At 55.1% G+C, this 135,900-nt stretch overlaps 8 protein-coding genes across 28 annotated transcripts; 4 read left to right on the plus strand and 4 right to left on the minus strand.

Moving 5' to 3' along the window:
• Window positions 1-9,847: 9,847 nt before the first annotated feature.
• On the plus strand, window positions 9,848-25,319 carry SSBP4 (single stranded DNA binding protein 4). Of its 10 annotated transcripts, none has more exons than XM_053912156.1 (18): window positions 9,851-10,212; window positions 18,157-18,229; window positions 18,539-18,600; window positions 18,688-18,772; window positions 21,706-21,795; window positions 22,238-22,303; window positions 22,510-22,569; window positions 22,657-22,726; window positions 22,888-22,955; window positions 23,030-23,097; window positions 23,364-23,409; window positions 23,494-23,529; window positions 23,622-23,676; window positions 23,759-23,829; window positions 23,923-24,001; window positions 24,356-24,384; window positions 24,469-24,576; window positions 24,951-25,319. In XM_053912156.1, the coding sequence occupies exons 1-18, from the start codon at window positions 10,154-10,156 to the stop codon at window positions 24,978-24,980; spliced, it is 1,155 nt and encodes a 384-aa protein (XP_053768131.1). In that variant the 5' UTR covers window positions 9,851-10,153; the 3' UTR covers window positions 24,981-25,319. The 10 variants fall into 10 exon arrangements, with proteins under 10 accessions (XP_053768130.1, XP_053768126.1, XP_053768131.1 ...); XM_053912148.1 differs by lacking the exon at window positions 9,851-10,212 and adding an exon at window positions 10,302-10,602 and having other exon boundaries at window positions 23,908-24,001; window positions 24,469-24,692; XM_053912150.2 differs by lacking the exon at window positions 9,851-10,212 and adding an exon at window positions 10,303-10,602 and having other exon boundaries at window positions 23,908-24,001.
• Window positions 25,304-28,860, minus strand: ISYNA1 (inositol-3-phosphate synthase 1). Of its 3 annotated transcripts, XM_053912145.1 has the most exons (12): window positions 28,774-28,860; window positions 28,537-28,665; window positions 28,274-28,435; window positions 27,888-28,020; window positions 27,603-27,796; window positions 27,035-27,184; window positions 26,742-26,957; window positions 26,462-26,626; window positions 26,250-26,363; window positions 25,955-26,172; window positions 25,662-25,861; window positions 25,304-25,438 (listed from the first exon to the last, which is right to left on the minus strand). In XM_053912145.1, exons 2-11 carry the CDS (start codon window positions 28,654-28,656, stop codon window positions 25,663-25,665), a joined length of 1,671 nt encoding a protein of 556 aa, XP_053768120.1. In that variant the 5' UTR covers window positions 28,657-28,665; window positions 28,774-28,860; the 3' UTR covers window positions 25,304-25,438; window position 25,662. The 3 variants fall into 3 exon arrangements, with proteins under 3 accessions (XP_053768120.1, XP_053768119.1, XP_053768121.1); XM_053912144.2 differs by lacking the exon at window positions 25,304-25,438 and having other exon boundaries at window positions 25,563-25,861; XM_053912146.1 differs by lacking the exons at window positions 25,304-25,438; window positions 26,742-26,957 and having other exon boundaries at window positions 25,563-25,861.
• A 2,886-nt stretch (window positions 28,861-31,746) lies between these two features.
• ELL (elongation factor for RNA polymerase II) lies at window positions 31,747-93,690 on the minus strand. Its single transcript, XM_024560622.4, has 12 exons — window positions 93,493-93,690; window positions 57,363-57,410; window positions 52,016-52,137; window positions 51,490-51,653; window positions 49,163-49,428; window positions 45,583-45,707; window positions 40,764-40,860; window positions 39,029-39,503; window positions 35,987-36,053; window positions 35,553-35,724; window positions 34,340-34,384; window positions 31,747-33,732 (listed from the first exon to the last, which is right to left on the minus strand). Exons 1-12 carry the CDS (start codon window positions 93,625-93,627, stop codon window positions 33,616-33,618), a joined length of 1,833 nt encoding a protein of 610 aa, XP_024416390.1. The 5' UTR covers window positions 93,628-93,690; the 3' UTR covers window positions 31,747-33,615.
• Window positions 93,691-96,144: 2,454 nt separating this feature from the next.
• Window positions 96,145-104,893, minus strand: FKBP8 (FKBP prolyl isomerase 8). Of its 7 annotated transcripts, none has more exons than XM_053911689.1 (9): window positions 104,792-104,893; window positions 103,086-103,396; window positions 101,077-101,246; window positions 100,818-100,906; window positions 100,378-100,595; window positions 99,716-99,888; window positions 97,708-97,785; window positions 97,086-97,217; window positions 96,145-96,666 (listed from the first exon to the last, which is right to left on the minus strand). In XM_053911689.1, the coding sequence occupies exons 2-9, from the start codon at window positions 103,369-103,371 to the stop codon at window positions 96,580-96,582; spliced, it is 1,233 nt and encodes a 410-aa protein (XP_053767664.1). In that variant the 5' UTR covers window positions 103,372-103,396; window positions 104,792-104,893; the 3' UTR covers window positions 96,145-96,579. The 7 variants fall into 7 exon arrangements, with proteins under 7 accessions (XP_053767664.1, XP_053767662.1, XP_053767660.1 ...); XM_053911687.1 differs by having other exon boundaries at window positions 100,378-100,598; XM_053911685.1 differs by lacking the exon at window positions 104,792-104,893 and adding an exon at window positions 104,659-104,679.
• A 4,912-nt stretch (window positions 104,894-109,805) lies between these two features.
• On the plus strand, window positions 109,806-117,031 carry KXD1 (KxDL motif containing 1). Of its 2 annotated transcripts, none has more exons than XM_024560966.3 (5): window positions 109,806-109,936; window positions 112,732-112,853; window positions 113,838-113,990; window positions 114,603-114,649; window positions 115,470-117,031. In XM_024560966.3, the coding sequence occupies exons 2-5, from the start codon at window positions 112,753-112,755 to the stop codon at window positions 115,697-115,699; spliced, it is 531 nt and encodes a 176-aa protein (XP_024416734.2). In that variant the 5' UTR covers window positions 109,806-109,936; window positions 112,732-112,752; the 3' UTR covers window positions 115,700-117,031. The 2 variants fall into 2 exon arrangements, with proteins under 2 accessions (XP_024416734.2, XP_045051767.2); XM_045195832.3 differs by having other exon boundaries at window positions 109,880-110,011.
• A 626-nt stretch (window positions 117,032-117,657) lies between these two features.
• Window positions 117,658-120,210, plus strand: UBA52 (ubiquitin A-52 residue ribosomal protein fusion product 1). Its single transcript, XM_024560754.3, has 5 exons — window positions 117,658-117,757; window positions 118,644-118,766; window positions 119,082-119,168; window positions 119,836-119,938; window positions 120,022-120,210. Exons 2-5 carry the CDS (start codon window positions 118,664-118,666, stop codon window positions 120,113-120,115), a joined length of 387 nt encoding a protein of 128 aa, XP_024416522.1. The 5' UTR covers window positions 117,658-117,757; window positions 118,644-118,663; the 3' UTR covers window positions 120,116-120,210.
• Window positions 120,211-121,345: 1,135 nt separating this feature from the next.
• Window positions 121,346-123,809, plus strand: REX1BD (required for excision 1-B domain containing). Its single transcript, XM_053911242.1, is given in 6 exon segments — window positions 121,346-121,543; window positions 121,586-121,857; window positions 121,860-122,008; window positions 122,011-122,202; window positions 122,339-122,358; window positions 123,636-123,809. Coding segments are annotated over 6 exon segments (867 nt in total). The 5' UTR covers window positions 121,346-121,382; the 3' UTR covers window positions 123,709-123,809.
• A 321-nt stretch (window positions 123,810-124,130) lies between these two features.
• CRLF1 (cytokine receptor like factor 1) lies at window positions 124,131-134,684 on the minus strand. Of its 3 annotated transcripts, none has more exons than XM_053911514.1 (9): window positions 134,408-134,684; window positions 129,224-129,505; window positions 128,762-128,891; window positions 128,451-128,620; window positions 127,351-127,508; window positions 127,100-127,268; window positions 125,040-125,227; window positions 124,903-124,945; window positions 124,131-124,464 (listed from the first exon to the last, which is right to left on the minus strand). In XM_053911514.1, exons 1-9 carry the CDS (start codon window positions 134,517-134,519, stop codon window positions 124,451-124,453), a joined length of 1,266 nt encoding a protein of 421 aa, XP_053767489.1. In that variant the 5' UTR covers window positions 134,520-134,684; the 3' UTR covers window positions 124,131-124,450. The 3 variants fall into 3 exon arrangements, with proteins under 3 accessions (XP_053767489.1, XP_053767488.1, XP_053767490.1); XM_053911513.1 differs by having other exon boundaries at window positions 124,903-124,950; window positions 134,408-134,623; XM_053911515.1 differs by lacking the exon at window positions 124,903-124,945 and having other exon boundaries at window positions 134,408-134,623.
• Between the last annotated feature and the right edge of the window lie 1,216 nt (window positions 134,685-135,900).

Genomic DNA, 135,900 nt, shown 5'->3' on the forward strand with positions numbered 1-135,900 from the left:
GGGGGGTGGGTAATGAAGAGAAAAATAAGAATGAGAATCCATTAGCCAGAATGAGGACTTTGCAATGGGATGATCAAAGGAGTCCTTATTGAGTAAGGAGGTGGGGGAAGGGCAGCCAAGGCATGGAACAGCCTGTGCAAAGGCCCTGGGGTGGAAGTTGGCCTGAGTAAGAGCAGATGTCTCTGAGAGAAAACATTAACTTCAAAAAGCAAATAATAATAATAATAATAATTTTCTAGATTTCATTTACCTAAAGAAACTTTGGATGAGACACAAAAAACGAATACCCGTAGTTACCTCTCAGTGGCAGGCAGGTAGGAGGGAGAATCTCACTGTGTATGGTTTAATATTTTTAATTTTAGGACCCTATCATTTCACTTGAATGCAAATTGTAGTCAGAATAAAAACCTTAGCCCTGGCTGGTGTGGCTCAGTGGATTGAGTGCTGGCCAGCAAACCAAAGGGTCGCCTGTTTGATTTCCACTCGGGGCACATGTCTGAGTTGCGGGCCAGGTACCCAGTAGGGGGCACACACACAGTGATATTTCTCTCCCTCTTTGTCCCTCACTTCCCTTCTCTCTAAAAAACAAAACAAAACAAAACAAAACATTGAAATTAGCCAGCAAGCACACACAAGATACTCAGGCTTTCAGGGCAAGAGGGACAAGAAGGGTCCCAGATGGCCTGGGTGTAGGCGGGCCATCTCCCACACCCCACACCCTGGGAGAAGTTGACAGTGTCCAGCACTGAGCCCTCTTAGAATAAGAGGAAATGTGGAAATGAGGAAGCACCAGACACTCAAGCTGTGGGCAGGGGGAGGGGAGGGGCGGGGGAGGGGAAGAGGGAGGGGGAGAGGCAGGCGTGGGGCCTGAGATACTGGGTCTGGGGGGCCTGGGGGCTTGGGGTCTGGTGCATCGAGGGTCCTGAAGTTTGGAAGGATTAGCTCCTGGGGCTTGGGAGTCTGGAAACCCCTGGCATTTGGGGGGTCCTAGGGTCCGGAGCACGTCAGGGGTTTGATGCTGGGGTCTGGGTCTCCTGCTACAGCCCCATGGGCCATGCCTAGGCCTGCGGAAGGGGAAGCTCGGGGCTCCGCTGCCCCTCACCCTGGCTGAGGGGAGCTGGAAGCTTCTGGAGGGCACATCTTCGCACTCCCTCTCCTGCTCTCCTGACACACTAAGCAGGTCTTGGACCCGAGTCCCAGCTGGGCCAGCCTATCAGCACAAAGAGCTCTGGAGACCGTCAGAGACACTCAAAGAGTGATTGATACGCAGGGACTTCCCTCAGTTCAGCTACGTTTGCCCAACACCCTGATCCTCCTGTACCCACCCTGCCCTGGGTGAGTCCTCAGCCTGGGCCCTGCCCGGGGGAGACCCTAGACTTTCTGGCCCAGCCCTCTTCTTGGCTTCCTGCCATCTCCATTCTCTCCTGACTGCCTGGGAAATCCCACCCCTCCCTCCTCCCTTAGAGCCCAGTCTCCCGTAAGGAAAGGGTGGGGCAGCCTGACAAATCAGCAGCAGGGGAGCCTGTTTGGGGAGCCTAGGGATCTCCAGGCATCCGAGGGGCTCTGGAGCCAGCAGGTCAGGACAGAAGACAGGTGTGGTAACCAAGGGCTGGGCTGGGGCAGCGAAGCCAACGAGGGGCAGACCTGGAACGTGGGTGACGGCAGACTTCTATGTATTCATTCAGCAAACTTGGCTGAGGTCTGCTTGGCCCCTTCATTGTTATGTGACCTTTGGCCAGTACCCTAACCTCCCTGTGCTTCAGCCAGCTTCCTCCTCTTAAAACCAGGACAGTAACAACCCCTGTGCAGGGTGGCTGTGAAGCACCTGGAGGCAGACGTGAGTGTGAGCACAAGCCTGGCACTGGGGACATGAGGGACCAATACACCAGCTGAGTGTCCCATGGAGGAGTAAATCATGGTCCCTGGACACACAAAAAATCGGATTCAGAAGATAAACCTGGATTTGTAATGATATGGAAAGACCTTACTTGAGGTCACCTGGCCTTGTTGGTTATAGTAAAATTTGAGAAGCCACTGAATACCTTTGGGAGGGGGGTCAGCGAACAAAATGTGTCACTGAGGCAACTGTGGTCAGCAAGCATGTTCCACCCGCCAGATGGCATTTTGTTGCTCTGGCCACAGAAGGCCACGCTGCTGACCCCATAGATCTCCTAGGAGCAGCCCTGGACCACAGACAGAAGGAGAGTTGATTATAAATGCCCAGCTCCTCGTTCCTGCAATAGGGCACCTCTGAGGCTCTGCACGACACTGTCTTCCTGGGGGCTCCCTGGAAACCCAGCCTCTGGGGACCTGCTCACTGGTGTCCCCTGCAGGGCACCTTCTCTCCTCACTATGGCCAGGGCTTCCTGGGGTGACCTCCCAAATAACTATGCTTCTGAATTCTGTACATAAGGGCTGCTTCTTGGGGACCTCAAATTAAGATAGGTGAAGTGCCAAAAAGTAATACTGTATGATCTCACTTATATGTGAGATCTAAGAAAAGCAAAATAGGCCCTGGCTGGTGTAGCTCAGTGGATTGAGCACGGACCTGCAAACCAAAGGGTCACCAGTTTGATTCCCAGTCAAGGCACATGCCTGGGTTGCAGGCCAGGCCCCCAGTAGGGGGCATGTGAGAGGCAACCACACATTGATGTTTCCCTCCCTCTCTGTCTCCCTCTGTTTTCTTCTCTCTAAAAATAAAAATAAAATAAAATAAAGTAAAAAACAAAATAAATGAATAAACAAAACAGAACCATAGATATAGAGAGCAAGTTGATGGTTGCCAGAAGGGAGGGGGTGGATGGGAACCAAAAAAAAAAGACAATCATTTATTTCATGAATTAAAAAAAAGAATGCTATACAGCAGTGAGATTTTACAAATATTTTGTTTATTATATGTAGACTATATAAATAAGTATATAAGTATTAACATATTAAAATATAAGTACCTAATCAAATATTCACATAAATGCTATTATGATTATTATATTTAATTATAAACAGCAGCATCCAGGCACTGGCTACCTAATTAGTATTAATCAGTGTAATTCATGATAGCCCCTTGAAATTGGAACTATCATTGTCCTCCCTTTTACATCAGGTGAAACTGAGGCACAGAGTGTTGGAGTAGCTCGCCCCAGTCGCTGCAGCTGCTGCGGGGCAGCGGCGCATCCACGTGGCTCAGAAACAGGCCGCACTGGTCAGCGGCGTGCACCTGGCAGGGTGTGCAGAGCCACCGAAGCGCACACGAGTGCTTGTGGAGGCACAGATGGGGACTTCGTGGTAGCGACTGCCTGGGGGTAGGTGCTAATGAGGGTGTTTAGCTGTATTTGCTAGGTTTTACTTATTTTATTTTTGGTAAGATTTTATTCATTCCACAAATATTTACTGAGTGCCTACTGCATGCAGCAAACCTCTGGCCTTGGGGAGCTGACATTCCAGTGGGGGAGATGATGAACTGTAATCTAGCAAAGTCGAAGGAGTGTAGGAAATAACAGCGCTATTGAGAAAAGAAACACCCCCCCTCCCCCGGAGTATTCTGACAGCTAGACGGGGTGGTTAAGGACGGCTTCTTGAGGGGAATAAAAAGGCAAAAAAGGAAAGACAAAACAAAACAAAAGATATGCAGGTGAAAGTTCAAAATGGGAACAAAGTTTTTTAGGGGGAGTGGTGGGAGACCTAGGTGTTTTGGGGAAATTTTTCTCCTGATTTTGCTATGGAATTATTAAATTCCTAAATATGTCAACTATATTTGGAAGCCTACTTGGAGGAAGAGGCAAGGTCAGAGAAACCAGCTGGATTCCAAGCCTGAAACTTGGGATCTCCAGAGTGGCTCAGAAAGGGCAGCGGGAGGGGCGTGCGGGAACCCTTAGGAGTTGGACTTGCAAGTCTCTGCCTCCCTCCTGTGGTCATGCTCAGGATTGCAGGGGCGGGTGGCATTGGAAAAGGTAGACTATTGCTTGCGCCCCACGCTGATCCCCACACCCGACCCCACCCTGACCCCAGGAGGGTCGTGCAATCTGTGTGGCCCTCAGGCTGAGATCTCTGAGGACACTGGAGCCCTCAGGACCTCAGCACAGAGGGGACATTTGTTCTCAGGGGTGGGGATGCAGCATTGAATAAAACACTCAAATGCCCTGCTCACGGAACTCATGGATTACTGGGGACATGACCAACCAATGTGCAAAAACGAGATTTTCAGAAACTCCAACAGGGCAATGTGAGCCAGCACGTTAGAGGGCCTGTCTAAGGAGACATCCCTGCAGTTGAGGGTCCTGCAGGAGGAAGAGGCAGCCCTGGGGAAGCGGTGTCCTGGGCAGGGAGAACAGCCTGTGCAAAGACCCTGGGGTAGGAATGAGCTGGGTGTATGCAACAGGATCATGGACAAAAAGTGCACAGTTTCTGGTGCTTAGCAAGCATCTACTCTCTACTGTTGTTAAGCTGAGGCCCCTTTAAAGGGGCAGAAAGGGACCTGGCTGGTGTGGCTCAGTGGCTTGAGTGTTGGCCTGTGGACCAAAAGGTCACTGGTTCAATACCCTGTCAGGGCACATGCCTGGGTGGCTGGCCAGTTCCTCAGTTGGGCGTATGTGAGAGGCAACCAATTGATGCTTCTCTCCCTTTTTCTCCCTCCTTTCCCCTTTCTCTAAAAATAAATAAAATCTTCAATGAGGGCAGAAAATATCCCCCCCACCCCTGCCATACCTCTTAGAGGGAGAGCACTTTCCTCCATCATAAGAGAGGGTTCTGGAGAGAAAGGGTGAGGGATGGACACTGCCAATGCACCCCAGAGTGGAACCTGGTACCTCCACTCTCCACTGTGCATCCCGGGGCAAGTTGCATCCTTGCTCTGAGCTTCTGTTTTATCCGACAGTCCTTTGTCAGCAGCTGCTCTAGACTTCCCTACCTACCTTCATTTCTCCTTTCATTGACCCTGTCCCAGGACTGAGGTTCCTGCAAAAATGCCTCCAATTTCCCAGCATCCAAGACCCAGGCAGGAAGCTGGGGGCACTTCAGTGGGTGGGGCGCTGCCTCTGGGTTGCTCGAGTGTTTCCCTCAGTGCCTCTCTGAGCCTCAGTATCCCCATCTGTAATGTGGGGAAGAGATATGCTGCTTCTCTAATGAGTTGCTGGGTGCACAGGTTCCTAATGATTGGTTTGACTCTGGAGTTCAAGTCCAGGGCAGAGGGGCGGGGACTTAATTTGTGGGCAGTGGGAGGCACAGAAGGTGCCGGAAGTAGGGCAGTGTACTGGCTTGGGCTGAGCTTTGTGGAGGTCGGACAGGGGGCTGGGCAGAGGTTCAGTTAGCTCCTGCTCAAGGCCACACAGCAGGACCGGGCACAACCAGGGTTTAAACCCAGGCCTCGATCTTCTATCCAGGACTTCTGCCTCCAGGTAACCCACATGGCAGTATAATCCTCATTTCAGAAAACGGAGCCCTGGCTGGTGTGGCTCCGTGGATTGAGTGCCGGCCTGTGAACCAGAGGGTCGCTGGTTCCATTCCCAGTCAGGACACATGCCTGAGTTGTAGGTCAGGTCCCCAGTAGGGGACAAGCGAGAAGCAACCACACACTAATGTTTCTCTCCCTCTCTTTCTCCCTCCCTTCCCCTCTCTCTAAAAATAAACAAACAAAATCTTTAAAAATTTTTAAAGAAAAAAAACCCCCTGAGACTCCAAGTGGTTGCTAGCTTTCCAAGGAGTCCAGGCTGTCTGAATAACCCTCTGCTTGCACCCCTTCTTCCCTCCCCCTGCACCCCTGGGCTGGCGGCCCTCTGTCCAGGCTGGAGTCCCTACCCAGGGCCCCAGCAGCCCCCAACCGGTGCTCACCAGCTGCTGTGGCTTCTCCCCTCCCAGCGTTGTTTGGGTTTTAATTTCTGTGTTGCAGTTAGAAAATTACCCATAATTACAACTCTGAGAGGAAACGTCTCCTGGCACAGACCCTGCTCCCAGCTGTGGCCCCCTCCAATGTAAGGCTGGGGGGCTGCTGCAGGGGCCGCCAGCCAGGATCCTGGCCCCTTCCAAAGCTCCCCACTTTAATGAGAAGGGGCTGCTTTCATCTCCTGCGGAGAGGAAAAACCATTATCAGGAAAACCCAAATCAGCCTTCCCAACTCTTGCAACATATTCACCACCCTACATCTGGGTCCGCAGGGAAGGCCGATGCAGGGGGAGGCAGAGCTCCAACAGGGTGCTTGATGCCTTATTTTACCGAAACAGTGACAAGTTCAATCTAGGCTAGTGTAGAACCGTAATATGGGGGATGTGACAGGGGAAGGCAAGGAGGAGGGGGAAGGGGACAGAGAAGGAGGAACTGCTGGGGCCAAAGACCAAAGGAGTAGCCAGAATAGGCCAGGACTGAAGCCAGAGAAAGGTGGCATGAGCAGCAAAGGCCTGGAGGTGGGTCCTCGGAGGGGTCTGAGAATGGAAGGGCTGGAAGGGAGTGAGTGAGGGCAGGGACAGCCCCTCCTCCAGGCAGCCCCTCAGCCCCACACACAGAGCCTACTTTGCTACCCACCCCCAGGCACAGCCCTGGGCCCAGCAGGGTGGAGTTTGGGGGTTGTGGTGGTCCCAAGAGATGGAAACCCAGCTCAGGGCGACAGTCCCCACCAGCCACTCAGGGGAGAGTCACAGGAGTCGGTAAAGGCATGGCAGGTCTGAGATTCAGCCTTGACCCTTCACCTCCTAGTTTATGATCCCTCTTCTAGGCCCCCGACCCCGTCCACGGCCCCTGTCTACCTGGGCCTTTCCAGGGGCAACATCCCTGCTTCCTCCAAGTCTTCCCAAGCTACCCTGCAGCCCCACGGAGCTTCTTAAAACCCCAACAAAGATTCCGCCCCTGGGGTTTCCACAGCTTCCTGTGGCACCCCAGAGCTTTTAGAACAAATCCCCACCCGCCCTCTGCCCTCCCAGCCGTCATCTCCCTCCTCTTGCCCCTGCTCCAGCTACACTGCCCTCTTCACTCTACCTCCAACACCTGAACACAGGGCCCACCTCAGGGCCTTTGCACTTGCTGTGACTGCAGTCTCAACATTCTTTCAGATCTTTCGGATCCAGCCCTTCCCTTATTAAAAAAAAAAAAAAAAAAAAAAAAAGCCTCTTGCCCTGGCCAGGTGACTCAGTTGGTCGGAGCGTGGTCCCATAAACCAAAAGGTTGCCGGGTCCATCCCGCTCAGGGCACATACCTACGTTGAGGATTCCATCCCCTGTCCAGGAGGGAACTGAGGGCAGCGATCGATGTCTGTCTGTCTGTCTCTCCACCCCACTTTCCTCTCTCTCTAAAATAAATGAACATATCCTCGAGTGAGGATGAAATAAATTAAGTATTTTTCTTCCCACGCCCCACCCTCGCATGGTGGGTTGGGGGCTCTTTCTGTGGGTTCTGCTCTTGCCTTGCGTGCGCCACGGTTGGATGTGCGTGGGGCCCAAAGCCCGCTGTTCTAGGACTTTTTCGCCGGCGCCTGAGGCTGTGTTTGGAGATCCGTCCCCGTTGCCATGAGAACCGCGCTCTTTGCTCCCACCCCTCTTCCCCTTTGCAGCGCCAGGGGCTGCGGGAGCCTCCGCCTCACTCCCTCCCTCCTCCCGGAGCCCAGCCAACCCTGCCGCCGCCCTGTCCCCTCCACCGGAGACCCCTCCCTCTGCTCAGCTTGTGGCACTCCGTCAATTACCCTGCCGACTCTCCAGCTTTTCACCATCCTTCCTCATCAGACCCTCTGCTTTGCAAGCAGTAACAACGTGTTCTGGTCTAGTACTCAATGCTGGGCACACAGCAGGCACTCAATAAATGTTTGTGAGGAGGAAGACTCACATCGACTCAAGAAACAGGCTCGGAAAGGGCGAGGGATCTGCCCAGGGCACAAAGAATCCTGGGGAGCCACGGAGCATGGGGAGATAAATGTGGGGAGGGGGCGCCTTGGGGGGTGGCGGGAGGAGCGGTCCCGGGAGTCTCAGCTGCCAGGCTGTGTGACTCCGGTGAGCAACACCCTCTCTGTGCCTTGTTTAGAGTAGGCCCTGGAGACTGGTGATGGGAGCGGGCATTAGAATGAGGGGATCCTTGACGCCCATGATCTCCAGTGTCCCCCCCCTCCCCGAGCGCTGTAGAGTCCCAGTCTCCAAGCACGACGGAAGAATGTTGGCCGCGCCCCCACTAGCCCGTAGCGCGGGCCCCTCCTCCGCGCCCGCGGGGCCCGGGAGGCCCGCGGAAGAGGAAGCTGGGGGAGGGGATGGCCAGCTGGACAGGAAGTGGGTAGGGCTGGCGTCCCCCCACCCCCACCCCCTGGCCGGGGCCCCTAGAGATGGAGGCGCGGCTGAGGCCGTCTTGGCCTTTCCCTTCCTCTTCGCCTGTCTGGAACCCCAGAGGCTCCCCACTTCCCGCCCGCTTGCAGGCCTGAGTGGTGGTGGTGGGATTCCATATTTGGTGGCCTCAGAGAAGGAGGCATAATGGGGATGAGGGTCTGCAGACAGCGGGAGCGGGCATCCGCATCAAGGCAAACACAAGACACAGGAAACCTCAGTGCACAACCACACAACACAGTCCCAATCCACCCACACGCGGAGGCACACACACAAGTGCACACGACCTGGCGCTGCGTCCCTTGGCTGCGCACAACTGCCGCGGACACTGCCGCAGAGCCAGGGACCATTCACCACGTACCTGCCAACACCCCAGACGCAACGGCTCACACGTGCACTCACATAGGAACAGGAACACGTAAACTAGCGGTTCTTACATGGGAAAAAAAGAATACCCATGGCAAATAGTCTGAATAGAAACATTCAGACCTGGAGTCACACAACTGGACCACCTCCCCCTGTCCACCCTCCCTCCCCCCAGCCCATACACGTCTGCTAATATGACCCACGAGTACCCTAGCACACAGGCCTCCATGAGGCCCAGGTACCCCTGCCCTGCCGTGTCGTGTCCTCATAGGCCTGCCTCCACCTCCTCCCCACGCCCCTGGGAATGGAAGGGCCCCAGGAGGGGGAATGGGGCACCACGGTATGCACCCTCGATTCCTGCAGAAAGGCAGTTAAAGGTGGGTCAAGCCCCATTTACAGTTAGTAACAGTGAGGCTGAGAGGCACAGCTAGGGGAGTGATCCAGTCAGTTGCCCAAGCACCTATTGTTGACACAGGATGGGAGTGTGAAGCAGCGCATGGCGGCTCCCAGGGTCTGGCCTGGGCACTCCAGGAGCTTCTTGTCTATGTGGCGTGTCTTTGTGTTGTGGGATGTGTGTGGCTGTGGGTGTCCACAGGCTCGGTAAGACCCCAGGTCCATGTTCGGAGCCCTGCGGAAGCTGCGATGGAGTGCCCCAGGGTGACTGGGAGCGGCTGCCCTGGGCTCTTTTCCCCAGCTGTTGGAAGCTGTGGCATGTGCCAGTGCGAATCTCTGTGCGGCTGTGTGGCTATGCGAGTGGTGGTGGGCTGTGTCTTCCTCTTCTGTGACAGACACTGTTGGGGCTGTGTATACACCTCTGTATGTGTATCCGCGTGTTCCTAGGTGAGCTGAGTGTGGGGAGCTCTGTGGCTGAAATGAAAGCTACATTCAGTGCGACTGTCAGTAGCTTTCCGGGCTATCAGTAGTTATTCCAGGATCCGTGTGGACCTGTGTGTGTCCTGGGTCTGAGCTTGTATCTGTAACTGAGTGTGTGGCTGTGTTCCGGGTGTGCAACTTGGGTGGCTGGTCCTATCTGAGGAATGTGTGTTCAGTCTTGATTAGCCGTGTCCTGCTGTACGTCCCGGGTGGCCGTCCCCACTCATGCCTTGGTGTATGTAGCCACTCCCCCGCCCCCCGCCACACACACACACAGGCGGGCCCTGCGCGTGCGTGCCCGGCCCACGGTTCCAGCCGCGGGACCCACCCGCGCGTCCGCCATCGCCCCTTTAAGAGCGGCGCGCGCGGCGGGAGGAGGGGGCGCGCGCTTCCCGGAACAGCCCGCGCAGTGGGAAGAGAGGAAGAAAATAAACCCGCGGCTGAAGCTGGAGCTGCCGCCGCCGGCGCCGCCGTGTGGAGCTCCCCCGCGCGGATGATGCCTGCGGTGCCCGCGCGGGGCTCAGGGCGGTGAGGCCCGGGGCGCGGGGTAGCTATGGCGACGACGAGCGCGGCTAGCCGCGCCGCCTGACAGGTGTGGGGACCCAGCGGCGGCGGCGGCTCGGAGCATTATGTACGCCAAAGCCGGCAAGGGCTCGGCTGTGCCCTCCGACAGTCAGGCCCGTGAGAAGTGAGTCGGGGGCCGGGGGCGGAGCTCTGCGGCCGCGCGGCTTCCGTGGGCCCCAACGCCGGCGCGCACCGCGAGGGGCACGTGGGCGCGGTGTGTCAGGCGTGCGGGACCCGAGCGCTCTTGAGGGGCCGCGAGACTTGCGTGGGAACGCGAGACCCGAGGGGCGCGAGATTTGAGGGGGCTCGAGTGACCCGAGAGGTCGTGAGAGTTGAAGGGGCGTGAGATTTCCGGGGGCGCACGACACTCGAGGGACATGAGAGATCCTAGTGGCTTGGGGAATCGGGAAATTTGCGGGGAAGCGCGAGGCTCGAGGCCGCGAGATTTGAGGGGGCGTGCGAGACCAGAGTGGGACTTGAGGGTCGCGAGAGCTGCCCGACGGTCGAGCCTTCGGTGAGTGAGATTGCAGACGCGCGTGCGCGGGATCGCGATCCTGGCTGTTTCCCTCATTCTCTAGGGGAGTTTCCAGGGCAGGTGAGACTGGCCTTTCTGGAGAGGCCACCTGTTCGCTGGGCAGCTCTGTGGGACCCCTGGGGAGGCCACAGGGCTCAGTCCTGCGGTGGGGACCCAGGGTGATGGAGCCCAGAAGTGCCTCCTCCTATTTTGGGCGTGGTGTTGGGCCGTGGGTACCAGGTGTTCTTCTTGGGTTGCTGGTAGGAGGACAGTCCCTAATTCTCAGATCCTGCGGTTTGGGGCTGTGTGCCCGCAGAACTGGAAGCTCCGTCTGGGGCAGGGAGGCAGCCTGAAGGTGGCACTGCCACTTACCTGCTCTGTGACTTTGAGTGCCCCTCTCCTAAGGTTCATTTTCCTTTACTGAGAAATGCAAACGTGGTATCAGTGCCATCTCTCTCTCTCTCTCTCTCTCTCTCTTTTAAAAGATTTTATTTATTTTTAGAGAGAGGGGAATGGAGGGAGAAAGAGAGGAAGAGAAACATCGATGTGAGAGAGAAATATGGCTCTGTTGCCTCCCGCACACAGCCCCTGCCAGGACTGAACCCACAACCCAGGCATGTGCCCCGACCAGGAACCAAAGTGGTGACCTTTTGCTTAGTGAGAGGACATCCAACCAATTGAGCCACACCGGTCAGGGCTCAGTGCCATCTCTTAGGATGGGGGAGGACTTGCAAGGTTCTGGGAGCTGTGACCTTCCCACAGCAAGGGTACCCAGTGGCTTGCAGTTTTGTTAAAGTGCCAGGGAAAGGTGCCTGCGGGAGGGAAGGCTTTCCATGGCTGATAGCCAGTGGCGGATTCGCCAGAGCCTAAGAAGTCCTCGAGTGGCCTTGATGGGAAACAGGCTGCCAGAACAGAGAGGCGGCTGGGTCACTCTTGAGAGAGCCCATGATGACACTCCTTGAGGGCCAGGCCAGGAGTGAGGACTTGTATGACGGGGCAGAAAAGAGGAGCCCTAGACATGGGCTTGCTGCGGCTTTCTCTTGCCCTGCTTCATCTAATTGGGCTAACAATGGGACCCCTCCCTTCCACAAGGACGAGTGTCCATTCTCTACCCAGCTTCAGGATCATTTTGGAGAAGAGATTCTTCTGGCCAGAAGATGTTAGGCAGATAGGTGCCCTTTCAGGCCTTCCTTGCCCATCTGCACAGTTATGAGGTTGGACTCCATTTTCAAGCACCCTTAAGCACAAAGACTTTTTGAAACTGGCTTCTGGCTCCTGCCCAGGTTGGAAGCAGGGCATGTCTGGCTTTGCCACCCTACCCCTGGGGGTCTTGGCATGTCCTCGGTCGTTCTCTTACACTGGTGTCTGGGCCTGGGGTGGAGTGTGGTTGTTGGGAAGGCAGGTCCCAGAGCTGAAGAATCCCACATCCTAGCAGGGAGGCAGGTGTCGTGTTACTTGGGCAAATAAATGGGAGGCCAAGCAGAGGGATGATCTCAAGATGTGCTATGAAGAAAGCAAAGTGGGAAAGTGGGTGGTAGTGAAGAATGTGCAAAGACCTGGAGGAAGAGTAGGCAGCCTAGGGCACAGCAAGTACAAAGGCCCTGGGGTGAGGCCTAGCAAAGGAGCTGGGGCTGGTGCCCTGGGTGGGGGCAGGGCCACCCATGAGGGCTCTGTGAGGGCAAGAGAAGCTTGTGAGCGCACTCCAGCTCCCATGCGGATCTGGGAATCCGGGAGAGGTGGGCACAATGATCTGGGTAAGAGTTAATGATGGCAGCTTAGGTGTGGGCATGGAGATAAAATAAGGGAGAGTCAAATATTTGAGCCGAGGATAGTGGGTTTAGGAGTTGGGTTTTGATCCCATCAAACATCCCAGGAGAGATACAATTCTTTGAACCTGGCCTTGGCTTTTCGCTAGGGCTGGAAAGGGGGTGATGTGAATCCTGACCCCTTCTCTCATCATCCCCTCTCTCCCTAGCCTGCCCAGCAGAGGGTCTCAGAGGGTGGGGGAATATGCAGAAACACCTGCTGTGGAGGCCAGAGATGCCATGCGTGGCCTGTTCTCTAGTACCCTTTCTTCCAGAGCCATCCTGTGCGCATCCGTTTCTCAGAGGGTCCTGGATGAGTGTTAGTTTGGAGACGGGGTTCTGCTACTAAAGAAAGCTTGGAAAACACCAAAGGGGACGTCAGGGCTTGGAGAGGAAGTGACCTGCCTAGCTTGCAGGTTCTGGGCATGGAGAGCTCTAGAGAGGTAGACTGGCTGCTGTGTTTCCCCACCTGAAGTGTGGCCTGCGGGCCTTGCAGGGTGCTCACAAGTACTGGGTGAGAGGCTGCAGGCACAGCACCGCGTGCAGGCAGCCAGCCACACTGGGAGCCACTTCCTGTCTCTGGGCTTCGGGTGCCTCCTCTGTGAAATGGGGTGAAGGAGTTGCATGGCTCAGGTCCTTGCCTCTCCTGGACTGTGTTTTGTTTTCCTTCCTTCTGAGCCCCTTCGACTCCCCATCTCAATAGGGGGTCTGGGCCAGATTGCTGCAGAAACATTGCGCCTGTCTATCGCTTCTCCGCCTTCTGGCTAAGATCAAGTCTAGAAACAGGTCGGGGGGGGGGGGGGTACACTGGCTGCCGGCCCCTGCCCTTGCGGGTGCACAGCAGAGTCTCCGCAGGGTGTCCAGCCCGAGGCCCCTGCAGGGTGGCTATGGATGCCCAACACAAAGTCATCAATGTACTTAAAACATTGAGATTTTTTTGTGATTACACATCACAGTGTATTTCACGTGTGGCCCAAGACAACTATTCTTCTTCCAGTGTGGCCCAGGGTTGCCAAAAAGTTGGACAGCCCCAGTAGGGGGTACAGTGATGGGGTGGGCCAGAGGGCGAGAGGGAGGCTGGGGCCCTAGGGGGCTGCCTGCATCAAGGCACAGCCTCTCCCGTGAACTGTGAACACTCCAAGCCTGTGGGGAAGCCTGTCAGTGACTGCCACCCAGAACCAGCTAGCACATGCATTTGCGAGTTGGTTTCCAGTCTTTTAAATTTACGGATGAAGGTGACAGGGGCAGTTGGAGGCCCCTTTATTTCCTTTGCATCACTCCACTTCTGCCTCAGAGGCTCTGCCTTTGTGAATTGGGGGGAAGAGCTCTAAACGGCTGCTGTGTGTTTCTCCGTGGGCACTTTGTGCCGCGAAGTGCCTTCTGAATAGGTCCGTAAACGACCACCTCACCTGGTGTTGCTGAGCATCTCCAGTTTTTCTCCTGGGACTGGTCTTGAGATGGCACATAGCCTCGGAGGGAGTTTATTAATTAGCCCAGCAGTTGACAGAGTCACCTGTGCGTCTGTCCCCGCTTCCAGGTGTGGCTGTGGGCATCCTTGTTGTCTAGAGATTGGTGAGGGTACTGGTAAGAGATTCTTGAGGGAGGAACCCCCGAGCCCAGTCCTGGAGGCTGAGCAGAGCCAGTGGACAGAGGAAGCCTTGGAGAAAGGGCTTTCGAAGAGGCCTGGGAGAAAACAGGAGGAGGGGAAGGCAAGGGTGGAATTTGTGTGTTGGGGGTCCTCACTGTCCACTGGGTGGGAGAAAATCCGTAATCAGAGGAGGCTGGTGAGGAGGGGGCCACACCTTGGCAAGAGATGGCTGAAGGCCTGGCCTTGAGGGTGGCGCAGAGGAGGGAGGAAATGTGTGGGCTGGAGAGTGCCTTTGTGGGGTACCAGTGGGAACGGCTGGTGGACTGTGTGTGGTGGGGGAGTGACACCAGGCTGCGACTCTGCCGCTTCTCCCTGCCCCCAGCAGCTTGTGCCTCCAGGGGCTTTAAGCGGGAGGAGGGCACTGGGCAGAGAGCACCGTTACCATAATTCCTGATAATTATGGTAATTCTTGATAATTACGGTGATAGTGCTGCATTTTAGTTCACGAGGCTCTAACAAACCCTTGGCACCATGTCCCAGCTCAGCCCATGTGCCCTTCTCCCCGTGAGCACTCCAGGGCCAGGCACCCCACGTCCTCCACGTCACTGTTCCTTCTGGAGGGATGGTCTCCCTGCCACCCATGCTCCCTGTCACCCATCTGCCTTTTTGCAGCCAGAGCCCCTCCAGTGGGCGGGCTCTCCGTCCTGCAGGTCGTTTGCTTTGCCAGGACTGGGCCCCAGAGCCCTGCCCTCCCCTGCAGCCCAGCTCAGGGCCTGGCTGCTCAGAGGCTTCACGTCCTCCCTGGAGATCCCGAAACAACCTGCCACGTGTCCTGGCTTCAAACCTTTGCACCAAAAACAGCCCAGAATTCCTCCCTGAGACTCGATCCTGGTAAAAATTAAAGTACCAACACATAACAGAAGTCAGTAAAATTAAGAATCTTCTCTGGCTTCTCTTCACTCTTGGGATAAAACCCCAAATCCTTAACATCAAAACAGTAAGTGCTGACCTTTCCCAGGGCTCACCGACCACCACCCACCCGGGTTAGTAATCCTGACATCACAAGAGGTGGTCCGGGTGACAAGGGGCCCAGGATGCTCCTGTGAACTCCACAGGGAGGGAAACGAGACCAAGTCCCTGCCCTCCCAGCTACGTTTCAGAGGGCTGCAGGCAGCAAGCAGAGACTGATGCCAAGTGGGAATAAATAAGACAGTGAGGAGAAATCGGGCAGGGCAGGGGTTAAGAGTAATAGGGAAGCCTCTGACAGGTGACACTGGAGCCATGCAGGTCTGTACATGGAAGTGCCCCTGGTCGGGGGGAAGCCTCGTGGAGGCCCGGGCTTGGGCGTGGCCGGTGTGGGGTGGGGGGCACTGGAGGGTTTAGCAAGGAGCGCTATGGGGATGTGTGTAGACTCTAGGACTGGGAGAGAGCAGCCTTTGTAGGGGCCTTGTCAAAATTCAGGTAAGAAAGGCGGTGGCCTGGACCAGGTGTGTGGTGGAGACAGCAGGAGAGAGCTTTTTCTTTAAGGTCTTACCTTAAATTCAGTAAGTGCAGCGATCTCAGTCTCAGGGGACAGCACATCCCACCCTTCTGAGTAGATGCTGGGTCACCCAGGTTGGACCACCCCGTGGTGGGGGCGGGAGGCGGGGGTAAGGGTGGAGGGGAGCTGTGGAGGGGGAAGATTGAGGTTGGGCCTTTAGATGCCAGGTGGTTAGTGGACCCCGAGTTCAGGAAGGCCACACTGGCGCGCCCTGTGGGCAGTCATGTGAAGATGCCCTCAGAGCAGGAGGCAGGCTGCCTGAGAGAGAAGAGGAGAGGCCTGGGCTGAGGGGGAGGAGAGCAGGCAGGGCTGGGCTGCTGGACCTGTGGTCTGGGTCAGATGCCACCCCTGGAAAGTCCAGGGCCAGGGGAGACAGAGAAGGACCTGGTGGGCTGGCAGCACAGAGCCCTTGATGGATGTCGTAGCCAAGGGCCATGTCTTTAGGAGGTTTACGGACCCCCAGGAGAGCCTTCTGCCACTGGGGGTGGGGTGTGTGGCCAGAGTGCAGCCCATGCCGTCCCCTCCCCTGAACCGCCAACTCCATCTTGCTACCTGTCTCCAGGTGTCTCACACCCCCAGTCCCCAGTCCTTCTTGCTCCCTGCACAGACCCTCAAAGTGGGCATGGGGCTGGCTGGACCCCGGAGCTTCTCTCTTTGCCTGGAGGGTGGGGTGGTGAGCAGTTCTGGGCTTTTCACATTCATTCCTTCACCAATGGATATGGGTCTGGGGATGTAGGCCACTCCCGAAGGCTCAGGAAGCCTCTAGAAGGGAAGGTATCTCAGGACTAAGTTAAACAGGGGAGCCTGGAGGCCAGGGGGCCAGGAAGGCAACTGAGCTGGAGAGGGGCAGACACTGGAGGACTGCTGGGGGTGCCACATCAGAATCCGGGGGGGCCTGAGCTGGAGGTGCTGCCAAGAGGGGTGTGATGACGTGGTGCAGACCAGGGCCAGTCTTGGGAGACTCACGTGCTCGGAACCGTGTGACCACCGAGTCCTACACGCCTGTGCCTCATCCCTGTCCCCTGAGTGGGCACCCCAGGTCATGTGATGCAGTGTGTGCTATAGAGACACCTCACCCTGGGAAGGCTGCCACCTGGAACCCCCAACATCCCCTCCCCCTTGTCCTCTGTAGCACACACTGCCTTCCCACTCACCATGGAACTTACCTTCCATTTCGTCACTCCACTGTTCCTCCTCCCAAGCAGGCAGCCCGCAGGGGGACAGGGGTCTGTCGTGGCCACTGCACAAGGAGGCGCTGGGCGAATCTTGGTTGAATGAAGGAGCGAAGGAAAGGGTGGATGGGTGACAGAAGGGTGAGGGTTCAGGGTAAGGGCTGACTCGGGAGGCAGAGGGTGGGGGCCAGGACAGAGGGCAGGAGCTGGCAGGGGCATCTGATGCCGGGGGAGCTGGACTGTGAGGATTGGGGGCCCTGGCTGGCCTGGGGGAGAGCAGGAGGATGAGTCAGAGCAGCCTTATTTTCAGGCGGGGCTGTCAGCGAGGGGGGAACAGCTAGCTAAGTCAGAGGCACAGCCCCAGGCCTGCCCTTGGGGGGAGACCCCAGTCTTGATCCAGACTCCCCAAGCCCACCTGGGTCCTGGCTGGGCAGTAGGAGGATCCTGGGGCCCCAGAGGGGCCAGTGTCAGTAGAGTGGGTGGCTGGGGGCTGGCGAGAGGGCCGGATCTTGTCTCAGCCAGCTGGTGTGGAAGACAGATGGGAGAGGGGAGGCAGAGGATGGAGGGGCCCGGGTGGCTGTGGGGATCGGTGGGCCTTCCTGTGTGTCCCTCAGAGGGCACTGCTGGTTGACAAGTGGCCCATGTGCTTGGGGTGGGCAGCTGCTGAATTTGCGTGGGGCGGGGGGGGCGTACCAAACATCGAGGTGTTTGGCAGCCAACCGGAACTGCTGGTCCCATCTCCCCTCCCCCACCCACACTGCCCCAGACTCTCCCTGGGGGCTGGCACAGAGATTTGGCAGGCACTGATCCCCAGGAAAAGGATGGGCCCCAGGGACACCTGGAGGAGGAAGGCCTCAGAGAGGAGAGGAGGGCCCCTTCCTTCCTCAGCAGGCAGGACGGGGAGTGAGTGAGGTGCCAGCACTGGGCCTGGTGCCCAGGATGCCCACTGGGAGACCTGCAGTGCACAAGCAGGCGCAACACCTAGGACCCCTTCTCCAAGCAGAAGGCCTCCCCAGGGCCAAGGCTGCTCTGGGGTCCTGGCATCAGCGGGACGGGGCTAGGACTGGGTCCACGAGGGAGTGTTGAGCTGACCAGAGTTTGGCCTGGAAATGGGGAGTTGGGGACTGCTAGCAGTGTTGCATGCAGGAGGGGCCGCAGGCAGGGTGTCGGTGGGTGTGTAGGAATTGGCCCGGAGCAACCAGGGAGGCAGCCATCTCCTGCAAGGAGTGGGGGAGATGGGGTGTGTGGGGACCAGCTGCAGGCAGTGAGTGAGGCTGGGGGTGGGAGCAATCAGGGCTCACTGTGGGCCCCCTGCCCCTCATCTCCACCCGCCCAACTGAAGGCAGGTGCCTGGCCTGAGACCCCCCTCCAGGGATCCTTGAGGAGGGGCTCGAGGCTCACTGCACCCCAGGCCTCCTGAGAGCCTGAGCGCCTCCCGCCCCCCCGCAGGCTGGCGCTGTACGTGTACGAGTACCTGCTGCACATCGGCGCCCAGAAGTCGGCCCAGACCTTTCTGTCCGAGGTAAGCTGGCTCGGCCTCGCCACCCCCGCCCCGGGTCCACTCCTCCCAGGTTCTGCTGGGGCTGCAGCGGTGGTGCCAGATGGCCCCTCTGAAGGCCCTCGGAACCGAGGGCTGGCGCACAGGCGTCTTTCTGTCCGGGGAACTGACGTTTGCTACTCTGCCCTCGTGCTCACCCAGCTGTCCTCTGCCGGCTTTGCTTTGATCTGCTGGTTGCCTTCCCCATGTCCCCTGCCTGAGGTGGGTCGTAGGGTGGGGGGCAGCCAGCAGACTGCGCAATGGCTCCTCACCTGCCTTCCTTCTCCTGTGCAGATCCGATGGGAGAAGAACATCACACTGGGGGAACCCCCGGGGTTCCTGCATTCCTGGTGGTGGTACGTGCGGGGCTGGTGTGGGCAGGCTGTGGAGGGGCTGGGTGAGGGGTACGTGGGGAAACCATCATTTCCCCCTGCCACCCACAGCGTGTTCTGGGACTTGTACTGTGCAGCGCCTGACCGCAGAGAGGCGTGTGAGCACTCCAGTGAGGCCAAGGCCTTCCAGGACTACGTGAGTCCTGCCCTGGGGACCCAGGGTGGGCAAGGTGGCGGAGCCTGGGGTGGGGGAGCTGTGTGGCCTATGCTTGGCCCAGGCTGGCTGGGCGCCGGCGTCCTCCCGAGGTAGGAGCCCTGCTGGGTTCTGGGGTTGAGCTGAGAGCACCTGGGATGCTTCCTGACCTTACTCTGTGACTGGGGTTGCTGACCGCCACTTTGGCCTCAGTTTCCCTCATGGTTGATGGGGCGTGTGGCATCAGAGGCCCGTTTGGAGAAGAGTCTGGGGGGTGAAATGAGGGGATGGGTAGCATTTTTGTCACGGGGGTGCAGAAGGCAGTCAGTCCCCTGCCCTTATCTTCTCTGCCTTGGCCTCTGGAGAGGCCCACGGCAGGCCAGAGAGGGCTCGGGGGCCCTAGGCTGTGGGCCCCAAGCTGTGGGCCCCAGGGGCAGGCAGCGCCTCGGCCAGCTTCTGGGGGACGTGCAGCTCCAGACGATTTCTCAATTTCCACCCCTTCCTCCCTCTGTACCCACTTCCTCCAGCTGGTGCACGCACTCACCTCTTCGCCTTAGGCCTCCCAGGGCACAGCTGCCTCCACCTCTCTTCGCAATGGCACCTGGGTGCATGCCTTGCAGGGCTGGGGTGCAGCCACGAGGGACAGGGGTTCACCACATCCCTGTAGTCACCCCACACATGCCATGCACACGTGCATGGAAGCTGGGGGCCCTGCTGGTAGCTCCCATCAGACCCCTCTGTGCATCTGTCGTCCCTGTGTCCAGATCCCACCGGACTTTGGGCCCATGGTTGTCTGAAGCTTTGTCCCTCCTTGTGCCTCTCCAGTGTCCCTGGGGCTGTTACCCTCACAGCCAGGCAGCACCTAGGGCCCCACCTGGGTCTGAGCTTTTGAAGGGGCCTTCTGGAGGGGGACAAGGCCGGGGCTCCACATCTGTGTGAACAGTGCTTCCTGGTGTGCACCAGTTACCATGGCAGCAGGGCGCCTGGGGGAGCAGGCGCAGGCACAGCAGTGGGGGTGGGGGGTGCACAGGGTGTCTGGACTCTGCAGCCCCTGCTCTAGCTGGGGCCACCCTGCCTACCCTCCCAGGGGGGTTCTGCTTCCCCGCTCCAGACATCTCCAAGAAACACTAGCACGCCTAGCCTGTTGTCATGGCAACGTGGGCTGGGTGCCTTTGGGTGGATGATTGACGTGGGGGTCCAGCCCAAGCCTCCTGAAAGGGAGGGTGGGCCGGCTGTGCGTTAACCCTTAAGGGCCTAGAGTTGGGGAGCCACAGGGGTGAGGGGTGCCCAATCTGTCCCCCACCTCACCCCCATACCTTGTGGTCCCAAGCCCTGCTTACAGCCTTCTTTCTCCACCACCACCCTCCCGGCCCAGGAACCACTCGCCTGCTATGGCTATGAAGGGGGGCTGCCCCCTCCCGGTGCAGTAGGCAGTGGGGGTGTGGAGGCCTCCCCTTCTAGCCACTGAGGCAGGCCTGCCAGAGTAGCTCTGACAAGCCATAGGGCTGTGTGTGTGTACAGAGGTGAGATGGAGGCAGGGGACCCAGGGGCTGAAAGCTTTGTTCCCCCCACCCCCAGGGTCTCTTGGACTTTCAGATGACTTGTGCTGGGCCCTGGGAGTGCTCTCAGCCACTGTAGACGTGGGGAGGCTCCCACCAGTACCCCCAGCTTGGGTCCCGGGCAGGAGTCCTTTGGAGGCAGACCTTGGAGAAGGAGCAGGAAGGGTGCCAGGCTGCAGTTTCCCTTAGGGAGGGGCTGGTCTTCAGAGGCCCCTTGCCTCGCTCCTGCTGGGCAGGAAGTGTTGTGTGACTGGGCTAGTGCTTAACCCCTCTGAGCCCGAGTGGCTGCAGTTCCGCCGATTCCCGAGCACCCGCTGCTGCTTCACGCCAGCCTTAGGACCAGCAGTAATGGAGACACCCCGTCTTCCCCTTCCTCCGGGGGCCTGGTGGGGGAGGGGTGGGGGTGATGCAGACAGAGAGGAGTGGAAGGGCCCCCTGAAAAGCGCTCTCTACTCAGTGCCCTTCCCTACTCTTTGACGTGTGCCCTCTGCCCGGTAGACTAGCCCTCCATCCCTCCCCCCTGCTCTGTGGGGCCCCAAAGGCTGACAACTGACCAGAGCAAGTGACTTGTCAGCCTGTCCCCTGTACCTCTGCCCTAGGCCCATGTGATAACACCCCTCTGGCACCTGGCCTTCTCCCCTGCTCCATCTGACGAGAGGTTGGGGGCCTGGAGACTGTACCAGAGTCCAGCTCCTCCCCCCCCCCCACCCCTACCCCGCCCCTACCCGAGGGGCTGGGGGAGTGGTCTGCATAGCAACTCTTGAGGAAGAGCCCTGGAAAGGGAGGTTCATCGTGAAGCTGTTGATCTTTTGCCTGTTTATTTGGCATGTTTTGGGTAGAGCTGGGGGTCTAGCTAAGCTGCCTTGCTAGCCAGGAGGACACAGGGTGTGTTGGGAAGGCCCTGGGGTGGGGGATGGTGCTCCTACCCAATGGAAGTTGGATTTGAATGGAAAGAAATCAGCCTGTGCTGGACGACCCTGTGTATGCCCGGCCCGAGTGGTCGACGTTTTTAGACCCCCGCAATCCTCAGGCTTGGGATTCTGGGGATTGAGATCTCTGGATCCCTGGCCTTCTTCATGGGCTGTGGGCTCAGCCTGGCGGGGCCCTGACCACCTCCAGGTTCTCAGGTGCAGCGAGGAGGCAGGGCCTCTGCAAGGCCACCCAGCGAATAAGAGTCTGTGGACCTGTTAGGGTTGTTAAACTGGTTCGGGAACAGGGGCAGCTGCTCCGTCACCCAGAGGACCCACCCTCCCATGCGGGGACAGAGGGTCAGATGGCTAGGGTTCCCTGTTCTGTGGGACTGGCTGCTTGCTGAGAGGCAGGGACACTGGGGCAGCAGCGGCCTGACCGAACCCTTGTGTATCGTCCACCCTGCAGAGCGCTGCGGCCGCCCCCAGCCCTGTGATGGGGGGCGTAGCCCCCAGCGATGCAATGGCAGTGGGCCCCATGGCGCCTGGCTTCTTCCAGGTACAGCCAGGGCTGGGGCCCTTCCCTGACCTTGGGTGCACGTGTGTCAGAGAGAGAGGCACGGGTCCCATGCTGGGAGAGGCCCGAGTCAGGCAGGCTGGAGTTGTGGGGGAGGGTTGTGGATGTGGTGGGACGCACATGCGGGCCTTGGTGGTGCTGGCAAAGGAGGGGCCACAGGGTCTGGGCCCCAGGGCAGGAGAGGGTGCGGTGAGCGTGCCAGGGCACCTGGGCCCACGGAGCGTGGCTCTCTTGGCAATGGGTCCTGCCCATGATCTTCCTGTAGGGGATACCCCCAGTCCTGCTGACTGGTGAGGGGCCTACCCTCTTGCCTCCTCGGCAACCCCTCCCCTTCCCCTTCCCTTGGCCAGACTCATCAGGGCCTCAGGCAACAGTGGAGCTTTAGGTGACCCAGCTCTTCCAAACCCATCTGGTTCTGTCCTAGGGCCCCACTGGCTCCCAGCCACCCCCCCACAACCTCAACACCCCAATGATGGGGCCTCACATTCAGGTAAGGACCTGTGACAACCTGCCCCTTTGCCCACACACGCACCCCTCTGTACTTGCAAACACCAGGAGCCGGCTGCTGTGGTTTGCTGGCTGGGCCTACAGGGGGCGAGCCAGGTTCTGGGCCTGGGCGCAGCAGGAACCAGGTAGCTTTGTGAGGGGGGTGAGTGGGTGGGGGAGAGTTGCTGACCCCTGGCCCACCTCTTCCAGCCCTTCATGTCACCGCGGTTCCCAGGGGGCCCCCGGCCCACCCTGCGGATGCCGAGTCAGGTGAGAGAGGGAAGACAGACGGAGGGGGGACAGGAGCTGGGCCAGGGTGGGGGCACCCACACTCAGTGGTCCATGCCCCCTCTGCAGCCTCCTGTGGGCCTCCCTGGCTCCCAGCCCCTCCTCCCTAGCACCATGGACCCCTCCCCACGTGCTCAGGGTGAGTAGAGAAGCTCCAGCTGGTGTCCTCCGTGACTCATCAGGACCCCAGCTCTAAGTGCCCCCTCCCTGCTGCCTCACTGTACCGCCATCCCCCCAGGCTCGAGTCCACACTGGGGAGTGGTCCTAACCTGCGCCACCTTCCTTCTGCCCCCACCCCAGGGCATCCAAACATGGGCCCAGTGCAGAGGGTGACTCCTCCACGGGGCATGACCGGCGTTGGGCCCCAGGTAAGGGGTATGCCCAGGGGGCTTCAGGGGCTCTCCCCTCTTGGCCTGCACTCAGGGCCCTTTCCCCCTCACAGAGCTACGGAAGTGGCATGCGGCCCCCACCCAACTCCCTCGCTGGCCCAGGCTTGCCCACAATGAACATGTAAGGCCCCTAAGGGACCCTCAGAGTATGCCCCCAGGGGCCACCATCCAGCTTCTTGGGGCTGGATCAGCACAACGGCACAGGGTATTATTTATTCCACTGTTGGCTGGGGAAACTGAGGCCCAAAGGCCAGTGAGTGATGGGTTGAGATTTCCAAGTGGTTACCACTTAGCCAACATCTGCTGTTTTGGGGGCCTAGGGGGCAGGGTTGGGGGGTGATGTGCTGCCTGGCCCAGCCCCAGGTTCTACCCACCATCTTTTAAAAGGGGCCCCGGAGTGCGTGGCCCGTGGGCCAGCCCCAGTGGCAACTCGGTGAGTTGGGGAGCGGGGGGTGGGTCGGGTTAGGGGTGTGGAGGGTACAGTCTGCCGACTGCTTACCACTGCCCCTCTCCCTAGATCCCCTATTCTGCCTCCTCCCCTGGCAGCTACACAGTGAGTGGGGCTGGCACTCGGCAACGCGATGGTGGGTGGAGCAGGGTGGCAGGTGGGGGCCTTTCTAATGTTTTGTCTACCTCTACGTGCAGGGACCCCCAGGAGGCGGTGGGCCCCCTGGAACACCCATCATGCCCAGCCCTGGAGGTACTAGGGTCAGGGTGGGGCATGGGGGGTGGGTTTGAGGGGGGCCCCTCAAACCCAGGCCTTCATGCACCGTGTTCCCCAGACTCCACCAACTCCAGTGAGAACATGTACACCGTCATGAACCCCATCGGGCCGGGTGCCGGCAGGGCTAATGTAAGTGGGGAGCTGGAGCGTAGGTGCTGCTGCTGGTGGTGGCCCAGCTGGCGGGGTGGTGGCCTGAGTCCCACCCAGCCCTTCTGCCCGCAGTTCCCACTGGGCCCCAGCCCGGAGGGCCCTATGGCTGCCATGAGTGCGCTGGAACCTCACCACGTGAACGGATCCCTGGGTGAGTGGGCGCCGGGACCCACCCCCCACAGGCTGCTTCGCTAGCCTCATGCTCCCACTGAGGGACCCCGTCCACCGCCCCTGAACCTGTGTTCCCTGTAGGGGTATCCGGGTTGTGCTCAGAGCTTCTGTGGATGACTTATTGATGTGGGCTGCGCTGGGGGAGGGGCCGATAACTAAACCGCGGGGAGGCCTGGCTGCCAGCATTGGTACCCCTGATTCAGGCCTCCTCCCTGGGCCCTCAGGCGGGCTGGGCAGAGGGGGTGGGTGCGGCCACGGTCGGGGGGGATGTTTGCGGAGGACCCCAGAGCAGGTGAGTCTGAGCCGCGTGACCCTGTGTGTCTGTCGTCCACAGGCTCGGGCGACATGGACGGGTTGCCGAAGGTGAGAAAGCCACGCTCAGGCAGGGCTGGGGTGTAGGGCGGGAGGGCAGAACCAAAGTCCCGCGCTGACTGCGGCTGCCCCCAGAGCTCCCCCGGCGCAGTGGCCGGCCTGAGCACCGCCCCGGGCACCCCACGGGATGACGGCGAGATGGCGGCCACCGGGACTTTCCTGCACCCGTTCCCGAGCGAAAGCGTAAGCGACTGCGTCGACTCTCCCCCCGCGGCCGCGTCGGGCCGGAGGGGCCTGGCGGGCAGGCCCCGGCGGGGCGGCCGGGGGGCCAGAGCAAGACCGTGACTGCGGCGGGCCAGGTGGGGGGGCGGCCGCGGCATCCTTCCCCTTCTCCCTCTCCCCACTCCTGCCCTGGTGTCACGCCCTTACCCTGTCCCCACCCGGTGACCCTTGCCCCAGGACGGCCTCAACTCCCTAACTTCTTCCATACCAGCCCCTTCCCCCTACTCCACATATGCCCCACCGGTCCATTTGTCCATTCTCCCTTGGGGGGGCGGGTCCCAGCCTAGGCCAGAGCTGAGCCCGCCCCCGCGCGCCACCCCCTCGTCTCTCCGCAGTACTCGCCTGGGATGACCATGAGCGTGTGATGGGGCGGTAGCCCCTTGCCCACTGCTGGCCTCGTCCTCTGCCCGGCGCCCCTGGCCCGGGCCAAGGGCCAGTGGCTCGGGTGGTCTGCAGGGGGAGGGTATGAGGTCACACCTTGGGCAACCCGACTCCTGGTCAAGGCTTGGAGGCTGGGAGGCCACCCCCACGAAGGACTCTCATTTTATTAAAAACACAAAAACGCAAGGACCTCAGAGATGCTCTTTTCCGCATGGGCCCAACCCCCACCCCAGTTTGTTTTGTCCTGGGGGACTCCTTTGGGACTTCCTTTCCTCTGGAGGGCAAGGGGTGGGCCCCATCAATAAATGTAACTTGTTTTGGTTTTTGGTCTCTGGTCTGGAGATTACTTGACTTTGGCTTGTCGCCACACCCTCCACTTTGGGGTCTTAGTTCCACCTTCAGGCCTGGGTTAGGCAGAGGCCCTGGGGATCCTGGAAGGTCCCTGAGGGTTGAGACAACAGTTTTGAAGGGTAAGTAGTTTTGAAGGATAGGTAGGAGTCCTACCAGCTGAGAAATAAGGGGGTGTTAGGGTTAGGTTGAAGGCCCCCCAAACCCACAGGTGTTGCTGATACAGAACAGTGCTTTTATTGTATTTGGAGGAGTCTGGGAGGGCGGATCCAGAGGGGAAATAGGGGTAGGAGTTGCGGGAGCTGTATGGCCAGCACCTTAGGTGGTGGGCATCAGGGGTGCCTCAGTCTGTGAGTGCCCGTTGGCATCACCAGTACAGCCATTGGGGGCCACTGGTGCCGATTCTTTCTTGTAAGACACACGGCAGGCAGCCACATGATCAACTTGCTTGAGGCTGGGACGCTCCATCTTGTGCTCCAGAAGCATGTGGTTCTGCGGTGGAAGCCCCACACAGGCCCTGGAGGACAGGTGGGGATTCAGCAGGGCCTCCAATCCCGAGGGCCCTGTGTGCACCCCCAAGAGTGAGTATAGGACCAAGGGTGGGACACACCTGAGGATGTTCTCGATGCAGCTGCGCTGTCGGAAGAGCGAGTTGACCACAGGGCTGCCTGGTGGAGCCAGCGGTGCCTTAAAGAGGAAGCCCAGCAGTGACAGTACCGGGTGGAAGCCCTGTGGCTCTGGGTCCAAGTCAGTGCAGAAGCTAACGCGCTGGCACAGCTCGGTCAGCAGCACCAGGTCCAGCATGATAGGTGCGGCCAGGAGTGAGTCCTGCAGGGCCAGTGGGTCAGGCGGCAGGTGGGTAGGCAGGTGGGGGAATCCCACTCCTCCCCCGACTAGCTCCGTACCTCACAGGTGTTGTGTAGCACCAGCGTGTTTGTACCACCCAGCATCAGCTCCGATATATACTCATCCATTGCGCGCTTGCTGTCACCCACGTACGGCACGTACTTGATAACCACCTGGTGGGCGGCAAGGGGTCACATGGGCCCACCTGCCTCTGCTAGGGCCCCCTTACTGCACCCCCCCACCCCGCCCCCGTCATCTGTGCCCCACACACGCAGTGGTCCGGCTCCTCTCCAGGTGCGTAGAGCACAGGGTTGCTCTGCACCATGTCATCCACCACGCTGCTCTTCGACACCTCCTTGGAGCGGAACTGTGGCGGCGCTGAAAGGTTCTGCCCATCGTTGTTGCCCAGGTGGTTGTAGCTCACGATGGACATGGTCTGTGGGAAAAAGGCGTCCCTGCTGACACTTGAGGCCCCTCAGTGCAAGAGCCTCTGGAGCTCAGGGTCTAGACCCCACCCCCTGAACCAGGCACCACCCCCCAGGCCCCTGCACCTTGAGGCCGGAGCTGATAAGGAAGTCAACTAGCACGGACTTGACCTTGGTCTGGCCTGACTTGAAGTCATCACCTCCCACAAAGACACGGCGCTGCCCAGCGAGCTCGAGTGCGCCGGGCACCAGAGTGTTCTGTGGTGACCCATTGAGGAAGGCGCAGCCCTCCAAGATACTGGCCACGGCGAAGAGCGTGGAGGGTGACACCTCCAGACCCAGCTGTGGGCCCAAGCAGACAGTCAGTAGAGGGGTTCTCTGGGGTGGCCCTGACCATGAGCCGCCCTGGGTGCACCCACCTGGATGGTACGCAGCAGGTTTTCAGCGGTGTCATTGAGGCCGGGGACCAATTCACAGAAGCGCTCCGTGTTTGCTGTCCACAGCACAATGATTTTGTCCAGCCCCGCGCGGGACCGGAAGTCACGGATATCCCTGCGGATCTGCTCCAGCTAGGGAGGGGGTAAGGTAGTACAGGCCTCCTGACCTGTGGAGGCCTGAACTACTCAGTTCCCCAACTGCAAAGAGGAGCCTGGACCCTTGGGATGGAGACAAGTGGACAGTGTGGGGTGGGGGGCAAAACAGGGGTAAATAGGGCCCTGCCTGGTGTGACTCAGTGGATTGAGCACTGGCCTGCGAACCCAAGGGCTGCCAGTTTGATTCCCAGTCAGGGCACATGTCTGGGTTACAAGCCAGGTCGCCAGTGGGGTTGCAGGAGAGGAAACCACACATTGATGTTTCTCTCCCTCTCTTTCTCCCTCCCTTTCCCTCTCTCTAAAAAAATAAATAAAATCTTTAAAACAAAACAGGGGTAAATGGGGAACAGGTGGCAGGGAAAGGGGCAAACGGTAGTGAGAACAAGTGCTGCACCTGCTGCGCCCGCGTGCCAGGGATGAGGTTGTCGGCACGCGCGCTCTGGTTAGCTGCGATGAACTCTGGGATGTAGACCGAGGGCCTTGGGCGCAGGGCCTCCATGTGTGGCCACAGCTGCTCCTGCAGCCCCCAATCCAGCACCTGCGCACGCCGCATCGCTTCGGCCAGGTTCAGCGAGGATATGTCCCAGCCTGGGGGCAACCTTCAAGCTCGGCCAGGCCCGCAGCTGGGCCCCTCCAGGCCCCGCCTCCCACCCCACCCCCGGCCCAGGGCCCCGCCCACCATCAAACACGAGGTCATCTGGCGACACCATGGGCAGCAGCGCGTGGAAGGGTACGAACACCTCCTGGCCCTCAGCGTCCAGGCCCAGGCTAACGGTGCCAGCCTGCGTCAGCGAGCCATAATAGTTGGCCTCCTGGGAGTGGCGTGAGGGGGGGGACGGAGTGACGATGGTGACGGTGGGCAAAGTATGGGAGGGCCTTGGCTCCGCTCCAAGCCAAAAGCCACTGCTCCCCCCATCCCCCGAGGTCTCTCTCCAGAGACTGCCAGCACCTTAGCCTCCGCCCCGTGGAAACCCCTCCCGTGGACCCAATCTCTCAGGGCCGTTCCCCTCCTGCACAGACTCCTGAGAAGTTTTAATTTCCATAACACCCCATTTGACCCTCCACCTTGCGGCCCGTGCGCGTAGGCCAGGACAGGCGCAGTCGGTTGGCCAGCACGGCAGCGGTGAGCGTGGAGCCGTTGTTGCCGCCCCAGCCGACGAGCATGACCCCGAGCCGGGGCACTTGCCGGGCAGTCCGGAAGGTGAAGTGCGTAGAGGAGGGGTGCACCTGGGGGCGGGCAGTGCAGTGAGCCCGGGGCTGCAGACATTGGACAAACCCACCCGCTCCCGGCTCTATGGGTTCCCCAGCCCCCGGCTTCCCTTGCCCACCTTGAGGATGCCATCCTCGCGCCTGACGCTAGTTGTCCGGTATTCGTACTGTGCCTCGATGGCCTCGGGGCCGTAGACCACGTCGGGGCTCTCAACCACAAACTGGGCTGCGGCCTCCATCACAGCGACCTGGGGACACAGGGTTGGCAGGAAGTCAGCGGGAACACGAGAACTGGCCCAGCGGACCTCGACTCCCCAGACCCACACTCCGCCCAGGGCCCCCCATACCCCACTTACCAGCAGAGTCAGTTCAGACTGCGGCGCAAGGCTGGCGTTCCGGGCGCGCGAACTCTAGAGAAAAAGAGCTGCGGCCCCGCCCACGCTCCGCCCCCCTCACTCTCCCTGCGCTGTGCAGCAGGGTGCAGGGAGGAGGGGCACGCTGGCCTTGGACTCGGGTTAGCTGCTGGCATCCACAAGGGCCATAGACCCCAACCCCAGCACGGGGTATGTAGATTCACGTCGTAACACAGTCTTGTTAGGGCGCGCAGCATCTTAGCCCCATTTCACAAAAGAGAACATTAAAGCACCGGGCCCAGTCACAAGGCAGCTGGGCCTACGAGGGTGGGTGTTCCTGGGTCCGAGATACTGCAGGGGACACTGAGCCAGCGGAATAAGCTGGAACTTGCATCTCAATGCCAGACTACCTTCCAGACCTGGCTGCTTCCCCTTCCTTCCTGAGTAGTAGAACCCACCAAGCACTCTTGACCTCTGACAGGGCTCTCACATGTGGGGGTCCTGAGAGGCTAGAGGTGGGGGGCGGGTTCCTGGGAGAGAAAGGTTTCCCTAACCGTAGCAGGAGGGCTTGGCGTGGCCAGGTTGGGGGGCTGTCAGATGGACAGGGGAGAAAAGGGAATGGGCACCGCAGCCAGCTGGGGAGGAGCTAGGCTCGCACAGCACTGCATCCCACTAGCACCCAGTGATAAGAGAGCGTGGGAACCTGGCGGGAGGGCGGGGGTGGCTCCCCAGGAACTTTCCAAAACAAGAGGCCTCCTCTGGCTGAAAAGTTTCCACGACTGGAGTTGGCCCAAAAGGTGGATAGTTGGGAACATTCGCAGGAAACATGGTCAGGGCCCCGGCCTTGGAGGGTGGGGCTCTAAGACTGGCCCCAGGCTTTGCTCTCAAGGGGCCCCCAGTGTAGGGGAGTTGGTGGTGGCCTGGGGCACCCCCAGCTGGAGGGAACTCAGAGGGAGGGCTGGTCAGGGCAGGCTGGAAGGGGACTTGAGATCTGAGGATATATCTTAAGAGATATGAAGAGCTGCTCAAACAAAAACCTTGGGGTGTGGGCTCGGGAGCAAATGAAAAGGTGGCTGGGGAGCAGAGGTGGTGTGGGGAACCAGGGCAGACCCTCAGGGGACAGAACATGGTGCAAGTATTTGGGCTTTGTCCTGGTTCTCAGGGGGAGATTGATTTTGATCACCAGTGGCCAGTGATTTACTCATAAATGTAACCATAAAATGCCCTCAACAGCGGGGTGTGTGTAAAAACAGGAGGTGCTGGGAAGGGGACACACTAAGAGCAGGCATGAGAGCCCTGTGCCGGTCCCCACACCCTGCCTTTGCCATCTCTCCCTTTGGAGCACTGTGAGCCATTCTAGCAAATTACCAAACCTACGAGGGGGTCGTCCGAAATCCCGATTTATAGGCAGTTGTTCAGAAGCATGGGTGGCTGGGGCCTTGTGGCTGTTGTCTGAAGGGGGGGGGGCAGTCTTGTGGGACTGAGCAGCTTAACCTGTGCGGTGTGATGCCAGCTCCAGAAATTGAGCTGTTGGAAGTCGGAGAGTCATAGAGGGAGCTCATACCTCCAGGCCAGATGTGATGTCATGGGAATGTGTGCAGAGAGGAGAAAGGCCCCAAGACACAGCCCTAGGGAACCTCAGCATTCCCAGGGCAGCATGTGGGAAGTGCCGGCAGGCGGCTTGGCTGAGCAGAGTGAGCCCAGACAGGCTCCGTGGCTGGGCAGTGCTGGGGGCAGCTGGGGGCAGCTCCTCACTGTGAGACGAGTGCTAGGATTGCTGGGTGTGCAACATGGGGTGAGTGTGCAGCCTAGGGGCAGGTGGTAACTGGGGCGCACTGTCCAGACCAGACCACTGTGTTCATCAGACCACAGGCTCCCAAGCGCACGGGCAAAACTGTCTTGGTTACTGCCGAGTGCCACTGCCCGGGGGGAGCCTGCTGCAAAGGAGCAGCTCTAGGCTCCAGGTGCTGGTGGGAGGACAAGTGGCAGGAGAGGGTGGGCAGTCCCAAGTGCCAAGTGTTGAGGGGCAGAGGAAGACCCTTTTGGGTCCCTGAGGGGGCTGGACTCATGGCGTCCTTGGCTTAGGAAGGACAGTCTGGGAACCAACTGCCTGCAGCTGCAGCACCGGGCAGTGTTGGGGGCTGCGGACAAGGCTGAGGCGTGACAGGAGGAGGCAGGGTACACTCTGCCCTGCCAGGCCCGCCTGACCTTGCCTCCCATGCTCCTGGGATCCCTGGGCCTTCTCAGAACTCAGGCCAAGGTCACTGGCCAGGGGGCCACCAGGGAGGCTGAGGCCCACAGCCCTGACCCCTGGACATTAATCCTGGTCTTACCCTTTATCTGTTTTCCCCTCCCAAAATAAACGCCCACCCCCCACTGTGTCCTTGGAGGCCAGGACTTATGCCTTTGGCTCCTCACCTGGAACATGGGACAGGAAGGATGGCCATGGGCCTGTGGGGCTCCAATGGGCTTCACCATCCCCATCCCAACTGCGGGCACAGGGGGCGCCCTAGTGTGCCAGCCTAGGAGGAACAAACAAGTTACCACGGTTGTCATCAGTCACAGCTTGTTTCCCCAAATAAGGGCACTCCCCTTGCCCCACATGGTGCTGCTGGAGGCCTGAGAAAGCCCCTGCTGGACTCAGCCTACCCTGTCCATACTGCAGGTGTGTGTGTGGGGGGGGCACTGCCCTGCTCACACAACTGCCTTCCCGGTTTGTGGTTTCTTACCTGTGACCAGGCGGCCTTGGCCTCCTGCCCTGGCACCTGCAGGGCCCACTGACTCAGGTCAGCCTCCACCTGCTGGCCTCATTCCTGGGCAGTGGCTCAGGCAGGCTGCTCAGAACACCTTCTCTGCCCAGTCACCGTGGCCTGGCCCCAGCCCAGCCCCACACAGGGCCAGGGCCACCTGGTTGTGACAGACAGACAGACAGACAGACAGACAGACACACACACACACACAGCCTGGGCTGCTAGATTCAGTTCAGTGAAATTTATTGTAGATTGAAAAAAATCAGCATTCACCTGTTTAGTGTACAAAAAGGACACTAGATCTTTAAGAAAATATTAGGAAACTGCAGACGTGGATGCTTTCAATTGTAACATTTTGGCAAAAGTGAAAAGTTCTTGTAAACACCAACTCCATGGCTCAATATAGTTTTTCTCCACAGTACAATATTAAAAGGAAAAAAAAACAGTATCAATAAGTTAAGACCATATTTAATCACCTAGAACTTTTGTCCATCAACCCCCAAAGCATAAAACTTTTCTTAGCTTCATAATTCCTTAAAAGGAAGGGAAAAAACAAACAACAAAAAGGAAATTCATCTGAGAATCCCTTGACCAGGTTCCCAGGGCAGAGGGTTGGGCCTCCTTAAATGATCCCTTGTCACCAGTCTGCCCGTCCACACGCATGGCTGTCTGCACAACTCGGGGTCCCGGGTTTTCTCAGCCCTTCGCCCACTCTGTCCCAAATGAAAAACAACACAAGAGCTACGGAAACGTGAAGGGTGAGCTTCCTCAGGGCTCGGACACCCAGGGGCCTGTGGAAAAGACTGTGGGGTGAGTGCAGTGCAGGCGTTCACAAGGGGCCTGCTCTTTGGGAAACCATCAGGAGATACCCCAGACCTCACACACAGCCGTGCCTGTGAGCATGCTGGTCTCCCTGTGGGGGTGTGGGTCACCTACCCACCGCCCCACTGAAGGTGGCCCTGAATCTGGTACAACCCTCAGACCCCACCACGCCCTGGCACCAGGGTCACGTGCACGCACACACACACAAACACACACGGCTCCCCGATGCTCTGGAGGACACTATACTAGGCACGGTAACTAAGCAGCAATTGGGGTGTCCATATAGCCTGTGTCCCCAGAGTGGGTGGACTGGAAGCTTTTCTGAGCTCACTCTCGGGGGTCCCCCGACCCCACCAATCCCCAGCCCCTCCCTGAGTGCATGCCCCATGGTGGCTCTGCTAAGACAACACCAGGACCCACAAGGGGACTGAGAAACAAAGTGAGGTCTCAACAGTACATGAAAAGCAGCAGTAAAGGGGAAACTGAGAACACGGAATAAAGTCCAGCACTGTTGCTGCATAATGAGCTTGTAGCACAGAGAACCCCAGTGCCCGACAGCTGAGGGCCTGAAATAGTGGACAGGCCAGGGGCTCCAGCAGCTGCTCTGGGGGCCAGCTGGAGTTCCCAAAATAGACTGGGGGGTTGACCCACTCTGCACACCCCCTTAGAGAGAGCCCACCCTTGCTTGGGCTTGGAGAGCCTGGTCAGGCACTCAGCCAGAGCCCAGCATGGGAAAGGTGACCAAGGCTGGTCCCCTGCCCAAACTTTCCAATGGCATCTGTAATACTGCAGAAAGAACACAGGGCAGCATCTAGACCCTAGGCGTCCAAAGAGGGGGAGGCACAGGTTTAGAAAAAAGATGCTTTCTCTTTCATACAAAAATAGACTCAAGTCTCATGAGCAGTAGCTAAAAGTGGCTGTCTTTGTATAAAACTAGAAAAGGCAGGCAGGCTGGCCAAGTCTTCCAGCAAGAGGAAGCTGAAGCCCCTTGGGCTGTAGTCAGCGAAGAGGTGGGCTTCCTAGGGAGCTTGTTCCAGGCAAGGGATGCTCAGGAGGTGCGGGGGCCAGGAATCGGGACACCCCACCTGGATCTGTGACCTGGGGTGCCAGGTCTGCAGGGGCTCCCCTGAAAGCCGGCATTGCTGGCTCAGATGAACGTGTCTTCCTTGTGTTTATTTTTGTTAAATAAATTTTCCCCTGTTTTTAACTCCCCCCGCCCCCTGCCCCAGTTCCCCTGATCCAGGGAGGGGGAGCTCCTGTCCTGTGGCCTGGGCTAGGGCCAAGCCTGCAGCTGCCGCTGGTCATACTCGGCAATGAGCCTCTTGATGTGGGCCAGCTTGCTGTGCAGGTACTCACAACGGTGCTTCTCCTGGCTGTAGTTGGTATTGGTCTGCAACAGAGAGGAGGGGTGAGCGCCGTCCTGCAGCCACTGGCACCCTGGCGCATGGCTGTGATGGGGGCTGCCCTGTGATGGCTAGCCTACTGACCACCCAGGGCTCCCACTGCTCCTGCTTAGAGGCCAGTGCCCACTGGGCAGTGTCAGGGACCCCTGCTTCACCTTGGGCCAGAGCCCCAGTCTGGTGTCCCTCCCAAGCCCCAGGCCTTACCCTGGGAAATGGGGCTGTGGCCAGGGTGAGGGTCGGAGGCATGATCAGCATGAAGCCTCCAACCTGGGCTAGGGCATGGCTGGCAAGCAACCAGCTGGCACTCAGGGCACACATGTGGTGAACCCACAGCTAGTGGCCTTCAGGAGTCAAAGCTGATACTGCCCTGACCAGCATCGGCGAGGAGCCACCTCACTGATTTTCAGGGACCCTGAGGAGAGAGCCCAGAGCCCATGAGGCTGGGCATCCCTGCCAGGCTGGCAGCCGAAGCTGGGAACTTCGTCTCCTTTCCTTGACCTTATGGGTGCACACCAAGCAGTGGGAGAGCTGTAGGGCGCTGGGGTGCATGGGGAGGCTGCTCCCTACCACCCTCGCAGCGGGGTGGGGACTTACCTTTTTGATTTTGCGATATTCCTGCAAAATCTGCCCACGAGTAGTCTAGAGGAAAACAAAAGAAGAAAACAATGCCCTCACCTGCAGGAAGCTCCAGTGAGTTTGGGGGGTGGGGGCTCACTGATAACCCATGACCTGCATGTTATCACTGGCCTGGGGACAATAAGCCTTCGGGTGGCCTTGAGGGGAGCTGACCTAAGTACAGAGGAAGGGCAGGCTGGGGGAAGGAAGCTGGACCTGGGGCAAAGTGCAGGGGCCCAGCCTCAGGGACAAGCCAGCACAGTGGGAGGGGGCAAAGAGTAGGCAGGCGGCCTCCTTCCCTTGCACCCCAGCTGGCCTGCCCACTGTTCATGGCTAAGTGCAGAGGCCCCTGACTACCTGAGCATGCAGGGAGATACTGGGGTGAATCTACATGGAGCCAGAGAGGACGGGGATCCCTGGAGGCTCATCTGTCCCAGACTCTGAGAACCCCCATCGCTCCTCCAATCTAGAGCCATCTCCTCTGAAAACCAAAGTGGCCCCTGCCAGTGGAGACAAACCCTGACCCCTGATTAATTACGGCTGGCCCTGTAGTCAGGTGATCAGTTCTGAGTGGGAGCCCAAGGAGGCTGGGGCCCCAGAGTTGGTGACCAAGACTCTTTCATTGCAGGGAGCTCCCACACAGGGGCTTAGGGACAGCGTGTGCCTTAGGCCAGAGGACGAGGGCCTGCTGGTATAGGTAGGAGGCCCACAAGGACGTTCCGTCTTCTCCCCCTTCCCCTCGTGGCTCTGACTATGCACAGACGGTCCATGGGGTGCCATGTGGCCTGGCCCGTCCCCTCCTGGCCAGGGTGCACCCTGTGATGTGGGTAGTGGGCTGCAGAGGACCCCATGAGGGACACAGCCCCAGCCCACTGCTCCCTTGCCTTGCTGTTCTAAGCCTCACGCTTGTCGCCAAGGCTCATGTGCCACCTGCTGAGCTGGCTCCAGTGTCCCCACTGCAGAGGCCAAGCAGGCAGAGATCCTTTGGGCTCCAGTGGCACAGCCCAGGGATAGGCCTCAACTAAGTGACCAACAAGGGGTGGCCGCTTGCCAGTCCATGAGGGGCAAAATGCTGGCACAGACCCTCCTCAACAGGGTGGGCAGGAGTTAGGTTTGGAGGCCTTGGGCTTAGCTGAACTGTGAGAGACAGGCCCACCCCCCACCCAGGTCGGCTGTGGGCAGTGGGCCCTACCTCATACTCCTCGGAGCCCTGGGAGAGCTGCCGCAGCTGGGCGTCCAACTGTGTGAAGCGCCGCGTGATCTGCTCGATGCGGGCGTGTAGGTCTCGATACTCACTGTACTCAGCGTTGAAGTCATTCTTATAGCTCTGGCGCTGCTCCGATGAGGAGATGGTGGCGTATTTTCTGGAAATGGAAGAGAGAATGGTGGGGCTCAGGGGCTGCTGCAGAGAGGCTGGAGTGCCCATGGCTGCACAGACAGCCCCACCCAGGAAGGGCCCTGCTGACTCAAGCAGGAGCCTGGCCTAGAACAGGGTGAGTGGCTGGAACCGGCACAGAGGGACTGGCACTCAGTGTTGCTGCCGCTGATCGTAGTGCAGGAAGGGGCTGAGAGGGGACGGCAGGGGTGAAGCCCCTGGGAGAAGACTGGCTGAAAGGAAGTACTCACAGCAAGTAGTCGGGTGTCTCCGAGGTTGATGTGGGGACACTCGAGTTGTTGCAGGTCCCGTTTAAACCTACAAAGACCAAACAAAATCTGCAAGAGGTTCACACTTTGTTGTCTGAAGGACATGGAGGGACAACAGCGGGACTGTGACTGTGGGACCCTGATGGACCCAGGGGAACCTCGGCCTTTCCATCACGTTCGCATGTATGTTCCTGAAGCACAGCTGTGTAAGTGCAGAGCAAACAAGTCCCCAGAGTGTTTGGTTTCCGGCCATGAAGCACAAAGACAGATGGCCCCAGGGGAAACCTTGAACCTGCCTACACCTCTCTCTGCTGACGGAATCAGTGGTCAGAGGTCCACCTAATGCTCCCACTCTTCCCATCAGACAAAGGACTTTGGGACCCAAAGGGCAGCCCCAGAACAGGGCTGGGCTGGAGTTGTGAAGGGCCACATCCCGGGTTGTTGTGTTGGGGCTCGAGCGCACAAGTCCAAGGCCAACCGGGTCCATAGGCAACTGAAAGTAGAATCTAGTGTATCCACCCTCACCTCCCCTGCCAGCTTCTTCAATGGCTTTCCCCAACATAGAAGAGGTTTTATCACTTTGTAGCATTTCCTCAGTGAGAGAAGTTTGCCAAGCCCTCTGTTGGTTTCACACTTAGGTGGTAGGCATCTGGGCACCAGGAGGCTCTACAGCACACCCCCACCCCACCTGAGTGTGCTGTCTTTAAGGAAGCTGTGCTCTCCCTGCGCTAAAGCCTGATGGACCCGCAGTAGGGGGTTTAGTGCACACTCCCATGATGCATGCCTGGCTCAACGCAGGCCTCCTGGGATGTTCGCCTCGAGGCTCAACGAACCTTTCGTATCCTGCCTGCTGGAGTACCTGGCCTCCCTTGTACTGGGGGAGGGGTTTCCTGTCATGGGGCCTCAGCCTCACTGGCAACAGCACCTACAGGTCCCCCTTTCCCCACATCTCCATCACTCCACTAGCTTCTCCTGTGCCTCCCAGGGATGAGGGCAAGGGGACGTGTCTAATGAGTTCACACTGCAGGACAGAAAAAGAGCTTCCCAACCTGCCCACAGGGGTCAGTGGGCCTGAGCTGAGCCGAAGCCCCCCACCCATCACTCCAGCCTGCCCAGGAAGGTACCCCGAGGCCACAGGAGTGGTCCACAGCCTGAGTAAGAGCTGGGGGGTGGGCACAGGACCCCGGAGTGGTGTGTAGCACAGGGTGATGAAGAGGGTGGCCAGACAGTGGCTTGGGAAGTACGAGTAGGGGCAGGTGCACTCTTTGGGGTCAGAGGTGATCACTAGGCAGGGCTGAGACAACAGGAACAGACTAGGGGACAGTGCCACGCAGAAAAGTGGGCTAAATCAATGTAGGACGCTTCAGGTGCTGACCTAGAATGTCCGGCGTTTGGGAAGGGGCCTGGTGCCAGCAAACAATGCCACTGTTAAGATGGGTGGTTCCTGCATGTACATGTCTGCACGCACACGCAGAGCACAGCCCACACCCCAGAAAGAGCCACAGAGAGGCACAGGGCGAAGAGGACTAGGGTGGGGGTGGGGGGTGTCTGGCAGTGGGGAGCTCTGTGCCCACCCATTATCATCATCATGTGAGCCCCCTTCAAGGCATAGGTTAAGATGATCGTCAACGCCAGCCTTGGTTTCTGGTGCTCAACCCTCCCTCCCCTTCCTCTTCCTAGGGGCGTCCACTCCCTGGTTTGTCTGATTCTAAACCTTACTTTCTTACCTTGGCTTAGGGACTGGAGACAAGCTGCCTGGCCGATTCACCAAAGGCAGGATCTGAGCCCCATGTGTGGATGGGGCCAGCTGGGGCTACATCTTTTTGGCCCCCGTCTCCCTTCTCCCCAGGGCCCTGCCAGAGGCACACAGGTCTTGCTTCCATCATTCGGGAGAGACCATGCTACTGGGCCGGGCCACTCAGAGTCTGTCTTCCTGGGCAAGATGGGGTCAGAGGGGCACTCAGGAGAGCAGGCCACGTTCTCCCAGTCTGCTTACCCAGACACCAGGGAACCCGCTGGCGCAGCAGGACCAAGAGGAACCCAGCTGACTGACCCTGTGTCTACCAGGACCTGCCCTCCAGTTAGAGGGTGGGGCCGTAGCAGCCTTTCTGGAGGCGGTCGAACAACTCCTCAAAACGCCAAAAATGGCTTTGTTACCCCAGAAATGGCCCCTGCTCTGGCCCTGCCTGAGGAAATGATCCCAGAGCTGCAGCAGATGACAAGCCTGGGACTGCCTGCACATGGCGGGGAACGGGGGCAGGGGGGGGGGGGTTGTTGTGATTGTGTTGCCACATACTGACCAAGTTCACAGACACATGGGGTGCTCAGCTCAGGTGCCTGGGGCTGTGAACTCAGGGTGGCCCAGGCTCTGTGGATAGCCTGGCCAGTCCACATGCCTCTGCAGTGTCCCTAAGCCCCATAGAGCTTTTCCTGCTCAGTACATGGCCCAGGCCAGCCTTGTACCCCTCATCCTGCTGCTGAGGCCCCAGATCTTTCGACTTCCGTCTTCCTGACTGGCTGTCTGACCTTGTTCCTCGACCTCATTCTGGCTCTTACTGCCTGCTGTTCTATGAACAGCTTCCCAAATTGCCCTTCCCCCACAGGCTCTTCAGGCTGCATGAGGCCCACGGCATCTAGGTGTGGCCCTTCTCCCCCCAGGCCACCCCCATGGCTTTCCCTGAGCCCACCAGGCCCCTGCCTGGCCCTAGCTCCTCTCAGTGTCTGTACCAGGAACTTGTCCCTCTCCCCATGTGAGACTCAGCTCGGTGGAACCTGTATCTCTAGCCCCCAGTGCTGGCCTGGCACACGAAAGACTGCAGGAGACTCTGGGGCTGAGACCTCTGGGTCAATCACAGGTGCCCGGTGTGAGAACATGGCGTGGAGGGGCTGAAGGTGCAGAGTGAGCCAGCACAGGGGCATGTGGGGCAATGCGGTCCCCTTGGCACTGTGTGGAGCCGGTGCTCAGGCTCCCGGCAGTACCCTCCTGCAGAGCCCCAGCCCGCAGGCCTGACTCTCGGCACCTACCGGGGGCACCTGGTGGGGCTCCAAGGGAGCCAGGCACAAGGTCTGGTGGCTCAGCCCGGGGCCTGTCCTCAGCTGCCCTCTCCTTGTCCTTGTGCTTCTTGTACTTCTTCTTGGACTTGCCACGAGACGAGCTGCCGTGGGGTTTGCTGGGCTGGGCACAGTCCTTCAGCAGGGGCAGGCTTAGGCACGCAGTGGGGGCTGAGGTGGCCACTTCCCCACGATCACAGTCCCGGCCACTGTGGCCCAAGTCATTGCTGACATCAGCCAGAGGGTCGTGTGACCTCGGAGGATCCAGCCGTGGAGGTAGGTGGGCATCTGTGCCAGTCAGTGGGCCTGGGGTGGGCAGCAGGGCCTCGCGAGCAAGGGGCACACTTAACTTCCCATTAAGGGCAGGCTGAGCTCTCTGTGTGAAGTGTGATATCCTTGGTTTCTTGTTGGCCAGTGGGTCGATAAAATCAGGAGGCTGAGGCCGTTTCTGGGAAGGAAGGGAAACCATTTTAGAGGGGAGCCTGTGTCTGGAGTGCCTGGTGTCCCCTGGGGAGTGGCTCAGCAGCAACAGGCCTACCTGAGCTAAGTGAGCAGGTAGGCCAGGCCCCAGGAAACCCAGTGCCAGCCTGCAAGGCCTACTCCAGCCACACAGGGGCGCACAGATACCAGCCAGGCCCTTGGAGCCCACCCCAAGGACACGTGCTGAGGAAGAAGGGCGGCCAGGACATCTGTGCACTGGCCCAACCACCTCGAGATTGGTTGGAAATGTCACTATGCCCAACCCCTTCCCCAGACAACAGAGATGGTTGATGAGCCAAGTATGAGGGACACAGGGCAGCCCCACAGGCCAAGATCTGTCACCCCTAACCCCTGACTACTTTGATCTCAGGGCAGCCCAGTGCCGTGGTGCAGGTCTCATCCCCATTTCACAGATGGTTACACTGGGGCATGTGAGGCAAGGCCAGGCCATAGGAGGGGGGCCAGCACTGGCTCAGGGAGCCCTGACCCAGGGGTAGCAGTAGGGTGTGGGAGAAACAAGGCTGCGCAGCTGGGCTGTGTGCATGGACCCAGCCTTTCCACAAGGAGGCCTCACGGCCATGGACGTGAGTTGTGTTCCAGGCCAGAGGAGGGGGGGTAGATGAGGGGGAGAGGGAAGAAGGGAAGGGGGAAGAGAGGAGAGGGACCCGGATGTGGGACTCACAAGTCACAGCACAAAGGTGGCTAGGGACAGCTTTTACCAAAAAGCTCAAGCAGTGATGAGAGGGGCAGAGCTAAAGACCACCGTAGCCAGAGCTGGGTGAGCCGCACCCCCCCCCCGACTCCCAGCCACCCTTCCTGACTACTGACTACAATGGCAGCAGCCGCCACAGCTCACATTGCCCCATGGGGTGCCATTCGTCCTGCAGCCAGCACACTGGATTTTACGGACTCCTCAAGGGCCCTGAGAGGCAACAGAACCACATACAGACAAAACACGAGGCTCAGGGCAGCCTAGTGCTTGTCCTCCCCTAGCCACACTACTATAAGGTGTCCAAGGGAAGCACACCCAGGTCCTGGGCCCTGGCCTCCAGCCTAAGGGAAGCCAGACAGCTGCTCACTCGTTGAAAAAAATGTCCCAGCCCCGAGCCAAGGGCCTAACGGACTCCCCAAACATCAAGGTTGGGTTCAGGCCCGGTGGCTCTGGGTGAGACCCGCTCCACAAGCATCAGCACCTCCACAATGTCACACCCACATCCACTGCTCCTACCTGTGGGGGCGAGACCGAGCTCCCATGCTCTCTTGGAGGGCTGGTGGCAGCAGAGTCTCCAGGGAGGCCGCCTGCACTCTGTGGCTGGCACAGCTTCCTGCAAAGGAGAAGCAGGGTGGGTGGGGGCTTGCAGCAGTAACCCACAGGGTGAACCCAGGCCCACCTGCCTCTGCAAAGATACCACACGGTCCCACCTTCCCTGAGTGACTTGGGGATGGGCTGCTGTCCTGAACCAGAGGAGGGCAAGTGTGATGGGTACTTAAGGACCTGGTGGTCAGAGCCGCCAGGGTATATCCTAACCTAGGTTTATCCACAGCTGCCTCTTGGCTGTGGCCTCACTGCCCAGAGGACTGCCCCACTGGGTGTCCTGTGCCCAGAAAAGGGTCAATCGATCACCCACTCATCTAGACTTCTGTTATCATGGAGACCAGGAAACCATGCAGAACTGACCAAACCCTCAATGGGGCTGGGACACTGGGGTGCTGGCCTCTCAACAGTTCATCCCAATAATGATGTTCACTGTAGAAACTTTACAGAAAGTAAAAGAGAACCAAGATGCCCTGGTCCGTGACAAGAAGGGCTCCTGTATTCAGCACCCACCTTCCCAGGGGCCCAGACTACAGCATCTCCTTGTGGATGAGAAGGGTGGCCACTGACCCACCCGGACCTGAGTAAAACATGCAGCCAGGGATAAAAGAAAAGGCAGACACCCCAACCTTAACGAGCAAAAAGAGGCCCTAACAGGGACCCTGGCGCTATGTGTGGTGCCAAGGGCCCTCCTTGACCTGTAGGGAGGCCACATCTGTGCTGCTTCAACCAGCGACAAGCAAGCCTGACTCCCTACCCAAGGCCCACACTCCAGACCACAGCTGCTGTCTCCTGCATGTGGCCCAAAACACAACAAGAGCCATGGGAAGAGTGCCCAAGACATGTAGGAGCTGCCCTGGCCAGTGTGCCTTGCTTAGTTGGAGTGTCGTCCTGTGTCCCATAATCGAAAGGTCACGGATGTGATTCCCAGTCAGGGCACATGCCTAGGCTGCAGGTTTGGTCCAGGTGGAGGGACATGCGAGAAGCAACCAATTGATGTTTCTGTCACACATTGATGTTTCTCTCCCTTTTTCTCTCTCCTTCCCTTCCCCTCTCTCTAAAATCAGTAAGCATGTCCTCAGGTGAGGATTAAAAAAAACATGCAGGAGCTCACTAGGCAACATGGTCTCCATGGCCAAGGTGGGGCAGGTTTGCTGTCCAGCTACAGGGAAGCCACCAGAGCTCTAGTTAAAGATTGAAAACCAAGGACAGGCATTTCTGTCCACTCTCTTTCAAGCCCCCCACTACAAAGACATGAAGAGGAAAGAGAAAAAGAGAGTAACATTCAACACTAAAGCAGTACAGGTGGCGTCTATCTGATGCGACCCTGAGGCCTGGGGCTCAGAGCCTCAGGGACCTCCGAGGAGGAGCTCCAGCCAGGCTGTTCCCACGCAGCCCTGCCCTGGGACCTGGTCTGCGGCCGAGTCCACAGTACGTCCTGGAGAGAAGGAACCCAGGCCTTCTCCATGCGCTGGGAGGCTGCTTGGGCCAAACCTGGACGACAGGAGGGACAGCCGTGTGGCTTTGGGAGAAGAGAAAACAGACGCTCCAGAGGAGTCAGAGCCGCCAAGCGGGAAGTCCTGAGGAGGTTGTGGCTTCTAGGCAACAAATGTCAGGCTCCAAAATAGAAAAATGCATTAAAAAAAGAGAGACTGAGGGCATGCAAACTAACTCAACAACAAAAACACCAGTCTTAATATCTTCAGAAAGACAAAGGACTTGAATAGACATCTCTCCAAAGAAGATATACAAATGGTCAATCAGCACATGACTAGGCGCTCAACAACGTTCTTCATAAGGGAAATGCAAGTCAAAACTACAATGAGATACTACTTCACACCTACCAGGATAGCTAGACTCAAAAAACCCCAGAAAAGTGTTGGCAAATATGTAGAGAAATTGGAAGTTCTGTGCACTGCTGGTAGGAATGTAAAATGGTACAGTCACTAAAAAGAATTTAGTGATATTTCAAGAAGTTAATCATAGAATTACCATATGGAGAGGCCCTGGCCAGGTAGCTCAGTTGGTCAGAGCATCGTCCTTATATGTCAAGGCTGCAGGTTCGATCCCAGCTCAGGGCACATATAAGAACCAACCAATGAATGCATAAGTAAGTGGAGCAATAAATCGATGTTTCTCCCTCTCTCCCTTATTCCCTCTCTCTAAAATAAATAAATACAATGTTTTTAAAGCTTAAAAAAACGGTATGTGGCCCTGGCTGGTACGGCTCAGTGGACTGAGTGCTGGCCTGTAAACCAGGAGGTTGCCAGTTCAATTCCCAGGCAAGGGTACGTGCCTGGATTGTAAGCTGGGTCCCCAGCTGCAGGCATGCGAGAGACAACCCATTGATGTATTTCTCACACATTGATGTTTCTCTCTCTCTTTCTCCCTCCCTTCCCCTCTTTCTAAAAATAAAGAAAGAAAAAAGAAAATCTGAAAAAAAGAAAAAGAAAAAGAAGAGATGGTATGTGTTTGAGAGAACTGAAAATCCACGCCCACACAAAGCCTTGGATACAAATACTCAGAGCAGCACAATCACACCAGGAGGTGAGAACAACCCAGGTGTCCATTGACAGATGAATGAAGAAACAAAATATGGCCCAACCACATAATAGAATATTATTTGGCCATAAAAAGGAATGAAGCGCTGACACACGCTACAACCTTACAATACCTTACGTAATGCTTTACGTATTGTAAGCATTACAATACGTAAAGGCCAGGCACAGAAGGCTGGCCACGTGGTACACGACCCCATTTATATGAAGTGTCCAGGACAGGCAAATCCACAGTGACAGAAAACAAATCAGTGCTTGCCAGGGGCTGGGGGGGCAGGGACAATGGGGCAGTGACTGCTAATGAGGACAGAGTCTCCTCTGGGGTGACGGCAATGTTCTAGAATTAGACAGAAGCGATGGCTGCACACCACTGTGAATATACTAAATACCAGTAAGTTATACACTTTAAACGGGTTACTTGTGTTAAGTGAATTGTATCTCAATAAAGCTATTATTTAAAAAGATATATCCTTAAAGTACATCAGAAGTGGCATCACTCCATGGATAAGAACTCAATGCTACAAAAAGACTACAGGAAGGACTCTTGGGAACTAGAAACAATGGCCAAAAGACAGGATGAGGGAAGCCAAAGAAATCTCCTAAAGGAAAAAAAAGAGAGAAAAGACAACAGGGAAGAGAGTAGGAAGAGTCTAAGAGCACAGTGCCCCAGTGGCAGAATTAGAGCAAGCATGAGGAAGGACAGGGTGAGTTTTCAGACTCCGAGGGCCACAGTGCCCCCTCACCCCCAAATTACCTACAAGGCTGTCCACGTGGATGTGCACAGGGCCAGGTGGGGAACCTCTCAATGTTTCCCACCAACCAAACACATGTACATGTGCACAAACATGCACACAGGCTACTTGCTCTCGGCCATGCCCCTTCCTGGGAGCTCAGTGAGGACGAAGCTCTGGAATCTGGAAACCTGGTGACAGACTCTGAAGGAAAGACAGACAGGAGCAGCCTCACTGGGCCCCTTAAGTGTCCCTCGCTACCTCAAAGCAACTGGGTGGGGGTAATCAGCCATTTCAACACTGGACCTTTTACCAAAAATTCTATGATGAATGAAAACACCTGCAGAAGGGGTCAGTGACAACCTGACATGTTTAGCTGGGGCAACAGAAGCCCACCAGAGAGAGGAAATGGGAGAGGGCATCTCTTCTACAGAGACGGTCTCCTCTTGGCTCCCCAGATCCTAGAGAGGCCCCAACTCAGTTCTGCTTTCCAGATGCAATTACTGCTTTAAAGAGCCAAGTTAAAACAACAACAACAACAACAACAACAAAAAACACCCTTCATAAAGAGCTCCATGTCCCCGAAAAATCATTTACGTATTACTGAATTTTGCCATGCATAAGGCACATTCAAATTTTTGAGGGAAAAATAAGGATGCGTATTATACATGGGTAGCGCCTGAAATACCTTGTATCTGTTCTTGTGTCTCGTAATTATTTGTTACATAAAGCTTCTTGTACCATAATATGTTCAAAAATAAATGCTAAAATTCCTTTATAATACAAAAAAACAAGTATGTAAATATAAATAAATGAATAATAGAATTAAAATGATTTTTTCTGAAAGTTTGGGTCAAACACACGGGTGCGCATTATACACGGCAAAATACAGGTAATCAGCAATCCACCAGCTCCCAGGCTAGGCCTCAATCAAAAAGGAATCAGTCGCTGGCCATTACTCACTCCTCCCAGAGCCCCCTAAGCCACTCCTGACCTCTGGCTCCAATTAACCCCAGAGGGGATTGTTTAATTAACCTGCTTAGTTGAATCTGTGGGGAGCTTTGTTTAACTTTCTCTGCTTCACGTTCTTAAATGGTTCTAAGGAGGAGGCACAGTCTCCTAAGCAGAAGCCCTTGAGGATTCACAGGTTCTGAGAAAAACGCTTCATGGGAAGGGAGGTGGGCAGTGGAAACAGTCTGGCTGGACAGAGGCCTTTGTTGGGCACTACTCTGCTATTGGTGAGAGTGACACATGACTTCTACCCCACACATCAGGGGCTGGCCTTTCCCCCAGCAGGGCTGCCCAGGCAGTGCGGAAGATGGTCAGAGAGTTCCCAAGGACCCTTCCACCCGGCTCCTGGCCCTGAGGCCTTTGGGACTAGGCAGGGCCACCCCAGCATTCTCGGGATGAGATCTATCCCAGGCCCAGGGGACATGGTCATACCTGACAAGCATTCGCTTTAGTAGCTGCTGGTCCCCCTCTGAGTAGCCAGGCCAATCCTTCTGTACATCCTTGTACACACAGTCCTTCAGTGTGCACGTGCCATCCTTGGCATTCACGTTGGCCACCTGCAACACAGAGCCAGCGTCACCTTGTGGGAAGCCCAGAGGGTAGGGGACACGGACCTTGAAAGAGGAGAGCACCCCACACCCAGCTCTTCTGCACTAGGCCCAGACACACACGTTTTACAGTTGCTACGGGCCAGACTGGCTCCAAAAAGGGGGACTGCCATCTATGAACCCCATCACCAGCCTACCCCCTTGCTATGGACTGAATGTGTATATCCACCCAAAATTCATGTCATGCTATGTGATAGCATTTGGAGGTGAGTCCTTTGGGAGGTGATTAGATCCTAAGAGTGAGCCCTCAAGAATGGGATCAGTCTCTTTATAAGAGGCCCCAGAGAGCTCCCTCGCCCTTTTGCCACATGAGGCAGTGTGAAGATGCTGTCTATGAACTGGGAAGGAGGCCTCCACCAGCCACCCAATCTGCCGGCACCTTGTTCCTGAACATCCAGCCTCTGGAACTGTGAGAAGTGAGTGTGTGTTGTTTGAGCGACCCAGTCCATGTGACTGTTACAGCAGCTTGAATGGATGAACACCTCCCCACTATGATTTGCAGCTCCCAGGACAGAGGGTGAGGCTGAGGTTGGGGATGCCGGGTGAGGGAGGCCTCCAGGTGCCAGACTGAGCCCACAATCTGTGCAGCAGTCAGCTCTGCTTCCATTGGTTAACAAAGGCTGAGTTGGCCTCCAAGATGGTTTTCAAAGATGGATTTAAAACATCTGCCTTAAGGGTGCTTGAAGGTGTGAAGGCCACTGTCCTAAAGCAGGCACTTCTGTGACTGTCTCGCTGGGTGGGCTGGGCGCCCTGGCCTCCTGCACACATGTGTAGCTGTATGTTGCTATTCCTCCCTGTTGCTGGGTTCTAAGAGGGCTCCACATCACAGCGATTTCCACAAGGAGACATTTTTAACAGTTGAGTAATATTCCACCAAATGGCCAACTGTGATTCATTCCAACGTCTTTCCTTTGTTGGACACTGACGCACTTGACGCACTTCCAATTTCTCTGCAGCAGAAACAGACGTCACCGTGTGCAGGCTATTGTGCAGGCTATTCCACGCAGGCAATGTTTTCTTCAACCAGCTTCCCAGAAGCAGGATTAGTGGGTCAAAGGCTCTGGACATTTTTACAGCTTTTGATACATCTTGTTTAAATGCTCACCAGAAGAGCCTCCCACCCATCAACACTCCCACCCGAGAGGACAGCCTATGGGTTTCTGTGAGGCCCAGCCAGCACTGGAAACAGATGCCTTAAATCTCTGCTTTAAATGTTCCCGCAGAAGAGAGAAGGCTCGGCTGAGGAGCACAACGTAGTCAGTGCTGCTCATCAAAGCCCCTGGCCACACGGGGAAGCTGACCGCCTGGGTGAGGAGCAGCTCACAGTATTCCCAGAGACCTTCCTCTTCCCCACGCTGACAGGGGCCTGCTGCCCCCCATCACCGGGGAGGGCTAGGTGGGTAGTGAACACAGCAGCACACAGCAGATGGAGCCATTCAAGAGAAATCAGAGCAGGACACTGCCTGCAGATGCTGGCTGAGCTGCCTCCAAGAGGCTGCCAACCCAAGCTGAGCAGAGAAGCCAGAGCCCAGCATGGTGCCTCTCTGGTTCCAGAAGGGCCTGGAGCAATGAGAGCATCCGAGGGGATTAGAAACAGAGCAGGTGCTCCGGGCAGGTCCCTATCAGCCCCTCCAGACCTGTCTCTCCAGAAAACGGAGCCTGGTGTCCTGCTGTGTCTGAGGGCTGCTCTGAGGGCAACCTCAGGTGCAACCATGTGCTCAGCCAGCTAGAGTTTCACATTTTGCACCTGACGGGCTCTCGTGTTTCTTCCTCACTCCAGGCACAAACAGGGCAAGAGGGGAGGCGGGAGCGAGGGCATTCCTAAGAATACCACACCAGAGGCCGAGGGCCCAGCTGGCAGCACTGAGGGCTGCAGGCATGTCCAAGGGCAGGCGTGGGCCCCACCTGTGTCTTTAGTCCTGACTCACATCTGACAACTCTGTCAAACTCCCCTGCCTTGGTCTCTGGGGGTGCACAGCCCCGGGGAAAGGCCTTCTATATGCTTCCCTTTTATTCCCAAGGACAAGGCCAATACATTTGACTACCCAAGGAACTGAGTCCCCTGGGAAGATTGTTCTTGGGTCTGGAGCTTTCTGGATGCTTTGGCTAGCCTCCAAGCCAACTTGTGAACTCTCAGGAAGAAAAACCGCTGCCCAGTTTCTGCCAGTATGACCTATGATCTGGGGATGGTGCCTCAGGAGGCCAAATCCGCAGAGGTGCCCCGTGAGTGCCCATGGGAGCCCCAACACCCTGGTGATGTACCCTGGAACACAGGAGATGTCTTCCTAGCAAGGGTGGGGAGGCACCTGCCCACGGGCCCTCAGTGACTATGGGTGGGCCTGGGCCTGGGCCCCAGCCCAAATCTGCAAGCATGCAGGGACTGAAGCTTCATCTTTTCCAACAGGGAAAGACTGCAGAGGCCTCGTCTCCCTGTGCCTGCCCTTTGCCATGAACTCTGGGGGGTAACAGTAATGAGGGACCCCAGCCAGAGCACAGGTGCCAACATCCTCCTACCAAACGTGCTGTGTGGCTCACCAGAGCTTTGGATTGCACTGAGGAGGGGGAAAACGAACACCTGGAGGCCTGCTGAAAAGCTCAGCAAATGTGAAAATTCGTCCTCAGACACAACTACCACCTCGGTGTGGGCTTTCTGCCCCAGGAGGCGCTGGCTGAGTGCCCAGAGTTTCAGAGATGGAAAGCAGGAAGGGCAGGTGAGCTGGCAGAGGAAAACCTGGAGAGGCCTGACCGAACCTCCTCCTTGGGCTGCTGGCAGGACTGTCCTCACAGCAACACAGCAAAGCACTGTCACATGGCCTGGCTGATGTGGTGAAGCCAGAACAAGCCACTCGCTTCCCAGGGCTCGCCGGCTGCCCCCTAGAGCCCTGGGAGCCAGAGCAGGGGTTCGGTGAGGTGGCCGGGCTCACCGTTCTTGCTCCAAAGCACAGGCTGTTTTTCAGTAGCAGGCTCCACCTGCCAGCACCAGGTTCCCGCCAGGTAAGCCCTAGTCTCCACATGAGGTGCTGCAGTCACGCCCCAGCCACAGATGGAAACTAGAGGGTTCAGAAGTGAAGCCCCCAGCCCAGAGTCACAGCTGGTAACTGGCAGGGAGGCCCACCTAACTGCTGAGCCCTAGTTCTCACTAACTAACAAATGTGCATCCCTGGTTTCACTCAGTTCTAAAACGCTGGTGCAACTGAAGTCTTGGATCTCCTGTGCAATGCCTGCGCCTATATGTTAGCAGATGTCAAGGAGCACAACGCTGGCCTCTCTCTCAGCTGACCCATAAGCCCCCAGACAGTAAATGCTACACTCCCAGCCCACCGTGTGTCCAGACCATCTGCAGAGGGTGCTCACAGGCTGGCTAGACCCCACCCCACCCCAGCCAGCCCTGGGTAAGCATGCACCTGCTGGAGGAGGCTGTCCAGCGTGTCCTTGTCTGCCTGGGCCAGGCCATCCTTCTGTAGCCGCAGCAGCAGTTCGGCCTTCCGGTAGGGCCTCAGTGCCAGAAGATGCAGCACCCGGTCACGGAAAGGCCTCTGAGACACCCCACCACCCCCGCTAACACCACTCTTCTTGATGGCACTTGCCAGGTTGATGGGGGTTGCCCGCTTCCGGGAGGGCACAGCATCTGTCGCCCCTGGGGCTGGTTTCCTAAACTGAACCTTCTTGCCTACAACGAGAACCAGGGTGTTAAATTAAGGATTGGAGGGGGGGAGGTGGCGACCATGGTGTTCCAGTGCTTGGGGCTGATGCCGACTTCCTGAGTGTGGAAAGCGATGGACAACAGCACCACACCCCTGCCCGCCAAGCCAGCAAGTCCCACCTAGCCTGCTTGGTGGGAATCCAGAGTGGCTGAGAGCGCCACCTGTTGGCCATATACAGCTCACTGGGCACCAGCACGCTCAGAACTCAGAGTGGCAGAAGTACAAGCCTGTTTAGGCCCATAACTGACTTCATCATGAGCAACCTAAATCCTGGGGACAAAAACACTGACCACCAAAGGGAGAGGAGACTGGTCTGTGAGCCCTCTTGATGTCAAATGGGGGAGGCCTGACCTGCCAAGGGCCCCATGGGATCCACCATTCTCTTTTATAAAAAAGGGAATAAAGCTGGCAGCTGTTTGGGTAGCTGCTCTGGAGAGCCTGGGATGTTAGCAGCTCCTTAGCTGTGGCTCCAAGTGCTTGCTCCTCCAGCAGACGTGGCTGTGCCTAGAGCCCTGGAGGTAGCGGGCCAATCCCCATCCTTCTGGTGCACACTATGGGGCCCAGCATAGCTGTCCCCTCCACTAAGCCAGTGAGGGCTGCTCTCAAGGGAGGAAGTTGTTAACTCCGTCCTGCACAGCACCCCTATTACCAAGGGAACGTGGATGGCTGAGTACATGTCCTGAACCCTTGGGCCAAAAAATTCCCCACAATGATTTCTTTTTGCTCTTATCCCTCAAATTTGATTTGTCAGATTAACACAGGAAGAAGTGTTTTTCGAATCCTCAGGGCCTGACTCTGTCCCTAGAGTACCCAGCTGACAGGCTGACATGGGGTAGGGACCAGGACCAGCCAGAAGTGCCTGCCAACAACCTAAGAGGCCAGATGAGTGTTTCCATCAGAACGTAAACTGTGGTAAAAACCCTCACTGTATATACAAAATGCTCCAATAAGACAAATCTTGACCAAGTTTTTGGCCGAGGACTCAGAAATTCACTAAGATTTGTATGAATGTCTATGTTTGCATCCTGAGGCAAAAGAAAGTGGGTAAAGCATATTTGGTTCTGGCCCCAATGGCTGGTAGCCCTGTCCCCTGGGGACCAGACAGCACTGACCGACAGGGATTTCATTCAGAGCCAACCCCACTGCCAAGCAAAGGAAACCAGGCTTTCTTTGGGGGGAGGGGGGCTGGATTTGAAACCTTTCTGCCATTTCTTAAAAACAAACAAAAAAACCCCCAAAACCACAAAGCCACCGAGGTCCTTGTTTGCTGTAAGCTGGTTCATGCCTCTCCGGCCTGATGCCTCTCTTTCCCTGACAATAAATTCTTATAACTCCTCAACTCTGTCTAGGTCCAAGAGGTAAAAAGGCTACAGCAGGACGATGAGCTTTCTGAATAAACTGTAATTTTCTCCCAATTTTTAATGTTGTTGGTGTCTCAATTTCACCAAAATTATTTCTGAGCAGATGCTGAGATGCTGGAGCCTTCTGGGCAAGCAGGGATCAAGGCCTTTCCTTCCAGGTCTCAACCTAATGCTCCCTCGCCAGTCCCAACGCAGCAGCAGGCCACTGTGGGGTGCCTCTGGCAGTTTGGAGCATGTTGGCCATCTCAGACTGGGTGAGGGGTTAGCTGGGCAGATGAGCAGGGGTGGCAGCCAAAGAAAATATGGCAACCCTGTCTTCATGGAGCGTGTATGCGTCATTGATGGGTAAAGGCCCCTGAGGCTGCAGCCTGGAAGAGAGGCTGCGGATTCAAATTCCTTCAGTTCTTGGGCCCTGAGTCTACCTGGGGGTTCGGAGGCAGCAGACGGCATGGCCCCTGCCTGACTCAGCAGGGCCTTTTTTTCTGACCTGACATGGACCTGGCTGGTCCTGCTCAGGGGCCAGGCCACACCTCTGTCACCCATCACTCTTACTCCTGGCCCGGGTGGGCCCTTTATGCCTCCTGCTCCCCCAGTAGCTGCCTGACAGGCATTATGCTCTCACAAGTGGAACCCCTCATGGTTGGAGCCCCAGGTCCCCTTCCTCACCTAGGTAGCGGCCTCCGGGCTTGATGACAATGGCACCCCTGCTCCGCGTCTCCTCCTCTGCCTGTGCCATGCTCTGTCGTGCCTTCTGGTAGGAATCATCGGTGGCACACACTGTGATTTTGTCCTGGATGCTACCCAAGCAGTCCAGGTGTACATCCCCATGGCTGTAAGACAAGGGACCAGGAGCCAAGATGAGTACCTGGGAGACAGGGAGTTGTGGTCTTGGGGCCCAAGCCCCCACCCCGCCCATCCCGCACCAGGAAACAAGGCGCAGCACTGATGGAACCACATGGTTTCCACAAGGCACATCTTCACCCAGAAGAAACAAGGGAACCCAGGCCCCTGGGTCAGAGGCACGAGGCCAGGACCTTCAGCCTGGACACACTGAAAGGAGTCAAAGGGGCTCATCTGAGAGAAGGGGGTTACTAGGCCGGAAGCGGTAGGCAAACACCTGCACAGTGGTCTGAGCTGTGGGGAGGGGCCCAGGGTAGAGGTGGGGAGGCAGGGCTGTTCCTCTGGGCCTCACCTGGAGACGTACTGCTGGATGCAGTCGAAGCTGCCCTGGGGGCTGTCACGGCCAATGTTGGAGAGGTAGAAGGAGAAGGTCCGAGACTCTGAGGGGCAGTCAGGCTGGGGGATGGAGATGTGCTGCACAGAGATGGGGGGGCAGTGTCACCAAGAGTCCACCAAGAGTCCAAAGCATGGAGGGGACCGTGGCACAGGCCAGTTGCTGGGCCCCGCCCATCCACACAGTGTGACCCTTACGGCAAGAAGATGCTAGTGCTTTCCTTCAAAACACACCTCTGCTCTCCTGGCAGTGACAGGACCCAAGGGAGTGCAGAGCACTCAACATGCACCTGGAGGCAAGGACCCCACCCAGATCTGAGCCATGACTCAGTTTCCCCACCCATCAAACGGTATTCTTAAAGGAAAAATGAGACAAGATGGGTGTCAGAAGCCAGCATGGCATGCTGGGCAGCCAAGATACTCTGTCCCTTGTTCCCACTCAGTGACCTCCTCTCCATCTCCTCCATGGGGATACAGATTCCACTTGAGTGTCCACCCACTGCCCTGTGGCCTTGAACAAGGTTTCTGAAGGTCACAAGGAAGACTCAACCACAGCTGGGTGCATATTTGCACACAGCTACCCAGAACATGGCAGAAAGCCCACACAGCGGTCAGCATAATGAAAAGGGGCTTCAGGGGAACCTGAGCCCAATATGGGCAGCTCCTCCTTGCCCGTTCTGATCCTCTCTCTAACCCAGTCTTGGTCTGGAGGGACCTGGCCTCCTCAGGCAGCATCGTCCTGTCTTAACTCAGGGGGCAGTGGCTGCAGAGATTGTCAGTCCCCACTGAGCTGTCACCCCTGAGAGGAAGAGAGGGAGATGAGCCCCAAGGCTCTCCTGGCCGTGGGTACTTCCCACCGCCAGCTCGTGCAGCCCCACCCAGGCAGGCAGGTGGGAAGGATGCACTCTGGCTCCAGCTGCAAAATAGAACTCAGCTACTGCGCAGCCACCACCCTGACGAACACAGCCCACACTGGGTCCAGACAAAGGGGATGCCTGCCTGAGTACACGGGTGTAGGAAGCCCACCTGCAACAGCTTTGGGACACCCCCTGCAGTCTGGCAGAGAGCTGATGGTGGGACCATGCCATGTTCATAGAGGCCTACCCGCCACGCTGCAGATGCCCTACCCAAGCCTGTGTAGGGAGCAGCCACCATGCTTCCCCCTGGGACGGGGGTAGGGGACTCCTCACTCTGACCCTCTCACCCTGTGTGGGCCTTCTCTACCCAGGCACATATGCCCACTTCCAAAATCCATTCCAAGGTAAGGGAGGGCCCAGACAGAGCCAGAGGCCGGTCTGTGCAGGGCAGTGGGTGACACAGGGCTTGAAACCAATGTTTAGAAGAGCCTGGTCCTGCTAGTGATAGGGGAAACCACACACACAGAGGGCATTTGTGACCGGTGTTCTCCCGACAGCTGGGGACAGGCAGGGATACTCTGGGAGCCTCCCAGCCCCGTGGTACCACTGCTGTGGAATCCTGGGTTAATGGGTTGTCGCAGGTTAACAATGACCAGCCTCTCTGAGAACCAGCCAGCTGGCACAGATGGCCCAGGAAGGCGAAGCTGCCTCTGCCAGGGGAGATCGTGGCGTGTGTTCCAGGACATAGCCCGGAATGCAGCGGCCACAAGTGTACCCTCTGGACAGAGTCTCGGCTGCCCCCGCCCCAGAGCTACCATGTGGCTACACCTGATGGCAGCACTGACACCAGGTTATGGGGGTGAGGGCAAGTGTCTATGTGACAAACTGGAGGAGTAGACACTCTCATCCCATCCCAGATGCCCTCAGTGCCTCCAAGGCCTGAGGCCTGGAGGAGGCGCCGGCTCCACTGCGGTGGCTGGGGGAGTCCTGGCCAAAAGGCTTTCACCTCCTCCTCCCTTTGAAATCTGCCCCTCGTCAGCCACTGCCACTGCCCCTCCCCCAAGTCCCGTGCAGTGCAGGTGGGAGCTCTGGAGACAAATCAAGTCCCAGGTGGGGGTGGGAGCAACACGGTGGGGAACAGCACTAGATGTGCAGGCAAAAAGAAGAAAGTGGTGGACATGGGAGCCAAACACCACTGACCAGGTCTTCTCCTGCCAGAGGGGTTTTCAGAGACCGTTAGTTTTCTTCATCATTTCCCTTCCCAGGGAACCATTGTGGGGAAAGAGAATTCCTACTGCGGCTGAACACGTCTTCTAGGAGCAAAGTAGCCTTTTTTGCTGGCCTGGTGGGAGGCGTCACTCCCCCAACCCCATACCCGAGGCCCTTTCTACATACCACCTTCTCTTCTTCTTCCTGGGGCTCAGAAGAGCAATGGTCCGCCCTCACCTCCCTCCCCAGGCTCTGGGGGTCTTGGCTGCTCAACCTGGGTGTGCGACGTCTGCAGACTCCAACACCCCCATTCTATAGATACTTTCTGGCTATTCCCAAGTAGTCCCTGTTACCACTGACACAACGGCATGCACCTTGCGGCTCAATCTTGAGCACATCCTTACAGACCCGGTTCCTCACACACAGACATGGGCAAAAGGCCTGTCAGACCTTATTCTAGAAATTGCAGCTCATGCTCCCACCACAGCCCAGGGAAATGTCTAGGTCCTGAGCTGCCCTGGAAAAAACCCCACCTCTCCTTCTTTTTTCAACCTTAGAGTTCTGGAGTGGCGCTGGCTATCTGGGGGTGCTTTACCAGCAATCAGGGGTTAACAACTCAGAAATGACACCCTGATAGTAGAGGGCCAGTCAGCTAGCTCACTGCTCCTGAGAGCATAGAAAACACAGATGCAAATGTGTACCTGGCAAATGGACAGGTGAGTGTTTTGCGCCAGCAGACACAGCCCTGGAGGGTGGACGTATTCAAGGCAGGGCCTATTTCTCCAGGGAATGTGGTGAATGCAGTAGAGAGAACAGGATGACTGTGGCCACCAGAGGGCGCCATGGGGCCAGTCTGGCAGCAAGCCCAGACCAGTCCTGCCAACACTAGGGAAATGTCGCAAGGAACCAGTCAACAAGGGGCCCAGCTGCACACTTCTACAGCCTGGATCTAGTGGCGTTCCCAGTCTAGGCTACAGGGTGGCCACGATGAGCCCAACACCCACCCAGAAGGTGTGCTGATGCCGTGACCCTATTCCAGCTGCACCACATTCACATCTGAGGAGGCAGAGCACCAGGAGCTGAGTGAGCCCATCCTGGGCTACAGGGAGTACAGTGGGTCTCCCAAAGCCATGTTAATTTGCATGGGACCCTCTACATGGACAAGGTCCCCATTTGGGGGTGGGTGAGGAGAATGAGGGACAGAGAGAACTAAGGTCCTCGAGCTAAGGAGCCTGCAGACAGGGTCTCAATCTTCGGCCTGCCAGCTTCATGGGTCTCTGGGGATCGGGTCCCTGAACATCAAATCAGTCAGGCCCCTAATGAACATGTTCCGTCCAGCCCTGCTGCCCTCCTACTTCTTCATCCACACCCCACCTGCTGTTCCATCTCTAACCTTCCAGGTGTTGCACAGAGAGCAAAAACGACCCTCTTCTCCCTTCTCGGGAACACCCAGGCCCGGGTGCGCACATGCAACGGAGACCAGGAGAAGAGGGAGGCAGAACTGAGGTGCCCTGCCTCCTCCTTGCCAGTCTAAGTGACTGTGCACGTGCAGCCTGGCAGCAGACCAGGCCCTTCACATCTGACAGGGAGGAAGGGGACATCTCCCATCAATGCCCAGGAGTAGGGAGAAGAGGTACAGATGCCAGGGAGGCAGACCCAGCGCCTGAACCTATGTAGCAAGCTGCGGAAGAGGAGCACCCCCTTGCCACACAGCCCACCATCCTCACACAGGTTCACACAGCCTGGGAAGAGCCTTCTGGCCTGGCCTGCCCTGAGCTGCAGCACAGCGCCTCCATGTTGAAATCTTCTAGAAACTCCGTTAGGCAAAAGAAAGCCCAGAAGGAAGAAAAAGCAAGCAAAGCATGATTCTAAAACTAAGGTGTGGAACCCCACACCTGGAATGAATGTGGCTCTCAGGCTTTCCACACGAATTTGGGAGACATAAGGCAGGCACGGCCCAGGAGAACCTCACGAAGCATCTGTGAGTGGCCGTGTGGGGCCTTGCTGAAGAGTGAGCACTGACCACAGTGCTCCTTTCTGTGCACGGGCTTCATCTTCCCACAGCTGCTGAGGGCACAGGGTGACCATGGCCCCCGGCGGGCACCATGAGACCAGTCTGGCAGCGAGCCCAAGCCAGCCCTGCCAACACCCCAGAAATGTCCCAAGGAAAATAAAGAAAGGTGGCCAAAGGGTGACCCCAAGACTCTGACAGGGCCAGTGGGAGCACAGAGGCTCCTGAGGAGGCACAGCGGGTGGGGGCTGTCTGGGCCTTTTGGGGTATCTTGCCAACCCTGAATGGTATTGATGTGATGGTCAGTTTGTGTGTCCCCTGGCCAGGCCACAGCTCCTGTGGCAGACGCCACAGCGCTAATCTGGGTGTGTGTGGAGGTGTTCTGTAGACACAACAACATCCAAGACCAGCTCACTTGAAGTAAAGGAGGGGACCCTCAATGGTCTGGGTGGGCCTCTCCCAATCAGATGAAGATCTTAAGAGGAAAACTCAAGTCTCCCTAAGGAGAAAGAACCCCCCTGCGGATTGTGGTGCCGGCCCCTGCCTGCCCCCAAGCATACCTTGGTACCCCCGTACCTGTACACACAGACACATGCATTTCCCAGAGGCCCCCTTTCTGGAACACCCTGGAAGGCCAAAACCCACAGCTGGCTATCAGGTGCAACTGTTCATAAAAACGAAGGACCTGCAATTAAGACTAGAGGAAAAACTAGTGTTCCAATGGGTGTTTGGTGGGTGGCCCTCAGACTGGAGGGAAAGGATTATGAACAACTTGCCCATTCTTTCATTCCCCAATTTTTCTGTTAACGTGGTCATTTGGAATAAAGTACACTCCAGAATAAAATGAGGGCACTGAGTTTCTATAATCCTCCAACCCAGTTCTAAAACACAGACAATCACCCACGGACTTGGGTCCACAGAGGGAGACAAGCGCCCTACCCAAGAGAGGACACTGCTTGGGCTCTGGGCTGCAGTGTTGAATTAGCACAGAGATCAGGTCAGAACAGGGGCTGGGGGCCTGGGAGCCAGGTACAAATCTGCTATGGGGGCCCCAGACCAGTCTGGGCGTGTCTAGAGGCGGAGCTCAGCCTGGCTTGGGGACTGGCCTGGAGTGGAGGTGGATGGGACCAAACACTGCACCCAGCTACTGCTGTGCCCAACGAGTCATGACAGGCCTCAGACGCACCAGTCACACAATTCCAGATGTGAGTAACACAAAAACAACTCACCCCTTGGCTTCCTTGAAATTGAATGGATGGTCTCAGTGAAACAGAACCCTGCAAAAAAACAAAAGAGGAAAACGCTAAATGAAGATACCTGGAAATCCAGAGCCTCGCTTCCAGTTATCTAAGGAGCAGGGTAAGGACCACATGTTCAGGGAAGGAGAGAGAAAACACACGTGTCTGAACACTACAGGAAAGGTCACCGAAGCAGGGTTTTGAAAGATCAGTAGGAGCTCCCTGAATGGCACTGGGGCTGAGGGTACATGAGTGGCGAGACTGGAGACACAGGCAGTGGGTAGCCTCTCCCTGGTGTCCTAAAACCGTCATCAGCCCAGGCCACCCTGCCTCATGGACACCACCTCCAAATGGAAATCAGGGTGGGTGAGCACCAATGGCCAGGAGGCAGGCTGACAAGGTGACTCTGGCCCCGCACCACTGGCAGGATGAAGCCCAACACCTGCCCAGCTCCAATGTCACAGTTTCAGAGCAGTTTGTCACTGTTCCTGGGGTGGCAGAATTTCCAAATGTCATAAAAATATATATAGTAAAAAACTCAAAATGAGTACTTAAAAAGCTTCAGCTATTCAGAGATCAGCCTTCTGGTAGAATCTCGGAAAGAATGTGGATCTAGATAGAGGACTGCACCTTCTCTTCCAACCTTGGTCCCAGAGCATCCACCTTCTGTGTAGCAGATACCACCCCACAGCATGGTCCTGGCTTGTCACCATGACCCCCTCCCTCATCTCCCAAACCCACAGGGCCCAAATCCACCTCTGTGCCAGCCTGTCCCCTGCCCACCCAACCTCCTTCACATGGCAGCAGGGGGCTGTGCTCTTCCACCTCCATCTGGCCTCCACCCTGCCTCACTTAGAGTGGGGGAGACTCCCCACCCCGCGGCCCCACTTATAGTACCTCCCTGAGTGGCTGCCTGTCAGCCTCCCCACCCAGAATGTTAGGCCCACAGCAGGTGGAGTAGTGAGTGGCTCCAGCCTAGTGGAGAGAACCAACCAACAGGTAGGCCCGGACTTAATAGGTGGCTGACCTCTTGGAGCCTGTGGGTCCATCAGCTGCTGCGCTGATTGATGCTCTGGGCATGTGAGGGAGACAGCTCAGTCAGCCTGGACATGAGGGCCACACACGCATCATTTGTTTACCAGGAACCCCCTCTTTCACCAAGTATCTCAAAGGACTCTGCTGTCTGAAGCAGACCTGAGGGGTCACTCTATGCACTAGCACTTACCCCATGGGATCTGACGCCCCACAAACCACCCCACACTTCCAAACACTGCTAGGCGGGCAGACAGGAACATCCTCCAGTCCCTTGTCCTGCTCTAGGACTGGGAACCAGCCTCTGCAGGCACAGAGGTCCTGGTGAGGGTAAGACAGGGGCCAGGCTCCTTCCAAAGCAGACTCAGGACCAGCTGACCCGACCCATGACCATGACCTTGACCTGACCCCTGCCTGGGCTGCTGGTCAGAAAATGAGAAGCACGGCACCAGTGGGGGTCTCATCCTGGCAGGGTCCTTGGAGATGCAATGTGTAAGTAGCCTGAGAGGAATTAGGTTAAAGAGATGAAAAGAAGACACGAAAACCTGGCCATTAAGCAGATGAGAAGCCCTTAGTGCCGTTACCCATGGGTAAAGTACAAACTGTGTACCTATCAGAACGGTTAGAATGGGAAAGATAAACAATATCCCAGAACCCTCGTCCACGGTCAGTGGAACACACACCACGTGGCTGCTGTGGAAAACAGGCTGGCAGTTTCTTAAAAGGTTAAACACACAACTACCACATGACCCAGCAATTCCACTCCGAGGAATTAGCCAAGAGAAATGACAAATGCACTAGAACTTACATGTAAACAAGCACAGCAGAACTGCTCCTAGTATCTGAGAAGTGGCAACAACCCAAACGTCCATCAGTTGGTAGACAGAGAAACAAGAGAAAACCATCCAGAAATAAAAAGGAACATACTCCTGATGGACACAACACGGACAAACCTTGAAGCCGCCGGCTAAGTGAGAGGCACCAACATACTACCTCATGCGTTGTTTGAGTCCATTTATATATGTTTCCAGAGCAGGAAAACTGAAGAGACAGAAAGCAGGTCAGTGTGTGCCAGGTCAGCAGATCAGGCCCACAGAGGAGCTCCACTGAAGACTCGTGGGCTTTGAGCAATATCACAGGAACACAGAAAATTCCTCAACAGCCAGGAAGAGATTCCTGTCTGCCAGCCATGTTTAAGGCAAGAGTGATATAATGTGGGTGGAAGGGAAACCGAAGACATCAGAACACAGCAGCACAGGCAATGCTGAGGCAGAGCGGCCCTGCTTGTCGTCATTACTAGCTCTCTGCTAACACCTGATCACAAGCCAGGGAGGAAGGGTGTTTCTGGCAGAGGGAGGGAACAGCAGGAGCAAAGCAGGAGCAGAGATTAGGGACAATGCAGTGGTAGAGGGCACATGGGGCTTGGCTCTTTCACTTCCAGGTTGCTCATCCCAGATCTCCACGCAGGGGTCAGTCAGGGTCAACTCCAGTACTGTGTGTACCATCCACACACAGCAAGGCCTTTGTGCTCCAGGGGCTTGGGGGACAGGGGCCGTGATGACGGCGATGATGCGAGGCTAGATTTAGGGTAAGGAGGGAGAGGAACGAGGAAGGGTGCCCTCCTGAGAGGGAGCTCCACCAGAGCAGTGCGAGCACCCACGTGTGCTGGTCTGACCTCCCTCAACCACGTGCTTCCTGTGGGCCATCCAGTGAAGCATTTAGCTAGCTTGGTAGCTATCAAGCAAGTTAATCCGGAAGACTCTTTGGTTTCAACGTCACTCATTCCCTAAAGGCCTCGAGAAGGAGACATTTCGTGTCGGAGAGGTCAACTGAGAGGCCTAGAAACCCACACTTTCTCCGTGATGCTGGGAGGGCCAGCCTCAAGGGCATGACCCCACACGGCCCGGCTGTTATTGTGGAGCCAGGTTCTTGGCCACATGGGCTTGCCTGGTGTCTCATTCCTTCGGAAAGACCAAGCCCTTGTCAACAAAGAGCATTTCGTACCTACTATCTCTCTCTCTCTCTCTCTCTCTCTCTCTCTCTCTCTCTCTCTCTCTCACACACACACACACACACACACACACACATGCACACGTGCAGGTGACTCCCCACAGGCTACCTGTCTACAGCCATTAACAGTAACAAGCACAACTTTAAAGGGCTGGGATAGAACACCGCCAACCTAGAATTCTATACCAGTGAAAAGAGAAAGTGGAATAGAGACTTGTCCAGACAAAGGCTGAGAGAGTCTGTTTGCGGTAGATCTCCACTGCAAGGAAGGTTCTGGAAATTCTTCAGGAGGAGGGAGAGTGACACCAGATGGACACATGTGTCTTACAGACGATGAAGAATGCTGGGCATGGTGAACCCGTCTATGAATAGGAAAGAATGAGTTACATTTCTGTAAAAGATCACTGACAGTCTGGGGCACAGATAGTAACGAAATGCAGGATTTGGACACACAGCACTAAATGCGAGCAGGTGTGTACAAACAGAAGGCAGTGATGGTGTCAGGTGTGCAGGGGCCACCTCGAGCTCATGGGTCTCCCAGAAGGTGAGCGTGGCACCAACAGTGTCTTCTGAGTGAGCAGCCAGAGCCCAAATCAGAGGTTCCTTTAAGGCAGGACCAGCATTGCCCCAAGACCCCTGCAGTGGGGCCATCCTGGCAGTTCAGGGGCTCCTCTTGGGAACATAACCATCATGACCTGGCTGGCTGATAGCTCACGAGGTTGGGGGCCCTGCTAAGTCACCTACAGAGCAGGACAGAAGGTGGCGTCCCAGGACCAGTAGGGTCTGACGGACTGACCTGGGTACTGCCTGTTTCCCATTTCCTTGTCATCTCAGCAGATTCTGGGTTGGCCTCAGACCAAAATTAGCAAGTCACCAGGTAACGTAACTTCCCTGGATATCCCCGGGTATGGCACTGCCGTCTCTGTGCCTGTCACACTTGGGACCTGAGTGGGCTGCACTTCAGGCAACATCACAGCCAACGCCTCAAGTCTCCTCAGATCTGCAGGGGTGTCAAACTCATTTTCACCAAGGGCCACATCAGCCTGGCAGTTGCCTTCAAAGGGCTGAATGTAATTTTTAGGACTGTATAAATGTAACTAGTCCTTAACTGGGGGAGAGGAGCTTGGCATTGCCGCCAGGTAAAACAAGGTGGAGGGCTGGATTCGGCCTGCAGGCCTTGTGTTTGCCACCTGTGCTTTAGGGATTATGTCGTTCCTACCACAGGTGCAGAGGTCACACACTCCCAGGGTCTGAGCCGTTCAGTGCAGCGCCTCCCGAGTAGCAGGCATGGAGGGGCCCTCAGGAAGCCCAGCCTCCACAGGAGGGGCTGTGTCAGGCCCCTGCATGGCAATGCACCATCTCCCGCCAGTCTCGAATGGGGATGACACTGGGAGCTGCTCAGGACAAGCGTCACTGCTGGCATTGCACTTCAGCCAAGCTAGGAAGTAGGGAGGCCTGGTGGGGCAGGCAGTGGGGGAGGCTTCCATGCAATGGGGCGGGGGTATTTGCGCCCTGCAATCATTCGGCCACCTGGCAGCTCCCTCTCTAGGGGAGTATCACCTGAATGAAGAAGCGGTGTAGAGACCTGGCTGGTGTGGCTCAGTGGATTGCGCACTGACCTATAAAGCAAAAGGTCACCAGTTCAGTGTCACAGCACATGCCTGGGCTGCAGCCCAGTTGTGTGAGAGGCAACAGATTGACGTTTCTCTCTCACATCGATGTTTCTCTACCTCTCATTCTCGCTCTCGTCCCCTCTCTTTGAAAAGAAATAAATCCTAAAGAAAAAGAAGAAGAAGAAGAATAGTAGAAAAGATGGTGATGCATGTGGAAGAAAATGGGGAGCACGCTGGGAGGTGACAGTCAGGATAATGCACAGCCCATGGGAGGAGGCACAAATGCTTGAGGAGGAACTCGAGATGGCCAGAAACCCTTTATCTCTGCCCGTGGAGAAGAGGCTTGGAGGGTGAGGCAATAGGAAGTGGCTTACAAAATCCACCTCCAGGCCCTGGGTCAGTTGGTGGGGTATCATCCCACAAAGCTAAAGGTCACCAGTTTGATTCCCGTCAGGGCATACACCTGGGTTGCAGGTTCGGTCCCTGGTTGGGGTGCATACGAGAGGCAACTAATCAACGTTTCTCTCCTTCTCTTACTCCCTCCGTTCCCCTCTCTCTAAAAATAAATAAAATCTTTAAAAAAAAAAAAAGAAAAAGAAAAAGAAAAGAAACCCATCTCCAGGTCCAGCTACAGGTTCACAGGAAGCCAGTGGGTAAGACACAGAGTTCACTCACGATTGTGGGTGATTCTGCCCCAAGGGACAATTTAGGTTGTTGTGACTTGGTTGGGGGGAGGGTATTCCTGGCATCTGGTGGGTGGAGGCAGGAACACTGCCCAGAACCCACAGAGCACTGGATAGCCCCCACAGTAAAAAATGAGCGCACCCCAGAAGTCAGCAGGCTGAGGCTGAGGGGCCCTGAGTTGATCAATGCCGTGAAGAAAGCAAGGGGATAATAATCATCAGAGCAGAATGTAGAAAATTCCACAGGACCAACCTGTGGGTTTCTTCAATAGGTGGATGGCACAAGGGGAGGAAGGATGGAGTGCTACGGCGTACCACACACTTGGCATGCACGTTGCAAGCGGCTCTGCATGGCCCCGACTGGACCCGGCCACCATGAAGACCCCATGGAGACAGCCAGCGGGGTGCCAGAGGCTAGGCCTCAGTGCTCTCACAGAGCTGCACCAAGGTCACGTCTACAAAAACCAGTCCTTATCTGTTGACATTCAATATTGTCACTGAAAAAGACACAGGTGAAATGAAAAGATATCTGGGATTCTTTTAACAAATGCTCCTCAGGGAAGAGTTCAGACGGGTAGGTGAGATGCTCAGAGGGTGAGAGTGGGTGATGGCTCAGGAACTATCATTATTCTCTGTTCCATCTACGTGAGAACACCCCCATGGGAAAGGGTTAAAGTAAAAAATGCATACAGACAAGACCACGTGGTGCACAGAATAGATCAAACAAGGACTGGCCCAACCTGGATGTGCAACACTGGACCATTGCCACCATCCGCATGTACACCATCAGCAGCACCCAAGCCCTGAAATGCCCACTATACAGTTTCAACACGGTTGGGGCAGTGTACTCCCTGCCGTATCCCTGGCCCAAACCACCCACCCCTGTGACCCAGAGGTGCCTGCAGAAAGTGACAGAAGGGAAGACATCTACTCCTCCTTAAAGAGAGTCTGTGTGATTCTACAGAGCTGAGACCCAACCTTCCTGAGTGGAGTGTGGGCAGGAAAGGGGGAGGTGAAGTCCCGAGAAAAGGCCTGGCTGCGGACCTCCTGGCAAGTGTCCCCTCTTTTCCAGTAAAGTACGGAGGATTAGGAAATGCCTTTCAGGAACCTTCCCTAAGACTTCCTGGAAGGTTCTGAGCAGGACACACAGGATGTAGAGAGTTCAGACATCGTCTGAGACTGAGGTGTTGTTTCTGTGACCCAGACACGGAGGAAGGCCTGGGACATGTACACAGAAGGTCAGTCTACTGGACATAGCCAGCTCAGGGCTGAGCTGGGAAACCTGGGCAGGGCCTGAACAGGGGCCCACAGCCGCCCCTCCCCTTGGCTGAGAGAACAGTGGCCCAGTCATCACTATGGGGCAGACATATGAAAGCAAGAAAACAGACTCCAAGCAGCTACAATCAGGACCCACACACTGGCCGGCACAGCACACGTTGCTATCTAAAGTCGTGGAGGTACACAGGAAGCACGAGAAAAAGGTTTAAGAAACCTTGAGGATTAGAAAAATAGGTGCAAATACTCCAACTTCCACCCCCCACCTCCACTGTTTTCTATTCCTCTGGCTTTACCTCTTTCAGGTCATTCAACCCTGGCCAGGTAGCTGAGTTGGTTACAGCATTGTCCCAATACACCAAGGTTGCAGGTTCAATCCCCAGTCAGCACACATACAAGACCAGTGAATGCATATATAAGTGGAACAAATCAATGTTTCTCTCCCCTTCTTCTCTCTAAAATCAATTTAAAAAAAGAGAAAAAAAGCCCAAACTGATGTGGCTCAGTGGGTTGGCATCATCCCACAAACCAAAAGTTTGACGGGTTTTTTAAAATATTTTATTTTATTTTTTAGAGAGGGGAAGGGAGAGAGAAAGAGGAAGAGAAACATCAACATGTGCTTGCCTCTTGCACACCCCCTACTGGGGACCTGGCCTGTGCCCTAGACTGGGAATCGAACCGGTGACCCTTTGATTCACAGGCCAGTGCTCAACTACTGAGCCACACCAGCCAGGGGCAAAAGTTTGCCAGTTGGATTCTGGGTGAGGGCACATGCCTGGGTTTCGGGCCAGGATGGGGCATGCAAGAGGCAACCAATCAATGTTTCTCTCATACAATGAAGTTTCTCTCTTTCCCCCTCCCTTCCCCTCTCTCTAAAATAAATAAATAAAATCTTTAAAAAAAAAAAGAGGTCACGTAAATGGAATCATACTATATTAGTTTCCGGTGGCTGTTGTAACAATTACCACAAACTTGGTGGTTTAAAACAACACATTTAGCCTCTTACAGTCCTGGAGGCCAGAAGTCTGAAGTCAATGTCCCTGGGGCAAAATCTGGCACCGAAGGGTTCAGGGGAGGATCATTCCTCCAGCTTCTGGGACTCCAGGGGTCCTTGGCTGAGGCAGCATCACCCCAGTCTCTGCCTCTGTGGTCAACATCGTCATCATCGTCTCTTCTTGTCTGTGCCAACTCCCTCCCTCTCTCTTATAAGATCACTTGTGATTACACCTAGCTCCTCACCCTCCCAGATCTTGGATAATCCAGGATAAATGCGCCCATAATCTCAAGATCCTTAATAGAATCTTCAAAATTCTTTTTCCATCCGAGGTCACATTCACAGGCTCCAGGGGTTAAGACCTAGACATCTACTGGGGGCCCTTATCCAGCTGACTACACACACACTTAGCATAATGCCTTTGAGATGCGTCCATGTTGCTGTCACTGAAGTTCACTCCTTTTACTGCGGGGTATTAACCACTGTATTATACCAATCTGTTCATCCATTTGCCGACTGAGGACACTGGGTGATTTCCAGTTTGGGAGACTTAAGTAAAGCTGCCATGAACATTCACATACAGGGTTTTGGTTTTTTTTTTTTTTTTAAAGACTTTATTTACTTATTTTTAAAGAGGAGGAAGAGAGGGGGAAAGAGGGCGAGAGAAACATCAATGTGTGGTTGCCTCTTGCATGCCCCCTACTGGGGACCTGGCCTGCAACCCAGGCATGTGCCCTGACTGGGAATCGAACCAGCGACCCTTTGGTTTGCAAGCTGGCACTCAACCCACTGATCCACACCAGCCAGGTCTGGGTTGTTTTCTTAACGACATGTTTTGAGAGTCCTTTTTTTATTCTGGTGAGTTCTTTACATATTCTAGAGCTTTATCAGATGAGTTTTGCAGAGACTCTCTCCCAGTCCATGGCTTGTCTTTTCACTCTATTAACGGCAGTCTTAAAAAAAAAAAAAAAACACCCTAGAAGTTCTTAATTCTGATAAAGTGACATTTTACCAATTTTTCTTTTATGAGGCTTGCTCTTTGGTGTCATAGCTATCCCCTTTCTTTTTTTATCCTCACCCGAGGATATGTTTATTGATTTGAGAGAGAGAGAGGAAGGGGTGGGGGAGAGAAACATCAATGTAAGAAACACTGGCTGGTTGCCTCCTGTTATGTGCCTCAACCAGGGATGGAAATAGCAACCCAGGTATGTGCCCGGACTGGGAATCAAACCTGCAACCTTTTGGTGTATGGAAAGACACTCCAACCAACAGAGCCACTCAGCCAGGCCTCCCCTTCCTTTTTTAAAACAATTCTATTTTATGGAAATCTACTAAATTCTTACCAATTTTCCTCTCCTCTCCCAAAAATAAGCTCCAGAGAGCTCTAACCCCAGTGGCCACCTCCCCCACCCCTGCCCCATTGAAGGGTCTGGTCTCTCCGATTCTCATGTCTGCACTCCCTGGATGCCAACCACCCAGATGAGCAGGGTTTGCAGACATCGTCTGTTTTCAGCGTGATGACCCCTGTGGGGTGGGGTAGTGGGATCCTTGTCCCACAACACCTGCCCCTCACCCTGAGTGCAACACATGCTGCCCCAAGACGCACACATGGATTTGGCCAACAAGTTGGACCTGGGTCACGGGGGACGAAGACCACACCCCTGCCAGGTCCCCTGTGTCCCTCATGTCAACCCACATGATGGCCACCCCAGGGGTCCAAAGCAGTGAGTCAGGCACCAATCAGGTCAAAACACAGGGGACACTGACACGCAGGAAGTATAAAGGGACCCACAGGGCAGAGTCTGGCACATGTTCCCCAGAGCCGGATGCAGGTGGACAGCTTCTGAGCCCTGACCAGCAGGGGCTGCAGGGACTGACTGGGCATGGGTTCCCACAGAAACTGTCGCCAAACTGAACGCAATGACCTGCAGGGTTGGAGACAGCCAGCCTTCTTCACAAAACCCACCTTTAACTATGCAACTATCAGCGTTCCTGTTGTACCTGTCGTACTGATGAAAATGAGAGGCAGAGGTGCTCAAGGTCACAGGGCAGAGCGGAGGTCCCCACCCACCAGCACGGCTGATCCCAACCTCACAGGAAGGCAAGCCCTGGGGTGCCCACAGGGTTCACGTTAGGTCCCCACTCTACTTAATCTTACCCCAATTTCAGTTTATTCGAACTCTGTAAAGTGCATGTGACCCTGTGGTAATGAAATGAGACATTCACTAAACACTTCTCCATACTAAAGTGCTTCTGTTCCACTGAGCCCCATTCCATCGACAGAGAACATCCCCCTGAGACACCTGTGCCCCCCAGCTCCCAGCAGCATGGCTGTCACGAGTCACCAACCGCTGCCACCTCTCTGAACAGTGCAACCCACGCCTGGGCTGGGCCCTCCTTTCAACACTTTTGCCTCATTATTATTTCATCTTTCCCATCTGCCTTTCCTCAAATAGAAAAATTAAGAAGCCGCCCTATGTGGGTACCTGCTGCACACCCCCAGCACACACAGCCTGCAGGCTGAACCCAGCCTACAGAGGGGCCAGGCCACGTGCTAGTCTAGTTAGTACCTGTCCCCGCAGCAGTGGCCATCGAATGGCCAAACCCAGGACCTCACTTTGTCTGTGCTGCCCTCCCCTGTGGGACAGAGAAAGCCTGTGCCATGTTTCAGAGTCTGCAACTCTAGTCCCAGGTGCTGCTCCGGCACCTAAGGGCCCTCCCTCCAGAAAGGAGGGGGTCTTGGGAGTATAGTTCTGGCCTCTTCTCTCTCCCCCACCCCCTCCTCTCATGAAACAAAGAGGAAATGCAAATAAAGGGGCAAGAAAGCACACTGATACTTTGCAAAAGCCTTGGTGAGGCTTGTCTGACAAGGCCTCACCAGGAGCTGAATGATGAGTGGGATGGTTTTTCTTTTTAATTGTTCACTAAAACTCTTCAACAACAGGAGCTGAACTCAGTGTCAGATTCACTCTGCCAGAACCTGTCCTCCACCCATGGCCTGAGGATGACATGACAACCCCCCAGATAGCATCAGACACAGAGGAAGTGAAGGCTTGACCTAGGTTGCAGGGTCCTTCAGGACACAGCAGGATGCTGGCTTCCTGAATGCTCCACATTTCAACACCTAGCTCAGCTCGAATATCTCCCATCTCACCATCTACCCCTCAAACCCATCCCAGGAGATGTAGACACAAATCACAGACCCAAAAGCTGTTGCTGAGGCCTTCTCTTCCCTTCAGGCTTGATGTCACCTACCCCCACTCCCGTGGCCTTCAGCCAGTGCCCACTAGCAAGTGACTCTCCTGCATACATGTCCTATACCTGGGAACTACCAGGTCAGGGACTTGCCTTCCCCAGCTTTAGAGCATCCTGTACCCACAAACGAGGACCTGGGGCTGCCAAGTGCTCAGGTTTCATCACTGACAGAGCCAGGAACGGATTGGTCCCTTTGGATCCTTGCTTGGTCACCAACAGGCTCAGGTGTCAGACTTCAGGAACATGAGAATTTTCTATCACCTGAACAAATAGAACAGACCTTTCTGAAACAACCTAGACTTTCAGACTCTGGCAGCTCAGGAGCTGCTGTGGCCCAGGAGGCAGGGCCTGGCTGCCCTCCAGCCATAACCCCAGCTGCAGAGAGGCTCTCTGCCTGCTGTCCCCCTCATGGTGAGCAGCGCCCCCTCTAGGAACTAATGGACTGGCAGGAGAGCATCCTCAAGATGGGCATTCTCAATATGAAGTTCTGAAAACTGTGCCCAAGGCCCCGGCAGGCGAACAGTGAGACTTGTCCCCAAGCACCTCTCCATGATCACTAACTGCCACCTGGTTCCCACCCCATGAAAGGACTGGCCCTGATCTTAGGTTAGGTGGTACCTAAGATCCACCAAGATCCACCAGCCAACTGAAGAAAGATGACCATTCCTGGGAGAAAACAGCCCAAGGAGAAATGTCACCAAACTGGGCTCCCCCAGCAGGGCTTCTGGCCTCTCTTGGGAAGTGCTGCACCAGGTGCTTGGTGCCCGCTGGCCCTCTACAGCCTGACTATGGGACTTCCTCTGGACAAGGCCACGCACTTCTAGGACCAGCTTCAGGTGGATGATGAAACTGAGACCCAGGAAACAAGAAGCTTGGCTCAAGGTCACTGGCTTAGTAAGCAGTAAAACACACATTCGAACCCAGGACCCTCCCCAGATAAGGAGGTACGTGCCCTCTGCCACTATGGGATGTATCTTCCCACTGACTGCCTCTCCTTCCACATCAGTGGGGTCACACTGCTTCGGATGTCTCTGTTGCCCTCCCTGACTGCCAACCAGTGTCTTCCACCGCAGCTGTGTGAGGCACTCACCTCTTTGCAGATCCCTGTTTGTTAACCAGTCCTGAGAGCATGCCTGAGCCTGAAGTCTAAAACTTTCAGCTGCCTTTTACAAAACATTTTGTCACATGACAAAAAACAAAAGCGACTGGTCTTACCTCAGATTGACAAGATAAGCTTCCGGTATTTGCCTAAAAGCTGGGTCCCCCCACCCCGCACCACACCTGGCCCAGAAACCAGGAGGCAGCTGGAGCTCTGCTGAGCAAAGGAGTGAAGGTATTCTCTTTTGTAACCACGTGACAGCCACCAGCTTCACTACATTCATTACTGACAAGACACTGCGCCACTGCCACCTTCCACATTGCCACCTGGCTCAACAGTGTCCTTGCATGGCTTTCCCTTTAGTGTGAAGCACGGTACACAGCCGAGCTGCCTCATCTTGTCAGCCACCTTTAATCTGAAGTTTTTCAGCTGTTCTTCGACACTTTAGGGCATTGACCTTTTAGGATAACACAGGACCCCCCATTTCTTCACTAGAGCGTGCTACATTCTGGGTCTGCCTCATACAGCCCATGATGAACCTCGGTATGTGTTCCAGCTATATGTCTTGAGGTGACTGGGGCCCCAGACGCACCCCAAAGGTCTGTCTGCTCACATGGGGCCATTAACTCTGACCACCTGGACAGGAACGCTGTTAAGTCTGCCTTCTCCTCAAGCAGCAGATGCCTATTCCCCACCTGTGGTCCAGGCTCAGCACCCCTGTCCACAGCTTCACAGGGGTGGCCATAAAATGTAGTTCCTGTCTCTGCTGGCCTTGGCATCCCACTGTAAGCAGAAGCCCTCCCTTCCTCCCTCACTTACTTATATGGCTACCATCGACAGTGTGATAGTAAATTCTACGGCTAGGCCATAGAACCCAGCTGTTCAGTCAAATACCAGTCTAGATGCTGGGGTGAAGGTGTTTCTTAGGTGAGATCAACATTTGAAGTAGCAGACTCTGAGTAGGGCAGATTACCCTCCATCTAATCAGTAAAAGGCCTAAAGAAAAAAGATCGAGGTGCCCTGGAGGAAGAAGGAATTCTGCCTGCAGCCCACCTTTGAACTAGAGATATATCAACCTTTCCCGGGGTTTCCAGCCTGTCAGTCTGCCCTACAGGTTTCTGACTCGTCAGCACCCATGACTGTGAGAGTCAATTCTTTAAAATAAGAGCCCCCTCCTCAAATTGGTTCTTGTTTCTCTAGAGAAGTCTAATTCACAGACTCAGACAATGCCTTTTGCGATGGTCTCAAACACATTACAGCTCTTAATAACAGCATCAAGGCCCTTGGCGCTGGCTCCTGACCCGTCCCTGCCCTCCTCTGAACTCTCTCTGAGTTCCTGGAACCCCAAGAGGCTCTGGGTTCCAGCTAGCCTGCTCCAGCCACAGCCATAGGGTCACCTGCCTCTCAGAGGAAGCTTGTTCAAAACTGTGACCCAGAAGCAGCCTCACCCACCATAGCAGCTTAGAGAGGCCTGCCCCGGGACAGCTCCTAAGGGCCCTGCATTGGAAAAAGTCCACAGGACACGTCTCAAACTTGGGCTGTCCTTAAATTTGGGTGGGAAGAAAAAAACACATTCCCACCAACTGAAACTTAGCATTTTCTTCAGTTACAAATGTCTTCAAAGGCCATTTTTGCTCACCACTTTTCCAAAATCACAGCAATTAGATCTGCTGCTAGATCTCATCATTTAAGATATTAACATGGTAAATCTGTTATGAGGTCACACATTTCTTTCTAATGGTTCACTCTCTGTGTAGTGCATTTCCTTGGTAATTCTACGTACTATTTTAGGCATCAAAGAGGAGATGCATGCCCAAAAAGGCCATGGCCCCTGCCCAGGACTCACTTGACTTACTGGGAGCTACTCCTAATGGGATTCAGCCATGGATGGCTAAACAAGAAAGGTGCTTATAATGTTGCTGGAGTTAAAAAAAAATTAGCCCCAATAAATCTGCTCTTTCTGAATCAATATTTACTCCTGGCCTCAGAAAGTCAGGATGAAGATTCACCACACCAGATAAGCCACGTGAAGTGCTAGCTCAGGCATGGAACATCAGCACCCCAACCTCCACACCGGTGCTGCTGGGACTGATGGCACCAATGTTTGCTGGTGCCCACTGGGGTGCAGCAGGGGATCTCCATGCAGCAGGGAACTCAGAGCTGAGCTCTGGAGCATTTGGTTCCAAGTATTTCAACTGCCATTATTCTGTCATGAACACAGGTGCATGTGGGCACACAAGACATCTCATGACTGAGAGAACATTTGGACATGAATGCCCTCTCCCCAGGCCTGTCTGGACCCCCTGCCTGGCCCCTACCCAGTCTCTTGAGCCTCCTCTTCCCATTCTGGACACACTTCCCCAACGTCTGATCGCCTCCCCCAACCCCTGCACATTCCGGGCACACACTGTGCTCCCTGGACGGCTGTCCCTCCTGTCCCATCATCTTCCCATACCCTACAGGGAGCACCTCCATTCAGCCAGGTTGAGATGACACCAAGAGAGGCTAGGACAAGCACATGCCCCCGCCTCTGACCCTCCTAAGAGCCTGTCCTACACCCAGAATGAAAAGCATGACTCTGAGCACCTCACAGTACAAGGTGACCACACAGTGACCTGGCCATGCTGCTCCTAACTGGATATAGTCTCCAAAGATGAGAGGAATGAGAAGAGGCTGCCTTCATCCTCCACAGGGAGACCAGACCCTGGGAGTAACCAAGAAGGAAGAGGGTGCTTTTGCTAATTAGGGCAAATCATTTCTACAAGCTGTGGGATTTGTCTGAGAAATCAGAAAGGAAAGAGGCAGCGGAGACCCATGGTGATAAGCAGGGGCTGCTGCCACAACAGTAGCCACAAGGCTGTGCCAGGAAGACTTGCCCAGCACCTTCTGGAAAAGACCCTCTGTGCACCAGAGTCTGTGGAGCTCACCTTGGGCTGCAGGTAGCATGACACCTCTGTCCCCTCCAAAGCCAAGGCTGCTGGCCAGAGCAGAGAGGCTTCCCAAATGCAGGGTGTGGTGCTTCAGCTTGAGCAGAAAACAGAGACCATTAAATGGGAGTGCAGCACCCCACTCAGGAGTGTGGAGTGACAAGAATATGGCATATTTTTCCATCTCTTAACATACCCAGGCTAACCCAATGGGCGAGGCAAGCAGGACGGCCACAGCTGGATGGATACACGGCCCTACTGACAAGAGGGAGAGACCTACCAGCTAGCTGCCTGGTCCCTGAGAAATGCCCCTCTTCGCCCTGCAGCCTGGGGAAGTCCTGCTGGGTCACTGCCCACTCTTCACAGGCACCCTCCAGTGGGGTTGTCCTGGAGACCCAACACATCCTGAGGGGTGACCTGAGGAAGTGAGGCCACAGCTAGGTGACAACCCATCTTCCTGGGCTTAAGAGTAAATAAAACCAGGTCAGATGCAAGAAACAACTTTTTTTTTTTTTTTTTGAGAAACAACTTTTTAAAACATCTCTTGAAAAGTACAGTCTGTGTAGGAGGAAGAGGGAGGTGGCCCCAGCGATGGGAGGAGGCCGCTGCCAAGCTCTAGCTGTAGCCTTGACACTAACAGTCTTCCCAGGAAACACACGTCACTTCAGAAACACAGAACATCCAGGAGGCCAGATTAAGTATCCTACTCATCAACCCAGGTCATTAAAACCATTTTACTTAAGGCTGAAGGTTTACTTTAGGTTTCAGGAGCAGCTGATCTAAGCCATCATGGAAGTCAACCGGTAGGACTCCAGGCCGGCTGCTCCATCAGAGGACCTGAGTTAAATTCAGGAAGGGAAAACAGACGGCCCTGCAGGCACTGGACAGTCGCATGTTTCAACAGTGAGAATGCCCAGTACAATCCAAACCCTTTCTGGACTTCTGGACCAGGAGACCAGAAATGCCCAGGGTAAGAAATCAAGTTAACTCTGGGGGCCCTGTATGGCCCTTCTCACAGCCCATAGTTGCCCCACGCAGGCACAAAGACCCCCAAGTCCAGGACTCCTTCCCCCATACCGGCCTGGACCACTCGAACCCAACCCAGACCTGGGAAGGGCCAGAACTTGCTTGAGAGCTGAGGCAGCACCTGGTGCCTCCTCCTCTCCTTACAAGAGATCGGAGCAACACACCTGTTTGGCTTCCACGTCTAACATCTGGACGCAGCGGGGGACAGGAAACAGGGGTTAAAGAGCAAGAATAATGCACAGGGGCCACTGGCAGCTGCTGGGAATTGAGAGCAAAACCAAAGCTGAGATCACAAGATTAACTTCCGCTTCAGAATTTGCCATTTAAAAGCTGTGCGACCTGAGTCAGCCAGGCACTTAACCTCTCTGGCTTTCGTCACTTGGGGCTGATGACCTAACTCACCTCTGAAACAAAGTACAAACAACATAAACCGGCTCTGCCACTCACGTGACCTCCAGCTCCAGCCTCTATGTTTCAGAACACTGGAAAATATGGCATTGCCACATTCTTAAAAAAGCAACAAAAATCTCTGACATGAGCAAGGGGGGCAAGGCCACCAGAGTCAGGGATCCCACCCTTAACTGGAAGTGTGGCCTGCACTAGTGATGGATGCCACACCTGGGCTGTCAGCTTTCACATCTGTGAAATGGGGCACAATGAGGTTACACATTCAACCCCAAGGGTTGTTATTAGAGTAACCATGGCCCTGGGACCTCACTGTGTCTGTGCTCCCACCAGGGTAACAAACAGGCCACAGAGGACAGGGGCTGGGTGAAAGAATGCCCAGGGGCTTTGGGCACACCAGGAGGTCCCATCAGGGAAAGTTGGTGTGACCAGGCCCTAACAAAGAGAGTGTCCCTGACCTCAAACCAAGAGAACCCTGAAACCCCATAACCCTTCCAAACCCTATCAACAACCTCAAAGAATACTCAGTAAAGTGATAGCAAGCCAAAAATAATAGTAATAATACATGCTCATTAAGTGAAACCTGACCACTGGCTGTGCTCACGTCCCCACATCTGGTGTGTGTGTGTGGTTGGCATTGCTGGAGGAACCCAGCGCATGTTGGATGTTTGCCTGAACCCCTCGTACGGTGCAGAGAGCTCACTACGCAGATATCTGTCATGGCTTCCTTGAACAGCTGTCCCATCAACCCTCTCATCTGCAACCCTGCACACCGATTCCTGTTTCCTAGGAGCAGGACCTGTCAGCAGCCTCCTCTCCAGGAATCGACTCTGACAAGGGTAGAAACAGGAATTGTCCCCTCAGGACAGAGAGACAGACGAGGAACCAAGCGCTTCCTTCAAGGAAGCAGCTGTATGCCAAAGCTGATGAATGGTGTGTCCTGGTCCCTGCAGAGGTCAGCACAGTGCAGGCACCTGGACTTCTTGGAGCTCCCTTGCTTATCCCCAGAGGTGGGCAGTGCCCTCCAGGGCCCAGAGCTGCAGCCTGACTGCCCTGCTTGAGGAATTGGAGCCATGGGTTCAAACACAAGATGTATATGGACAGACTCTGGAAGCTGCTGGGGGTCACATAGAATTCAGTACTTTTCAATTCACAGCACCACTTGTGTGTTTTCACTAATGTGTCACAAGGTCACTGAAACAAACCCAAGACCTTGGAAACCAGCCTAATAACAGGCCTGAGAGTTTCAAAGCCACTAGGCCAACTGGGTCCACAATCACAATCGAAAAAGTGGCAAATGGCCAGTTGGGTGCCAACTTTGCATGTTCAATTCCCTACAGCAGAGCCTGTAAGTAAGCATGGCTCATGGGGACACCACCAGGACAATTTCCAGCAGCCAATTTGGGTCAAAACTTGCCTGTGGGAGAGGCGATCTTGTTTGGTTAGGAATGCAATGGGTCAGGCCTGGAGAAGAAAACCTCACACACTTGGCCAGCAGACAGCATGCAGGAGACAGTGAGAAAGCCCTGGGGTCAACCCATGCTAGAGTGAGCCCCTTTAAAAGACAGACAACCCACCCTGGCTGCTGTGGCTCAGTGGATTCAGTGTTAGCCTACAAACCAAAAGGTTGCTGGCTCCATTCCCAGTCATTGCCCATGCCTGGGTTGCAGGCCAGGTCCCCAGTTGGGGATGTGCAAGAGGCAGCCAATTGTTTCCCTCGTATATTGATGTTTCTCTCCCTCCCTTCCCCTCTTTCTAAAAATAAATAAATCTTAAAATAAATAAATAAAACAGACAACCCAACCGGGAATGGTGACAATACCACACAGATGAGAGACAGCAAGTGGATAAAACACACAAGAAGCCACCAGAAAAATATAAATGAGAGTGAAACACAGGTTTTGACCAACACTATCACAAAATTAGGAAGAATCAGATAATCCGGAGTGCCAAAGGAAGTGGGAAAGGTGCCAGGATGCGGCAGAGGTGGCGTGAACCCTCGGCCACTGTTGGGAGAAAGGGGGAACAAGGTAGGAGCCATGGGTAGCAGCTCAGAGCTGGGCCCCACCCCCCCAACTGTGTGGTCAGACTAGGCAAGCATTCTGGGCCGGAGGCCAGCTGCTCAGGGGAGTCAGCGAGGAGGGATAGGAGTCATGGGCGGGACCCATGGGCCTCAGCAGGATATACACAGGGAGTGTGATCCCAAGCACTTCCTGCTGGTCTGACACACCTGGCTAGTGCCCAAAGGCTGGCTGCACCCTGTAAAAGCAAAACAAAGTCGGAAAGCACTGATCCAGAAAAGGAAGGCCAGTCAAGTTCACAGCTCACAGCTAAGGCCTGGCAAGTGCCAGGTCCTCCCTCAAACCTCTGTCCTTGGGGAGTGAGTCCCTTGGTGAAGAGGAGGTGGGGGAGTCAGCAAGGACACTGACACTGGACAGAAGACTTCCAAAGAAAGGTCCCTGGCAGTTGAGAAGACACTGAGGCCTGAGCAATGGGGTCCCCAGGCATCCTGTGAGGGTGGTTTGAGCCTGGGAGGTACAAGATCAGGAATCAGGAGTCACGTATCACAACCCACAAGCATGCCCTGGCAGCACTGCCATCTGGCTGGTCCAGACAGGGGGTTTGTAACAGGTGGTAGAAGCCCCACATTAGGCCACCAAATACCTGAGTTCTGTGGGACAGGAAGGCCCTGAGAGTGGCCCATCACCAAGGTTCAATTTCCCCATTAAGGACCCATATGCCCAGTCCACTAGCCAGAAATGAATGAGGGCTCCAGGACAGCAGGGGACCCAGTGAACAGACATGGCCACACGGGAGTAATGGCCACAGGAACACAGGGCAGGCCCCGTGGCTGTGGGTGCAGAGAGGCTTCCGGGAGCCGTGACCACAAACAGCTATCTATGCTGACGAAGCGCTTTCCGTGGGTTGTGGGCGTGACAGGAGTGAGTTAGGGGGGACAGAGGATACCCCAGGTGAGGGCACAGGTACCTGCAGAGGCAGAGGGGCAGGCCTGTGCCGACTGTGGCCCTTGCTCAGGTGGAGGCATCAGCAAGAAGTGGGCACAGCACTGCATTTCAGTCCTAGGTGACGGGAGCTCGGCCACTGTGCAGACAGGCCGGGCAGTGGCGGCCGAGGACGGGAGGCTCTCTGGATACAGCTGCCTGAGTGGGCTGACTAATGCAACTCTGTTCTTTTTTTTTTTAATGCAATCTTGTGACTCTCTGGGTAACAAAATCTGAAGGCACATCCTGAGTGAAAATGATGACATTAGGCTCACTCTTCTGAATTTCCCCTAAATTTTCCGCAGACCTCAGGATTCCTCCTGGACTGCTGGATAAAACTGCTGTGTTCGTGTGTTTTTCTGTCACATTCACCTGTGACGCAGGCAGGAGGAGAAGCAGCTACAGACTCCAAAACTCTCAGGGCTGGGAACCAGTTTTCAGAGCAGCCAGTCAGCCAGCCTGCACAGGTCAGACTCTAGGCCTCCTGACCCCCCCTGCCAGGCCTGAGGTCAGCCCAGTGCCACCCACAGGGTTAATCAATGGATGAAGAAGTAACAATGGAAAACACAAGGCCCAACTTTATGGGGCTATTTTCTTCTATTTCTTTTTTTATTTGTTTGTTTTTTGTTGTCATTGTTTTTTTTTTAATATATTTATTGATTATGCTATTACAGTTTTCCCATTCCCCCCCCCACTCCACTCCAATCCTGCCCACCCCCCTCCCTCCCACATTCCCCCACCATAGTTCATGTCCATGGGTCATACTTATAAGTTCTTTGGCTTCTACATTTCCTACACTATTTTTACCCTCCCCCTGTCTATTTTCCACCTATCATCTATGCTACTTATTCTCTGTACCTTTACCCCTCTCTCCCCCTCCCTTATTGACAGCCCTCATGTTCTAGTTGTTTGCCTAGTTTGCTCTCGTTTTTGTTTTATGTGTGGTCGTTAATAACTGTGAGTTTGCTGTCATTTTTACTGTTCCTATTTTTGATCTTCTTTTTCTTAGGTAACTCCCTTTAACATTTCACATAATAAGGGCTTGGTGATGATGAGCTTCTTTAACTTGACCTTATCTGAGAAGCACTTTATCTTCCCTTCCATTCTAAATGATAGCTTCGCTGGATACAGTAATCTTGGATGTAGGTCCTTGCATTTAATCTTGGGTAATGTAATTATGATGTGCCTTGGTGTGTTCCTCCTTGGGTCCAGCTTCTTTGGGACTCTCTGAGCTTCCTGGACTTCCCGGAAGTCTATTTCCTTTGCCAGATCGGGGAAGTTCTCCATTATTTGTTCAAATAAGTTTTCCATTTTTTGTTCTTCCTCTTCTCCTTCTGGCACCCCTATAATTCGGATGTTGGAACGTTTCAAGGTGTCCTGGAGGTTCCTAAGCCTCTCCTCATTTTTCCAAGTTCTTGTTTCTTCATTCTTTTCTGGTTGGATGTTTGTTTCTTCCTTCTGGTCCACACCATTGATTTGAGTCCTAGTTTCCTTCTCATCACTATTGGTTCCCTGTACATTTTCCTTTGTTTCTCTTAGCATAGGCTTCATTTTTTCATCTGTTTTTCGAACAGATTCAACCAAGTCTGTGAGCACACTGATAACCAGTGCTTTGAACTGTGCATCCGATAGGTTAGCTATCTCTTCGTCGCTTAGTTGTATTTTTTCTGGAGCTTTGAAGTGTTCTGTCATTTGGGCCATTTTTGTTTGTTTGTTTGTTTGTCTTGGCGTGTCTGTTACTTTAAGGGGCAGAGCCTTAGGTGTTCACCGGGGCGGGGTAATGCTGGTCACTGCCCTGTGACGCTGTACATGGGGGAGGGGCCGAGTGGGAGCAATGGCGCCCGCCTCACTCTCCTCCGGATTTCAATCTTTCACTCTGATACCCACAATCAAGCTGGGCCCCTCTGGTGCTGGTTCCCGAGTAAGTGGGCCTGTGCACACTCTAGGCCCCTGTGGGTCTCTCCAACCACCTCTCCTGTGAGGCTGGGAGTCTCCCCTGCTGCCGCCCCAACCCCCAGGGGCGCTTTCAATCAGAGGTTTGAGGATTTATTTCCCCGAGCTGGAGCCCTGGGTTGCGCGGTCTGCTTCGCTGCCCGCCGTTCCTCCGGTTTATCTGTGGGCGAATGTGGGGCCGCAGGGTGCTAACCCGCCACTCTGCCTGCCCCACTCTCCGCCACTCTGAGTCCGGCCCTCTGGGTTTATCTGTGCAAATGTGGGGCCGCAGGGTCTGCTAGTGCTCGGACTGCCTGCGCCATTTGTCCCACACTCCGCCAGTCTCAGTCCCGCCACAGCCACTCGAGTCCTCTCCACCCCGGTGCCCGTCTCCGCCCCTCCTACCAGTCTGGATGAATGTTTATTTTCTATTTCCTTGGTGTTGGTCCCCCTTGCTGTTCGATTCTCTGTCAGTTCTGGTTGTGCGAGGAGGCGCAGTGTGTCTACCTACGCCGCCATCTTGGTTCCTCCTGTCATTGTTTTTTCAAGGTCCACTTTAAACAGATGGAACTGTCCAGGCATATTGCTCCAGGCTGCATCGTGATGAGCTGCGTCCCCACTCCCCACCTCTAGTACATCCTGATGGCTATCATAGAGAAATACTACATGTGTGCGAACCCGCCCCCTCTGGGAAGCCCTCCACACCACTACCAAGTCCCTCCACCAGCTGACAGGCCCTGAGGGCCCACACAGACCCTGCAGCCTTGAGCTCTTGAGAAGACAGCTGGTCTGGAGTCTGTGATACTTATACCCTGGAGACCCTTGGCCATGGCTTCAACAGAGGAGCAAACTCCTGCCTTTCAGAGCCACCTCAGGCTTTGACTATTTTCCTGGGTAGCTGAGGCTGCACATGGAAGGAAGGCACAGAGCCCACAACACAACGATCCCCACATGGCAGAGGGGGAAACTGAGACCCAGAAGGTGGCACCACTGCTCAGCCAGTTCCCTTGCCCTCACTACCACCACTTTCCAACCACTCAGCCCATGTGCAGTCAACACCAGTGAGGGTTTGGAATCAATAAGCCCCAACCCCTGACCCTGGCCCTCAGCTGTTGGAGGAATAGCACCTCAGACGCCTGAAACCTCGGTGTCTAGGCCCACTGTGTGCTTCACGAACGCAGGACAGCAGGCAGCCTTCCCAGGTCTTCAGGCTGGCTCAGAACCAGCCCCAGCTTGGCCACCTGGAGACCTGGGCCCTATACCCTCTAGTGACCTGCCCATAGCACCCCCAAGCTCGTCAGCCCTTTGAGCCCTGCAACAGCAGAGGGAGGCCCACACTTGCAGCACATAGTGTGGTTACTCCTGCATGGTGAGCCCCAGGAATAGCACAGGGTCCCAAGAAGAGGGCATGAAGGGAGGTGGCTGCCACATCCACCCAGACTGGCTACTTACAGAGGCCGAGCTGTGCCCACACGTTTGGCAATTCCTGTTACCTGAAAGCATATGGGCTGCAGTGTTCACAGGTGAGAGACCAAGACTAGGAAGAGGAGAGGCAGCAGGAGGAACCATGTGACGATGCCTGAATGAAGTGTTGAAGTGTGTTAGACCACAGCTCTGGGGCACAGACCCTGGTGAGTCACCCTCCCAAACCAGGGGAGAAAGGAGCCTAAAACCTCGTGCCTTCCCAGCACAGTACCAGCCCAACTTCCGCTGCCAGCCTGTGAGCCTCAACCTGCACACCAAGGCAATGGCAGACCCGTTCACTGGCCCTACTCTCACTCAGGCTCACCCAATGGGGTCATTAACTTCGTCTGCTCAGAGACAAGGGAGGACCCTCCCCAAAGACATGCTAGATGTCAGGGCTAAGAGCAGGAATGGCCACATATCAATCCTACACTTTAGGCCAGAAGCTGCTTCAAAATACTTCTTTCCCCGGCCAGTGTGGCTCAGTTGGTTCGGCATCATCCTGTGAACCGAGAAGTCACTGGTTCGATTCCTGGTCAGGGTACATGCCTGGGTTGCAGGTTGAGTCACTGGCTGGCGCACATATGGAAGGCAACCAATCAATGTTCCTCTCTCACATCAATGTTTCTCTCCTTCTCTCTCCCTTCCTCTCTAAAAATGAAAATAAAATAAATAAATAAAAATTTCAAAATATTTACTAACACAGTTCCAATTGCTGGCAGGAGGAGCTAACACAGATCACTGAGTTGATGGCTCTACTCTCAAGTCTCCCAACCAGTGGGACCCTGTGCATGGTAAGGGGGCCAGCACGACCTAGTCCCAACCCCATAGCAGGTTGGAGATGAGCTGGGCACAGGCACCAGGTGCTGGCTGTCCTCATCCCCCTTGCCAGATCCACTGTGAGCAGAGCGCATTTCTCTGGAACAAGCAGACATCTACAAGCATCCAATACCAAAAATAGTGCAACCAGGAGAAGGAACACACTACTGTAGCTGAGTCCTGCTTCTGCCTCAGACATCTGCCCGTAGTCCTCCTGCCCTGAGACCTCCTCACACCCCATCTCCCTGCCCAGCCTATAGCAGTTCAACAGTCCCACTGATTCTGAAAAGGGAGATACAACAGCAAAAGATTAAAATGAGCAAAATTGGCCCTGGCTGGTGTAGCTCAGTGGAATGAGCTCTGGCCTACGAACCAAGGGGTCACCAGTTCGATTCCCAGTCAGTGCACATGCCTGGGTTGCAGGCCAGGTCCCCAGTAGGGGGGGTGTGAGAGGCAACCACACATTGATGTTTCTCTCCCTTTCTCCCTCCCTTCTCCTCTCTAAAAATAAATAAAATCTTTAACAAAAAATAAAAAATAAAAAGAGCAAAATCATCCCATTTCTGCAGACAGAACCTAGAAACTACAGCCCCTTCGCAGGGAGGCCTGCCTGAGCAGCCTTCCCCTTTTCTTCAGGCCACTGATATCTAACTCAGAACCTATCTACAAATGGCACTCATCCCAAGCTGAGAAAGCTCCAGAAGCTTCAATAAAGCCCCCTAGCCAATGGAGGGCCTGCTGCCCAGTCTCCATATAAGAGACCCATCTGAAGCTACCATCCTCTGATAGTTCCTCATGCCATCAAGTGTGTGTTCAAAGACACTGTGAGAACAACCAACCTCCTCCTTACCAGGCACGTTACCCCATCAGAAGATTGAGGAAAATGGGGACAACTTAATTGAACAACAATAAAAATAAAAAAGAAGATGACCCCGACCCCACTGTATGCCCAGAGCTGAGGCCAGCGGCCAGGAGACTTCAGTCAGAGCTTGACTGGAATCAGAGGCAGATGCTTGCCCACCCAGCTCCAGTAGAGACTCACATGCTGGCCCTGTGTTTCCAGAGTTCACCAGCAGGGCGCAAATAAAAAGGCAGACCTACAGGAAGCTGCACCAGGCTTGACGCTGTTGGCGAGAAAAGCTTTGGGGGAAACCCAGAGGCTCAAATGAGGTGGGAAACATTCACATCTCTATGAAACTGGGAGGGAGGCAGCCAGTCCCAGAGTGGGCACCCTCAAGTTCAGGCTCAAGTAAATCTACACTGACCACATGACCTGTGTCAGCCACCATCCTCAAGGCATCCTATCAATGAAATGAAAGGACTGGACCAAAAAAACCTCCAATGTCTCATTTCTACAAAGGGTCAGAGAGTCAGTATCTCAGGCTTTGAGAGCCGGTCAGTTGCAGAGACTTACTGCCTTTGTAGCACAAAAGCAGCCAGAGATGACACCACTGTGTCCCAATAAAACTGTATTTACAAATACAGGCAGTAAGCCAGATTTGCCCCTCTGGCCATGGTTTACCTACTCACCTTAGATTTTTTAAGACTGACACTGAAAAAAAAATGCTCTATACAATCCACCTTGTCAGCATCTTGATCCATTTCTGTTTGCCTAACACTACAATGAACATGCTGGAAGCCTTGGTTCAGGGGCTGGCAGCTATGGCAGCAACATTGAGCACAGCAGACTCTTGGAAGCAGAAAGAGGCCCATGAGCTCCACCACCACTCCCACAGAGAAGCAGAGCACCCAGAAGGGGGACAAGGCAGGGGATCCCCATCAGGGCCTGGAGAGAAACACTTCAGAGAGACCATAGGCAAGAGGTCCCCATCGAGGGGAGGTAACACTAAGCTCACCAGCTCTTCGTTCCTGCAAGCCAGGCTGTCCTAACTGATGTAGTAGACATTCTCCTTGTTTTAATGCTGCACTGGGACCCTTAAACCACCCCTCCAGATGTGGGTAGAACCACAGGGTCCACAACAGGAAGCTGAATTTCCCCAAAAAAGTCACTGTTTAAAGAAAGGAAAAAGGAACCTCCCAACCCACTTACCCTCCTCAAGGCAGTGGAAGGTGAGGCCACCCAGAGCCCTAAAGAGCAGCATGAGAGGGCCGCCACCCTTAGATCAGCCACATGAGACCTGTGCAGGAGAAAGAGGCAGGCAGCAGGACAGGAGCGGAGGCATGCCCTCCCCTGCTGGAGAAGCCAAGTGGGTTACATCTGCCCAAAGGGCTGGAGAAAATAGCGAAGACAATGGCACAGCCCCTGCCTGCCCAGTACCCCAAAAGGGGCAGCTCTCGACCCCTGGGGTCTCCAGGCCACTTCCCACCTGGGAGAAAGCCCATTTTCCACACCAATCACCTTGTGATTCCACAGGGGACACAAAGAGCCAAATCCCAAAGTAGAAATTCTGCCCCATCTGAGCTCTTGACTAGGGAAGGGCCCATCAGCCTCAGGGCAGAGCCCAGCCCTCCCCATCACCCTCTGGGTTTTTTTTGGGGGGGGGGCACAGAAGTCCTGCCACTGGGAGGGTTGGGGTGGTGGTGATGGCTGGAGAGAGCAAACCACCTGGGGCAGAGCCCATGTCACCCACTTCCCCAGCCTTCAGTCTCTACTTCTTGCTCCCCCCACAGGCATTCTAAGCCCCCCGGATACTTACTAACTGTCCTATCTTGCCATGGTCTTGGCAAGGGCTGGGCTCCTGCACCTCACTGCCATCTCCACTCCAAACAGGGCCAAGCCAGCTGTCCCTGCCCTTCCTGTCATGAGCCCAGGTGAGCTGTTCAAAATCTTCCTTCAGGCAGGACCTGCAGCCAGCCCAAGGCCACCTCAAGTGTGGGAGACACCATCCCCCCATTCTGCTGGAGTCAGGTTTTCTGTCACCTGTAACCAGGGGAATCTTGAGCCCACCGATGGTCCAGCAGGTGTTGAAGGCCCTGCAGACCTTAACTCTCCTGAACAGTCACATTCATCTTGGTGTATTTTAAAGGCTCCAAGACCATCTCATACCAATCAGGATGGTTACTATCAAAAAACCCAGAAAAGAACTAGTGATGGCAAGGATGTAGAATAGGTGGAACTCCTGTGCATTGCTGGTGGGAATGTAAAATGGCGCAGCCACTATGGAAAACAATCTGGCAGACCCTCAGAAAGTTAAACATAGCCCTGGTTGGTGTGGCTTAGTTGGTTGGACCTCGTCCCACAAACGAAAAGGTCGCTGGTTTGATTCCCAGTCAGGGCACATGCCTAGGTTGCAGGTTTGGTCCCCAGTTGAAGGTGTATGGAAGGCAACCAATTGATGTTTCTCACATCAATGTTTCTCTCTCTCCCTCCCTTCCCCTCTCTCTCTCTAAAAAAAAAAAAAGTTAAACGTAGAATGATCATGTGATCCAGCAATCCCACTTCAGGTTATATACCCAACGGAATTGAAAGCAGTGTCTTGAAGAGCTGTTTGTACATCCATGTTCACAGCAGGGTTAACTTACAGCAGCCAAAAGGTGGAAGCAACCCTAGTGTCCACTGACAAATAAACAGATAAACAAAATGCAATCCATCCATATGATGGATTATTCAGCCATAAAAAAAGAAATTATGACACCTGCTACATGAATAAACCTTGAGGACATTTTGTTGAGTGAAATAAGCAAGTCAAAAAAGGACAAATACCACATGATTCCACTTATGGGAGGTCCCTAGAGTAGCAGACTCACAGAGACAGAAGCAGAAGGTGGGTGCCAGAGGCGGGGGAAGGCGGGCAGGAGTCAGTGTTTAACGGGGTCAGAGTTCACTGTGGGAAGACGAGAAAGTTCTGAAGGTGGATGGTGTGCTGGCTGCACAACAATGTGAATGTGCTTAAGGCCGCTGAAGTGTACACTTAAAAATAAGATGGTAAATTCTGTTCTATGTATTGTATTTTACCACAATTTTATTTATTTTGCTTTTACTTCTTTTTTTCCTTTTTAGTGAATTTATTGGGGTGACACTGGTTAACAAAATTATACAGGTTTCAGATGCACAATTCCACAACACACCATCTGTACACTGCATTGTGTGTTCACCACCCCAAGTCAAGTTCCTTCCATCACCATTTATCCCCCCATACCCTCCTCCACCTCCCCCACCCCCAATTTTACCACAATTTAATTTTTTTTTTTTAATGCTCCAAGAGATCCCAGGAAAAGATTCATGCCGACTGGTCTTAGTACTCCCAGAGTCTCGCCAGTCACAGAATGGAGCCCCAGTAGAGTGAAACTGGGGTGCAGTTGAGCCCCTCACAGTGCGCCTAGGAAGGGGCTAGAGCCATCTACACTGCATGGAGCAGAGCAGCCACAGCCGCTTAGTCAGGCTTCCTTGCATGATGGAATTAACCTCAACTTCCTGCCCCGCGACTGGGCCTCCCTCCAGTGCCACTCTCTCAGATCTCACAAAGACATCCCCAATCTTGGCCTCTTTCTGGCCTTCCCCACTTCCTAAAAGCACCTCCTGCCCATTACGTATAGTTTCTCCCTCCCGGTGTCATTGCCTATGGTCGTTATAACCCTACAGGGACAGGAGGCCACAGAGTGAGGTCTGACAAGTCAGTCTGAGAGCCAGGACATGGGGGACATGTGTTCAGGTGAGGGAAGAAGTGGGCCAGGACTCTTCAGGCCCCTCCTCCCACTCCTTCCCAGAAAGAGGCAGAGAGGCATGGGGAAAAATGGCGTCAGTCCCTGCTACTCAGTCCTTAAATACTTTTGCCTGGGCCCTGCTCACCCAGGCTGGATGACGAAGGAGACAGGACCCCTACCTTAAATCCCTGAAAAACAACAATCTGGAGTGGAGGAGATTTGGCCCCTCAAGGCTGCCTGTGACTCCCCAATACCCACAGGCTGGAGCATAACCTGAAAGCAGAGACAGAGCCACTTTACCCCAGGCTCCAGACCTGACTCTGCATTCCCTCAGCAGTGGACACCAGCCCAGAGGACTCAGCAGTCACCCCAGACCTGGCAGGACATGTCTCCAGAAAGTTAGCCAGTACTTCCAGCCCCTGTCCGCTGCCCACTCCATCGCTGCTGCTCCCAAGACTGCCGGAGGGATGGAGAATGGGAGCGCACTGGAGGGCCCAGCTTTCTCCAATACAGTGTGGTGGGCTTCCCGGCAGGAAAGCTGCTAAAGAACCTGGGGAAAGGTATTTCTTTACTTGAAAAAGAAATCCTTAACCCTGGCTGGTGTGGCTCAGTGGATTCAGTGCCGGCCTGCGAACCAAAGGGTTGCTGGTTTGATTCCCAGTCAGGGTACATGCCTGGGTTGTGGGCCAGGTCCCCAGTAGGGGGCATGACAGGCAATCACACATTAATGTTTCTTTCCCCCTCTTCTTCCCTTCCTCTCTCTCTAAAAACAACTGCACTTTGTCATTTGCAGGACGCACATGAAAGCAAGAGCAATCAGCGTCCACACATTTCATTCAACTGATCTGACCTGGGAGGCCCCTTCAATTGCAGGCACTGCTTCAACTAGTGGTCACTGAGCCTTGGGGAGAGAGCCAGTGGCCCAGTCCCCAGGCTGTCAGCACAAGTGGCTGAAGCCAGGCCACCAGATCCCAGTGTGCAGCATCCTTCAGCGAGGTGCCTCCTTGCTTAGGACATCCACCCTGAGTATCTAAGCTGGACGTGGCAGCAAGAAGAGTGAGGAGCCGATGCCTTCCCCCATCACAGGCCTGGGATAGGAACAGGGGCAACTGGGAGGGCACACCCTCAAGCAAGGCGCTCCTGCGCCAAGCCTCAGTCTCCCCTCCTGTAGAACTAAGGAAATACCAATGATGGCTTGTGGAAGATTAACCTCAGCCCTCCATCATCAGCGGCTCATTAATTTCTCAAAGGTGGAGTTGTCCAAGGTGGGCTGACCCCACCAGGACTGCTCCATTGTGGAGGCTGACTCAGGGTGACCTTGAGCCACAGTCACAGGGTGCAGCACCTCCATTGAGGCCTGGCCTTGGCTCCCCCAGCATCCAGAGCACTCACTGCCCAGAAACTGGTCAAGACCTGGGCAATAAGGGAAACCTGGCATCCAAATGCCCTGAACAAAGAATACAATCCAAGAACCAGAATAAGGATTCCAGAATGCTGTGGGACCTCACTCTCAAACACCCAGCTCAGGCATGACCATAAAGCCCAGTGTGTGAAGGCATTTGCACCACAGCCTGAATCAGGAAAGGTTAACAATGTCCCCTACTCCAACCAGACCCACATCCTTCCCACATCTGTCCCCTTGCCTGGCCCTCAACACTGCCCCAGCACAGGCCTTCCTGCCTTCAGGCCTGCCCTCCCTGACCATCCACACCCAAAGGCCAGACAGCATCTCTCCCAGGCCTCGACTGCAATGCCTGCAGCCTCCCTCTCCACTCAGGATGGCTGTGTGCACCCAGGAATCTAGGGTCAGTGCAGTGCTACAGAAGCCACTAAAGAATAAAGCTTACCATTGTGATTTTTTTAAAAAAAGAGCTTATACAGTGTCAGGGGAGAAGTGAGACCTAAGATTATACAAGGACACCACGGTGATAACAAAGTGCCTGAATGCGAGACAGAGCAAGGCGCCAACAGCAGCAGTGGGAATAGTGTATTTCAGGTATTTTGTCAGTTTTCTACACCAAGCTTTACTGCTTTTATAGTCAAAAAGAAATAAGTTTTCCACACATCGCTTTTAACCCGGGGTTTGGTGAACCCGCGAACTTGTGAGACTCCCCTCCTTTCCAGAGGGGCTGTGGAAAGTCACAAACGTGCCACCTGACCAAGTGACACAGTTGTGGCCTAGGAGGGACCCAGCCTGAGAATATAATCACCATCAGACTCCACGCAGCCACTTGGTGTGGGGACAGGAGAGCTCCCCTCTAGATGATTAATGTGGACACCAACTTTTTTATTAAGAAGTAAAGTGACAGGCCCTGGCTGCGTAGCTCAGTTGGTTAGAATGTCGTTCTGATGTGCCAAGGTTGCAGGTTCAATCTCCAATCAGGGCGCACACAAAAAGCAGCCAATGAATACATAAGTGGAACAACAAATTGATGTTTCTCTCTCTCTCTCTCTCTCTCTCTTTCACTCGCTCTAAAAATCAGTAAATAGCCCTGGCTGGTGTGGCTCAGTGGATTCAGTGCCGGTGCCAGCCTGTGAACCGAGGGGTCGCCAGTTCAATACCCTGTCAGGGCACATGCCTGGGTTGCAGGCCAGGTCCCCAGTAGGGGGTACATGAGAGGCAACCACACATTGATGTTTCTCTCCCTCTCTCTCTCCCTCCCTTCCCCTCTCTCTAAATATAATTAAATAAAATCTTAACTGCAAGCATAGCTGTCTGTATCTCTCTCTGTACTACAGGTCAGGACACGTTTGAGGGGATTGTTCTCAAAAATGTCCCTCTGTGCTCTGGGATGACAGCGGAGCAGCCACTTATCGCTGGAGATTAGATCTCAGACAACTTTGTCTATGCAGCTCAGACCAAGGAGAAAGTCATAAAGACAAAAAGCAGGTAGTGAGGCCCTAAAAACAAAGGACCGGGAGGCCAAACCCAAAGGCACCGCATGGATTGCCAGCTGGGCCCTGCCAGGCGAAGGGGCGCAGCTCCTGCCACAGAGAAGCAGATTCCCAAAACAGGGTCTGCTCCAGGCCAGAGCCACAAAGAACAGAGAAAAGTAGTGGCCTTGTTTTTCAAGGATTCACCAGCGATGTCACAATCCCAGTGTGATGTCAAAACTGCCTCAAGAGTGATGAACTCTGGCCTTGCAATGGAGTCAAGGGAGGGCGGGTTTCAGAGAGCAGCCTGCTGCTCACACACAGCCATGTCAGAGATCGCCATGCAGCCAAAGGTCTAGTCAAGGGTCAGGATGGCAGGCAGGCTCAGCTCCTCACACAGCCTTGCAGCCTCCTGCAGAAACCACTAGCATTTACCCCACGCTGGGGGTGCTCATCCTCTCCAGCATCTATGAGACATGGGCATTCTGGGAGCGGCTCACTCCATCCAAATCATCACATGCCCACCTTGATACACACAAGCAAACTGAACCCCTATGCCTCCAGGCATGCTTCTGACACACGCTTCTGACACCCATGGGCCAGCCTGCTCCCCTCTGCCCACAGGGCCCACCACAGCCCTTCAGAGGGGGTACTGGAGTCCACCTGGTTCTCAGCCCAGCCCAGTTGGGAGGTTCCTCCCAGGACTGTATCTCCCAGAGTCTCCACCCATTTCCTCACCACTCCGACACAAGGCTGACAGAGGACCAGAGGAAGTAAAATGTGTAGCTCAGGCCAGTTCTGGCATATGGGCCTCAGTCCAAAGCTGGTGGTTACTGTCATCTTTAGGCTTTCTTGGAGGAGGGGGCACAGAACAGACACAGCAACTTCAGGCATTTGCAGGCCACTCATGTCACGAATACTCACACTCCATGAATATTCGTGGAACACTGGCATTTTAACTAAAACTCGAGACCATGATGTGACTCCCTTTCAGAGCTGTGTCCCAGTGGCTCAAGTGCCCTCCCAACTTGAGAGGCAGCCTGGCCAGTAAGCACAGTCTAAGTGACCTCGGGCAAGCAACACTGCCCCTCAGAGCCTCAACTGCCCCCAAAGCACCGCGGGAACAATATAAGCTGGCCCTCCTGGCAGTGCTGTCAAAAATAAAGGGTTGCCCTGGCTGGTGTGGCTCAGTGGATTGAGCATCGGCCTGCAAACTGAAGGGTCACCAGTTCAATTCCATCAGAGCACATGCCTGGGTTGCAGGCCAGGTCTCCAGTTGGGGGCATGCGAGAGGCAACCGATTGATGTTTCTTTCACACATGGATGTTTCTCTTTCTCTCCTCCTTCCTCCCTTCCCCGCTCTCTGAAAATAAATAAAATCTTTATTTAAAAAAAAGAATGAAGGGTTTACAGGGGCCTGGCCCACAGTCAGCAGGGGCAGAGCTACCTAGTCCTAAAGGTGACCCATCTGTAAAGCAGACAAGGCTGGCAAGAAGCTGCCCTGCTCAGGGCCAAGTGAGGTGCCCCCTGGGAAGGGAGACAAGCCTGCTTCCCAGGGCCTTGCTGTGCGAGGGGAACAGAAGCTAAATTAAGGCTCCTCCTGCCACCAGTGCCCGGGCTGACATCCACATAGCCGCCCCCTGCACAGGAGGCAAGCGGCACCCAGCACCCAGCACGGCTCCAGAACAGTGGTGGTGTATTCACTGCAGGCCTCCTGTATCCCACCCCCGACACACACACTCTTTCTGAGGACACATCCCTGCAGCCGCCCTCCACAGATTACTGGGCCACTCCCCTGCCCCAACTACGTCCCCAGTCCCTCCTGTGCACCCAGCTTTCCTGGGCCCCTCACCCAGCAGACCTCAGCTCTGGCACCTCCTAGAAGCACCTCTTTCAACCCTTTCATGTCACCCACCCCATCCCATCATGTTGCACCGTTTTATTTCCTTCCTGACAATGACCACTGACAGTGACCACTGCGCCGCCCTGTTCATTATCTGTCTCTTGCTTCTATAATATCAGCTCATGACACTAGGAGCCTGCCTTGGTCACTTGTGAACGTCCAGCTCCTCAGTAGTGGCTCTGCACAGACCAGGCGCTCAGTCAAATTCAGGTAGATGCAAGAGTCCAAGTCCCCTGTCTCCAGGGCTCCACTCTAACCTCCAGGCAGGGACTGGCTCTGGGTAGAAGCACCAAGTGCACATGAGGAGTCAGGCTGGTGCTGAGGGCACACACATGCCAAAAGGACCCCACAGCCCAGGGAGGAAGAGGATATGGAGCTCGGAGAGGGCCAGGCACTGGGATTCTCAGTGCTGTGAGAAAAAAAGATCTGGGCTGGCAAGGATCAGGCACTGGCCCAAGACCCCATGCAGACAGAGGTGAGATTCAAATCTAAACGGGCTCCAATCCCCAGGCTTCTTAGGCCTCTCCCTGGGCCCTTAATTCTCCCTTAACGACAACATGCTCCTCTCCACACAGGAGAGGAAAATGCTCCTCACAACATGCTCCGCACAGCAATGGAGCCCACCAAATCCAACAATAAAATGCCCAGGTGGTCGAGGCAGATGCCCCAGGGAGGGTCACTTCCTCAAGAGTGGTTGGGGGATGCTTCTCTGAGCTGGCACGTGAAGCTATCTTGGAAGAATGGGTTGTGTCCACACTTCCTCCTCTGTCTTCTCTCCTGGAAGTAACCCATCGCAGCAAAAGAGAAGATCCACAAGAATGGCTCCTTCAGGACTCTCTTGAATTTTTATATTCAAAGAGAAACCGCATGAAGCCCAAGTCAGGATGGCTGGCAGCTGCGTGTATTACCACATCTTCACCTTCCACCAAATTCCGGGCAGGCCACAAGATCTGCACAAAGGCAGCTCAGACTTCAGATCCCTCTGGAAAAAGAAATCTTGGGGACTTGTACGGGAGCCACTCCAACAGCTAGGATTACAGGAAGTTCCTCTCCCGTCCCCTGCTACTTCTGAATTTGTACAAACCTCTTGGCAATTAAAAAGTAAAAATAAAACCCTCTCCACAAGTTGCCATTGGCAAACCATATAACCACAGCATGAGAGAAGAGAAAACTCTACATTACTGACAAAGCTGTGCATCTGGCGTTTTGTTGACAACCGATATACTGTTCTGTTCACACAAACAAGTTCTTCAAGTCACCTACCCCGTGCCCAGCACCCAAAAGCACAAAGAGCACCTGAACTGCCCTCATTTTAGCCCAGTCTACCACAATGCCCAGTGGGTATGATTAAATACAAAAAATTGCCAAGTCACTTAAATTACCAGACAGTTTCTGAGAAAAACACAAGTTTGCGTCCCTCAAATTTTAGCCCAAACAGCCAAGTTGGCCAGGATGGCTTGAAGTTCTTTGAGGGAGCCCCTCCTAGTTACTGACTCTAACCTACACAGCTGGGCTCCACATGGGACCAGCCTGAGTGTACAGTTACCTTCACCCTCACATGCGGAAGATCTAGCTTAGTTAGGGGATGTAACCAACACCCTAAATTAAAAATAGCAGTGTGACAGCATGAGGTGGATGCACAGGCAGGCTTTCCGGACCAATGGATCAAGTGAGGGCAGCATGGCAGGGAAGGCGGGGCTCCTAACCCAAAGTGACCAGGTACCAAGTTCACCTTATTTACATGACTCATGAGCTCTCCCCCAGCTGCCTCTAGGAAAGTCTGCCTTCCTACAGGACAAGTCAGACTCAGGAAGGGAATTCCTAAGGGAAGGGAGGCTCCAGTCAACCACTGTGCCCCTACCTCCTCCTCCTCCCCCCGCTGCAGCCTCACCTTGGGGAATCCTTCTGACAAGATGAGAACTCACAAAAAAAGATGAGGTCTCACTTCTATTAAGGGGGAACTGAGACACCAGGACAGGAAGGAAACTGACCAAAAAGATGGGAAGCATGGTAAGGGTGGGCACCCAGGAAGTGGTAGTAATGAAACAGGGGAAGAAATTCCCAGCTTAGCTAATGGTGCTGAACAAGTCTGGGGCAGGAAGAAAGCCACATTCCTTCCTAGTTAGTCTCTCTCCTCACCCGCCCCAAGGCCCCCTCATCCCTGGTAAACACACACGCACTGAGGGAGGCCTCCTCAGCCACCTCTGATTATGAAGCCCCTACTTTTCAGGCAAGGCAGAAAAAGAGTTCCCAAACCACTCCCCTCTGGACCTGACCACCCGGCACCTGCAACTTCTGTCCCAACAGAGACTGAGGGCGCCATGATACAAACAGAAATGGGAAGAAGCAGGTCTGACCACAGCCCCAGATGTGCCCCAAAGTCAGGCCTAAAAGGAGGTGCACAGCAGCCTCTTCCCCATCGCCTGCCCTGAGCCAGGTGGCAGAAATGAAACGTCTTGAACTTCCCCAGATGGGCCCAAATAGGCCCTTCAGAAGTTGAAAGTCAGCGGCCAGGTGCTGTGGCCAGAGCTCCCTCCCAAGTGCCCACCACCGGCTCCCAACCTGAGAAAAGCACCAAGTCAGCGACCCCCTACATACACAGCTTCTTCCCCACAAAACACTCCCACTCTCTGAAGGTGTCCAGTGAAACAAGGTCACCTGGGGGAGGGGGGGAGGCAGTGGGAGGAGTTGCAGACAAGCTGTCAATTTCAACCCAAACTCTCCTTCCCAAGAACCAAGAGTGAGCCCAACTCCAGGGTCCTCAGTGGAAAGAGCCAAAGACTGGCCCCGCACACAAACGGAACTGGACCCCACAGGCACCCCGACAGCGGTGCCCCACTTACCCACCCTGCCAGGGACCCTGACGGAGAAGCCCCAACCCCACACTCCTCCCCCGGCGAGGTGAACAGTTCGGTTCCGGGTGGACAGGGAAAGGCCCCGGACGCCTCCAGGTGCCACACAAACGCCCCCCGGACCAGGCGCGAGAGTTCGGACCCCTCCGCTGGCCCAAACCGCCCACCAGTGTCGCCTCCCAAGGCCAAGAAGAAACATGATTCTCTGCGCCAGGCCGGCCAAGGGACCTAGAAACAGCACCCCAAACGCCGGACCCCGCGCCCCCAGGCCTGGACGCCGGGGCGAGAGGCGCGCGAGGCCGGCCCGCGCCCCGACGTCCCCGACGGCCGCACGGGGCCCGCGCCACTCACCTGGCTGGCACGGTAGTTCTCGAAGGCCCTCAGGGCACTGTCGGTGAGCTTCACGTGAAACACGGACACCTTGCTACCGTCGCTCACCCGCCCGCACGACAGCCCGTAGCTCCGATTTTCCCTCAGCGCCGCCATCTTGCGACCATCACTACCCGGCCCCCCTTCCCGACTCCAAGGCCGGCGCGCCAGACCCGCCCCGCCCCGCCGCCCGCTGACGTGCTGCATTATTCATGACGCGCTGCCCACGCCCTCTCAGGATGCGGTGAACCCTGCCGCTGACTCCGCGCGGCTCACCGACGTGCTTTATTATTCATAAAACGAGGCTGGCCACGCCCTCTGCGGGCCAACGAAGCCCTTAGTCACGCCCTTGCATGCTGCATATTCATGAAGCTTGAATGACCCACCTCAATGGTCACTTCCGCTCCGGGACTCCGCCTCCGCAGGCACAACTTTTCAGGTCCCGCTCATATATGTATTATTCATAACCTTGACTCAGCCAAACCTGTCGAAGTCCCGCCCGCCGGCCACTGACGTGATGTATTATTTATGAGGTCTCCAAGCCTTCAGGCTTTGGCTTCTGTTGCGAGCCGCAGTGAGGGCGTGGAGGGGGCGGGAGCAAGCGCAAAACACGTGTGAGGCGGGGCCCTCGGCTACCCGACTGGGCGTGGCTATGCAAAAAGAGCGCGCGTGGGCCGCTGGGCTGTGCTGGTAGAGTTTAATGTGGGCGGATAGGAGTCTCTCCAGCGCCCTCACCCACTCCTAGTGCTTTTAGGGGATCCGGGAGGCCAGTGAACTTTGCTCATGATAAGAGTAGGCTTTTAATAGAATAAAGTCCTGGCGCTCTGCTTAGGGGAGTCTGCTGTTGCCTTTTCTCTCTTCTCCCCTTCTTCCTTCCAGGCGCGTTTTCCCTACCTTTCTTTTACGCTCCAAAGACTCTTTCGCCTCTGTAACTTGTTTCCTAAAGCCCACTTCTACCTCTGTGGCTTTCTAAACTTTCTCTTATATTTTGGGGTGGAAAAATCGTACCTGCCCCCCAGGCCCTGTGAGATCGTTGTCGTCCAGCTCCCCGATTTAAAAAAAACGTTTTAAGTATTACAAAATCCGTTTAAAGTGTAAAATTCAGTGGCATTTAGTATATTCACAAGGCTGTGCAGCCACTACCACTATCTAGTTCCAGAGCATTTTAATTACCCTAAAAGGAAACTCCATACTCACTAAGTCACTCCCCACTGCTCCTCCCCAGTCCCTGGCAACCACTAACCTACTTTCAGTGCCTATGGATTTGCTAATTCTGGACATATCTGGATATATCCTGGAATCAAACAATACATGACCTTGTGTGTCTGGCTTCTCTCAGCATGTTTTCAGGCTTTATCCATGTTGTAGCCTGTACTAATACTCCATTCCTTTTTTACGGCCAAGTAATATTCCATCGTGTGGATTGACTGTTTTGTATACCCATCATCTGTTGATAGACATTTGGGTTGTTTCCACTTTTTCGCTATGATGAACAGAGCTGCTGTGAACACTCACATACAACTTTTTGTGTGGATGGATATTTTCTGTTGAATCTGTACCTAGGAGTGAAATTGCTAAGTCATTTGGTAATTCTATGTTTAACCTTTCAAGGAACTGCCAGGCTGTTCTCCACAGAAACTGCATCATTTTATTAAGCCCTCATTGTATAGGTGGGGAAAATGAGGCTAAAGACAAGTGCTAGCTCGCCCAGGAAAGCTCCTCCTGGGCTCCCCGGCCTCCAACCTTGTGGAAAACTCTGGGGTTGTTTTCTTTCTCCCTTTAATCTAATTACAGATGGTGGTCATAGGATGAAGATTTTCAGGTAAGAGAGGAAGGTGAAGTTCAGGGACTTTCTCTATGTCCCTACCCCAGTGATCTTGTTAGTTTTGCCTGCCACTGCCAAGCCAGCACACCATCTATATACCCCCCGACCATGAATTGCTGAGGTTCTGTGCTCAGTGCTTAGGACCCATGACTGCCTTTTGGGATGGATACAGTGGTTTGGACCCAATTGCCCTGTGAGGAAACTGAGGCCTGGAAAAGCTCAGATAATCCTCAATCAATACTGCAACCATAGGCTGTGCTACCTGGTAACAAGCATTTCCCCACTGTACACTCACTACCCCAGAGCCTCCCGACAGTACCCCAGGGACAATAGAGAAATCACCAAGCATTGGTATGTTCTCCAAGTTTCTAAGAACTAGGTCACCCAAGAAATTGAAAGCTAGTTCATTACCTTGGTGTAGCCCATCAACACATCCTCTACCCCACCAGCCCACTGCAGAATCTCTAGCCTTTGTATTGGCTATACTGTTGCTGCCCAGACACAGGGCTGTCAGCTCACGACAGAACTATAGACCCTTTTCATTGTTGGTCTCAGAGAAGCCCCCAGCTAGTTCCCATCAGGGTCCCCATTTTCAGTTAACAGACACAAGATAGGATGGGGTAACAGGCACAGGGAGTGTGAACTCCTATGGAGTTCCCATCTGGGTGCTCTAGACACATCACCCCACTTCTTCAAGCTTGTTTCCCCTTCTGTAATACAGGTCTGCTGTGGCCCAAGGGGAGACCCCCCCACTCCTCATCTGGCCCAGTCCCAAGTTGCGGTGAAAGAAGGCTCCAGAGCCAGCAGAATGCGGGGTGGGAGGCTTTATTTCACTTGGGGTAAGGGAGAGCCTGGACAGAGGGCAGCACACAGGGCAGGAGAGGTTGGCACTTGGACAGGGACTGGATGGGGGGAAAGCTGCCCCCAGGCCTTGGGAAGGAGAAACTGAGACAGACCCCTATTGAGACCTAACCCAGGGGGGTGGGGGTGGGGGGTGGGAATTGGGTCTGGAGGAATGAGGGCCCCCTACTTATGGGCTGGATGGGGGCTCGGCCCTGCCTCACTTTCCGCCTATAGGGTCTTAGTCCCTCCTGTTCACTGGGCCACGTGACCCTCAAACCTCACTGTCCCTGCCCCAGAGGAGGAGGCTAGGCCAGAGAGGGTAGTGGACAGGGAGCCTGGGAGAGTTAGGGAGCGCGTGGTGGGGTCCATGGTGCTCGAAGGGGTGGCAGCCACCTGGGCAGTCAGTTCCTGGCAGCGATGACCACAGAGAGAGCCACGCCCCCCAAGGCAACAGCAGTTGCCCCAAACAGCCACTTCCAAGGGATGGACTGTAGATAAAGGGGAGGGAGGAGGAAGCTGGAGGGCGATCAAGACTTACATCTTGGATGTCAGGTACCAATACAGCCCATACAGGCCTTCCAACAAGCCACTGCCTGACTGACCATGCCTTTCCTGCTTCCTGGTAAACTGCTACAAGTGCATCAAAACTCAAGCCAAATCTCCCCTCCTCCGGGATACGTCCTGTTCCCCTCTGGAAGCACCATCACTCCCCACCCCAAGCCCTACAGATTGTATTCCACCTTCTGCTTTGGTCCAGGTCACACAGGGGTAGGGCCTGTGTCCCCAGCATGGTCCAACACAGCCCAGGTGATGACGACATCAATGTTTGAAAAATGAAAACAGTCCCTTTACGTGGTCTTCCCTGCCCCTCCTGCAGGAGCCTCCCTGCCCACTGGCCCCAGCTCACCCAGGCACCCTTGCCAGGACACTTGGCAGGCAGCCGGCTGGGGTTGCCCAGCATCTTCCGATACAGGGCAGTCTCCGTGCTCCGCTGGGCTGCGTGCTTTTTCACTAGCTTCGAGAGCTCTGCGTGGATCGTCTGGGAGAGATGGGTGACAAATGGTCTAAGAGCATGCAGCAGCGGCAGCAACCAACATGACCATCATCGCTGGTGTTCTGCCTTTCTGGTGTCCTGGGTCACTCGGACTGGCGCCCCAGGAACACAGAGGGTTCCGTCTGCCCCTCTCTGGCATCAATAAAGTGGGAACTGCTGGCTCCATGCCTCTAGGGAGCCCGTAGATGGTGCAGAGCACAAGGTTCTGGGAGGAAAGCTGGGGACACTGGCACTGGCCAAACTGATGGCACCTTTAGCTTCTGAGACCCCTGGTTCAGAATAAGCCCAGACCACTTATATATGGGTCATAAGTGTCTCAGCAAGCTGGCTAGGGCCCTTCAGACACCTACTCCCTGCCACTGCTCAGGTTGAAACACAACAGGGAGAGCTACAGCAAGGACAAGGGGCAGATGACAGGAGGGACATCCCATACGGGTTGATAGGGCAAGTTCCCAGGGCACCCCATTCTGCTCACCTTGTTGGAAGGTTCCAGCTTTAGGGCTGCCCTCAGGATGGGGATGGCCTCGCTGTACTCCCCTTGTTGGGCCAGCACCTATGGGAGAAAATAGGTGGCATCACTCTGGACCCACAACTGGGCCATGCTTTCTTTCATGAAACCCTGACCCGCTGGGCTCCTGGCCACCCTGTCAAGTCTCAAATCTATCCCCAGGAGTCCAGTCATCCCACTCTGCTCTCCTGAGCCCTCAGACTCCATGATCACCCCACCATGATCACCATGATCATGGATTCAATGCTGTCCCCCCAACCTTCTCCTTCCCTGAGTGTCTGTTTCAGCCTGTGAAGAGACCCAGTCACCCACTTCACCTACTCCTCCCTTACCACCTTGACTGGACATTTCCAAAGCTCTGATCACAGTGAATGACTCAGAGACAGCGTGTAACTCAAACCAACCAATAAGATCTAGCCTGAAATATGCCAGTGCCACTGGGAAGCCAGATATTAAACAGCAAGGATGTAAGCCTGGAGCTTTTGGGGGGCAGGAGGGAGCATCTTGGTCACTCCCAAGAGAGGAGTCTGCCTGAGAGGGGAACCCACAGCAGACCAACATAGCATTCCCATAACATTGCTAATGCCTGGATCCAGCCCTGCCTGAACCCAGCCCCCCAGGATTTGACAGTGTCACCAACTATCCTCCTTTTGCTTAAATCTTTTTGAGTGCGCTCCTGTCACCTCCAACCAACATATACAAACATGTGAGCTACACAAGCAGGGTTATAAACCCTTGAAAAATAGGTATGACATTGTCTTCCTCTCCACATTTCTATGCAGAACTCCACATGTAGCGAGTGGAAAAAAATGCTGGTTGGCCCTGGCTGGTGGTGGCTCAGTTGGCTGGAGTGTCATCTGTACACTGAAAAGTCCTGGATTCAATTCCCGGCCAGGGCACATGCCTAGGTGGCTGGTTCAACCAATCAATGTTTCTCTCTGTCTAATCAATGCCTGTCTGCCTGTCTCTCTCTCTACCCCACTCCTTCCCTTCCCCTCTCTCTAAAATCAGTAAGCATGTCCTCAGGTGAGTATTTTTTTAAAAAATGCTGGCTGGAGGGAGGCCCTGCTCAGTTCTCTCACATACATGCTAGGTGAGCCAGTGCTTGCTTACACCTCAGTTTTCTCAGTTCACTGCTAAAAGGTGCTGAAAAATCCCCATTCTGCCCCATCCAGGGCTGCTGTATCAAAAGATGGGAATGAAAGCAATTAAGGTCAAGTCCATGCAGGCCAAACTCCCCCCTATGTTCCACCAGAACTTACTAGGCACCTAATGTGTGCCTGACCCTTTGCAAGGCTGGAGATTTAGTAGTGGGTGAGACAAAATCTCCACCTCCTAGCAGGGGAGATGGACAAGAGGCTTGACACTTCCATGTGCTGACAGTGACGTGGGAAATATGAAGACAGGGGAGGGGGACAGGGTGGGGGGCAGCAGAGAGGGCTTCCCAAAGAGGTGACATTACAGCAAAGACCTGAATGAGGCAAGGAAAGAACACACGGTGGTACCTGGGGTATGAATGTCTCAGGCAGAGGGAACTGCCTGTGCAAAGGCAGGGGCAAGGAGGCTAAACAGGATGGAGAGAAGCAAGAGGTAAGGTGGAAAATGACGGGAGAAGGAAAATCAGATGGCTCAAAGCCCCGAGGGCAGCAATGAGAACTCAGCTCTTGTTCTGAAGATGGGAGCCATGGAGGATTGTATGCAATGAGCAGTCACCACTGGGCCACACAGCAGTGTGTGGGAGCCTAAGGCTTGGGGTTCACATCTGGCCTCAGTCAGTGAATTGCTGTGATTCAAATCCCACACCTCTGCACCTGTCTGGGCTTTGGTTCCTCTACCTGTACCCCAGAGAGCTTGGCTGGCTGATGCCTATGCCCTTTTCAGATCCTGGATTCAGAACCAGTCCCACTGGTCTGGGCTGGGGAAGTCAGCCTGCCACCTGCGCCTGTGGCCCATGGCCCACCCACCCATGGCCCACCTTGCCCTTGCGGAAGAGCGCCTTGATGTTGTCAGGCTGGTGCTCAAGCACGAGGCTACAGGAGCGCAGCGCAGCCCGATAGTGGTCTAGCTTCAGCTGCGAGGCTGCCAGATTGTTCAGACACTTCACCTTCAGCTGCAGGAGCTGCTCCTCCTCCTCGAATGTCATGTCCACTGTTGGGGTACAGTACTCAACTGTGGAGGCTGTTACCTCACTGCCAGCCCCACAACCACCTGCCCACCACATGACCCGGGCCGAGGCCCAAGCCCTGCACCTGGTGGAAGAGGAGACTAGGGAGGAGTCTCAGTCATGGGAAGTTGGTCCACAGGGAACCTCAATCTCCCCAGCTCTAAAACAGGCCAAGACTACACCATTCTCGGCAATGCCAAGGAGTCTACAAAACAAAGCCTAAGTGAAGCAGAGGCTTAACCCCAGGCATGTGGCACGATACTGTGTGCAGTCACCCATGCTCCCACATCTACCTGTGGGATCTACCACAGGGCTAGAGTGGGCCTTAGCCTAAAGGTTAGGGATGGATGAGCATCTACCCATATTCTGGAATATTCTACAACATTCTGAGTGTCAGGCCCTCTGTGACTTGAGGTTGCTGGCACTAGCAGACACCTTTGCAGGGGAGGTGGGGGATTTGACCAGGTGGTCACCTTTGGCGCTGGAAGTGATGGCCTTGATGGCGAGGTCATACGAGTTGGCTGCCAGCACAAAGTCAGCCCGCTGGTAATGAGCATTGCCGCACTCCCGCTTCCGGTTGGCCAGTGCCACACGTTCCTGCCCCGTGAGCATCTCCAGGTCAGGCCCATCCACAGCTGTCTTCAGCGTCACCTCCAGGCACAGGGCCGCATGAGGGGGGATATATGGGCTCCTGCTGGGGGGTGGGGCAGGGGGAGCACTCAGACCTGGCAACCACCATGACAGCACTCCAGACACACTGGGCAAGCTTGGGAGCAGGCAGAAAAGGACTCAAGTCCCGGCCCTACTCAGTAGAACGGAAGGAAAGTGACTCTTGCCACCCCTGTGACTTAGTGAGTCATATACCTACCTCCTCCCTACCCCAAAAGGGACTCCCGAAGTGGCAGGTTCTCACCTGCCCTGGGGGCCATAACAGTACTTGGAATCAGCAGTGACCATAGCCGTCTCCCCAACGTCCATGAGCGGGACACTGAGATCCAGGGCCTGGGTGTGCAGAGGTATAAGGGTCAGGTGGATCGTGGATCCAGGTGCAGCCTGCCCCCACCAACCCAGCCCACCCAGCTATCACCACCTCCACTTGCATCACTCCCTCCATTCCACCTCTGCCCCACCCCGCCCTGCACCAGACTGCCCAGATCCTAACCCACTCCCACCTGGATGACATCACAATCACCCAGGGTGAACACCAGCTCTGGCTCCTCCTGCACTCGTGTGCCGTTCTCCAGTGACATCTGCAGCTGCACTGTGACCACCTGGCCCTTGGTAGGGCGGCTTGAGCCAGGTGGGCCTGGAACCAACGTCTTCTTCCTCAACAGCCCATTCCCTGCCAGGGACAGGGGACAAGCAGCCTGTCACTCAGTGGCTCAGTCGGGCACCTGCTCTCCAAGCCCCTTCTCCCACCACCCCCACCAGCTTCAACCTATTCCAGGAGTGGCCCAGCCCCAGTGCATAAGCTGAGCTTCAAAAAGCTGCTCTGCCACTTACTGGGCAGGTGACCCCACACCTCTAGGCTTCAGTGTCCCAGTGGTCTATAACATTGGTCTGGAATACATCGTAAATCTGAATGGATTCTTGTCTAAAGGTTAGGGACAGAGAAGTACCTATTCATATTCTGGAATATTCTACAATGTTCCAAATTTTGTGTGCTGCTTCCAAACTTGTACACGCCCCCGCATCCAGCCTAAGCAGCACTGATCTAGTGGATTCTGGAGGACCCTGTGTCTCGAGTTTTCAGGGCACTCAAGCACTGACTCTCATCGGGAGAACTTTGGGCAAATCACAGCCCCTCTCAAGAGCTGTTTCTTTGTCTGGAAGGCTGAACTATGACTTCAGAATGCAGCTGACTCTCCATATAAAAGGACAGAGCCAGCCTCCTACTCAGAGGAGGAGTGGGGCAGCTTCTAACACCAGTAGAGAAAAGCTTCCCAGACTCTAACATAGCCAAGGAGGCTGTGCTGTGTAACCTTGGGCAAGCGCTCTCACCTATCTGAGCCTCAGTTTCCTCACCTGTAAAATGTGGGTATGGTAAGAACTACATCACAGGGTTGTCGTGAGAATAAAGTAAGATGGTGCACAGGCCTGGAACAGAACCAGCTGGCAGTCAGTATTACCTAGGGCCCCTAGTGTTGTTTTTAGAACTGGTAATGTTTTTATCAGCAGTGTTGGTGTTGATCACATTAGTAACAGTACTGTTTTATTAACATTAGTATTATTTTATATTATTGTCTTGGTATCGGTATAAATGATAATAGTAACAATGAGGTTTTACTATTGTTTGTGTGACACTAGTATTATTTAGCATATTATATAGATACCAGTACTAATAGCAATACAATTCTCTAGCTCCCAGAATTGCTGTGATGGGGTCCATGGCGGGGACACACGTGGATTCTCCCAGTCCTTTCTTGCAGGACTTCTCTGAGAAATTAGAATGCTAATGAATACCGTGAACCAGACAGAGAGATGAACAACAAATTGGGATGTTCCCCAGATCTATGTGATCTGAGGACACATTTTCCAGGGAACAGGTACTTGTCAAACAAATGCCAAGGAAAGAAGTAGTGGAGCCCTGACTAATGTGGCCCAGTGGGTTGGGCATCATCATGCAAACCAAAAGGTCACCAGTTCAATTCCCAGTCAGGGCACATGCCTGGGTTTCAGGCCAGGTCCCCGGTTGGGGGCATGCAAGAGGCAACCAATAGATGTTTCTCTTGCACATCAATGTTTTTCTCCCTCTCTTTCTCCCTCCCTTCCCCTCTCTCTAAAAATAAATTTAAAAATAAAATCTTAAAAAAAAAAAAAAAAAGAAAGAAAAAGCAGCAGTGGAGGTTGGGAGCTGCTGGCGCCTGGAATGCTGGCTGTGTGGCCCTGGATGGGTGACTCAGCCTCTCTGAGCTGGGGTGTGTGTGTATGTGTGTCTGTGTGTGTGCGTGTATGTGAGAGAGAGAGAGAGAGAGAGACAATGAAAAGGGTTCATAGACATGAAACATGTCAAGCAGCTGCCTATGTCTGGCGATTACCGTGGTTACCACATATGTTACTTCCAACCTACTTCATGGCACAGTTGGGGAAATCAGGGGAAGAGAAGCCTTGGGCCAAGGTCACTACTGAACTGTAGCTCTCTAGGCCCTTTGGGTAAACCTGAGCCACCCCTGCACCTTACCCAGGATGTCCAGCCACTCTTCCGGGGCAGGAGCAGGCTCGGGCTCAGGCTCCATGGTGGCCAGAAACTCTCGGGCCAGGGCCCCAGGCTGTTCAGTCTCCTCCAGTGGGGGCTGCCCCATGTCCTCTAGCGGCTGCAGCTCACTCGGGTCCTCCTCCTCTTCCTCTTCCCCCTCTGCATCTTCCATCCCATCCAGCACTTCGAAGTCCTCAAGTGGTGGGACCCCAGCAGGCGGTGGGGTGGCAGGCTCAGGGCCCACGGCAGAGGGCTCAGCACAGGATGCCATGCTGCTGGGGGGACGGGAACTGGCCCTGGTGGAGGAAACGGATGGAGGTAAGAATCCCACCCAGCCCTTCATGTATCCTCCTGTGCATCCATTCTTCACATTGTGGATCATTTGTTATGTGACTCACAGGCTCCAGGCCTCAGTTCCCTCATCTGTAGAGTGGGTAGAGCAACAATGCTGGCTTGTCCAGAGGATAAGGACCCAAGCATCAAGCCCTGGCATCAGGCTCAAACACAGCTATTATTAGAGCCAAATAATGTTTAATATTTATAAACACCCCAGGAAGCAGGATACATTCCCCCACATTTTGCAGAAAAGGAAATTGAGGCCCAAAGGAGCAAAGCCATTTGCCCAAGGTTACAGAGAAAGCCAACTGCAGGGGCAGGATTTGAACCTGGGGCTTTATCTGATTAAATGCCCAAAGGACATGCTGGGTGGTTTTTAGGTGGACAATCCCTGAGGTCTTGGGGAGACTATTTTTAGATCCCAAGAGAAGGAGAACTGAATCTTTATCAGGGCTCCCCATCTCCAGCTGCCCCTTCTCCTAAGAGGGGCTAACTTCACCACCACCTAGAAGACACAAACCTTTTCCTTCCATACTCTGAACCTAAACCACACCAAAGGCCCTAGCCCAAACACTTTCTGTGAGCCCTTTCTCCTGTTCTCAGGCCTCCTGACTAGCCTCCCAAAGTGGCCTTCTTTATAGGAGTGGTGGAGATCCCCACCGCATCCTACAGCCTCTTCCTTGAGCCATCAAAACCTGTCCCCCACCTCCAGGCCCCAAGCTTGGAGGTGGTAAAGACTTCATTCTAATCCACAGTATTCCCCATCCCTCCTCAACCCTCCCCTGCCTGCACCTTTCGGACTCGGCCCCCTTCCCTGAGACCCTTCCAGCCCCTACCCCCATAATCCCCGGGGCCTGCACATGTCGCCCTCCCCCAACCACCGCCCCCAGCCCACGCCAGTTGCCCCCACAGCCGTCCTATCGCCCCGTAAACAACCCGATGTTCCCAGACCGCCCCCCTCCTTATCCCATAACACCCTACGCCCTCCAAATGCCCCCCGCCCGTACCTGGCCCTCCGTCAGCCCCTCACCAGGCCCCCAAAGCCCCACGCCTGTTTGACGCCACCAGGATGAGTCCCCAACCTCCAGAACCCCTCGAGTGCCCTGGGCCCTGCACGTCTCTGCCAGCAGAGCTCCCTTAGCTCTCTTTGGACCTCCTGGGCCCCCACCCCCGCTGCCCCCGCCTGGCCGCACCCCCTCCGGCACTCCGACCCCCAGCACACCCCGGCTCGCCTCCCCCGCGGCCCTTCGCCCCGCCCATAGGCTGCAGACCCCGCCGCGCCGGCACCCAGACCAGCCTAGGCCCCGGGAGCGCTCCCGGCCGACGCGGCCCTGCCGGCGCCCCGGGACACGTGCCTCCGGCTCCGGGACCCCAGCCTGGGGTCCTGCGCCCCCTTCCCGCCCCCAGCCGCGGCCGCCGCGCCTCGGGAACTAGGCTCGGGCACCAGGCCCCGCCCCTTCCATGCCTATTGGCCGCCGCCACCGAGACTTCAGTACCCATTGGCCTAAGCGCACATCCGTCTCAGGCGCGGGCACCGCCCCCTTCCTGCTTGTATCCGCGGGGCGTTATTAAAGGGGCAGAAGCGGCCGCGCGGGTAGGGGAGGGGGCGGAGGCAACGGGCTCAGGACCAGTCCATTTGCGGGTCGGTGCTGTGCAGCCTGTGGGATTCACCGCTCCGGTCTGAGCTTCATCCTGTCCTTTTGCTAAATGGGGATGAACACGCCAGTCCTTACACTCTAACCTTGGGGGCTGTTGGGAGGATAACATTAAATAGTATTTCCTTAAGGAGTTCTGGAAAACACACCCTGAAGACCCGTAGACCCGACGTCTCGAGGGGGAGATGTGCCCAAGGGTACTCAGAACCCCCGCTCCCCTACGTGGTATAATCCCCGGAAGGTTGCCTGGTGCATACCGAAGTTGCTCAGTAAAGGCTAGGTGAGCTACTGAGTGAGCAGGGCTGCTGGAGGGGAGTTCCTCCTCCCTGCACTCTCTGCTAGATGGTGATAAGGTGCCTACTGCCACGGGAGAAGGTGGCTGCCTCGATTAGAAGGGTTTTTATGAATCATGATTTAAAAAGGGGGGCACTTACACTCTATTCTCTTCCCTTCCCACCAGTTTGGCCAATACCCCCTTCCAGAATGATCTTATTTGTTCTTTTACTTCTGACCCACCTCACCCATATCTGCTCCTTCCTGGAAGGAATTTTCCTCTTGTGCCCCCACCACCTTGAATGATGCCTAGTACCTATGGGAGTTCAATAAATGAGCGAATAATGAAATGAATGAGACACTGGCTTTGCAAGTAGCTAACACTGGAGGAGATACTGGCTTTGGGCGGTAACTAACTTGTTAGATCAGAGCTTGTAGGTCACCTCCTACAGGAAACCCTTCCAGACGTCCCCAAGGCAAGGCCAGGTGCCCTGAGTGGCTGTTCTCCTAGCATGCTGAACCTCCACCTCATAACTGACTTCTGTCTGTGCCATCACGTGGCCTTACCTCTGCCTCATCCACTAGATGGGAAGACCCCCAAAATCTGGAAAGAGCCTGTAGTTTCTCATTGTCGTACCTCTGAAGCCTACACAGTGCATGACAGAAAAGGTGGGGGGTGAGGGAACTTGGGGGAAAATCTTTGCGAAAGGAAGGAAGCAGACCCGCCAGCCAGAAGAGGTGGGAGGGCAGCAGGGATATGTGAGAAATGCCTGGAAAGAATATCAAATAAACACTGATCCAGTCGCAGCCCTGTAAGTACACCTCTGAACTTCAGTGTTTTTATCTGTAAGGTGGAGTCACCCATCCAGCCCCACTTCTGTCACAGGGACTGGAGGAACTGCACTAAAAGATACTAACACATAACTAAAATAAACAAACATAAACTAATAACACTAAAATTATAACTAATAATGGCTGACACTCAGGTATTATTGGTGTAGGCAAACATTCTACATGTATTTAATCCTCATATTAGCCTTATGAGACAAATACTCTATTTGGAATCCACATCATTGGCTACATATATAGAATTGCAATCATCATATCTTCCTGGTGAACCAAACTTGTGATTGTTGTAATGTGCCCCCTGTTATCTCTATGCTTCTTGCCTTAGAGTGGACTTTGTCTGATATTAAGTTGCGTACCTGTTCTCTTGGTTCATGTTTTAAAGGTTCCATCCTTTTCTATTCCTTAGCTTCCATCTTTCCGTTCACTTATGTAATACACGTGTCTCTAGGAAGTTGCACAGAACCAGGTTTTGTTTTTTGATCCAGTCTGCCCATCTTTGTCTTTCAACTGGGGCATTGAGTCTCTTTACATTTAATGTAATTATGGACATATTTGGACCTAATCTGCCTTCTCACATGTTTCTTCTCTGTCACACCTTTCTTCTGCTCCTTTTCTCTCTTGCCTTCTTTAGGATTAGATACATGCATTTTGGTAAAACTCTTATTATCATTCTATATATAGGCATTATAAACTAAGGCACAGAGAAGTTAATTACCTTGTTCAAAGTAACAGTGATGAAAGGCGCAATGGGCCAAGTCTCTTCCCTCTTTGACCTTCTATTCCAGCCAGAGGTCTGGATACTGCACAAGCAATATCCAGACTACCTAATTAGATAACTACCTAATTTCAGCTGTGATGAGTGCTATGTAGGAAATAAAACTGAAAAAAGTGGCAGAGAAAGGCTTCCAGTCCCAAGACTTACGCCTTTCCACCACCAATGTTCCCATCACTGGGCTGAGTGTTTCATTCACTTTCCACCCTCTACCTCAAGTGCACAAAGGAGGAAAATATTTTTGTTTCCACTCCACAGTACACAAAACATTTGGGACCGGCCAAGTCCTTTTTGGCCTCAATGTACAACCCCACCCCCTTCTAGGACCCTTATAAATGTTTCCGGGCTTTTAAGAGCCCCAAGAGACTCATCGAAAAGTTGGACTTATCCAGCCTGGGTCTATTCTGCTGTAGCCTGAAGACAGAGCCACGGTTCCACTTTTCCCAGCAGCCCCTACCCTCGCCATCCCATGGGGACTCCTCTTAGCACTGGCTGCTGTCTGGCTTACTGAGTTCCACAATTCTTACAAAAATAAAGTCTATCCTATGTGCTTTCCCACCATGCTGCCTTTTCTCCTGTGATTCCCTCAGTCTTGAATGAGTATCAGCACCTAGAAAACTCCCAATCCTACCTCAAAAATCCCATCCAGATACACTTGCTTCCCTGTAGTCAAAATATACCCCTTTTCAGATTTCTCCAGCCTTGGGTCTCTCATCCCTGTAGCCCAGGTCTGTGGCATGCAGGTCTGGGAATGTCTGTGTCAGACTCTGTCTCCCTTTGTCCTCTAGGGCTAAGCAGGGACTGAGTACTCTCTGGATCCTCAGAATATGGGCCACATCAAGAGGGGGTGACTAGATAGTTTACTGAACAATTTTTTGAACTGCTTGTTGAACTAAATATATAAGAATCCTAGTCCTCATGAACTTTTTAGTGAATAAACGCAGCAGTGTGTGGGGGTAATAATACAATTTACCAAGGGCTTACAATGGGTCAAGCCTTGTTATAAGGAACTTAATGTGCATGTTTTCATAAGATTAAGCCAGTTGCCCAAGGCCATCCAACTAGGATGTGACAAAATTGGAAATCAGAACTCAGATATGTCCAATTCCAGGGCCCTTAAAGAGTCTTCCATGTGCCCAGGGACATGTGTATATCTCCCAAACGTTCAGCAATCTCCCAAGCTTTCACAGCAGATGCTGGGATTTCCCAGGCTCACCGTTAATAAACTAAGACCCAGACAAATTACACATGTAACATACACACATCATAAGACCTCAACTAATGATAATGAATTGCTAGCACTTATTGAGCAATTACTATTTGCCCCGTTTTTGCTCTTGATTTTCAGTAGGCACACAGGGGGACAGATATAGAAGAATATATGTGTGTATGTGTGAGTTAGTAGATGTACAAATGTAACTCTGACAGTTGAGAGGGTCTCTAAGCAGTGAGCACACCCAGCACTCAGAGGTTGGTTTCTAAATACCATTCTCCAAGAAAAGGAACCAGAATCCTTGGAGAAATGGCTGATTCCAAGGATATTCTAAAGCAAACAAGGAGCCCCGGCTGGTGTGGCTCAGGGGATTGAGGGCCAGCCTGCAAACTGAAGGGTCGCTGGTTAGATTCCCAATCAGGGCACATAGTTGCAGGCCAGGTCCCCAGTAGGTGGTGTGCAAGAGGTAACCACACACTGATGTTTCTCTCCCTTTGTTTCCCCCTCCCCTCTCTCTAAAAATAAATAAAATCTTTTTAAAAATAAAATAAAATTATCTTAAAAAACTTTTTAAAGTAATAAAGCAAACAAGGAAAAAGTAAGGAAGTACTCAGAGAAAGATGGAGACATATCGAAAGGCTGTAGGTGATAACTGAAAGGGGGCAGCAAAAGCAAAATAAATAATATAGTATTTCATTATGACATACGGTATAAAAATACTCATTTGTTCATAGTGATATAAATATGTGACTAAATACATAATTGGAGACTGGACAGCTCTTGTTTACAACAGAATTCCAATTAATAAACAGAAAATCACAATTACACAAACATAGTAATAACTGTTGCCGGCAGGAGTCATGGATAGATGCTACAACTAGTGGGTAATGTTTTTGTAAATGTTTAAAAAGGCCCTGACCGGCTAGCTCAGTTAGTTAGAGCATCATCCCAGTACCTAAGCTTGTGGGTTTGGTACCCAGTCAGGACACATTACAAGAATCAACTGACTCCATCAATAAGTCAAATAACAAATCGACATTTCTCTGTCTCAGATCAATTTTAAAAAAAGTAAAATAAAATGTTTTTTAAAAACCTAGGATATTTGCAGTCTTTTAATTATCTCCCCATAGGATACTTAACTGCAAAGACGAAAATAGTAACTTGATAGTTGAGAAACTGGCAAGACACTGCGGTAAGCAATCTATCAGTCAAAATCGCGTGCCTCCTGATAGGATGCATTGAGGACACAACATCGTTCTGAGATTCCTATTCAACTCAACTTCAGTCAAATCCTGAGGAAACTGGATAAACCCATATTGATGGGTGTTCTACAAAACTAGTGGTCTTCCAAAACATTAAGGCCATGAAAGTTTAGGAAAGACTGAGGAACGGTCACAGAATGGAGACGTCTAAGGAGGTGTGACTAAATGGGAGCCTGGACCGGGGAAAAAGTCAGCAAAAACACCACTTAAACAACAAAACGCCTTCCGCTCTGCCTTGGAACTCCGGCTTTGAAAACTACGCAGACGCGATAGGGACTACTTGATTGGCTATGCGTTTTGACGCACAACCGAACAGCAACTGCCTGTAAGTCCCACCTTTTCCTGCCGCGCCTCCACGCAGGCAAGTAGGTCCCAGACAAGTCACCTCCTCCGGAGATCACACGCATGGTGCGTGGTGACGTCAAAGCGGCGCGGGCGCCATCCCGGAAGCGCGAGCAAGGCCGCCAGATGTGCAGGTGCCGCTGCCACCGACGCCGGGCCAAGTTCTGGGTGGGGCTGGGGCCGCCGGTACCGCTGGGGAGCCAGGCCAGGTCGGGCGCGGCCTCTGGGCTGTGGCGGGGTGGGGTGCGCCACTGGCCACATCTGCGCACCCCTCCTGTACACAGACCTCAGTTTCCCCGTCTGTTAAGTGGATCCGGGTCCGGGTTGCGGGAGTTGGGGCCGCCTGTGTTCATGTCTGCAGTGTCACCCGGATCTGGGCGTTGACCGCCTGGGCCTCAGTTTCCCCGATTTGCTGGGGCGGGGTGCGAGGGGATATGCGAGCCCCGTCCTCACTCTGGGGTTTTGCTAAGCTTGGGCCGCCAAATTAAATTCTGTTAAAAGACCCGGGTGGAATCGCGGCGCCTCTATGCCTCTCCGTTTGACCTTGGGCGACGGATCCCACCCCTGTGAGCTTTAGTCGCCCTCGGAGACGAATGATAGTGTCTGCCTTGTAGGGGTGACTGGGGATTAAATTTGCTCATATTCTTGGAAGCACCAGGGAGGCTCTCGTCAAATATTCTGATTCTCACGCCCCCTCCTGGGACTTCTTTACACTACCCTTGGAGAAAGAGCCGGCTCCGAGTTAAGCTTCTTATTGTTGGTTTCAGTCCCCAAAGACAGTACTGTCAGATTCTTATTCTTTGTTATTACCATTTTCTGGATGAGAAAACTGATCCAGGGAGGTGAGATGGTTTTCCGAAGGTCATACAGCCTCCCTCTCTGCGTGTTTCCCTCATAAATGTATCTGGAGCAGGGCCCAGAGCCCTTGTTGGGTCATTTCCACCCTTACGTGGTCCAGACTAGTTGTTAGTCAGGGAAGCCTTCCTGAGAGAGGCAACTTGGGGGTGGAGGGGTGTGCCTTGAATCTCTCACATCTGGGAGCCAGAGACAGGAAACAGCCCTACTTTGAAGCAGAACCATTTCCTACAGGTCCAAATCCTGTGCTTGCCAGTCTTTAACGGTGGGCTTCCCACCACATGGTTCTGCCTTTTGAGCCCAAGTATACATCATTATGCTTTTATCGAAATGTGGAGCCTGTGGGTGCCCATACCTGGCACATAGTGGGAGCTCAATAAACAGTGATTATTGGCAGAGGGGCAGGATTTCACGACGTGGTATGGTAGCTTATTTCCAAAAGGCAGGTAGGGGTTGCAAACTGCTAGCCAGATTCAAGGCAGAAATACTCTTGTTCTCCATGGAGTTTGCGGGGTAGGAAGTATTAGTTGCTAACATTTGTAAAATGAGGCGATTTCACAGAAAAAAAAATTCCTATTCCTGCTTTTTTCCTGGAAAAAATCGGAAGTCTGGCAGGAAGCAACTGCAGTAAGAAGCTGCTGTGTTGTCATGGGTAGATACTGAACACCTGTACAGATTCACACCTTTGTAGATTCAGCGGACCGTGGACATTTGAGTAGTGATTTGAGAGTGGTTCACTGGCTGTGTAACAATGGCCCAGTGCCTCAGTCTCTCCGAGCTTCAGCTTTCTCACATATAAATAAGGGTTATAGTTCCCAGGTATAAAGCTGGTACCTTATCATAAAGTTGGTACTCAGTAAAAAGAAGGGTGGAGTAAGTAGGCTCTGAAAGCCCTTCCTGATCCTGGGTGTGAATCTTTACCAATGGCAAGTAGGCCTTTCTGTTGGCCATTAAATGTGTACACCCTAGAACCAAGCTATGTCATGATTCTAGGTTTTGCCTGAAGCCCCCCACCAGGTGGGTCAATGCTGAAGCTGTGGCCTTGTGTTTTTTTTTTAAGATTTTATTTATTTTTTAGAGAGAGGAGAAGGGAGGAAGAGAGGAACATCGATGTGCAAGAGAAACATCAATAGGTTGCCTCTCACACGGCCCCACTTGGGGACCTGGCCTACAGCCCAGGCATGTGCCCTGACCTCAATCGAATCGGCAACCTTTTGGTTCGTAGGCCAGTGCTCAACTCACTGAGCCACACCAACCAGGGCTGTGGCCTTCCTTGCCCTGTCCTGATCCAGAAGCCCCACAAACTGGGATGATTATATGTGCCAGGGAAGCTGAGAACCACAGAGCCATCTGGATTGCTGGGACCCACAGCCTGGGTGCAAGTGCCTGACATTCTTGGCTTTAATTTGCTGTTAAAAGTCTAGTGTCAGAGCAGAGTTTGAAAGGTCTGTTTGCCTCTGCCAGATGAAGTTCTGGTGATTCCTTGCTGTGAGCCAGGTTCTGGGCTGGGCTCTAGAGACAGCAGCAAGGGAGAAAGACACACCTTGACTCTCTTGGAGCTGATGTTGCTGTGGGAAGACAGGCAAACAGGTCTACTGATAACTAAGATGAGCCAGTGAAGCAATTAAAACAAAGTGAAGTGATGAGAGTGACCAGAGTAGGGGTAGTCATCAAGGACTTCCTGGGAGCAAATCCCTGGAGGTGGTAATGATCTGAGGGGGCAGCCTTGCATGTTGTGCTAGTGGGGACAGTAGGTGCAAAGGCCCTGAAGTGGGAATGGGCAAAGGTAGGGGTGGGGGAGGGCAGATCTGTACAAGTAGTGGGTACCACTGGCTTTGGGCACATCGAGAGTGGGTGCTGGAGAGGGAAGATGGGATTCTGATGTGCTTTGGTGCAAGTTATAAATGTGATCTGGAGTTCTTGAAAAACCTCGAATTCCCAAGAAGACAACTGAGGCTCAGGTGGCATGACCAACTCACATTTAAACAGCCCGTGGGGTTCCCAGGCCCTTCTCTCTGTCCCATCTGTCCCAGTACATGGTGCAGACTGAAGACTTTCTTCCTCCCTATTTCAGGCAGCGGAGGAGGAGGAAGAGATGGACCCCCCGGACTCGGCCTCGAGGGTCTTCTGCAGCCGCATCCTGAGCATGGTGAATGTGGATGACGTCAATGCCATCATCCTGGCCCAGAAGAACATGTGAGTGGTGGCCAAGGGCCTTGGGCCCAGGCGTGGGAAGGAATCCACTTTGCAAGCCAGCATTCTTTCCCTGCCCGCCCCTACCTTGGCCCCACACTGGTGATAAAATGAAGGAAATGAGCAAATCTGCTGGCTGGCTCCAAAGGAAATTTTTTCATGGCCTGGAGGTGACGCCTTGGCACAGGAAACAGGGCTTTGGGATGGTTTCACAGCTGCGGATGGCTTGGCAGGGTCCACAGCAGCTCCTGTCCCAAGGCCTACAGTGGGGAGAGTTGGGAGGATATGAAAGGGCTGCTGGGGGATATAAGGGAGCCAGTGGGCTGACTTCCTGTAGGGAGCCTGGTTTCTCAGAGCCCAGGCTGTTTGCAGAGCACCTGAGTTCTCTTTGAGGGGCTGTGAGTGCCCCTTTGCCTTCCTTGGGCCTCCACACCATGGTCACTGCAGCCCCATGCTAATTCAGGCCTGTCCTGTAGGGAAGAAGGGCTGACACAATCTTGGGGTGAAAACATGTGCTTCATTTTTGTGTCTTTAGGCCAAAGGTTCTTCCTTCCATTTATGACACAGCATGGACCTGATACCCTTACCTTCTTGTGGTACCCTGTGACAGAGTTGCCGGCTTTCTCCTAGTTCTTTAGGTCAGATTCAGACCTGGCCCTGGGGAATTCCTAGCGTGAGGGAAGACAAAGCCAGATACAAACCTTTTTGGTGTCATGGTGTCAGGGCTGTGTCAGAGAAACAACCTGGGGCTAAGGGAGGCAAAGAGTCTGCTTGACAGAGAGGGCGAAGGCTCCATAGGAAGGGCACACTTGAGTAGGGTTTTGAAGGTTGAGTAGTAGTTTGCTGGGTGGCTCAATCATCAAGTAGAGCTTTGTAGGACAAGGGAACACCACATGTAAACCTCATGGAGCAAGAAGGAGGCTTAGCATGCTTAGTTAGCAGAGCCTTGGAGGCTGAGCAGAGGCGTTGGCCCTCACTCTGCCACAGGCTGGACCGCTTTGAGAAGACCAATGAGATGCTGGCAAACTTCAACAACCTATCAAGTGCCCGCCTGCAGCAAATGAGTGAGCGCTTCCTGCACCACACGAGGACTCTGGTGGAGATGAAGCGGGACCTGGACAGCATCTTCCGCAGGATCAGGTGGGTGCTTTGCCCTGCTGGCCTCTGCCTCCTGCTCTGAGCCTTGGGTCCTCCCCTTTTTAATAGGCCACCTGCTTCACATAACAGAGCGACAGGGAGATCCAGCTTACTTGTTTTATAAGGCTTCATCACGTAGTTAGCATCCAAAAAGATCTGCACTCTGGGATAAAAATCCTGAAGTTTCTGAATTTAAATTTTATCTTTTGAAAAGTGCAGTGTAGCACCACACACACGATACAGAAAAGGCAGGCAAAGAGCTGACAGTGAAAGGCTAGCCTCCTATACCCTTAGTCCTCTACCCAGGTCTTCTCTCAAGAGGCAAATCAGATTGCTGGGTTTAGAGTGCCAGCAGCCAGCACTTCCCGCCTCCCCTGACCTGCTCATTGGGCCTCATCCCAGCCTCACACAGACACCCTCACTGAGGGTGCCCACACTAAGGGTGGGAGTTCCACAGGGCCCTCCAATCTGGGAGAACAGTGTGACAAGCAGTGAGAGGGAAGTTCCCACCACCCACCCACCCAGAGCTGACAGCAAGGGTTGTTAGCTGACCTGCACAGGGCCCAGCTTATCTGCTCAAGGGGTTCAGCCTGTGTGCCTTCCCTTCCCCTGCAGGACACTGAAAGGGAAGCTGGCCAGGCAGCACCCAGAGGCCTTCAGCCGTAAGTGTCACCCAGGGCTCCTGTGCCCCATGTCTGGTCTCTGCAACACTTGGATGACAGCATTTTCAGCCCAGGGCTGGCTCTTCGAAGGTCACCTCAGGGGTTGGTGGGCAGTGGGTCCAGAGAGACCTGAGGCAGAGGGCAGGGGTGGGGGTGCTAGCCTGGCCTTCTTGCCAACCTTGGCAGAGCCAGTGCTGGGACTAGGGTCCCCTCCCTGGGGGGAGGCCTCATGGGGAAACATGGATAACAATGGCAATCCTTACCCCAGTGAGTGTCATGTACCCCTACAATGAGGCTGTTACCCAAAACCACCTGGGTAACAGGTGGGGGCTGTGAGTATCCTGATTTCACACAGCAAAACTGAGGCCCAGAGGGACACCAACTTGTCAGAGGAAGCAGAGCGTTCCCTTACACTGAGTCTCAGTTTACCCCATGTGTTGAATGGGCCAATAGCTCCCCCCGCCTTTGCTGCTGACAACCACAGGTACGAGGCAATGCTGTTGTCATCAGCCCCAGTTTATCGAGCAGGGAGCTGAGGCAAGGGCAGGTGAGGGGTCTGGCTCAGGTGACATAGTCAAGGGCAGAGCTAGGCTCAGGCTCGCCCCATGTCAATGTGATCCAGAGAACCTGAGTCCTTACGTCACCTGACCTTGAAGGGAGGCCTCTCACCTGCCTAGGCCTCAGCTCCCTCTTCAGTAAAATGGATGAAGTCGAGTCCCATGGAGGCGGGGTGAGAAGGTTGTTGCCAGGGGATCACAGGCCCAGTTAATCCCTCATTACAGCAACTAAGCCCACTCCTGCCTGGGCCTCCTTCCCCCAGACATCCCAGAAGCATCCCTCCTGGAGGATGACGATGAAGACCCTATCCCACCCAGCACCACAACCACCATCGCCACCTCGGAACAGAGCACAGGCTCCTGTGACACCAGCCCAGACACCATCTCGCCCTCCTTCAGCCCTGGCTTCGAGGACCTGTCCCACGTCCAGCCGGATTCCCCTGCCATCAATGGCCACAGCCAGATGGATGACAAGGAGATGCGGGGTGAATAGCCCTGCTCCCAGGAGCTCAGAGGGGTCACAGGGCTCTCCAGGTGTCTGAAGTGGTAGTGGGTAACTGCCTCCAGACAGTCAGCTTTGCCATCTTAATTCTGTCATCCAGGGCACCCTGGGAGACAAGGCTCCCTCCCAGGGGTGTGGAATTCCTGAGGGTCTGTCATTCCCACTCCTTCCTCACTGAGAGCATCTCTCTCCTTCAGACCCTCCAGGCCAGGGGATGAGCAGTCATTTGGAGTCGTTGGGCTGGGCACAAGGAAGCTTTTTCAGAGCCAGGGTTGAGGTCTGCTCTGAACACTTAGAGGTTCCCAAAGACAAAAGCCTGATAACCCCAGTCTCAGCACCCCAGTCAGGACCTCCTTGAGGTGGGCAAGCACTATCACGTCTGAGTTCACCACACTCCATTCCTGCACAAATAATTCTGGTCTCCCCGTCCCTTCCTCCAACGAAAGTATTAAATATTTTCTCAAATCAGTATCTCTAGGCTTCTGAAACAGTTGTAGAAAGCTCACGAAAGAACCTGTTCCTCAATCCACTCAACCCCAAGCATGATAAGGCCCACGTCTGTCTGACCAGAGGTGTGGACCCTGAGGGCCCTGCAGGCCTCTCCCAGGGCCTCCATGAAGTAAGCCGAGCCACCTTGGAAAACAAATTAACGGAATATTTTTGTATCCGATGTTTACAGATGCTGTTGGGAAGTTATCAATAAAAAGACTCCGTTACTAAAAAGAGAAGGATGTACCTAGCAGTGGCTTCCTCCCATCGTTGGGTCCATCAGCTCAGAAAGGGGAGAAGTGCTGGATGTAGGAGGGACAGGATGGGGTACACACAGCCAGGCACCACCAGGAGCTAGAAAGATGTGGCTGCGGTTGGTGGGAGTCTCAGGTGGTGGCAGCCATAATAACCCAAGTTCCATCACCAGTGCTCACAGCACTGTTCCCTCACCTCAGTGATTTTTCAACCTTTTTCATGTCATGGCACACATAAACTACTAAAATTCTGCAGCACACCAGAAAATATATTTTTTTGCCTGACCAAAGAAAAAAAAGGTGTAATTTTGATTCATTCAGACTGAACGGCTATTGTGTTGGCTGTTACTTATTTTTATTTGACAATCTAATGGGAACAAGGTCATTGCCCCTGACTAAATGGGTATTGCATTTTTAAAAATTCTTGTGGCACCAGTTGAAATAGATGCCTTACCTCCTTGAATAACTCCTCCAGATCTCAGTCACAGGGAACTGAGCTGGGTCCGCTTCCCCATTAGAAACTCAGTCCCTTCGTCTTTGAAGCCCTTAGAAATTATGTTATTAAAGGTATCTTCCCAGACCTGAGAATGTCTGCTTTTGCCTGGTCCACAGGAGTAACGGTAAGAGTTCAAGGAAATAAAGAGGTACGCTGCCAAATCTTCAAGTAACTTCGGTCCTCTCCTCTTTCATGCGCCTTTTTTAGCCTTCCACGAGTCTCCTGGGTCCCACCCCATCTTCTTGAGTAAATGCACCAGCCCCACCTGCTCTCCCCGCTTCCCCGCGCGCTGCCCCAAATCTGCGCACAGCCACTAGAAAGTTTTAGAATAACTGACTCTGGATGTTAGGTGCCTAGAAGGTTCCCAGGGGTCCCGCGCCGCCTCCTACCTTCTCTGCTACACACCCACTTCCTGAACCCGTGGACCCTCTGTTTAATGCCTTCGATTTAGCACAAAAGAGCCTGCTCTATCCAGGAAGTACTCGTGCGCCCAAAACGTGCGGTCTTCAGCCGACTCAGACAGCGAGTGGAAACACACAGTAAAGTGTGGCAATCTTCGCACTTGAACCCTGGGGGAGGCCCACAGTCGGAAGCAGGTGTGAGACGCTCGCCCACAGACGGCGCGGCTTCGTTCGCCAGCACGCAACATGGCGGTGGGGCGGGGCATTACGCGCTTCGCGAATTATGACGCATGCGTGCAGCGTGCTCGGTGCGCAGGCGCTCTCGGCGGCGATTTGGCGGTTTCCGGTTGTACCGCCCTCTTTCTTCTCAACGAGGCGGCGGAGTGCGTTGGTTGTGGCGTCCGTGCGGGTTCGCTTTGGGCCTGGGTCAGGCGGGAGGCAGCGGGGAACTCAGGGGCCTGGGCAGCGGAGGGGGCGGCTCAAGTTGGTTTGTGCGGGCCAGGCTCCACGGATCAGCTAAGTAGGGCGTATTGGGCCTGAGTTCTAGGCCCCGACTGGGCCCCGGCAAGCGAACCTGATTTGGGAAGAGAATGTCTGGCCTGCGCCACCGGCCCAATCTATCTGACGGGGCCTCTGGGCGGAGATGCGTCTCCTGGGCAGATCTGAGTTAATGGGGTGGGATATTAAGCACGTAAACATTTTCTCCGTGCCAAACACTGCCAATTCCTTAAAAAGTATTAAATCCTTCTCACTTTCGGAGCTGGGTCTTAACCTGCCTCCTTTTCTACATCTGTAAGTAGATGCTGGTAATGTTTATCTTGTAGGCTTTTTTTTTTTTTAACGAAAAAACAATGGCCTGTGTAAACAAGTATGTGGCGCGTGGTTGGCAGATAATTATGGGTTGGAGCAAAGGGAAGAGGTGTGGTCTGAGAAGTTTGGGGGTAACTGAGAAGGAATGAGCTTAGAGTTGGAGAGGAGAGGGACTAGGGTGGCTGCAAAGATAGGATTCCCACCCAAGCTTCAGGAAGGGTGTTTTGTGGAGCACATGTGGCCAGGGGCTGGAGGAGGGGAGAGAGGTGGATGGATTGATGGAACCTCCAGATAACACTTGGGGGAAATGTGTCTGTTAAGATGGTACCCAAGGCATATGCTTCCCATTGCATCTGCAGACTTGGAGGGATGGAAGCAAACAGGCACTGGGGTGGGTCCGCAGTTGGGGTCACCATGGACGAGACTGGCGGTCAGGGCCCAAGCTCAGGATGCTCAGTCCTGCAGTACTCACTACTTTATCCTAGCCTCCCCAGCAGACACAGAGATGCAGATCTTTGTGAAGACCCTGACTGGCAAGACCATCACCCTTGAGGTTGAGCCCAGTGACACCATTGAGAATGTCAAAGCTAAAATCCAAGACAAGGAGGGTAAGTTGGGCTAGGTCTGGGTGCTGAGGCCTTGCCAGTGCTTCTCCTGCATAATCTCAGGAAGGCATCTTGTCATTTCTACCTGGATTTCCCTTTTGGCAGGTTAGGATTTTTTTTTTTTTAATTTATTTTTGGAGGGGAAGAGAGGAGAGAAACATCAATGTGTGGCTGCCTCTCACACACCCCTGACTGGGGATCGAACCAGCTGGCACTCCATCGGGGACAGGATTAATGATGGAGAAGAGCTGTGGGGGAGGGACAGCTGCCAGTAAGGCTTGCCAGAGTCTCAGTAACTGAGTTTGTCTTGATCCGTAGGCATCCCACCTGACCAGCAGCGACTGATTTTTGCGGGCAAACAGCTGGAGGATGGCCGCACTCTCTCAGACTACAACATTCAGAAAGGTACTGGGTGTATCTTCACTGGACTGGGCCCCATGAAGGGCCCCTTGCCTGTTGGGAAGCCAGCTGGACACCACTGTTGGCATTTATTAGCCTCAGACTCCCTGAGGGCTGGTGTGGCCATCTCCCAAAGGATTCTGACAAGTACCCATGAGATCTGGGAAGCTCCGGTCTATAGGTCACTGAAAGGCTCTGCCCTGTACCTGTGGACCAAGATCGGGCACTGACAGCCTCATTGACACCAGGGGTGGGTTAGTCCTTAAGGCGAGGATCACAGGAGGTTGGGGAGACTTGAGCAAGATGCTGTTTTCATCCCTGGAATCCATCTCATCGCTACCTGTGTTTCCAAATGGTAGTGGTTTCCCACATTCTTGCTCTCCTTTTTGTTTGTTTGTTTGTTTTTAAATGTGGTAACTACTAGAAAGGAAATTAGTGTCACTCTTGGCAGGGTCAAGCTTCATCCTGCCTAGCAAAAATAAAGTGTCACCCTCGTACCACTTAGAAATCACCTTACCTGTTGGGAAGCCAGCTGGACACCACTGTTGGCATTTATGAGCCTCAACCTCCCTGAGGGCTTGTGTGGCCATATCCCCAAGGAAGCTGACATGTACCTCTGGACCAAGTCCTGGGCCCAGGCTGAGTCACTCTCCCCAATCCTCATTTCTTGTAGAGTCTACTCTGCACTTGGTGCTTCGTCTGCGTGGTGGCATCATCGAGCCCTCCCTCCGCCAGCTCGCCCAGAAGTACAACTGTGACAAGATGATCTGCCGCAAGTATGCAGGCTCAGGGTTGGGGGAGGCTGGCCCTGGTGGAGAGTGGTCGGGTACCCTGACCAGTCCCTCCTCCCCCTGTTCAGGTGTTATGCCCGCCTGCACCCCCGTGCTGTCAACTGCCGCAAGAAGAAGTGTGGCCACACCAACAACCTGCGCCCCAAGAAGAAGGTTAAATAAGGTCCCTCCATCACCTCCTCTGGCCTATAGGGCGGTCTTCTGCCTAATCCCTGTGACCCTGGGGCCTCAATAAAGTTTCCCTTTCATTGACTGGAGCAGTAACTGGTGTCCATGTGGCTGCTCTGTCCAGTGGGGAAGGTTTGCAAAGTGTGGGCATCTCCTTTAGGGACTGGACTCCATGTCACTTGATTCTGCAGGGCCCTTGGTAGTCCTGTCCTTTTGGGTTCCTCATCTGTAAAATGGGTTGTGGTCCTGGCCCTCTTCCACATATCCTAGCAAGCCCACCCATCTCAGTTCTCTCATCTATATTGGGAATGAAGACCTCAGGCGGGGGGCTGGTGGAAGTATCCCTACCTAGTGATAAACACGTGTTCTTAATTTTTGATCTAGAAGCACATGGGTTCCACCTGAGAACAATGATTTTGGAAGAGTAGACTTTTTTTTTTTTAAGACTGATACTTTGGCAAATTAGGTGAGGGCTGTGCATTGGACACCCTGAGAAAACCATGTTTTGGGGAGACAATTGGAGCTTGATGTAGGTGGCAACCCAGCCTTGTAAAATGCCTAAGATTAGCTGAGACCTGCATTGCCAGCTAAAGGCTGGAATCTCAGTCATTCCATATCTCAGTTCAGTTTCATCCCTGTGAAACTACGCTTGCTCCTCTGCCAACCAGGCCACCGCCATCTTAATGGTCCCATTTCCACCCCTGGAGAAGGAAGCTTCTCAGTTCGAAGTGGTCGGTCTCCGGTGGAAAGCTTGGGAGCCACCTCTGCCCTTAATATGAAGCCCTATTTGCCTCACCCCTGCTCTCAGGCTCCTCCCTTTAGATCATTTCTGAGGTCTTCATACAGTCCAAGTTGAAGTCCCGCTCGAGTCACAACCTTGTGCATCATATGACAAGTCTTCCTTGTGTAGGGACTAAATGTGTGAAAGGAAGTCGGTGTTGATGTAAGCATATAGCAACCTACAAACTGAGGGACAGTCTTTCTATACCCAGAGACATACGCTCAAGGACAAACTAAAGAAAGCACTGGTCGAGAGCAAGGGTTGAGGGGTGCCTAGTGCCTGGTCTTCCCATTCTCCAAGTTTCCTGTTAGGAGGGCCACAGGCTGGGTTCTGAAGACCTCCGAACCTGCAGGGGGCGCCTGGCGGAGCAACGTCCTGGGTGTGGACGGGGCTTCGCAGTCGTGATCGGAGGCTGGGCCGGCTGTGCGCGTCATACCCGAAATTGCGGCAGCCAGAGGAGCACCAGAATTCGAGGAACCAATGTGGCCTTGTGTGAACCTGGGTGGAGCAGAAACGGGCGCGGGTTGGGTGATTCGGGCTCGGGTGCTTTGGCTTTATACGTCCCCCTCCAACGTCTGGACACTGGTGCAGCGCGTCCACCAATTGCAAGCTGAGCAAGTACAGGCCTTCTGCAAGCTGGAGTAAGTGCTGGTACTGGAGTGAGCTGGGGTCATAGGGTTCAGCCCTCTGCTTGCATCGGAGGTAGGCGTGCCAGGGGGTGCAGCCGGGTCCCAGTGCAGCTGCTTTGACAGGCGGGGCAGGGTTTGCAAGGGGACCCCGAATACGTCAGGATGCACACCTCAGGGCGTCTCTACCCCAAACGCGGCATTGGGCCTAATTCCTCTGCAGAAATCAGTGTCTTCCACACTCCAGTCCAGACACTTTAACGGGGGGGCTTTCATGTGGCCGATGCTGGTGCAGGGTCTGAGAGCCTGAGGGTGTAGCCTCAGGACCCCCTCTGCCACAGAGGCCACAGCCAGTACCTGCACAGCGTCCCAACATACGACTTAATGTGCTACCGGACCACAGTGCACACTGCATGAGTGACCCAGGCCTCCACTGCCTCATGGGAGGTGCTAGGGGTGAAGGCCGAGCTGGCCAGCCCCAGAGAGCACAGCAGCTGGTCCTGTGCCATGTGCGCAGCCTCCCCACTTGCTGCTGCCACCTACTCCAAAGCCTAATCTCTCCCGCTCTGGCCTGCTGGGCCTACTCTGCGCCCTCGAGGAAAGGGCCAGAAGATTCCTGTCCACTAAAACCCCCGACCCCAGAGCCCCAGATCCCACCTCTTCCCACCCCAATTGTCCTCTAAGGCTTCACTTGAGATTCTCTGGCCTCCTGGTCCCCACCTGTCCACTGGGGTTACATTAATGCTGTCCTGTATGACCTGCCCCCACCTCCACAACACTCCTCCCCTCTGGCTCTTCTTAATGCCTCAGGTCCAGTCCTCAACTCCCCGGTGGGTTTTCAGGCCCCTCCCCTCCTCAGAGTAACCCTAGACCCTAGCCTAAATTATGAGCCTACTCTTGCCCCAAGGTTCCAAGGCCCCGTGTACTATGCCTCTACAGCCAATTCCGTCTGAAATGCACTATTCCCAGACTAAGTCCATTTGAAGCCATGCCTATATTGCACTCTACTTGGGATTCCATGGCCATCCACACTTCCAAGATCAGGGTCCCAGTCTAGGTTTTTGGCCTACTTCCACCCTGGGATTATAGCGCCCGCAAGACCACGAGCCTTCAACTACTCTGCCCCCCACAAGCAATACCTAGCTGGCTGCTAGTCCCATACCACGGCTACGTGCAGGCTACAGGGTGCTCTGCACTGACTCTAGGGCTTGCCTACTCTACCCCTTCCTCAGGAGTCCCTCTTAGCTGAATCCCAGGCTCCTCCCACACAAAGCACTCCCCACCAATGGCCCCACCCCTTCACTTTTTCTGGTGTCTCTTCTCTGATATGGGGGGGCAGGGAGTAGCCTTTGCCTGCTGTGATATCCTCCTTGCTGCCCCTCCTACCCTCTGCACCAGGTGGCCCTGCTGCAATCATGGGGGCACCAGAGCTGACAGGGCAAGAGGGACACCCTGCAGCTGTGCCAGCTGATGATGAAGTGAGTGCCTCCTACTAGTGGACTGTCCGTGCTAGATTTATTGCACACGGGCCGGGCACACACTTCCAGGCAGGTGTGCCCTAGGGCTGGCACCATCAGACCCTCTGGACCTGCACACAACCCAAAGGGTGTGCACACTGGAGTCCACACCTGGTGGCTCCCAGATACAGCACATTCCCCCAGTGCACACACCCTCCATTTCCACACCAGACTCACTATTCATTTCTGGGACAGCCGCACATCTCAGACACCAATCCTGCTCCCATGGCTGGACTTGGAGCTTGGACACGTCACCCAGGCCCCACTGGACACATGCCTGCACATTCCTGCCCTTCCCCCCACCCCCAAGCACACACACATGCACACCCCTTCATCTGCTACAGTAACACTGTACACCCTCTTGATAGGATACACTCACCCAAGATGACCTTTTCTCTCTGCCCACTGTGACCTACAGGACCACCCCTATTCCCAGGCACCCAAATGGCCCTCCTGGACACTAATGCTGCCTAGAGGTTTGGTGACAGGCAGGAGAGCCCAGAGTTTGCCACAGCCCCCCTCAGAGCTGCACAGTGGAGGCTAATTTTCCCCATCTGGATTTTATTTATAGTTCCCACTCACTCTTATAGGGTAATTAAAACCATGGAAGCTATCAGCGAGGATCTCCAGGACCTCAGGTTTGATGCAGAATCTGCTGAGTGATGGAGACTCCCCAGGGACCAGCTGAGGTCAGACATGGGAAATGGGTCAGGCACCCAGCTTTGACTGCTAGCTGGCTAGGGTTGAGCCCCGTTGAGCTGTTAACCCTCCTTGAGGTCACTGTACCTCACACAAACAAAGAACCCCTCACCTGCAGCTGCTCTACTGTCTCTGCATCCTGGGGTGCTGGAGTGTGTATACCTGGTGAGGGGGCCCCACAGGGGCAGGGATGGAGGGTGGGAGACTCCTGCCAGACTGATCAAACTCTGGTGTTTTGAATCACACTCTCCAAGGAGCTTAGAAACATAGTTCTAATCCTGGGGGGAAGTGTCTGAAATTCTGGGAGGCGAGGATTTCAATCGCAGTGTCCTTATGTCTCCTCCACAGTTCTCACCCCAGGCCTCTGCAGCCCCAAACTCACCTTAACAATCAGGGCACCTAAGTAGCTCGTTTATTTAAAAAGATTCTTTGGTGGGGTCCTGGGTGAGAGAAGTAATGACTCCTCTTCACCCTCAATCCTGTCAGGGGTTCTGGGCAGCTTGGCCAACCCTCACCCCCCCGCCCCCACTGGGTGGACCCAAGGGTGGCCTTGCACGTAGGACAGAGATGTGATTCCTGGAGCTCAGTGCCCACTCCAGCTCCTGCCAAGGGTGTTCAGGCACTGTGAAGTGAGGGTACAGAGGTGGCCCCATCTGGGTGCGGCCCTGGGTCTCCATGAAGCGAGGGCAGCTCCAGATCTTAGAGCTTATCTGGCAGGACCTGTAGGCAGAGGGGAAGCCAGGCTAAGCAGGGAGCCTGGGATGGGCCAGCACTGCAGGGCAACTGAGGAGCCCCCACCTGCCCTCCAGTTCAGATCCTGGCCCCACCACTTTCAGATGAGTGACCGTGGGCAGGGTACTGCCTCTCCCTGGGCCTTGGTTCCTCATCTGAGACTATCTATCCATCCCAGGGGGTGTACTGCAGGTAAAGCCTTTGGCAAAGGGCCACATGCAGTAGACGCTGAAACATGCTAACTTGGACCAGTATGTTCATTTATTCCTGAGGATGACGTTCCACTTTGCCCATTTCCACGGAGTTGGGTGCTCTTACTAGGCTAAAAGCCAGAGCGTCAGGCACACAGTTGGTGCTAAGTAAATGCTGGTAAATAAAACTGAAGGCCATTGTCTTCCTTCGCCCATCCACCTGGGCCCCCCTTACCTCTCGCCGCGCTGCGTCTGCCCGAGGGCAGGATCCCCTCGTCCTGTGCTTGGAAGGAAGGAGGTGGTGTCTGGGGGCTGCAAACCTACCTTTCCGCCCCACCCCTCATCCTTCGCCCACGGGTCCCTCCTTCCTACCTGGTTTCGTGTCTTGTGCGACTTCTGCATCCAAGCTCGCCACTGGTCGTAGAGGCGGAAGCTGAGGTTCGAGCAGTACGCGTGCTTCTTGAGCCAGCCCAGGAACTGCTTGAGCTCGCGCCGCACGGGCCCCGAGCTCGGCTCTCCGCCACGCTGCTCGCAGGCGCCGCCGCCCGGACCCGGACGTTCTGAGGGCGGAGCGGCAGCGTCAGGACGAAACCGACAGGGGGCGCGCGCGGGCAGCAGAGGGAGGGTCCCAGCGCGGCTGACAGCGTTCCCCTCGGGGACCCCCCCCATTTCCATGAGGCCAGACGGGGTCCTCCCCATCGCCCAGCCCAGCAGCCCAGCTGCGCCCCTAAGGAGGTGGGCGGGGGGGAGTTGGGAAAGGAAGGGGCTGCTCCTCCACATCTCCTCCAGGAACCCGATTCCTGTGGCCTGAGCCAGGTGTGAGTGGAGGGAGTTGGGGGAGAAAGTGAGAGGTCAAGGCCCAAGGGATGAGACGCTGAGAAAGAGCAGGGGGCAGAGAAAGGGAGAGAGAAACAGAGGCAGAGACTGAGAGATGGGGACAAAGAGAGACAGGAGATACAGGGAAGGCCAATGCCATGAGGGTCAGCCAAGGAAATTCAGAGGGAGGACGAGGTATGGAGAAAGTCGGGGGACAGAAAGCCTGGATGTAGGGACACCAAAACCAAGAAAGGCCGAAAGAGACAGAGGGGAAGAGTGACAGAGTGACAGACAGCCCCTGGGAGCATGAGCCAATGGGATGGGGAGCGGGTGGGAGGGCCAGATGGGAAGCCCGCCTGCCGGTACAGCTGCTCAACTCAGCCAGCCCTGAACAGGCCGGCGGATAAGGACATCGGCCTCACGTCATAAATAACACAGGGGACCCGCTGACAGGCCCTGGCACAGCCCAGGCCCCTGCTGGCCTCCCCCAGTCTCCCCAGCCTCCTCTGCAGACGCAGCCGCCTGCTGGCTCCCGTGCAAGAATCGCAGGTGCTGGGCACAAGCAGGGGCCAAGGCTCAGCCCCTCCCAGTCAAGCTAGCTCCGCCCACCCCAGAACCTGGAGGGCCCCACAATGGGGGGCTGGGGAGCTGGCTTGAGCTAGGCTCTGCCCCTCCCTGGTTCTGAGACCCTCTCTGGGCCTTGGCTTCCCCATTATCTCTGGAGCAAGCATGGGCCTGGACTTCCAGCAAACTGAGTTCAGATTCCTGTATGACTTTGGGGTCTGGCTAAACCTCCTGGGGCCAGTGTCCTCACCTGAGAAAAGGGGGCCACCCTTTCAGTGACACCATGGGAGGAGAAGGGGGAGGGAGGCTTAGGTGGTGCTCACTATGAGGGCACTTTCCATGGGTTATCGCATTGCATCTCACCTGCACAACAGCCTGAGACAGAAGTCATTATCATCCCCACTTTCCAGATGGGTAAGCTGAAGCCAGACATTTCAAGTAACAGATGTCATATCATTTCACAAAGGAGAGAATGATGTTCCCTGGGCTAAGAGGAACCCCAGAAGGCAAGAGGAGCCAGACCCCTCTTGCTCCTCTGATCATCCCCAGCCCCCTACCTGGGTCAGAAGGGGAAACTGAGGCCCATCAGAGGGACAGTTGGCAGCCTATGAACCTTGAAAGCAGGGGTCTCAAACTCACTTGCCCTTAGGGGCTGGGGAGGAGGAACAGGTGGGTGAAAAGGGCCAGTTGGGGATGAGGCAACTGGAGAGAGAGGACCAGGCATAAAGGGGCACCCTTTGCTGATAGGGGCTGTGAAGCAACACTGGCTGTGCCCTATTACATCTTCTAGAAAATTTTCCTAGGGCATCTAGGACATGTGTGTTAAAACTTCCTGTTTTTAAATGTCTGCAAGTAAATCAAAGGTGTGGGGTTTTTTTTTTCAAATGACAGGTCAAAGAAAATAGATTCAGGGGCCAAATTTGGCCCCAGGGCCACCAGTTTGAGACCTCTGCTCTCCTGGGGGGAAAACAAAACAAAACAAAAGAAGAAAACAGAAGCCCAGGCTGATTTAGGGCTGCTCCTGTAACTCCCAGCCCTGTTGGGGTGCTCACCACTGCGGGGGGTGGAGGCGGCTGTGGGGTGGCTCCACTCGCTCCAGATCCCTGCCTTTTTGGAGCCGTAGATGCCAAAGGGGTTGCAGCGCACTTGCACGAAGTACACGGTCCCTGGCTTCAGGCCCGCCAGGCGACACGAGGTCTGGTTGCTCACATCGTCCACCACCTGGGTGGCAAGGGCAAGGTCAGAGGTCAGGTCGGGGCGGGTCAGGCCAGGCCAGGGCGGGGCTGGGGGATGGGGCAGACACCTTCCAATCCACACTGTCCTCCACGCGGTAGCGGATCTGGTACTTGGCTTGGAAGAGGAAGTCCTTGAGGGCTGGCGGGGAAACCCAGCGAACGCTCAGCTGGTCCTCCAGGCCCCCAACACGGCTGACGTGCACGTCGGGCGGGGGATCAGTGGTCACTGAGGGGGAGGGGTGGGGCGGGGCTTAGTCACAGGCTCCTCTGACCTGGCTGGCCCCTAACCGGGTTCAAATCCCAGAGCACATGGCTTAGGTGGCACCTGCTTCCGTTCTCCCCACTCCGCCCCCCTCGAAAACGGGTGGATTACATTAGACAATATTCGGGAAACACTCAGCGCCTAGAAGCACTCAATTAATGTTAGCTGTTATCACCATTATTATCTGTGACAGGAGCAACATAATCCTATCTTCAGGGAATTCTGCAAAAGCAGACACTGCCTAGCTGATAATATTATTATTATTATTATTCCCAGGAGGCCAGGGGGCTATCACCCCTCACCTCCAGCTCCTCCCCCCCTGACAAAGGTCATCATTATGACAGCCTTGCTGGGTGCAGAGGGACAACTGAAGCTGAGAACATGCCCACCGGAGCTTCAAGACTTCAGGAAGCAAGTAGAAAGTAGGCTGGGGTAGGTAGGGGTGACTCCAAGCCAGGAGGAATCTGGGATCCTTCTGGGAGCCCTGTGGGTAGGAGGGAGAGCTGGCTCTCCCCCTGAGGCCTTGGAGAGGGGCCGAAAGGGTTAAGGCACAGGCCTGCTCTGGGCTGAGAAACACCCTAATTAGATTAGGCCCAATTCTGCTGCAGATCATCCATTTCCTGCCTCCTGCCTGGAACGCCCCCCACCCCCAGCTCCAGGCTGTGGCTTCCTGGGGTGCCTCAGACCTGGGTGCCCCCTCCTAGCTGAGGGGAGGGGGCCCTCCAGCACACCTGGGCTTCCGAGAACGGGGCCAGGCCAGGTATTCTCCTCAGAGTGGAACTATCCTGACTAATTCAGGGGCCTAGGGATCGATGGGTACTCCCCACCCAACCATCAGTGTTGGACCAGAGATGCAGCCATGGCTGGGCTTGGTGGGGGCAGGATCTACCCCGAGGGGTGTCTCACCCACATCCAGGATGTCCAACGTGAGCACATCTGAGCGGGCCGAGCCCAGCCTGTTGGTGGCTTCCACCCAGATCTCGTAGGGGGTAAAGAGGGCCAGGTCCTTGGGGATGTGACAGGAGTGGGGTCCCACTGTGTGGTACTCCTCACACGTGTTGTCCTGCCCATACCACCTGCAGGGGAAAGGAGGGTGAGGACACTTACTAGGACAGCACCAGAATACGGATGGGACACTGGGCTCAGAGAGGACGGGCAGGTTTGGTAAAGGCCTCACAGCCAGTCTGAGACAAATGTCACCCAGGGCCACCACCAACCTCAGCTTGTACTTCAGGGAGTAGTTTGTGTGGAGGAAGGTCTCTCCATGGGCCCCCGGCGTCCAGCGGCATGTCAGGTCCTTCATATTCTTGGACCAGCAACTGATGTTGAAGGGTTTCTCTGGGGGCACTGAGGGGGGGTGCAGGGGCTGAGGGTCTGGACTGGCTGAGGACGGGCAGAGGAGCTGCTGGTCACCAGCCAGTCCCCACCTTAGAGTGGAAGGAGGGCAGGCAGGATGGATATTGTCATGATGCCCCTGCAAGAGCTCTCTTGGGGATCAGGGCAAAAGTGGGGGTTCTCCAGATGCTCACTCCCACCCTAGAGGCTTATACCTCTCAACCCATGCAAGCGTCCATGCCCCTCATCCAGCCCTGGGGCCAGAGGGCCCATGATTCATGCCCCTCTCCAGAGGGAGATGCTGCCCCTAAAAGCTACCCCTGATTGTCCTGGGGGCCACTTACGGCCAACATAGAGGCAGGAGCCCGCCAGTATGCTGCCATCTTGGGCGTGGCACACGAGGTTGTCCCCCGACTGCTGCCTGGATCCATTGAGGTTGGCCAGGGCTAGGGCCAGGGTGGAAGTGTTGAGCACACGAGAGAGCTCAGGGGGCAAGCGACGCCCGTTGAGGGTCCAGTAGAGGCCCTCTGCCGTGGGGCCTGGTGGGTCCCCGTGCACTGAGCACGTGGCCTGCAGGGAGGAGCCGATGAGAAGCGTGGGGTCCTGGGGGCTGATCACAGCTGTGTCTGGGGTCAGAGAAGAGGGCCCTATCAGGCCTGGGATAGAACTGCCCTGCACCCCACCATGCTAGGACCTCCAGGACTTGTGACAATCCTGCAAAGGTGCTCTTTACTATTATCTTCCCCTCCCTTTTTTTTTTTTTTTTTTTTAAATTTTAGAGAAAGGAAGGGAGGAGGGAAGGAAGGGGGAGATAGGGAGAGCAAGAGGAACCGACTTGTTGTTCCATTTGTGTATGCATTCATTGGTGGATTCTTGTGTGTGCCCTGACCCGATATCAAACCTGCAACCTTAGCTTTTCAGGACGACACTCTGACACTCTAACCCGAGCTACCGGCCGGGGCTTATTATTCCCATTTTACAGATAAGCAAACAGGTTCGGTCAGTTCATCCAAGCCACCTCATCACTGACCTGCTCAAGGCTCTGAGTGGTTACAAACCTCAGGCAAAAATGCCCACTCACATTCAAGTCGCTCTTGTTTTACATATAGTTCTCATGAACCCTACACTCTCTGCTTTCCTCTTTTATTATTTCATTTCATTTTTGGCAATTAGAAATAAAAGATTGTGAGTCCTTGCTCATATATCCTGAGGGCCTCACACACAGTAGGTGTCTCTGTGGGGGACTCCCTATGAAAATCCTTTTTTTTTTTTTTTTAAGCCAGCATGCTTTATTGATTGATCTTAGAGACAGAAGCATTGATTTGTTGTTCCACTTACTTATGCATTCACTGGTTGATTCTTGTATGCGCCCTGACTGGAAAGGGAACCCACAACCTTGGCCTATCTGGACGATGCTCTAATCAATTGAGGTACCTGACCAGGGCGAAAGTCCTGCTCTTTTATAGATTAAAAAACTCAAGGCTCTGAGAGATCAAGTCCCCTGCCTAAGGTCAATGACTGAGGGAAGGACACACTATTCAAACCCAGCTCTCTCCTTCTCCAAAGTCCTGCTCTATGCTGGAATGGAAGGTGACTGAGGCAAGTTCTAGGTCCCCAACCACCGTCCGAAGGGACTTGACTCAGTCCCTTGACTCTCTCTGTCCTTTGCCTCATTTTTTCTAATCTGCAAAATGGGAACAAGAAAGTTCCTGGTCCCCATGGCCATTATGATGATCAGATTCTGGAAAATGACTCCTAAATTGGGTTCTGTGAGTTGGGTGCTGAGCACTGGCCCTCAGGGATGTCCAGGGCTCCCTTTTCTGGAGATCAGAAGGTAAGAGGAGACTGTTTTACCCACAGGGAAACCAAGGGCCAGAGAAGGGGGTGGGTACTCACAGTCCAGGCCCCTGGCACCCTTCCCTGAGTCTCAGTCTACCTCTCTGGGAAGTGGGCATCATGGTGTGGAACACACACAGTTATTTGAGGACTGAAAATATTGTCCTAAGAACAACCTTGTGGGACCTTTAAGTCAGGCTGTCCTGGGTTCGAATGCCCCCAGCTCACTGTGGAAGTTCGGTCCAGGCACTTTACTTCTCTTCATCTCTGGAAAGAAGCCTCCCTCCACCAAAAGCAGTTGTAGGGACTCATTCACTCATTAGTTCAATCCTTCATTCACTGATCACCTACAGTGTGCCAGGAGCTGGGGCACCAGGGTGACCAAGATACCCAAGATTCCAGCCCTTGTGGGTCTTGAATCCAACAGAGCAGCAGGAAAAAGAAGAAATAAATATCTAAGAGAATAGGGACAAAGTAAAGCACGAGTCAGTCGTAGCAGCTCAATGGCCCAGGAGGCATGTCAAGGGAGATGGCATTTGAGCTGAGACCTGAATAAAATGAAAGAAGTAGCCACAAAAATATGTAGGATAGAGTATCTAGGCAGTGAGAGCAGCAAGTGCAAAAGTCCTGGGGCAGGAATAATAGAAATGAGGTCTGTGAGGTCAGCAGGGGCCTGACTGGTAGGGAGTATTCCGATTCTGAACAGGGAAGGGATTTGCATTTTTAAAGGATCCCCAGGCAACAGTTACAAGGGACTGACTGCAGGGGGGCAGAGGGGAGGGCAGCCAGCTTCCTTGAGATGGCCGCCAAGGACAGGATGATCCTGGCCCCCTAGAAGCAACCCTCCTCCACCCCCATGCCAGCGGCTGCCTTGTGCTGGCCTTCACTGCCCTAAATGGGAGAGGTCAGATGGACAGGGCTCCAGGGGCCAGCCCTGACGATTTTCCGGGGCTAACTTGGCCTGAGGGCCATATCTCGCTGGGGCCTCGGATCACAGTTGCGTTTGAGGCTTGGCCCAGGGCTCTCCGGAGGTCTCAGCATCCGTGCGAAGGAGCCGGGTGAGCGGGCCAGAGCCGAGGAGGCGGGGGCGGCTGGGGCGGGGTGGGGGTGGGGACTAGGGGGCCGCCCTGGAGGTCCCAGGCAGCCAGCCGCTGGCTAATTCATAATTCCTCCTGCATGAACTCGGGCGTGCCAGCATCTCTGCCCCGGCCCACCCACCACTTCCTGCCTGCCCCCACCTCCAGCAGGGTGGGAGACGTGGGCAGGCCCGGCCTGCAAGGACCCCAGACCCACTCCCAGTCCTGGGGGGTGGGTCACATCCCTCTTGCTGCCCCACCCATCGTCAAAGTCTAGTCAGGAACGGGCTTTCTGGGGGGTCCTCGCTGGGGGGCACTGCCCCTCTGCCACACCCACCTGGCCTGGACTAGCATTGCTTGCTTGCCAGCAGCTGCAGCTGCCCTCCAAGGGCTGGGCGGGGGACAGGGCGGGAGGGCAAGGCCAGGCGGGCCTGGACAGGCCAGCCCCCCCCCCCGCCCCCCCAAACTCCAGCAGGAAAGGTCAGAGGGAGGCCTTCTCCTCTTGTAATGTGGGTGCCATCCCTGATGGGTCACCTGGGCAATTGGGTTCCCCTCTCCTGTTCTCAGTTTCCTCTTCCATAAAATGGGAGGAAAATATATCTACCTGCTGGAGAGAGTAATGAAATGTAATTGCAAGGTCCAGAGTGCCTAGGAACTATTAGGATTACAGCCCCTCCCAGCTCTGAGGTCCTGGCTGGCCGTGCACTCCCCAAATAATGGGCCAAGGCACTAAAGACTGGGATGCAAACATTCTGTGGCAAAGCAGCTGGGAAGAGCCCACTGAAGTTAGGGGGCCCTTGGCCTGATTGGGGGGCCTCTTAGAAGGCTCCCCAAAGCATGTCCCTGGGCTAGGCTTTTGGACAGCCCTCCCATCCTACATCCCTGCCTCCCTGCCATTCCTGCAGAGCTGGGGCCTTTAAAAGTTTTTCCCTTCCCCACTTTCCAATCTGGAGCCACTGCCGTTATTAAAAAGGAACACCATGTGTTTTAAAAGGGAAAAGTGTGAGATTCTCTGCAAGCAATGCAGGAGGGTGGCCTTCATCCTGGGGTCCCCACAGGGGTTCCCATCTCCCATCCTGCTGGTACCTGCAGAGACTTTACGACCCACCCGCCTGCTGGTCAGGTGCTAAGACACACCGTAAGTAGAAACATATTGCCGAGGTGTGAGAATCTTTTATTTAATTTCTTTCCCCTTAAAGGAAAAAACACACGTACAACAGCCACCCCCCCCCCACCTTCCCTGCTGCTTTAGGGGCTGGAAACAAAGCCTGCTATGAACACTGGCACTCACAGGCGCTGCCCACTGTCTGGCAAAGGCGTCAGGGATCTAGAGAGGGCCTGGGGCAGCCCCTCACCTGCCCAGGCGTCCTGGACTGCTGGGTTTTCAGCAAGTGCCCCTAGGGGGTGCCCGGACCCTGCCCTCTCTAGAGGAGCACCACAGGGAGCCTACAGACAGCTCCTTGCAGTGTGGGGCATCCTGGGCAGCAGTGAGTGTCCACCTGAGGTGACCTGCATGTCTGGACGTAGTGTGCGGAGTGACTATGAGTGTCCAGGGCAGGTTTTGCCTGCGTGTGTGCTCCTGTGTTATATCCCTTGAGGAATGAGTGTGTGACCACGAAAGTGTGTGTGCCAGGGATGGAATGCGTGCGCTCCCCGATGGTGTGCGAATGTGCATCTGGGATTCAGTGTGAGCGTCTGAGGGCCAGGGTGACGGGCCACAAGCCAGTACGTCTTTGTGTGTCTCTGGGTGTGTCCCAGAGCGGGTCTGGATGTAGAGACGATGTCCTGGAAAGGGTGTCCATGGGGTGGGGGACAGAGAGTGCCGAGGCCAGGAGCTCCCGACGGGGCGGGGGTCTTGGCCTGCCCAACTGTAGGTTTCTGGGCCCCCCCCCCCCCCACCAAGGCTGGGTCCGCGGTGCCCGGATTCGCTGGCTCCCGATTCCTCTCTCTCTCACCCACTGGCTCACAAAAATTTCTCTTGCTGCAGGCTCCCAGCCCAGAGCAGCCCAACCGGTAACAGTTCCGAGCTGCCCCGGTGACTGGGACTCCGCGGACCCCCTTGCGCGGTGTCCCGCCGGGGGAGGGCGGCGCCGCCGGCCCGCGGAGAGGCGCGTCCCCGGGGACCCCGGGCCGCGCGCCAGGCGGCCAGAGCCGCCCCCCTCCCGCCCCGCCTTCCTCGTGGGGCTCATCCCTCCACCGGGGGGTGCTCGGGGCCGGCACCCAGCGCGCCTTCAGCGTGCGCCCCCGCCCAGGAGCGGTGCCCCGCGGTCTCCGCGGCTCGGAGTCCACGGACGCTATTGCGTGCGCCCGCCGAGTCCCGGCATGCAGAGGGTCCCAGGCCGCGGCCCCCGATACTCCGGGGGCCGGGCCAGACGTCCTCCGCCAGGCGGCCCAGGTAAGGCCTCGGGCGCGGAAGCCAGACCCGCGGGCCAGTGGACTGCTGCGCTGTGCGCCCCGCAGGTGAGGGCGCCCCGAGGGCCGTGCCGGGGGCGCCTTCCTTTGTTCCCGGGCTGTCCAGGTGGCGCCTGCTCTCCCTCCCCCCCCCCCCGCGCCTGCCCCCAGGGCGCACTCTCTTCTCCCAGGCGGGAAAGGGAGAGCAGGGCGCTGGGTACTCACGGGCTCCTGATCCGTCTCGAGGCGCCCCGAGGACGCAGAACAGCAGTAGGGGCAGCAGCGGCGGCGGCCGCCGCGCGGATTGGGCGGCGGGGCCCAGGCGGCCGGCGGGCATGGGGCCGGCGCTGCCGGGGGCGCGCGGCAGGCAGCGGCAGCGGCGGCGCGAGGCGCGGGAGGGAGCGGGTTGGGCAGCCCGCACGTCGCTGGGCGCGGGCGGGGAGGCCGAAGCAAGTCTGAGCAGCCGAATTGACAAGGCGCTAATGCGCCGCTGGCCCCGCCCGGCCCCGCCCCCGGCCCGGCCCGGCAATTGGGGGAGGCTGGGAGCGACGGGCCCCGCATCGGCTTCTCCGCTGCCCGCCCGCCCGCGGGCATCGCGCGCCCCACCCGTCCGGCCTCCGCCCCGCCGCGCACCGCCCCGCGCACCGCTCACCCCGTCCCATGGCCCAGAACCCCCTCCCACCCAACCCCTACGGGCCCGGGACTTCCCATTTGAACCCAACCCGCTCCAGGCTCCGCACACCCAATGTGGGACCTGGCGCCCCCAACTCTATTTCATATTGCCGCCCACTTTCCTGCACCCTGCTCTCGGCCTCGTGCCGCTTCAGTGTCCCCTGTGGCCCTCAGCCTTGGCCCGCTCTCCCCACCGCCGCCGTAATCCTCTGTCTAGCCCCCACCCCAGCTCTGGTCCCAACACACCACTGAGTGGTCCCTGAGCCCCACCAGTTTCCATGTCCAGCCCCCCTTCCTCCCCTGGGGCCTGAAAGTCGTCCCCTACTCTTCCACGCCAGAGGCGCGCGGGTCCCACCAGTCTCGGCCCAACGGCCCCCCTCTCACAGCATCCCGCCTCTCCTCCGTCCTTTGCGGCAACCCCCGGCCCAGGCTTTGCTGGAGGGAAGACGGGGGAAAAAAGCTGGAAGCGCGGAGTCCTCCCGCCCTCACTCTAGGTCAGCTGTCCCTCTCGCACGGGATGGGGCGGGAGTTCTTCAGGGCGCCTGGGGGGCCTCAGGAGGGAGCTCCCGCGTGGGCAGACGGGGGAAACGGGCCCCGGTGGGAGCAGGGACGGGGCCCTGTGAGGGTCCAGCCCGCGGGCGATAGCGATGTCCAGGAGGAAAGCGGTAAGGAGCCCCCCCCGCGACTCATTGACACCCCCCACGGAAAAATCCGCTCAACGGCCAGCGGGTGGGGTGCGCCACGCAGTGAGTAATCGCTCCGGCGGCCGCCGCCCGCCGACTCCAGGTAACGCCGGCTGCCGGGAGCGATGCTAGTTTGTCTTACTTTTTTTTTTTTTTTTTTTGCGCAGGAATCCTTCTCAGTGTTATTACTTTTGGCCATTGCTTGGGTGTCGGGACCCTGTTCCCGGACGCCTCATTCCACTGCTCTCGGTCCCTAGCCGACCAGTGCGCCCTGGATAAGAGTTCCTGAGCCCCAAGGCCTCCGTGGAAGGGCGCCTGAAATGAGAGTTCCAGCCCCGCGGGCGGTTTGGGTGGAAGCCCCGC

This window comes from Desmodus rotundus, chromosome 9, assembly GCF_022682495.2.
Source record: "Desmodus rotundus isolate HL8 chromosome 9, HLdesRot8A.1, whole genome shotgun sequence".
Classification (NCBI taxonomy): Eukaryota; Metazoa; Chordata; class Mammalia; order Chiroptera; family Phyllostomidae; genus Desmodus; species Desmodus rotundus.

Bases quoted from the DNA above. Each gene is read 5' to 3' on its own strand.
- ELL (XM_024560622.4), bottom strand. From the start codon at position 93,627: ATGGCGGCGCTGAGGGAAAATCGGAGCTACGGGCTGTCGTGCGGGCGG. The intron at 51,654-52,015 runs GTGAGGCCCAGA...CTTGTCTTACAG, and splicing joins ATCCAGCAGTACGTCTCCAG to CCATGGGGATGTACACCTGG. The intron at 36,054-39,028 runs GTAGGTGCCGAG...TGGTCTTTGTAG, and splicing joins AGCCCCACCAGGTGCCCCCG to GTTTAAACGGGACCTGCAAC.
- KXD1 (XM_024560966.3), top strand. From the start codon at position 112,753: ATGGACCCCCCGGACTCGGCCTCGAGGGTCTTCTGCAGCCGCATCCTG. The intron at 113,991-114,602 runs GTGGGTGCTTTG...CTTCCCCTGCAG, and splicing joins AGCATCTTCCGCAGGATCAG to GACACTGAAAGGGAAGCTGG. The intron at 114,650-115,469 runs GTAAGTGTCACC...TCCTTCCCCCAG, and splicing joins GCACCCAGAGGCCTTCAGCC to ACATCCCAGAAGCATCCCTC.
- SSBP4 (XM_053912148.1), top strand. From the start codon at position 10,466: ATGAGAGATCCTAGTGGCTTGGGGAATCGGGAAATTTGCGGGGAAGCG. The intron at 22,727-22,887 runs GTGAGTAGAGAA...CCCCCACCCCAG, and splicing joins CCCCTCCCCACGTGCTCAGG to GGCATCCAAACATGGGCCCA. The intron at 23,830-23,907 runs GTAAGTGGGGAG...AGTCCCACCCAG, and splicing joins CGGGTGCCGGCAGGGCTAAT to CCCTTCTGCCCGCAGTTCCC.
- ISYNA1 (XM_053912145.1), bottom strand. From the start codon at position 28,656: ATGGAGGCCGCAGCCCAGTTTGTGGTTGAGAGCCCCGACGTGGTCTAC. The intron at 26,627-26,741 runs GTGCAGGGGCCT...TTTTTCCCACAG, and splicing joins TTATCAGCTCCGGCCTCAAG to ACCATGTCCATCGTGAGCTA. The intron at 26,364-26,461 runs GTGTGTGGGGCA...GCCGCCCACCAG, and splicing joins GAGAGGAGCCGGACCACTGC to GTGGTTATCAAGTACGTGCC.
- UBA52 (XM_024560754.3), top strand. From the start codon at position 118,664: ATGCAGATCTTTGTGAAGACCCTGACTGGCAAGACCATCACCCTTGAG. The intron at 118,767-119,081 runs GTAAGTTGGGCT...CTTGATCCGTAG, and splicing joins TAAAATCCAAGACAAGGAGG to GCATCCCACCTGACCAGCAG. The intron at 119,939-120,021 runs GTATGCAGGCTC...CCCCCTGTTCAG, and splicing joins GACAAGATGATCTGCCGCAA to GTGTTATGCCCGCCTGCACC.
- FKBP8 (XM_053911687.1), bottom strand. From the start codon at position 103,371: ATGGCATCCTGTGCTGAGCCCTCTGCCGTGGGCCCTGAGCCTGCCACC. The intron at 100,599-100,817 runs GTGAGAACCTGC...CCCACCCCCCAG, and splicing joins TGTTATGGCCCCCAGGGCAG to CAGGAGCCCATATATCCCCC. The intron at 96,667-97,085 runs GTGAGCTGGGGC...CTTTATCTACAG, and splicing joins GTCCTGGCAAGGGTGCCTGG to TCCATCCCTTGGAAGTGGCT.
- CRLF1 (XM_053911513.1), bottom strand. From the start codon at position 134,519: ATGCCCGCCGGCCGCCTGGGCCCCGCCGCCCAATCCGCGCGGCGGCCG. The intron at 128,892-129,223 runs GTAAGTGGCCCC...ACCCCCCCTCAG, and splicing joins CTCCTGCCTCTATGTTGGCC to TGCCCCCAGAGAAACCCTTC. The intron at 127,509-128,450 runs GTGAGACACCCC...CCTCCCCCTCAG, and splicing joins GTTGGACATCCTGGATGTGG to TGACCACTGATCCCCCGCCC.